This window comes from Larus michahellis, chromosome 23, assembly GCF_964199755.1.
Source record: "Larus michahellis chromosome 23, bLarMic1.1, whole genome shotgun sequence".
NCBI lineage: Eukaryota > Metazoa > Chordata > Aves > Charadriiformes > Laridae > Larus > Larus michahellis.
In genome coordinates, this window is record NC_133918.1 from 300,215 (window position 1) to 411,868 (window position 111,654).

General features: G+C 55.8%; 4 protein-coding genes across 11 annotated transcripts in view; 3 read left to right on the top strand and 1 right to left on the bottom strand.

Moving 5' to 3' along the window:
- MOB3A (MOB kinase activator 3A) overlaps positions 1–6,642 on the top strand; it is a 15,908-nt gene extending 9,266 nt beyond the window's left edge. For both annotated transcript variants that reach the window (XM_074565801.1, XM_074565802.1), the window contains exons 2-4: positions 1,456–2,011; positions 3,874–4,076; positions 5,253–6,642. In XM_074565801.1, coding sequence (XP_074421902.1) covers positions 1,594–2,011; positions 3,874–4,076; positions 5,253–5,282 — 651 coding nt within the window. In that variant the 5' untranslated portion in view covers positions 1,456–1,593 and the 3' untranslated portion in view covers positions 5,283–6,642. The remainder of the gene's footprint in view (positions 1–1,455; positions 2,012–3,873; positions 4,077–5,252) is intronic.
- An 8,628-nt stretch (positions 6,643–15,270) lies between these two features.
- Positions 15,271–27,819, top strand: MKNK2 (MAPK interacting serine/threonine kinase 2). Of its 4 annotated transcripts, XR_012584487.1 has the most exons (16): positions 15,271–15,392; positions 15,485–15,720; positions 17,872–17,953; positions 18,112–18,213; positions 18,367–18,464; positions 19,422–19,501; positions 19,995–20,068; positions 20,151–20,255; positions 20,579–20,634; positions 20,912–21,007; positions 23,051–23,245; positions 23,358–23,522; positions 23,625–23,668; positions 23,951–24,681; positions 24,960–25,056; positions 27,501–27,819. XR_012584487.1 is itself a non-coding variant. In XM_074565799.1 (14 exons), the coding sequence occupies exons 2-14, from the start codon at positions 15,673–15,675 to the stop codon at positions 24,216–24,218; spliced, it is 1,413 nt and encodes a 470-aa protein (XP_074421900.1). In that variant the 5' UTR covers positions 15,271–15,392; positions 15,485–15,672; the 3' UTR covers positions 24,219–27,819. The 4 variants fall into 4 exon arrangements, 1 of the variants encoding a protein (XP_074421900.1); XR_012584486.1 differs by having other exon boundaries at positions 23,951–25,056; XR_012584485.1 differs by having other exon boundaries at positions 24,960–27,819.
- An 8,290-nt stretch (positions 27,820–36,109) lies between these two features.
- Positions 36,110–58,439, top strand: BTBD2 (BTB domain containing 2). Of its 3 annotated transcripts, none has more exons than XR_012584484.1 (9): positions 36,110–36,735; positions 42,855–42,974; positions 46,313–46,469; positions 50,112–50,217; positions 51,014–51,211; positions 54,415–54,563; positions 56,285–56,372; positions 57,443–57,589; positions 58,143–58,439. XR_012584484.1 is itself a non-coding variant. In XM_074565797.1 (9 exons), exons 1-9 carry the CDS (start codon positions 36,134–36,136, stop codon positions 58,302–58,304), a joined length of 1,773 nt encoding a protein of 590 aa, XP_074421898.1. In that variant the 5' UTR covers positions 36,116–36,133; the 3' UTR covers positions 58,305–58,439. The 3 variants fall into 3 exon arrangements, 2 of the variants coding, with proteins under 2 accessions (XP_074421899.1, XP_074421898.1); XM_074565797.1 differs by having other exon boundaries at positions 36,116–36,735; positions 54,415–54,607; XM_074565798.1 differs by lacking the exon at positions 56,285–56,372 and having other exon boundaries at positions 36,111–36,735; positions 54,415–54,607.
- Positions 58,440–64,032: 5,593 nt separating this feature from the next.
- On the bottom strand, positions 64,033–110,450 carry CSNK1G2 (casein kinase 1 gamma 2). Of its 2 annotated transcripts, XM_074566006.1 has the most exons (13): positions 110,230–110,408; positions 80,185–80,681; positions 72,407–72,447; positions 71,796–71,865; positions 71,222–71,370; positions 70,496–70,730; positions 70,190–70,275; positions 69,659–69,743; positions 69,404–69,552; positions 68,835–68,921; positions 66,979–67,083; positions 65,143–65,249; positions 64,033–64,593 (listed from the first exon to the last, which is right to left on the bottom strand). In XM_074566006.1, the coding sequence occupies exons 2-13, from the start codon at positions 80,369–80,371 to the stop codon at positions 64,539–64,541; spliced, it is 1,356 nt and encodes a 451-aa protein (XP_074422107.1). In that variant the 5' UTR covers positions 80,372–80,681; positions 110,230–110,408; the 3' UTR covers positions 64,033–64,538. The 2 variants fall into 2 exon arrangements, with proteins under 2 accessions (XP_074422107.1, XP_074422109.1); XM_074566008.1 differs by lacking the exon at positions 66,979–67,083 and having other exon boundaries at positions 110,230–110,450.
- Between the last annotated feature and the right edge of the window lie 1,204 nt (positions 110,451–111,654).

The window sequence follows — 111,654 nt, forward strand, 5'->3', positions numbered from 1 at the left end:
GAAGAGGTTACTGAGCCTGTTCCCGCAGGAAAAGCAGCGACAGGAGATGTTGAGTCTAGTCTTAGTGGGACGAACTGAAGCGGTTTGGGGTTTTTTTTTTCCTTGCTGTAATTAAATAAGAAAACAAGAGGCCTTGGTTTAAATCTTTATAATCTTTCTCCGGAGAAGAAATGCTGATTAGCACGATGCAGCATCTGTTAGAGATGGGCTGAATTGCGGCAAAGGTAGTCTTGACCTTGAATTTGGGATTTTCTTGCCAACGTTTGAGGATACTGTTTGTCTATTTGAATAATTCTGTGGCTTCGTATAAATCTAAGTAGATTTCTTCTTGGTTAAAGGGATTTATTTGCTTGCTTTCTTATAAAATTATGGAAATTCTTATTTGCCAGATTGGGTAAGGCATCAGCTTTAGTTAATTTCTGTTACTTTATTTATTTTTCTCTCTGGCACATAAAAAAAAAATAATATTTTTGGTACACATAGCTTTCAACCTTAAGCTTCCATCAAAGAGCAGCTTGACACAAATTATACGAGGAGATGGATGTGGGAACAAAGGAGGTATAATTAGCTACAGATAAACAGAGCTGTGTTTCTCGTCAGCATCCTTTCAGATCTTAGCTTGTGTCTTACCCTCTTGGAGCTAATTCTTTTCCCCAGACTGGAAGAGGAAGGCGAGCTTTCCCTGGGCTTCCAGCTTTCAACCAGCCTTCAACTTGAAGTGAGCTAAACTGAAATGAAAAATATGTTTATGGGCTGTCTGCAGCTGCACAAGACGCTGTGGCTGCTCTTAGAGCTGGTGTTGTTTCAGGATATTCTCTTTCCGGGTGCCTGAGCTGCGACTTCTTCTTCTTGTTCCCCTCTGCCCTTTCACGTCCTGTCTTTGAGCTCCTGCTCAAACGGTTGTTTTGTTGGAGTACGGCTGGCAACAGATATGAACTTTATTGTAGGTTGTCATACCCTTACCTTTTTGGTAGGTTTGCTCCCGAAGAGGGGAGGGGAAGCATAGGTGAAAAATCTGATCCAGGTAAAACCCAATTTGTTTTACCCTTCTTAAAGGGTAATTGGAGGGGAATAGGTGGTGGAGTTTCTGCTTGTTTCTGTGGGATTTAGCGCTCTGAGTGGTGGTCTCTGGCTGAGGCCGCGCTGGGGGGCACGGGGGGGACTGCATCTTGACGTCTCATTTTGCCCCTTCCCTGTGGGGCTGGTTCCCTCGTCCCCACATTGAGCAGGAGAGACCTTGCGGGGGCGAGTCTTCATTCAGCCGAGCCGCTGCTCTGCTGGGAGCTGGGCTGCAAAGAGAGGGGGGAGGAAGGAAAGCTGGTGTTGGCTTCCCCCACTTCTCAGATCTGGGGCGAGGGCCCAGATGGTATCCCAGATCTCTTCCTATGGGATTTAGACAAGGTTTCCTGTTGAGAGAGCTGCTCCTAATCACTGCCCTTCTGTGCTGCATTGCAGATCAGGACCAGATGAGCAGAGGGAGGTTTCTGTGAAGATCAGAGTCACCCCAGCCCTGCCCTGGGAAGTGGCCCAGCAGCGCCGTGTCTCCGGCTGTCATCGTTACAGACGTGGAAAAGACAAAAGGAGAGGAGAAAAATGTCCCATGCTTTAAAGCAAGTGTTCAATAAAGACAAAACGTTCCGGCCCAAGCGCAAGTTTGAACCAGGGACTCAGCGGTTTGAGCTGCACAAGAAGGCTCAAGCCTCGCTCAATGCTGGCCTGGACTTGAAAGTTGCCGTCCAGCTGCCGCCGGGAGAGGAGCAGAACGATTGGGTGGCTGTGCACGTGGTGGACTTCTTCAACCGCATCAACCTGATCTACGGCACCATCAGTGACTATTGCACAGAGCAGTCCTGCCCTGTCATGTCAGGGGGACCCAAGTACGAGTACCGATGGCAGGACGAGCACAAGTACCGGAAACCCACGGCCCTGTCGGCTCCCCAGTACATGAACCTCCTGATGGACTGGATTGAGGTACAGATCAACAATGAGGACATCTTTCCCACTAATGTTGGTGAGTTCAGTTCCAGTTGTGGCTAGAGGGAGGGAGACTGGTCCAGAGCCTTCTCCTTTGAGTCCTCAGGTCCCATTTCTGCTCTAGGAGATGCTGTAGCATGGGTCACCCTTGTAGCAGAGCTGTTTCCTTTTGTGCTGGCAGTGTAATAAAGCTCCTCTGAGCACCTGAGAAACTTCAGAGCTTTTCTGGAGTGCTAAAATACCCAGAGCTGTGCCAGATCCCGTTTGGAGTCACTGATACCTCAAGGAAAGCCAAGCTGAACCCAGGCAGTGAAAACAAGAGGCTGCTCTTAGAAAAGTCAGTCTCTGACATGACTCTTGAGTAGTTCATGCTGGACGTGGTCTCCTGACAGACAGCTCTTTTACAGCTGATTGCTAGCTTGGGTTCAACGTGCGTGCTCTGCGTCGGCCTGGTGATGGTGGCCACGTTTCCATAATTAGCCTCTTTGTTGTTACAGGCTGGCGTTAGCTGACTCTGCCCTTTCTAGCTTAGTGCTTCCTGGCATGCACTCGGCTGTTTGTTGCAGCTGGGTGGGATGCTGACATGTGCACGGAGGGAGGAGCGGTGTTTTATCTATTGCCAGGGTGATGAAGATGAGAATTTGGCCTAGGACACCTAAACCTGCATATGCAAACGCAGCTTGTGTACTGGCTTTGGGACATGGTTTGTTGGGGTTTTTGTTTTGCTTGTGCTGAATAAAATGTGAGAATTCAGTATCCACAGCATTAGGTAAATGTGATTGATCCCATTCAGAGCTCCCATCTTCTGGGACGCAAAAGGCAAGGTGCAGCAGAGCTCTCTCCCTCCTGCCCCGCTGTTCATCCCCTTGGAGCTCTGATGGGATGCACTTGGCCTCTGTCTGGGACATGTCTGCCACCTCTGCCACACGAGCATCCACAGGGCCCCTCCACCAGTGCCAAAATGCTGCTTAAACCCAGTGTGAGCAGGCAGAGGGGGGAGCAGGGCCATAAACAGCCAGTTCTTCAGCTGGAACACTGAAATCCTCCCCACCTGTTCCTCCTGTTGCCCAAACGCCTACTGCCTTGCCTTTAGTTCAGACCCTTCTGCAAGACTCTCTGGGGACTATGAGCAGGGTGTTTGTTCTGTTCGGGGAGGCAAAACAAGTTTCTGACAGCAGGAGGATTGTGAGGGTGTTTTGGGGTTTTTGTTTTGTTTTGTTTTTTAATTGTTGTTTTCAGCTCAGCTGTTACCAGATTCCTCACCCTTAACGCCGACTGAAATGCTACAGTTCTTGCAGAGCACTGAAAGGGTTTAACTAATCCTCATTCCTCCAGAAACGACCTGTGTGAACTTTAAACTGTAGTATTCTACTGAGATGGCTGGTTGGCCGGACCGCTCTGCTGCAGGGCCCCGGCTAAACAAATCCCAAAGAACTGAGGCCTTTAAGAGGACCTTAACATCTTTAATTTTTAACCAAAGGGCTAAAGACATACCAAAATAAGAGATTACTGTGGGGGTTTAACAGCACCGACTCGTTCTTTTGGGAAGCTGCTTGGTCGTATCTGGTATCTTGCACTGTTTATGTAAATGTGCCAAATAGGAGTAGAAGAAAAGTCCCTCAGACTGAAACAGCTCCTGGGAATCTCCGAGGCTGGTCTCTTGCTTTCAGTCGCTAGCAGCCAGCGATGGCGTGCAGCACTCTGTCACTTAAGGAATCTCTGCTTTGAAAAATCTGATCCAAAATGGAAAGGAAAAAGGAGAGGGGAAGCTGGAAATTACTTGGGACAGAACACTTTTTCCCTTTTGTCTCAATCTGTTCATTTTATCAATTTATTTTAGCCCAAGGAACCAGTTTTAACTTTGCTGAAAGTTTCTGCTGGTCGTGTCTTCCCTCCCAGGTACTCCCTTCCCCAAGAACTTCCTCCCGGTGGTGAAGAAAATTCTCTCCAGGCTCTTCCGGGTCTTTGTCCATGTCTACATCCACCATTTCGACAGGATCACCCAGATGGGGTCGGAAGCCCACGTGAACACCTGCTACAAGCACTTTTACTACTTTGTTAAAGAATTCAATCTCATAGACACCAAGGAGCTGGAACCACTGGTGAGTGTCTGGGTGGGCACAGGGTAGACATTGGTCTCTCGGGGTCTGCAGCCAGCGCAGAAGGGGTAGGCTGGGAGTGGAGCAGTCAGAGGTCTCTGGTACCTTCTTAAAACTGGTTGCCCAAATTCAGGACATCAGTTGGCCTTGCAGTTTGACAGTCAGGATGTGCAGGCACAGCTGAGCAGGGTTGTTTGGGCATCGGCTGGGGGAAGTTGACTTGATCTCCAGCAACCTCCTTGCATTTCTAGCGCTGGCTTGCCTTGTTTGCGTGCACTGCACGAGCCCAGCCCTGTTAGCATTTGAGGATGTGGATCATAGAATCATGGAATCACAGACTGGTTTGTGTAGGAAGGGACCTTAAAGCCCACGCAGTGCCAGCCCCTGCCCTGGGCAGGGACACCTCCCACCAGCCCAGGTTGCTCCAAGCCCCGGCCAACCTGGCCTTGAACCCCTCCAGGGATGGGGCAGCCACAGCTTCTCTGGGCAACCTGGGCCAGGGGCTCACCCCCCTCACAGCAAACAATTTCTCCTCACATCTCATCTCAATCCCCCCTCTTCCAGTTTCAAACCCTTCCCCCTCGTCCCATGGCTCCCCTCCCTGCTCCAGAGTCCCTCCCCAGCTTTCCTGGAGCCCCTTTAGGGACTGGAAGGGGCTGGAAGGGGCTGGAAGGTCTCCCCGGAGCCTTCTCTTCTCCAGGCTGAACCCCCCCAGCTCTCTCAGCCTGTCCTCCCAGCAGAGGGGCTCCAGCCCTCCCAGCATCTTCGGGGCCTCCTCTGGCCCCGCTCCAACAGCTCCGTGTCCTTCTGGTGGGTGGCTAAAACCCACTCCCTGTGCTTACTTCCCACGCTGAAAAGCAAGAACAACATCATGGCCTTCACAAGGAGGCTGGAGAATGTGACCTGTTAGACCTGGGCAGTGGTGTTGGTGTTTCTAAAGCTGTAGCAGCAGAGCAGACCTGCGGAGCTGTTGGGCAGTGGAAGGGTGTCCTGCGGTGCCTGGGAATGGGAGTCGGGGGGGGGAACACAGACCTGCACAAACTGGAGGTCTTAGAGTGTCACCACATGCCTGAGAAGGGCATTTACAACTAAACAAAGGTGAGGTTTTCTCATCCACACCCTCCCCTGTCCATCTGGATCTTCATTCATGGTCCCTTGTCTTGTCTGTCCCTTTGACAGAAGGAAATGACCTCCCGGATGTGCCACTGAGGTCAGACCTTCCTGCTCCCACCTTGGCCTCTCTTCCGAGGACTCCTAGTCCCACTCCTGCATTGGAGACGTGATTCAAGGGGAGAACAGAGACGTTTGGTTAAAGAAATCTATATATTTTTAATGAGTTTCAATGTAAAACTGTGATATTGCGGGAATATTTTTTTAAAGATGCTCTAGATAAACTAGTTTTTTACAGTAATTTCTATAAAAAAAAAGAAAATATTTTGGGCCACTTGGTGGAAGTGTTTGCTTGTTGAGGAGGGAAGAGGCACCCTGTATTGTCTCTTCCCCGTCCCCTCACTGCAGTGGCACCAAGCGAGCTTAGCCAGATGCTTCAGATAGAGCTGCGTCGTGTAGCTGGCGCTGCCACGGAAGCGGTACTTCCCTCTGGACACCCATTCCCCACCCGTGAAGGGAGGTTACATGGGGATTGGGGATGATATGCTGGTGTATGCAGATCCCCTGGGGTGCTGTTTGGTTCCAGCACCTCTTCCACTGGCTGTGAGTCCAGTTTTTGGACAGAGCTGCTTTTGTGCTCACCCTCCGCTTGGCATCTGTCCCGAAGGCTTGGCCCTTCTTGCTTTTCCTTTGAAAGAAGGTGAACTTGGGGTTCTCTGATGGCCAACCAGCTCTGCTCTGCTGTTGGAGCCTGTGCTGCTGCTGCCATTGTGAATCTGCCTCTTACAGCAGCTCTGAGCTGAGCTTCTCCCCGGCCGTAGCCCAGCCGTGGCTCCGGGTGCGATGTCCCCACAGGCAGCGTTACGCCAAGCTGTGCGTCGTGGGGGTGAGCAGAGGGAAGGCGGTGAGAGAGGCATGGGGAAGTCTTCTTCTCAACCACCTGCACTTCCCCATCTCCTTGTGGTACGCTGACCCTGCCGAGAAGGAACTGGGCTGCTTGTCCTTCCAGCCTCGCTTACTGGCTGCGTGTGGACCACTTTCTGCTTCCCATGAGGGTACGGAGCCGTCTCCTTCTTCCCGAGCAGCATGGCCCTGCTCGGCTGCTCACATCTCATAACCAAGGTCTCTGGTGTGCAGCCAGAGACCGCCGGCCTTGTCTGCCGCTCGCACAAGCGACTCAGCTGCATGATGAGAGCTTTGCAGTGCCCCCGAGGTAGGTAGATGAGGTCTACCTAGGATTTGGGGGGAGTGGGTGAGCAGGGTTTACAGTAAGTGAAAAGGTTTCTATGAACAGTGACCAAACTGTACCACTAACCGCTTCTTCCTTACAAAGTTTTTCTGTGTCCTGGAATCTCTGTACATACGTGAGTCTCGTTTCTTGTACTATTGGTAGGACACTCGTACAAATACCACTATCATTCTCTGAAATGGAACCAATAAATTATGTTGTATTTACATAGCACGCTCTGATTGCTAAATGTCTCGGGATTACGCGTTCGTCAGAGGCGTTCTGTCAGCAAAGCAAACATGGTGAGTTTGGACTCCTCGGGAAGTGTGCTGGAGAGCTGTTTCCTATGGTTGCTAAAAGCTCTTGGGTGTGTGCCCCTGGCTCTGCTGCCGTACGCTTTGATTCCTCCTGCTCTCCAGGTGCTGGGGCCGGGCTGCTCTGGGCCCCGTGCTTGTCCGCAGGGCTCTGGGGCAGAGCAGGCGGGCGCCAGAGCTCGACCAGCGGCACGGGGTTGTCCTGACTTGTCCCTGCACCCAGGGGCTGATTCTCCCAGCTCTCAAACTTGGGTGGATGCGGGCAGGGGAGGCGAATTTGAGCTTTTGCCAGCTTGCTGAGGGACTCTTGGCTGCCACTGAAAGGAGCCATGGGCATAGATAGCTGTAGAGGTGACGGACTAGACTGGCCGAAGCTCTGCGTTCAGGGTCCCCAGGTTCTTTTCCTGGCCAGGAGGGCAGGAAGGGGCTGCGCAGCCACACCTCCTGGCCCTATAGACCTGGCCCTGCCCTGCCTGCAGTGGGTCTTGCCCGCTCCTGGTGCATGGTGGAGGTGCTGGGCCTTCCCAGACCCCCTCCGGCCCCTCTCCTGGATTTTTGTGGGTGCAGCTCGGCTGGAACCATGTCGCCCCCTGGCTGGGTGCCACTAGAGGGTGCGGTATAGCCCCACAGTGCCATGGACAAAGCCCCCCATGGAGCTGAGACCCACCACTGCCTGGGAGAGGGTGCAGAAATCCCCCCCCAGCCCCTGTGCCCACGCAGGGGAGGGCACAGACCCGCAGGGACCCCGGTGCCGGCTTGTGGTGGGGCTGGAGCGGGTGCTGAGCTGGGCCAGGTCACCTCCTGTCGCTTTTCATCCGCTTTCCCTTTCACGCCGACCTTGGATGCTGTCAGCGCCACGTCCAGGGGCGTGTGGCACCTATCGGCTGTCACCCGCAGGGCTGCCTCCCGCTGCCCTCCCTCCCTTTAGTTTGGGGAAGGGTCTGGCTGCTTCCACATGAGACCGGCTCAGCCAAGGGGGGAGGAGGAAGAGGAAAAGCACCTTTAGGGGAGAAGCAGCCGCCGGGGTCCTCCCTCATGCAGCAGTGCAGGATGTTGCCCAGACAGGTTTGCGGAGCCACCACAGCCGGCGCTCGGCCTTTCCCCGCTTCTGCCTCCGCCTTTTCCCCTCTGCCGCCTGGGCAGCACCCAGCTTTCATCTCTCCGTGTGGGGGCCTGATGTTTTACCACCCTGGGAGCCGCAGCCGCCTCGTCACAAGCGAGCCGAAGTCTGCAAGCAAGCACCTGGGGCTGAGCCCAGCCTGGCGGAGCGAGTTCAGCTGGGACCAGGACCTGTCCGTAATTTTACCGCTCGTCTCCCTGGGTGCTGGTGGGGTCCACAGACCTGAGGTGTCATGAAAACTTTTCTGAGAGCCCAAAGGAGAATTGCATATCTGCATTCAAGCAGGTACCGTGCCCGGGGCTCAGGTGGCCTCCCCTCTGCGGGGCGGACCCCCCTCCCGAACGCCACAGATGGCATCTGCCCTGGAGCTGGAGCGGGCAGGGGCTCACAGGCAGCAGGGCGCTCTGTTGTGGCCGTATGTTCAAAGGGAAATATTTATTTTCTCTGGTTCAGCATGGTGTTGCCTGCTGCTCCCAAGGAAACAATCGCTCACCCTGTGCCCTCTCCCTGCTGGGCTCCTCCAGCCCCCAAATGTCGAGTTGCTTGGGAGCTTCAGGACCTCAGTTCTCATTAGGGTTTGCTTCAAATTGGCCGTTGGTTTCTGAAGCTGGGGAGCAGGGGCAGCGCTTGCGGTGGCCCACAGAAACCAGCCCTAGGGAGCAGGATCTGGGGGCTCCTGCAGCATCTGCAGCCGCATGGCTTCAGCCAAGGGATGTCCATGGGGTCTGTGTGGGACCCACGTCCCCGCTGGGTGAGGACGGGGATGTCCATGGCTGCCACTGCCTCCCCACGCAGCAGATCCTGCTCGGAGCATCACTGGGCGTTGCAGTGATGCTCCAGCCGGGGCGGCTCATGGAGATGCTGTTCCCCAGTGCTCCGGGCAGTGTCTCACGGCTGCACCATCGCTGGGGAGCCGTGACATGGACCCCCCTCTGGAGGGGCCACGGGCTGCATTTCCCACTCCCAGGAGCTGCTGCCTCGTCCCCTGCTCATCCCCCCTTGCACCTTTGGGGTTGGGGAAACGGGCATGGGGTGGCACAGGACATGTGCCCGCACAGCTCTGCCATCGCGCTTAGCCCCCCCAGACCTTGGCAGCCCCGTGTCCGCCTGCTCCTCCATCCCTTGTCCCTGAACGGGCAGCCGGCAGCTTTCCAAGCGCTCTGAAATGTGCTTTATATTTTTCCCCGGGACAGCTGATGCTTCTGGGGCCAGATCCTTCCCCAGGGGGGGGCCCTGGCAACGCCACAGCCCTGACCCACCACCCGCCTCCTCCCGGGCACAGGGTGTTGGGGTGGCCCCGTTCTGGTTTTGGGCTCTGGGGCTCCCTGGAGGAGGCGGCAGCCGTTCCTGGGACAAGGGTATGGGCACCAGTGTGGCATGCGCTCCCCTCTCCCTCGGACAGTGCTGCCAGGCCGGCAGCCAGCAGCTCCCCATCCCCGTGCCGGGAACGTGGGCAGGACCCGGCAGCCCTCCTGGGAAAGCACCGGAGTGGGGAGCACGCCCTTTGCCAGCGGCGGTTAAAGAAAGGGGCCTTGGGCTCATTTTTTTGCTCCTGGCGAACAACATCCCCTGCAAACCCAAGAGGCTGCTGGGACAAGGCCACCGGTACCTGGGGTGCACAGGCCCCCGCTGCGGTTTCAATGCCCTTTTCAAACCGCGATGGAGCAGGGGTAATTTTTTTTGGTGGTTTGAGACTTTCTCTGCTCCTTCTAGGGAACAGCGTGGCGTGCCAGCCTGCCTCTCCCCTCCCTCCACGTCCCCAACTCCCGGGGCCACTTCATGGTAACACGGCGCCTGCGGGTTTCATCCCTTCCCGGGGAATTTGGAGGATGGAGGGGGGGGTGAAAAGAAGCCGGGGTGTTTAAAAGCTGCTTGGAAATGCTTTGCCCATTTCCTGCCGGTGACCAGCTGGGACCCCCACTGCAGCACAGCGTGAGCCCGCTCCCTGCCCTTCTCCCCAGACACCCTGAAACCGCAGCCCCCGGAGCTCCTGCCCCTGGTTTCGGGGGCTGCTGGGGTTCCCCTCCCCGCGGTGACTCCATCCATCTTCCCTGCAGATGCCTGTGCTGGGTCCTGACCCAGCCCCAACGATTCCATCTCCTCGTCCCCTGGGCTTTGCCCAGTGCGAGGTGGTGGAGCCAGTGCTGGTCACATCCCCGTGGGGCTGCTGGGGGACAGGGGACGCTCCCTACTGAACTGGCTTCTCCACTTGAAGGTTTTTTGGGGGGGAGATCACCCTGGGGTGTGTTTGTGCCCTCCCTCGGGGCCGCATGGCCCAGCTGCTCCAGCTGGGGGTTACAGCTGCTCCTGAACCCCACAGCACCTCCTCCAGCTGGGGAAACTGAGGCACGGCACCACTTTCCCTGCTCCCAGCATGGCCACCCCTCCTCACTTCGTGGCTGTGTCCCTCCGCTGTCCCCGAGACAGGCTGGGCTGGGCAGCTCTGCCCTGGGGGTCCCCGGGCAGCCCCAAAATACAGGTGCAAAGCAGGAGCTGTGAAAGCCAAGCGGGGTTTGCCCCCGCCCCTTCCCCACAGCAGACCGGGAGTGAGGGACTGGGGCCACCTCCCTGGGGAAAATCCCACAGTGGTGGTGGGGGGGTGACCGCTGGGACCTGGGGGTGCGCTGGAGCCCCAGTGTCCCGTCCTGGCAGTGGGAGTTGGGGTTGGAGGGTCAGACCCACCCGGGATCCCTGGGAGCTGCCCAAATCCCCCCTGGCTGTGTCATGGCTAGGAGGGAGGCTGGGGACCTGCTGGCGTGTGGCCAGCACGGACGGACACTGCGCGTGCCCTGGGCGTGCGCGTGTCCCCCGTGTCCCTTGTCCCTACCGTCCCGCCCCGGCAGCGGAACCAGCGCTGTGAGAGTCAAACCTCTGGGTTTCTGCCCGGCAGGAAATTCCAGGTTTTTTGCAAGATTTTTCATTTGAAACGGAGCCAGGGCTACAAGTCCTCCCACTCCCAGGGCAGGCAAGCTGGGCTCTCCTTGGGCCAGGGAAATAACACCAGGAAAAAGGATTTATTTTATTTTTTCCCTTCCAAACCAGAGCAGGGAGGGAGGAAGCCCCGCGTGTCCCACGAACAGCCGCCTTACCACTGCTCCTGCCGGAACCGGGGCCGACCCACGTCCTGTGGGGAATCAGGCAGCCGTGGGTGGCTTCGGAGCGGGCTGTGCCACCCGCTGGAGGGGTGGTGGGTGGGCAGGGTGGCCGCAGTGGCCTCCGGCCCAACTCCAGCTCCTTCTACTCCCCGCACCAACAATAGCCACCTTCCGGCACAGCCCTGCTCGCTTTCCTGTTTTCTCTCGGCCGGTCTCAGCGTGGGGGGCTCCGCCAAGCCACGGGGACCCCCCTCCCAGTGGCACCGGGGGGGCGGGAACAGGCGATGCCGCAGAGGCACAGCCACCCCGGGGGGGTTTCGCCACTCGTGGATGCCAGCGAGAAGTAGGGCACGGCGGGTTTGCTGCCACCGGGATGCTGGATGTGACCATCAGGCAGAGGGAGGAGGGTTGGGGGGGTCTCAGCACCCACCAAGCAGGTGGGTGGCATCAAATGCATCAAAATTCGTGTTTCTCTTTTGCAGGCCATGAGCTGCCTCTCCCCAGGCACCGTCGCAGCCCCTTCCACTGCCTGTGGGTTTGCTGGGGACACGTGTGTCCCCACGGCTGGAGCCACCGCAGCGGGGACCTGCTGCAGCCCCACATCTGCAAGGGCTGCTGTGAGGGGGGGGGGGGGGTGTGCAGTGTGGGACCCCCTGCTCCAGCCCCCAAAATACACACGCAAGGGGGAGGCTGGGAGGGAAGCAGTGGGGTCGGGCTCCGGCGGGGCATTTTGTCCGGATCCTGCATCTGCCGAGCCGCGCAGGGCCAGGGAAACACAGCGAAGAACCGAGACGAACACCTGTGCAGGCAAAAAACACGCATGGGATGGTGCCGGCATGATCATGTGTGCAGTGCATGTGTGTGTGTGTGTGTGTGTGCACGCGCACACACGCGTGTACGTGTGGGAGCCAGCCCTCGGGCAATCGCATGCCGGCACATTGCTGTGCCCGGAGGGGCTGCACCTGCGTGTGCGTGTGTGTGTGTGTGCACATGCGCCGGGCACACAGGTGATGCTCTGCCTCCTCCTGCTTCGCCCTCGCACACACGTGTGCTTTTGTGCATGCCTGGCTGCCAGGCAGCGTCCAGCCCCACGCGGGTGCCTGTCCCCCGGGTGCCGGTGGCCAAAGTCGCAGCACGCTGCACCAGCAGGATCCCCCCGGCCAAATGGCACCATCCACTCGCTCCCTGCCCCTGTCAGCCTGAGACCCGACGCTCTCATCACGCCTGGCTGCAGACCTCGCCTGCGGCCCCGCAGCCGGAGGAAGCCGCCCCTCGCGCCCCGCTGCCTCTTGCCACCCCCGGTCCCAGTCTGAATGACGCCGGCGTCACCCCGATACCGCCTGGGTCAGGGCCTTTCACAGAGGGGGTACAGCGCGGGAGGCAGCGCACTGATAGCGTGCGGTGACTGTGCCGTGAGCGAGGTGCGAGTGTGCAGAGAGGCCAGGAGCGTGCAGGGAGCGAAGAGCGAGCACAGAGTGCGAGTGATGAGCACGGAGGGAGCATGCGGCGAGCGTGCATTCAGTGTGCAGTGAGCGCGCAGACGCGCAGCGAGCGTGCAGAGTGCACGGGGAGCCAGGAGCGTGCAGGGAGCGGAGGGAGAGTGAGTGTGGAGCACAAGCACCAAGTCGGGAGTGAGCATGCTGTGAGCGTGCAGTGAGCGCACAGACATGCAGCGAGCGTTCAGCAAGCATGCAGCAAGCGCGCCGACAAGCAGTGAGCACGGCGACACGCAGTGAGTATGCCGTGAGCACGCAGAGAGTATGCAGACATGCAGAGAGCGTGCAGAGAGCGCACAGCAAGCACAAAGAGAGCGTGTGCCAGGTGTGCAGCAAACACGCAGAGGTCATGCAAGGGCCCCCAGGCAAGCTCATAGCGGGCGGTGAGCATGCAGCAAGCATGCAGAGCATGCAGGTGACATGCAGGTGACATGCAGGTGACAGGACATGCATCCAGCACATGAGAGCATGCAGTGCCTGTGCAGCAAGCTCACAGCAAACAGGTAGCGCGCACGCAGCGAGCGCACGGCCGGCAAGCATGGCCGCGGGCACTCCGGCACCCCGTGTGACACTGGGGACCCTGTGGGCTGGGTGAGCTCCCGGCTGGTCCCAGCTGTCCCCGCCGCGTCGGGCACCCCTGGGTGGCCCCCCGGGCTGTGGGTGCAGGCGCTGCTGCCCTGTCATTACCGGCTGGGTGACCTACATGGCAGCGTGCGCAATTTTGGAGGCATGTGACTCTGCTGCCGCAGCCTGAGTCGTCCGACGGGTGCCAGCGGCCAGCGCGCCCCGTGGCACTGTCCCTGTCCCCTGTCCCTCCTCTTACCCTGGGAGCCAGAACCCTGAAAATCCCCCCTGTCCTGCAGCACCACGTCTGCCCCCCCCACGCCAGCCTGGTCTAATTGGGGAGCCCTAGTTAGCAGCGCTAATACAGAAAGGGCCCGGGTGTCTGGTTTTTCCAGGTTGAAAGCAGGAGCGGGCACCAGGGCCTGGGAAAAGCAGGAATTTTGGCAGATTTGAGGGGGCCTAAGGCAGATATGGGGTTGGCCAGGCCCCCACCACGGTGGCCTCACACCAGGATAGCAGTGGTGGCTTTGGGGGGGGCTGCAAATTCCGCAGCAAAACGTTCCCAAACAGCGGGGGGAGGAGGAGAAGGGGGGGCAGAGGGTGGCGGTGAGGCCAAGGGGCTGCGTGGCTGGGGGGGGGGTGTCTGACGTGGGGCGCCCTGGGGACGGTGGCTGCAGCGAAACGGGGGTGGGGGGTGGTGGGGGGGGTGGCCCGCTGGGTGCGCAATGGCGGCAGTGGCGAGCAGCCAATGCGCAGCGCGGCCGGTGAAGTCATGCACCGCGGTGCCGCAGCCATTGGCCCCAGTGCTGCCGCTCGGCGCAACGAGCACGTCTGTTCTCAGCCCAGGCTGGCGTCACGCGAGGCGGGGGGTGTCGGGGGAGGGGGGAGAACAACGGACACCCACACGGTGACGGCCTCCCATGGTGCCACCAAGCCTGGACTGGGGGTCTTGCTCCCGAATCCCCCTCCCTCACCCCCCAATACTGACCGCATGCAGCAGGGCCTCGGTGGCCTGCAGGGACAGAGGGACATGACCCCGTGCCCTGTCCCCCCCGCCTTGGCGCAGGCCTGGCTGTGGGGCTGAGCACTGCCCTGCTTGTGGCATGTGTGGGCTGGGGGCAGGTCAGGGCTGGCCCCCACCCCCCCGCCCTGAGCCTTGGGGCCACAGAAAGTGCACACGGAGCCGGAGTGTCCGTGTCCCCGGGTGCAGGGGGAGACCCCCAAAGGGGTGTCGCTGGCCCTGGGGGGGTGGCGGGACCCCAAGGGCTGTCCCTGTCCCCGGGTGCAGTATAAGGTGCCCGGGGGTGTCCCGCTCCCTGTGCTTGGTGTGTGTCCTTGTCCCCTGGCGTGGGGAGGGCTGTCTCCGTCTCGGGGTGTGGTGCAGGGGGGTGCCCCTGCTTGTGGATGCAGTGCAGGGGACGGTGCCCGTGTCTTGGGGTGCAGTGGGGGGGGGGGACGACTTGGGGTGTCCCTGTCTCTGGGTGCAGTATAGGTTGCCCAGGAGTGTCCCTGTCCCTGTGACTGGGTAGGGGGGTGTGCCTCAGGGGGGGACCCTTGTCCCCTGGTGCAGTGCAGGGGGGTCTGAGGGGTGTCCCTGTCTCGGGGTGCAGTGCGGGGGCGGGGGGGAGACCGGGGGTGTCCCTGTCTCTGGCTGCAGTGCAGAGGGTTGTCCAGGGGGGTGTCCCTGTCCCTGACTGCAGCACAGGGGGATGCCCGGCAGTGGGGGTGCGGGGGGCCCCGCGGGGGGGCGGGGCGTCCCCGTCCACAGCTGCAGCGCAGGAGGGTGCCCGGGGGGGGGATGGGGGGTGGTGTGTGTGTGTCCAGGTCCCCGGAGCAGCAGAGAGGGGTGCCCCGGTGCAGGGGGGGGGTGCCCGGCAGGGGCGTTCGTGTCCCTGTGGGTGCCGGGCGGGGTGTTTGTGTCCCCGGTGCAGTACTGGGGGGTGCCCGGGGGGGGTGTGTTCGTGTCCCCGGTGGGGGTGTCGGTGTCCCCCACGGGTGCCGGGGGGGTTGTTTGTGTCCCCGGAGGGGGCTCCGGGGGCGTGCGTTTGTGTCCCCAGTGCAGCGGGCGGGGGGTGTTGACGTCCCCGGTGGGTGCAGGGGGTGTGTTTGTGTCCCCGGGGCGGGAGGGGGTGTCGGTGTCCCCGGGGGGTGCCGGGGGAGGGTGTCCCCGTCCCGGAGCGCAGGGCGGGGGGTGTCCGGGGCGGCGACAGGCGGGGGCGGTGCGGGGCGGGCCGGGCCGGTCCCCGGCGCTATAAAGGTTCCGGGGGCGGCGGCAGCGCGTCCCCTCCCGGCGGCGGCGGCGCGGAGCGGAGCGGAGCGGTGCGGGCGGCGGTGCGGGCGGCGGTGCGGGCTGCGGTACCACCAGCAGCGGCGGCTCTGCGGGGCCGCGCCGGTGAGCGCCGCCGGGGCGGGGGGACGGGGCCGCGGACTCCGTGCGGGGCCGCAGCCGTCTGACACCCCATCCCCCCGCAACTCTCCCCGCAGGTTTCGGCCACCCCCCGGACTCCCCTCCGGCTCTGCCCGTCCCTCCGCCTCCCTCTTCCCGCCCTCCCCCCCCCGCCCCGTTTAGTTTTGGTTTTTTTTTTTTATCGCCTCCCCCGCCTCCCATTTCTCCCAGCAACACCGCCCCCCCCCCGCTCCGCGCCCCCCCCCCCCCCGCCCCCCGCAGCAAGATGGTGCAGAAGAAATCAGAGATCCCGGGTTTCCACCGCTCCTTCAAGGTAAGGGGCTGCTCCCCTCCCTGGGGATGCTCCGGGGGGGGGAGCTCGGGGGATGCTTCGGGGAGACTCCGGGGGGGTGCGGGCAGGGCCGGTGCGGGCCCGCGGCGACCGGATCCTGCGCTCTGCAGCGCTCAGCGCCACATCCCCTGCTTTTGGGGGGGGGGGGGGGGGGGGTTGGGAGAAAGGGGACAGAACCGCTCCTGCCCGCCGCACCCCCCACCCCTTCTCGACACTCCCCCCGAAGGAGGGAAGCACCGGGGCGGTGCCACCCGAAGCGGGCAGCGGGACCCCCCTGTTCTCCACCCCACCCCCCGGGGTCGGGGTGCTCCCGGGGGTCGGCTCCGCAGCCCCCCCCCCCCCCACCCCATCCCGGCCCTGGGTGGGCGCTGGGGTGCTGCATCCAGGCTCCGCTCGCCCTGCGGTTCCCACGGGGGTCCCCCGTGGGGTGGGGGTGGCTGCACCCCAAATCTGCGAGCAGGGTGCTGGGCCGCAGCCGGGGGGGTCGGGGGGGGTTGCAGGGGCTCAGGACCTGTTGTGCAAACATCTTGTGCGAGGGCCGGATCCGGGCACACACGTTCTCAGGCCCCCCAGGGGTGGCCAGGACACCCTCAGCCCTGTCACACCGCGTCTCTCCTGGCCGCTGTCGTGCTCCGTGGGGGGTGGGGGGGGTGGGGGGGTGGGGGGGTGGGGGCCCGATCCTGCCGGGTCCCACTCCCCTCAATGCCGGCTCTTGTCCCGCCTGCGGCACAGCGGCTTCGTGGGATCTTTGTTTAGTTTGGCTCCCGGTGCTCTGAGGGATGCCGGGAGCTCACCCGAAACCTGCCCGGCTTATTTTAGCTGACACCTAATCCTGTTTTTAAGGCTTTTGGCTGGGGTTTGTCTCCCTCCCCGCCCCGCCTCCCCCCGGGCAGCTGGGGACTGGGGACACGGGGACACCTCGGATGTGCTGATGGAGCCAGTGCGCAGCGTCCGCCCCGCACTTCCCATCCCCCAAAGCTTTTGTGTGTCGGTGCTGCGGCAGCTGGCAGGGCCCCCCGTGTCCCCCCCGCCCCGGGAGGCCTCATCCTGCCCCCGGTGCAGGGACACGGGCCAGAGCTGCTCATCCCAGGAAAGCGGCCACCCTGACACAGGGCCTTGGCCCCTGGCCGGGGCGGGGGGGTGGGGGGCTGGCAGCTGAAGGGCGACGCTGCAAATTCAGATTATTTTTTTGCGGGGAGGAAGCTGGCAAAACGCTGTGCAGGTTTGGCCCCAGAGGTCTGGAGTGGTGCTTGGGGTGGGGAGGGGGGGGCGTGGAGCGGGTGTGACCCTGGGGACCTCTCTGCCCCCCCCACTTCTCCCCCCAACCCCCCCCAAGGCTGCCCTGGCAGTAAACAGGCGTTTTCTGGCGGCGGTGGCTGGGGTTTGGTGTTCTTGCGCCGGGGCTGGCAGCCGGCCGGGGCACCGGGGCGGGTTTGGGAATGCCGCTGGGAGCTGCCACCTCCACCCAAGCAGATTTCGTAACCCTGCAGAGGATGGGGCCCTTTCGCCTCCCTGGCCAGGCACCCCGGTGCTGCCCCGTCCCACGGTGGGGGGCAGAGGGTTCCCGTGTCCCCTTTGGGGTGCTGAGACTGGAGCCAGCGGGGTTTGGGGTGGGGGTGGCAGCGTTTCCTGTGCCCTTCCCCAGTCTGGGGCGCAGGGAGGAGTTGAGGTAGGGCCTGGTCCTGCCAGGTCGCAGGTGTCCCACAGCCCAGGGGGCACAACAGTCACCGGAGCAGGGCTAAGCAGGCCCACTGTGACCTTGTGGGGAGCCAGGAGGACGCGGCACCATGACTCTGGAGCCCGTCCTGCCCCGTGGCTTTTCTTCCTCCCCCGTCACTGTAGCTCAGGTCTGGGTAGAGATTTGGGGTTGGGTCAGGTCGGTGCAGGTGGCCCCAGCCCCTCTCATCATCCCTGGGGCAGCTGGCATGGAGGCATGACCCGGCAGCACCATCCCCATCAGGAGATGTGGTCAAACCCTTCTTCCTCTTCCCATGGCTCTCCCTGGGACTTCGCCAGGTCCCTCCTGCAGCAGCACCGTGTCCCGCACTGGTGGGGTGGGTGGGCTCTGTGCTGGGCAGCCGGCAGCAGCTGATCTGGTGGCTGCCATCTCACTCTGGTTCTTGGCCCCCGCAGGGACAAAACCCCTTTGACCTGGAGTTCGACCAGTCCAACCACCTGGAGCCCGTCTTCAACTTCGAGTGCCCGTCCCGACCCGGTGAGCTGCGGGTGCCTCCCGCAGGGCTGCATCCCGGGGGGGGTCCTCCCATCCTCATCCCCGGGATGGTGGCCCTTTGCACTCCCCCGGGGTAGCGATGCTGGGGGAGCATGGGGCAGATGGGGGTGACTCACCCTGGTGGCTTTGCTCCGGCGCAGACATGCCTTCAAGTCAACCCATCGATATCCCTGATGCCAAGAAAAGGAACAAGAAAAAGAAGCGCTGCAGAGCCACTGACAGCTTCTCCGGCAGGTTTGAAGGTGAGCAGGGCTGCCGGGGGTCCCCCCCCAACCTGGAGCAGGGCTGGGGCCCTCCTGACATCCCCAGGCTTGGGGACAGCCCAGGGAGAGGGATGGCCGTGGCGTCCCACGCTGTGGTGGGGCCAGCGGCTCAGTCGACCTCTCCCCTGCCAGATGTTTACCAGCTGCAGGAGGAGGTGCTGGGAGAAGGGGCCCATGCCAGAGTCCAGTCCTGCGTTAACCTCATCACCAACAAGGAGTACGCGGTGAAGGTAAAGCTCTGCTGCTCAGGGCTGCAGGCCCGGCTCCCTCCACCTCCTGCCTCAGTTTCCCTTTCCACCCTCCGCATTTCGGGCTCTCCTGTGACTGTGCGGCGCTGGCACAGGATGACAGTTTCCTGTGCTGGAGGGGAAGGAGAGGGGACAGGAGTGCGGCAGGATGGGGCTGTGCAGGTGGCACACTGTGCTCTGCCACCACCTGTCTCCGGGGTCCTTGGTCAACCCCCTTAGCCATGCTCCTCTGCCTGTAAATTAGAGCAGTCGGGAGATTAAATTAACACTTGCGACGTGTCTGGGGACTTGGGGCAAGCAGGGGCATGTGGTGCCAGCAGGGTGGCCAGTCCCGCTCGCCCTGGGAGGGCCTCCATGCCCCTGTGAGCATGGGGGCGCTGGAGGGGGTTGGGAGGAGCCGGCTGCTTTTGGGGTCAGGGGTGGTGGTCCCACAGCCCCGCACCCTGCTGGCTCCTGGCCACAGCACAAAGGGGCTGGGACGGGCCCCATGGCCAAATGTTGTTGGCTTCCCCCATCACCCCGGGGGGGCTTTGGGGGGAAACTGAGGTAGGAGGGAGGGCTGCACGGCAGTAGGGTGCACTGTGTGCCCCAAAGGGCCGGGGGCAGCATCCTGCTCTCCCCTCTGGGTGGGGACCCCCTGTGCATGCTGTGGCCCATCTACCCATCACCTGCCGTGCCAGCGCCCTTCTCGGCTGCCAGGGCTCGGGTGTCACATGGACCTCGCCTTGGCTGAGGCCCCAGGAGGGAGCGGCTTGGCACCGCCGCCAGGAACAGCCTGTTCTGCTGCCTTAACCCCTTCGGGAACCCCCTGCCTGCCTCTGCCCGGACCTGGGGGTCCTCAGCCACCGGCAGGGTGGGGGTACAGCAGCTGCCAGCTGTGTGTGTCCCCCACCCCGATACTGGTGCCTCGCCCTGAGCCTCCCCCCATTTTCATTTCAGATCATCGAGAAGCGCCTGGGACACATCCGTAGCAGGGTCTTCCGCGAGGTGGAGATGCTGTATCAGTGCCAGGGACACAGGTACCACGGGGCAGCCATCGTGTCCCTGTCCCCCCCACCCCCAGTGACTGTGGGGAGTAGGCTGAGAACGGGCTGACGCTCGAGACACCCGTGGGCTGCAGCCAGGCAGCCCTCCCCTTGGCCTCGCCCCGTTAAACGGTTTGTCATGACAACGGGGGCCATGGCAGCCAAGTTGGAGCAGTGCCGAGCGGGGGGGCCGAGCCGTGGCGGCGGCGTTTGCCATCAGCGCTGCGGAGCGGGGCCGTTTCTGGCGAGGGGCGAGCGAGCCAGGAGGAGGGTCTGCGAGCAATTAGGGAGCAGAGCCGGGCGCTGACAGTCCCGCTCCCCCCTGGAATGCAGCCGGGGGGCCCCCGGCCGTGTGGTTTCAATCACTGGAAACCTAATTTTCCTGTCCCATATCCCGCCCCCCCCGGGGGGTGTGGGGGCTGCAGGGAGCGGGAGGACCCCAGGAGGTTTTTGGGGGGACGCTGGGCTGATGCTGGTGTCCCTGCAGGAACGTCCTGGAGCTGATTGAGTTCTTCGAGGAGGAGGAGAGGTTTTACCTGGTGTTTGAGAAGATGCGAGGGGGTGAGTGCGGTGCTGGGGCGGGGGGAGCTGGGGGGATGGGAGCCCCCCACGAGCCCCACACTCATTTCTCACCTGGCCACAGGCTCCATCCTGACCCACATCCACCGGAGACGCCACTTCAACGAGCTGGAGGCCAGCGTGGTGGTGCAGGATATTGCCAGTGCCCTGCACTTTTTGCACAATAAAGGTGAGCTGGGACGCCCCGGGTGGGTGCTGCCGTGCTCTCCCCCAGTGGGTGCTGCCTCCCCGCATCCTCCTGTCTCGGGGACAGTCCCGGCCCCGGCTGCGCAGGATCAGGCCCAGCCGCATCGTGAGGCTTCGCGTGGTGCGGAGCCGGTTCCTCCAGTTTGGCCGGGACTCGGGGCCAGCAGCAATTTTTTGCCCTTCGCCACGACGCAGGTGGTGATTTGGGGTGGGGAGGGAGGGGTCCGTGAGCCACCCCCAGACATCTTGCCGTGGAGGGGGGCATTTTTTGCCCTTATTGTCTCTTCTTCTCCCCCCCTCTCCCAGGAATCGCACACAGGGATCTAAAACCAGAAAATATTCTGTGCGAGAGCCCGGACCAGGTGATCCAGGGGCAGCTGGGGTGGGGGTATAGGGGGGGGGGGGGGGGGAGGTACAAGGGGGTGCTGCCCGGGGTGGGGGGTGCAGCGTAGGGGTGTTGCCGGGGGGGGAGGCACAGGACCCCCCCCCGACGGGGTGGTGTGAAGCATGATACAACCAGGCGTTACAAGCAGCGGGGGTGCAAAAGCAAGGCTGCGGGTCCCCAGGGGGCTGCTGGGGGGGGGGGGGGGGGGTGTCACCGACCACTCCTTTTACCCCCCCCCCCCCCCACGCCCCCAGGTCTCCCCAGTGAAGATCTGCGACTTTGACCTGGGAAGCGGCATCAAACTCAACGGCGATTGCTCCCCCATTTCCACCCCGGAGCTGCTCACCCCCGTAAGCGTGGGAACCTTGGGGATGGGGGAGGGAACTGTTCTTGGGGGGGGCGGGGGGGGGGGCTGGCAATGGGGGGCCCTCCCCCCACTGCCCTATAGTCTTTGGGGGCCAGGTCTGCATGCGGAACCCTGCCCTGCCCCTTGCTGCCGTGGCTGATGCTGTGTGTCGTGTCCCCCCCCCCCGCCGCGGCGGCGGGCGAGATGCGGTTACATAAGGTGGGGGGGGGCGGGGGGGCTGGCGCAGAGCCCGGGCTGCCTGAGCCTTAGCAACAGCCGGCCCCGGCGGAGGCGGCTGCGCGGAGGCTGGCGCTCGTGGGGAGAAGTGGGTCAGGCAAGGGGGGGGCCCCTGATCTAACACACACCCCACCCCCCCCGGTGGTGGGTGAGAGGGAGCTGCGGCCTCCCCGCTGTGGGGTGCTGCTCGCAGACCTCGCAGGGTGGACACCCTGAAATCTTCTGGGGGGACCCCCATGTTGCCAGGAGCCACCCCACTTTCTGGGGAGGGGATGCTGAGTGTGGGGCCCCTCCCCCCACCAAATCATGGAAAGCCCCACTCCACTTATCGCAAGCAACAGCCCCCCCGCCCCTGCAGGGTGTTGCCCTGCACCCCAGTGTTTTTGGGGTGCTCACGTGCAGGGAAGGACATAGCCCGTCCAATGTGGGGTGCACAAGGGTGGGGGGTGGCAAAATACCCCAGCCCCCCTGTTCCTCTGCATTTACCCTCTTCCTGGGGCAGGGGCTGATTTACTGAGGTGTCCTGAGTTTCCTCAGTCTCAGCAATGGGGGTGGGCTGCCCTGTTCCTGCAGGGTTAAAGGTGGTTGGGGTTTATTTTTTTTTATTTTTTTTTTTTTTGTCCTGCGGTGGCATCAGCTGCTGGGGCTGACGAGGACTCTCGTTAGGAGGCCTCTCGTTATGTTACGGGGTGATTATCTGCTGGCTGCAGCTTTTTCTCTCCCCTGGTCACGAGGCCCGTGTGGGCTGCGGGTCACGTGCGCTGGAAAGCCCCAGAGTCCTGGGAGCGCTGGGGGAACGGCCCCAGCCTCGCCTTGCATCACTCTGAACTCCTCCTCCGTGGCCGGATCCTGCGCCTGCTCCGGCGGCCCTGCCCGCCGCAGGCAGGGAGCAGGCAGGGCCCCACCGCCCGCCTGCGGCGCTCTGCGGCTGCTGCTGGGCCATGGGACTGAGCCGGTTGGGTGGTGCTGGCGGTGCTGCGGAGCGTGGGTCCGGCCTCGCCGGGTGCTCTGCCCCGGGAGGGGGTTGCACCCCTTCAGGCTTTTTTCTTTTTGGGGGGGTGGCAGCCCCTCCCAGAGTTCGGTGACCCCTGGAGTAGCAGGTTTGTGAGATCCCCTGCGTGTGGTAGGGCTCAGTGAGAAACCCAGCAGGGGTGGTCTGCCCTGCCAGGAGCAAACCTGGGGAGCAGCCGGGTCTGCACCCTCACTCCTGCCTGCACGTGGGGACCCCCAACAGCAGAAGGACACGGAGCTGTTGGAGCAGGGCCAGAGGAGGCCCCGGAGATGCTGGGAGGGCTGGAGCCCCTCTGCTGGGAGGACAGGCTGAGAGAGCTGGGGGGGTTCAGCCTGGAGAAGAGAAGGCTCCGCGGAGACCTTCCAGCCCCTTCCAGTCCCTAAAGGGGCTCCAGGAAAGTTGGGGAGGGACTCTGGAGCAGGGAGGGGAGCCACAGGACAAGGGGGAAGGGTTTGAAACTGGAAGAGGGGGGATTGAGATGAGATGTGAGGCAGAAATTGTTTGCTGTGAGGGGGGTGAGCCCCTGGCCCAGGTTGCCCAGAGAAGCTGTGGCTGCCCCATCCCTGGAGGGGTTCAAGGCCAGGTTGGAGGGGGCTTGGAGCAACCTGGGCTGGTGGGAGGTGTCCCTGCCCAGGGCAGGGGGTGCCACTGGGTGGGCTTTAAGGTCCCTTCCCACCCAAACTAGTCTGTGATTTCAGGGGGTGCAGGCCCCCCTAGCCAGCACAGCTGTGTCCCATTGGTCCCCTGTCCCTTGAGCCCCCCATGCCAGGGCTCACCCACCCCCACCTCTCTCCACAGTGCGGCTCCGCTGAGTACATGGCCCCAGAGGTGGTGGAAGCCTTCAACGAGGAGGCATCCATCTATGACAAGCGCTGTGACCTGTGGAGCCTGGGCGTCATCCTGTACATCATGCTGAGCGGGTACCCCCCCTTCGTGGGCCACTGCGGCTCTGACTGTGGCTGGGACCGGGGCGAGGCATGTCACACCTGCCAGGTGCGCGGGGGGACCCCGGCGTCGCTGAAACCCGCCGCTGATTTGGCAGCACCGCTCCCGGCTCAGCCCCCTTTTTTTTTTTTTGTTTTTCTTTCCCATCCTCCCACCCCAGAACATGCTCTTCGAGAGCATCCAGGAGGGGAAGTACGAGTTTCCCGACAAGGACTGGGCGCACATCTCCTTCGGAGCCAAAGACCTCATTTCCAAGCTGCTGGTGAGAGATGCCAAGAAGCGACTCAGCGCAGCCCAGGTCCTGGAGCACCCCTGGGTGCAGGGGGTGAGTGCTGTGCCCCCCCCCGACTCCGCTCCCCAAAGCCAGGGTGGGGGACACCCCCCCCCCGTGGGCTGCCCATCTCTGACCGCCTGCGTTTTGTTGCAGTGCGCCCCAGACAATACCCTGCCGACCCCCATCATCCTGCAGAGGTGAGTGTGGGTGGCCCTGGGATGTGGGAAGAGGGGGGGGGGCGTCAACATGTCCCAGCCCCACCCTACCCCCCAAATCCTGGCCTCAGTGGGCTGCTCTCTGCTGCAGCTCTTGCTGTCTGGGCAGCGGTTGCAGCACGTGATACGGGTTCAAGCCGTGGTTTGGTGCCTGACGGGTCTGGCGTGGTGTGCACGCAAGGAGGGACGCCCCGATATTTGACCCCCAACCTTCCTCCTGCCCCCCGCCTCACATCCCACCCTGAGCCTCTGCCTCCCCCGCAGGAACAGCAGTGCCAAAGAGCTCACCTCCTTCGCCGCTGAGGCCATCGCTGTCAACCGCCAGCTGACACGGCATGACGAGGACGAGGAGGAGGAGGCGGAGGAGGAAGCACGACCCATCATCATCAAAGCTACCTCACGGGCCATGCAGCTCTCCCCCCCCTCCGAGTCCAAGCTGGCCAAGCGGCGGCAGAAGAGCAGCCTGGCCAAGGCGGTGGCTGCCGGGCAGCACCTGGTGGCCCCACTGGTCCTGGTGGCCGACCAAGCCTGAGCTGTGCCCCTCGGACCTGCTGTACCCTGTGTCCCTCTTCCTCCTTCTTTCTTTCTTCCCCGCGCCCTGCCCCCCCCACCACCCAAAACCCCACCGTTTCTGGCTAGTGACAAGATCAGGACTCATCCCTGTGGCTGGTTTCCAAGGTTTTGCTGATCTTGTAGGTCTGGGGGTGGGAGGGTTTGTTTAAGATCTTTCTTTTTTTTAAGGTATTAAATCAAGCGTGAGGTTGCTTCACGCAGGGCACACTCAAGAACATCTGACAGACACACGGACTTTTGTTTCCCGACTCTTGGTTTCTCCTCTGACATTTTTTCCCCCCTCCCGGACACCAAAGGACTCTTTGTATCCGCGGCTGCTTTGACGATTTCAGCTCATTTCATACTGTGAACAAAAGACCCTCGGTCGCGTTTTCAACAACGGGAGTCACGTTTTAACCTCGTCCCTCCCCTCGGAGCTGCAGGTCTTTCTCCGATGTTGGGGTAGATCCCACAACCCCCTCCCTCCCAGGGGCCCAAGAGGCACCTACTGGGTGCGGGGAGCCCCTCCGTCCCATGCTTGGGGATGTCCCCGGCTGCGCTTTGTGGGGACGCAGTGGGTGTTGTGCAGGGAACCGCTTGGGCTGGGGAGATGGTGCCAGCGAGGGAGCAGTGCCCTGTCCCACCGAACCACCCTCTCTCCTCGGCAGCCCGTTTCCAGAATAAGCTATTCACCCCCCTTTTTTTTTTTTTCTTTTTTTAGTTGTTCGTTTTAAACTGCTAGCTGTGCTTCTCTACAGGGCACGGAGAAATGTCTTCCTTTCCTCCCATGCTCCTGCCAGCAGCTCCCTGGGTGCAAGGTCAGAGCCGGGGGGGGGGGGGGGACGACGACGACACGGGACAGGACACATGCATGGGTGTCTGGGGCTGTGCTCTTGCGCCGGGTCGGGTGTTGCACCCCTGTTTTCAGAGGGGCTGCTCGCCAGTGGCTCTGCCGTCGTGGAGGCCCAAGAGGAGGTTGAGGTCTACAGGGTGGCCGGAGCAGCTAAAAAAATCCCCACAAAACCCCTCTGGGAATAGCAGGGAAAGCGAAGGACACCCCTTTAAAAGGTGTTGGGACCTGGCGCAGGGCAATGTGACCTGGCATGGCCTCGGGCTGGCCCCAAGGCTGCTGTGGCAGAGGGTCTGGGGACAGGGAGGGTGCCAAGGGATGCCAGTGGGCAAGTGGCCGGGCTGGCGGCAGCCCCGGTGCAGGAGAGCAGCCCAGGATGTGGGGCTGGAGGGTTTGGGGTCTGGGCAGCAGCGCCCGGTCAGTGCAGGGCTGACGGGGGAGAGCCGGGCGTGTGTGTTCACGCATGTGCATGTGTGTTCTTGCGTGTGCATCCATCTTCATGTGTGTTCATGCGTGATGTTGCCCTTTCCTCGGAGCTTGCTTCGGGGAAGGGAGAGAATGCGAGTAGGGAAAGGACTCGGAATGCTGGATTGGGACGAGGCCCTTGTTTGGGTTCTGCCGCGCAGGGCTGGATCTGTCCGGGTGAGCGGTGCCTGTGCTGGGTCTCCAGCTCCTCCAAACACCCCCTGCCCCACACACCAAACCGCCGCTCCCCACCATTGGGTGCTGCCGAGCTGCGCCCATTGCCCTCCCTGCGTCTCCCAGGCCAGCGCAGTGGGAGGGAGGGTGCCCCCTCCGTTAGCCGTCTCCTCTCCCTTCCAAAACTCAATGCTTTGGGCTTTATATTTTTGCAAAGCAGCCTCGGCCAGTCGCATGCGCAGGGGAAGGCTTTGGGAGCTTCTTAGAGCTGGGGAAGAGACTTCCCTGGGTCTTCAGCTGAAGAGAGTCCCTGTCTCGGGGCGGGGGGAGTTCTCATTTTTATTTTAAGACTGCTGACAGCAATACTATGCAATATATGTTGGGGTTTTTTGTTTCAGGGAGGTGTGTGTGAGTGATCTCGGGTGTTGATGGAGTTTGGGGCAGGGACTGTCTTTTCTTGCCCCCCCCTCCAGGGAGGGCAGGTATCCCCCCCCCCCGCCCACAACCACCTTGCACTTGAGATCTTCCCTCTCCCCCGGTGCCCCCAGTCCCACCGCACAGTGTGGGGAGGAGTGGGGCAGTGGTGAGGGGAGGCCCCCCCCCCCCCCCGGACCCCACAGGCACCGGGATACCCGGGAGAGGCCTCCTTTAAAGGAAAAAAAAAAAAAATCCATCTTGATTGTACATTGTTACTTTTTATAGCTTATTTTGTTTTATCAGTTGTAGATAATTCCTTGTTGTCTTATATTAAGAAATACTTGAATGATGTACAGTACGCGATGCCTTGAGCTGGTATTGTGAAAGCTATTGTTAATGCTGCACGCCGCAGCCTTTTTTTTGTTTTTTTTTTTTTTAAAGAAAAAAAAATTTGTGGGAAGGGGCTGGCGGGGGGCTGTCTCTGAAATTTTTTTTGTCCCCCCTGTGCTTTTATTGGCAAACTGAGTTTCCCTCCTCTTCCCACGCATAAGACCTATCCCATATCTACGCGTACACACACACACACTCTCCTGATGGCTGGCGCAGGGCCTGGGCCACCTGCGCTGTGCGGGAGCTCGTCCCCATGGTTGTCCTCGTCCGGGGATGCTGGCGGGTGCTGCGGGTGTTTGCATGGAGGGGATGGACCTGCTGGGGGCGGGTGCGGTGGGGGGTGAAGCATCTGAGCTCTTTGCAGGTTGCTCAGCCCAGGTTTGGCTTTGCATTTTGGTTTGGGGGTTCCCCTCGAGGGGGCGGGACCCGTGTCACTGGGGTGGCGACCCCCCCCCAGCAGCTGTGGTGTGTGCGTGGCAGGGGCCCTGTGTTTAGAGAGCGTCCTTAAATGCCTTTAGAGCCGGGGGATCAACTCTGAAATGCCTCTAGTCCTCACTCGTGGTGGTGTTGGGCACCCCTGGGTGCCTTGGCAGCGTGGGGCCGGCACCGCAGCGGGCCGGCTGGGGAGATGCTCGTGCCGGGGCTGGACCTCCCCTCCCCACTGCCAGTGCCTCTCCCGGGGTGGTTTTCCAGACAGATGCTCCCCGACCTGGGCTCCAGCACCAGCGAACCCCTCTTGCCAACACCCTTCTGCCTCCTCTTCCTCTTTCAAAGCCTTTCCTCCACTATAGAGCATCTGTCTTGGAAATCAACTTTGAAAAGTTGGGGGTTTTTTATTTTAAGCTGGAAATTTTAAGCGTTTTGGCTTCCTCTCTTTCCCCCCTGCCCTTCCTTCAGCTGACTAACTCGACTTAGAACTGGTTAGAAACGTTTACTGTGAAGCTAACTCTTTTTTTATCAAAACAGGAGAAACTTTCTCCTCTTTACAACTGATGAAGACTGCCAAAGCTGGTTTGACAAGAGTCACGTTAACACGCTGTTGGTTTGTACAATGGCAGTCTCCACTCGGGGGCTGGCTGGAAAGTAAAAATGAAAATGGGGAAGAAAAAAAAAAAAACTGACAAAAAAAGGAAAAAAAAAAAACAACAACACAAAAACAAGCACTTTACTGTATGTACCAGGTGAACTGATACAGCTGAATTGAAGTTTTCCTTTATAACAATTGTTGATGCCAGAATTTTGTATTCTGTTTTGTAAGAATTTAATAAAAATGCATTGAGACCTATGTGGCTGGGGGCCGGGACTGGGGGGAGGGAAGTGAATTCCCCCAGGGCTCAATCCAAGGGCTCTTCCATGGTCGTCCTTCCCAGTCTCCACCAGCTCCTTTGCAGCTCGGTGCTGGTCCTAAGGGGTCTGGGAGGGCGGCCGGGGCCCGGGCTGGAGCTGCGGGGTTGGGATGCCAGGATTAGGGGCTGGCAGCGGCTCCGGCCCTGACTCACTTTTCCCAGCGGGATGGTGTGATCTGCCCAGTTCCCAAATGGGGGAGGCAGGGTCACGGTGCAGCACCGTGCCCTCTGCCAGCAGCAAACAGCGGCACAGAGGCTGCCCACTGCTGAGACCCCGGCCCGTTTTCCACCCCCCCCTTATCTGTCAGCTTGTGGAGGGGTGTTGCAGATGGAAATATTATGATTTAGCAGCGATTCAAAATTTATTAATGATTTGAAGGAGATCAAGAGGTTGAATTTCAGCACCACTGAATCATTAACTGATTTACAGAATGATTTAACAAAATAATTGAACGGCGACTTAATTACAGATTTGAAGATGACAAGATTGGCACTGACTGACTATAAGGTGTAGCCCAAATCAATACATACACCTGTGAGCAAAAGCATATAACTCAAGTTAATACATATAAGCAAAAGCTTCTAAGCATGCGCACGTGGGTCTCCAACTGCTGGGATCAAAGATCTCTTAGTAGTGGGTGCCTCTCGCGCCCTTTTGACTCCTACAAACAGAAGAACGTCCACGTTCTGTAAAGCTAGTGTCTATATCAGACGCGTAAAAATGAAGATGTGGATGAAAGAAGCTAGCCTATAATTAAAAATTTCCCTTTTCCCTGAGTTTAGAGTAAATACAGTGCATTGGCATTCCTCAACGGGCAGTGACCGAGACTGGAGAGGGGTTGACTCGCCCTGGTCTAACCCTGGGGCTGTCAGCCTGAGTGGCTCCTGACTCAGGGAGGGTGCTGGCCATCAGCCCCTGTGAGCCAGGAGAGCTCCAAGGGGCTCGCGAGAATTGCTCCTTATAGAATCTGAGATAATTGAATTTCAGCGGGTACTTTTGCACTCCGGCCCAGCTCAGACAGTGGAATATTCTGGTATTTCCCACCAGCTACACAAACCTAGAACTTGCGCGATCTTGGGGTCCTGGTATCCCCCCCTCTGTGGCCACGGAATCACGGAATCATGGAATCTTCAGAGTTGGAAGGGACCTCTAGAGATCATCTAGTCCAACTCCCCTGCTAAAGCAGGATTGCCTAAAGCACATCCCTCAGGGCTGCATCCAGGCGGGTCTTGAAAATCTCCAGAGAAGGGGACTCCACAACCTCCCTGTTGTGGGGGGTTCCAGTGGTTCCAGCACTGTTCCAGTGCTCTGTCACCCTCACCGTAAAGAAGTTTTTCCGTGTATTTGAACGGAACTTCCTATGTTCTAGCTTGTGCCCATTGCCCCTTGTCCTGTCACTGGGAACCATTGAAAAGAGCCTGGCTCCGTCCTCCTTAAACCCACCCTTTAGATACTTGTAAACATTAATCAGGTCCCCCCTCAACCTTCTCTTCTCCAGGCTAAAGAGTCCCAGCTCTTTCAGCCTTTCCTCATAAGGGAGGTGCTCCAGTCCCATAATCATCTTGGTTGCCCTACGCTGGACCCGCTCCAGTAGTTCCCTGTCCCTCTTGAACTGGGGAGCCCAAAACTGGACACAGTACTCCAGTTGTGGCCTCACCAGTGCCGAGTAGAGGGGGAGAATGACCTCCCTCGACCTACTGGCCACAGTCTTCCCTATGCAGCCCAGGATGCCATTGGCCTTCTTGGCGACAAGGGCACACTGCTGGCTCATGGATAATTTGCTGTCTACCAGGACCCCCAGGTCCTTCTCCTCAGAGCTGCTTCCCAGCATGTCCGCCCCTAACCTATACTGGTGTTTCGCATTCTTCCTTCCCAGGTGCAGGACCTTGCACTTGCTTTTGTTGAACCTCATTTGGTTCTTCTCTGCCCAGCTCTCCAGCCTGTCCAGGTCACGCTGGATGGCAGCACGGCCCTCTGGAGTGTCGGCCACCGCTCCCAGCTTGGTATCATCAGCAAACTTGCTGAGGATACACTCTGTCCCCTCATCTAGGTCATTAATGAATATATTGAACAAAATTGGACCAAGTATTGACCCCTGGGGGACACCACTGGTTACAGGCCTCCAACTGGACTCTGTGCCGCTGATCACAACCCTCTGAGTTCTGCCACTCAGCCAGCTCTCGATCCACCTCACTGTCACCTCATCTAGCCCATACTTCCTCAGCTTCCTAATGAGGATGTTATGGGAGACAGTGTCAAAAGCCTTGCTAAGGTCAAGGTAGATGACATCTACGGCTCTCCCCTCATCCAGCCAACCCGTTATAACATCATAGAAAGCTATCAGATTGGTCAGGCATGATCTGCCCTTGGTAAATCCATGCTGACCACTTCCAATAACTTCCTGTTCCTCTACGTGTTTGGAGACGACATCCAGAATGAGTCGCTCCATTACCTTCCCAGGGACAGAGGTGAGACTAACCAGCCTGTAGTTCCCTGGGTCCTCCTTCTTGCCTTTTTTTATCCATATATTGTCAGGAGTGATCAATTATCGTTATTATTTTCAGATGGTGGGAGCCGGGCACACTGAGGGCGTCCCATAGTGTTCTGGTCCGCTGCTCTCCGCCTTTTCTTTCATGTTGGACCATTACGTGATGGCCCATTGTATTATTACATTGCCCAGGTGGGGAGGAAATCACGCCTAGTACCGAGGGGCCTAAAGGGAGTGGGGGTAGGGGGGGTTGCACCACCACAAGGGAGAAACTGAGGCACGAGGAGAGTGTGTGGTGGAGGGCTGGGGATACGGGCAGCAGCAGGGACTGGAGGCTGGTGATCAGGCTGTGGGAGAAGGGCTGCAGGAGCCCTGCTGGGCTTTCTTCCATGGTTAGGGAAGACGTTGAATTTATTTTTTTAAAATATATTTTAATTTTTAAGGTATTTTCTGGCCTGGTATAAGTAAGTTTTCCAGCCCTGCTGCCACGCTGGGAGATGGAGCTGTGAGCCCTCTGGATGCTGCTGCCATGGCTGGCGGGGACACCCCACCTGGCATTGCTGTCCCAGCAGACCCCCCCGTTCTGAGGATGGGGCTGACAGCTCTGCTGCGCACCAGTAGCTGCTGCTCTCAGCTCTACAGGCTGGCAAGGGTGGCTACGAGCTCTGGCAACTCACTGCCGAGAAGCCCATGCTCACGGCTTGATAAATGGCGCTGCTGCTCCCTGCAGCATCCAGAGCCAGGTAGAGCCTCCCCTCCCAGGCTGCTCCAGGATGGCCTGTGGTGGGACCAGAGCTGAGGTCCCCTGGATGCAGAGGACAAGAAGAGCATATCCCATCCCGCTGCGCTGTTCCAGCCTCTGTTGAACAAAGCTATTGCTCCCTCCTGTGCCTGCGGCCACCATATTGTGCCCCTGGACATTTTACGAGCATCCAGGTCTCAGTTCTCCTTTTCTCCCCCCGTTGCGTACCCTGCTCTCCTTCCCCTCTTGCATGTTGTCTCACCTGACCTTGAGCCCTTGGCTGTCTTCTCCAGAAACCCTTCCTCTCCTGTCCCTTGCTCATGGCCTGTCCTGCAGCCGATCAACCTTCCAAGATGCTGGGTGGATCCCAGGCAGGTGGTGTCAGAGAGACCTTTGCTGTGGAGGCTGGTTTAGGTTTTAATCTATAAAATTTATTCATGTGGTCCCTCTTTCCCCCAGTCTCTGGCTTCACCACTCTCAGAAAGCACCCCATGGTTGGAAACCACCTCAGAGCACGTGCGGAGAAGGGCAGCTCTGAAAATAAACCAACACTGGGTTAAAATAACCTGCGCTGCTATGGTGCTTGAGCATTAGCCCAAAATAGGCTTCCCCGCTGGGATAAGGGTGCTATAAATAAGTCTGCGGTGATTTGCATTGGAGAAAAGCCCCGCAAGCAGGAGCAGTGGCGATGCCACCCACACCGGCCTGGTGGCACTGTGAAAGCAAAGGGGCCACTGCAGAGCCGCCGGGGTGGCCCGGGTGACGTAGCAGGTCATCTGGGCTTTGGGTGACGTGGTGGCTTGTGTCAGCTCTCCAGTTCTTAGGATTTACTTGAGCCATCAGGTCATGATTGGAGACAAGCACCCGTGGCACTTGGGTGGCCGGTGGGGTCACACTTGGCTTGGGCACAGGGCACCAAAGAAGGTGGGCAAGCAGGCAAAATGTCTTCAGCATTTTGGGTGTAAGCCTGGCTATACTGGTGACAGGAGACAATCTGGATGATTAACCAATGTTTTGATTCACTATCAGCTCAAAAAAAACCCTGAAGGGAGGAACATCCATTCCCTCAGCCCCAGACTGCTCTCCTAAAGGGTCAGTGAGCCCCAAATCCCGCTGGGCACGCGGCAAGGAAGGTGTGAAGGGATCAAAAAAAGGTTTAATTTTTCCTTTTTGTGCTTTTAAAATGTTTCACAGGATGGGGCAAAACGCTGTGCATTTTGCAGTGAATCCCCACTCCTGTCCAGGCAATAAACACAAACTGATTTGGGCTGGGTTTTTTTGTTAGAATGTGCCATTTTGGTGTAATTTTGTGGCTGGTGTGCAGGTTCTCCCTCTGTGGCCATCCCAGGGAGGGACGTGCGCCCTGGCAGACCCCGGGTCTGGCCCTGCCCACACTGCCTGCAGTCAGTCACTGCTCTGAACGCCCTGTGATGGGCCGGTCCCTCTGCACCAGGACGAGCCTTGGTGGCACCGCACAGCATGGCCACCTCCACCGCCGTCTGGAAAAGGCCTTGGTCAGTCTGGTGTTTGGGGGCTCAAGATGGTGAAGTGTGGCTTTTGGAGAGTCACAGGTTCTGCTTTCCCACAGGATTTCAGCTCCAGGTGGAATTGCAGAGGCCCTGGGATCTGCAGTCAGTCAGCAGGAGTGGAGCAGTGCTGGGTTTTCCCAAAGCCCGGGAAAGCATCTCTGGCTATGCCCCTCGGAGACTCCGCTGCTGCCCATGGCTGGAGTGGGTCATGGGCCTCGCGATTCATTTTCTCAGCTGGCTGAAGGCTTAAATAAAGGCTTGTTGCTAAAGCATGGGGGTTGGCAAGTCCCACAGTAGCCCTCCTCTGGCTGACACCCAAGATGTGTCTGTCTTTGCCACGTAGTCCTCCTCGGAGCTTTGGTTTGTCTTAACATAACTCCTCTGAGATGAGCTGCTTAGTCAGGTAAGAGCTACCTCTGCACTCCCAGCTTTTGCTTGGACTACATATTCCAAATGTGTGAGGGTTTTTGCCTCTACGAGGTAAAGAAAGGCCACGTATCCTCTGCCATTGAACGCTGAGTGCTCCAGTCCCACTGGTTTCGTTCCAGCTGCTCACAGCTTGCCCTTGTGCAACCAAGACCCTTTATTTCCAGACCTGTATTTGGTCAGCCTTCATCTGACACCACCCGACTCACGCTGATCCCCCCACCCAGAATTATTGCTGTAGTTAGGCTTTTTATCATCTTGCGATTACCCCATCTAAAACAGCACTGCCTTTTGCTGAGTGCCTAGTTTGTGAAGAAATCTGTTGGCTATCAGATCCAGAAATAACGGTGCCGTGCCATTTTTAGGAGCGTTTGTTCTCAGATTTATTTTGGGGATGTTAAAGTCTCCCATATGGCACTATTCTTGGGCTGTATTTCTTTTGTCTAATACACCGCTGATCACTGCTGTGTTGGCCCCGCGACACTGTAGCAAACACCTTGCCCCATCCCACAAAGCCAAGGTGGCAAGTGTCCCACGCAGATTTCTGCGCTATCCGTGTTGTCCCTTCTTGTTCCTTTACATGGGTCCTGAGCTGAGCCTCTGGCTGCCGCCACAATATGATTCATCCTTCTTTATGTCACCATGCGCCCAATAAATAGGGTCTGTCTAACGAGCCGCAGCAGGGCTGGCATGGTGAGGCACAGAGAATGGTGGTGGTGCCAGAGAGATTGGCCTTTAATGGGGAGGGATCACGGTGCTGCAACGCTTGCTGGAGCCCAGGTCAGCCGGAGAGCTCTGGTGGGCATCAAACCTCCTCCCCACATGATGGAGAACCATAAATCCTCCCTGGCACATCAAGCCCCTGGAGACACCACTGTTTCTCAAGGGTGGCCCAGCCGTGGATTCGCTGGGATTTGGGAGCAGGGAACGCTACGGCTGAGAGGCTTCAGCTTTCACCGCCTCCATCCCCACCAGCATGGGCTGGCCTGGAGGTTCCTGCACCTCCCGAGCAGGGCAGGGGGCTCTTGGTGACCCTCCTAGTAGCAATCCTGGAGCTGAAGGGCTGTGGGACCATCCACCCGGTGCCCCCCTGCCCTGGGACCAGGGTCCGGGCCCCCCCTGCCAGAAATGAGAAGTGTCCACCCGCCCAGGTGGGTGCACGCAGCAGTCTTTAGCTCCCTCTAATGTCTACGGCCCGAAAGAAGCATCCGAAAGCTGAACAGGACTGAGCAGGGACTGGGCAGGCATCCAGATATCACGTTTGTGGGTAAAAAGTGTGACGCTGACATGCATGGAAGCAGCTCGGCCAGCAAGAGGGTGTGAGTGTGCGATGTGCCGAGCAAACGGCGTGGAAGACAAAAGGATGTTGTGTTTTTAAAAGAGAATAAGTCTGTATTTAATGCTCGGTTATTACTAACATAAGAAAGATTTCACAGGAAAAAGAACTGTTCCTACTCATTCCTGCATGCACAGACCGGATGCCAAAAGGGACTCTTAGGACGGCCAGCTCTGAACCCCAGCATAGCTGTGGCTACAGGAGCTTCCCAAACTTGTCCTCGTGAAGGGTAACACAGCCTTAAAAAATGCAGCAGAAACCTGCCAGCAGGTAAGGCAGCAGAAACAGGTATTTGATAACATGATACAAAACCAGGTCAGAAGCTCTCGATCAAAATCAGTGGTGTAACACCACTGCTGCCATGTGCCACGTCAGCGTCTGGCCATAGCGGTTAATCGGTGAGATCCCCGAGCCATACGAGGGTCTGGAGGCTTTGAATCAATACAGATAGCACATCTTTGTGTATCACAGAAACCGTAACACAAAGGCACAGAAAACAGAAAGGGCAGACGGGACATCTCCTTGCTGAATCAAGGACTACACGTTTGCTCCCAAACGCACCTCCAAGAGCTAAACACAGATGAGGGGACAGATAACAGCGAAAGGGGGAATGTAATTACCCCATGAAGAATAAATCACTTTAACAGTTCAGTTACTGAGATCACAGCAAGGCACTGCCACAGCCTCTTAATTAACCTTCTGCTTTTCAGGCTCGTCCTGCCCGTCCCCCCCCGCCATTTTCCACCTCACGCTGGACGGTGAGATGGCCATCGGTGGGGACCCACTGGCCAGTGCCTTTCCGCTGAGCGGATCTCACAGGATCTCCGTCACAGCAGGGCACGATCAGGTGAGGGATCAGGCCAGCGCGGATCTGCCTGTCCCCGAGGAGAGCTGCGGCTCCCTGCTATGCGCAGGGTAACACCCATAGTGCTCTCGGTAAGGTGGTGCTCCAGGCCCAGTGTCAGCAATGGTGGCCTGTCGGCCTGAGCTAATTATTCTGAGGAATTGCTGGGTGACACGGATCAGGGTGTCCTGGGGATGGCCGAGGCTTTAGAGGAAAAGCTGCTTTGTCAGAGCGGGAAGGGAGCGACCCTTGTCCCCTCCACATCCTCCCGTCCCCCGACCCTACCTTCAGCCCCCGATGGCTCCTCTCCCTGGCCCAAACCTCCCTCGCTCCTCAGCCCCCAGCACCAACACCCTTCGTCACCACAACCCTCACTCTCCCCTCCATTAATTGCTCCCCCCGGCCCCTCATCCCCCCGAGAATGACCCCCCTCATGGGATGGCCCCTTCACCCGCCAAAACTGCCCCTCAGGGATCGCTCCCCTTGCCCCCCTCCCAAATTGCTCCTTAGGGGATCGCCCCATCATCCCCCAAACTGCTCTTCAGGGATCGCCCCCTCGTCCCCCAAATTGCTCTTCAGAGATCGCTCCTCATCCTCCTCAGGGATCACCGCCTCAGGGATAGCCCCCTCTGCGATCCCTCACACTGCCTCTCAGGAATCGCCCCTTCATCCCCCCAGCCGCCCCTCGGGGATCGCCCCCTCATCCTCCTCAGAGATGTCCCCTCTTTCCCCTCGGGGGTCGCCCCCTCACCCCGCTCAGGGATGGCCCCGCTCCCCTCACGGCCCCGCACCCCGGCCCCGCCCGCCCGCCGCCCCACGCCTTCTCCCCGCCCCGCCGCCGCCGCTCCCCCCTTGGCCCGGCCGGCGGCGGCGCCGCGCCGTGCTCCATGCGCCGCTGCTGCCCGGCTCTCTGCATCACCACCCGCCCCGCCGCCCGCCGCCCCGCCGCCGCCGCCCGCCCCGCAGCCATCACCATCGCCGCCCCCCTCCCGCCCGCCGCCGTGTCCCGCCCGCCGCTCCTGGTGCTGGTGCTGCTGCAGCGCCGCCCCGCGCCGCGCGCTCCTGCGCCTCCGCCGCACAAGATGGCGGCCGGTGGGAGCGGCGGGGGCCCCGGGGGCCTCTCCTCCTCCTGCCCGCAGCCGCCGCCGCCGCCGCCGGGCAACGGTGCCGCCGCCGCCGCTGCCTGCACCAACGGCGCTCCCCCCTCGCCTCCCGGCCTCACCTACAACCAGTGCGGCGCCGCCAACCCGGCGGCGAGCGGCGGCGCGGGGGGCCCGGCGGCGGCGGCGGCGGCTGTGGGGGCAGCGGGGGCCGGCGGCGGGGCGGGCGGCCCCGGCGGGGCGCTGCAGCGGGAGCCGGTGTATAACTGGCAGGCGACGAAGCCGACGGTGCAGGAGCGGTTCGCCTTCCTCTTCAACAACGAGGTGCTCAGCGACGTCCACTTCCTGGTGGGGAAGGGCCGCGGCTCCCAGCGCATCCCGGCGCACAGGTGGGCCCCGCCGAGGAGGCGGGGAGGGAACGTGGGGTGCCCCACGGATGGGGACCCGGGCGTCCGAGGTGGGCTGTGGGGGACAGGCGGGCTGTGGAGCCCTGTGGTGGCATGGCCAGGCCGTGGGGGTGGCCCGTAGGCCGTGCTGCGAGGTGGTCGGGGGTCCCGGGCCTCGGGCCAGGCCGTGGAGGTGCTGTGGGGTGTCTGGGGGTCCCCCTGCACGTCTGGGGGGTGATGCGGGGCGGAGGGGGTGGTACAGGGTTCAGGCTTCCGTGCCTCCCTTATGGAAGGAGAAAGGGGGTTTGGGTAACTTCACCCCATGTTCTACCTGGAGCTCCGGGGGATGCGCGGCCTCGGCGAGGCCCAGCTCCGCTCCCAGCGGGATGGTGGGAGGCACCAGCACCGAGGTCCCCCCAGTTTGGTCTGTGATGACCATTGCTGTTGTCTCAAATCTGCCCTAACCCTCGATCGATACTGTGTTTCTTCTTGCGGTTGCCAACCTGGGTGACGGGGTCCCGTTTTCGGCTGGGAGTGATTTCCCTGGAGGGTGGGTGCGACTGGGGCAAGCGCTGCGGGGAAAAACCCCAGATCCCTGGATCTCGCTCAAAAGCAACCCTTGGTTTTGTGGGTAGTGGAGCAGAGGAGGAATAGTCTCCAAGGCTGCCTGATTTTTGCTGACAGATACAGGGATTGGTGAGAACACTGGGGATGGAAAGGAAAGAGCGATGATTTTAGAAGCCAAATTTCTGCCACAACATTTTCTTTTGAAAATAACCTTTACTGAATCTTTTCTGAAGCCCTGTATTTTGGAGGGGTAACCCGCTACTATGAACCAAACCCCACGATTCTGGAAGAGCTGTATTGAGAATGACATCTGGGCATGTGGTAACTGGTCAAGGTTAAAGGCCGAGCTGCCATTTAAGAGTTTGCAGCTCTGAGCTGCTCGGAATTTCCTCCACCTGGAAAGCGCAAACCCGATGTGGCCGATGGATGTTCAACTGCTTCTTGGGGCAGCTCCGGTGAATGGATGCATGCCACTCAACCCACCGCTCCGGGAAGGGCCTCCTGGGCTGCTCGGCTCTACCGACAGTGAATGCAAGAGCCTTTCGCTCAAAGATGGGACCTGTTTTAATTGGGGTGGGGGAAGGCTTATTTGGCGTCCTGAGCGCTCGGCAAAGGGAGCCTCACTCCAAACTATTTTGAACTATTGCTTTGCTCCTAAGTGCTTGCGCTGCTGGAATTTTCCCCTTCAGATTTCCTCTTTTCTCTCACTTTCTGAATGAAACACACTTCTAGGCTGGTTTGAGCATTTAGGGTGTCAGTTCTGTTCTTTTGTAATTTGAAGCTTAATTAGTATTTGAGTAAGCTTGTCCCTGTCCTGAGAACTAGGCTTGCTAGGTGGGGAGGGACGATGTTCAGCCCAGAAATAAATAGAAAATAAATGAAGCTTTTAAAAAAATAGCCCCAAAGTGAAATGCTGCTTAATTGCTCTGAAATCCATCTGGTGCTCTGGGTGGTAAAGATAGAATACAGTGTGTCACGCTGTGACATCCCACTTACGGATTATATAGATTTTAGTAAAAGTTGCCTGTATGATATTACAGTTGGGATATCCTGATGATTCATGAAGTACCGTGGTTATTTCAGAAGCAGGGAGCTTAAAATAAAACCACCCAGACCCCTTCTGTGCTCAGTTCTCCCACAGCAGCCTGACAGCAGAAGATATTTTGCGCTGGAATAGAATCTCAAAGCAGCCATGAGCTTCATTTGAGAGGCACTGTATTGCTTCAGCGACCGGGGCAGATGTTCGTACTTCGATGCTAGGTGTCTGAAATAATGCACAGTTAACAGGTAAGTATTTCTCTACTCTCTGGTTTTATTGTGTTAAATTTTCAGACCAGCCCAGGTATAAAGCGTGGCTGCAGTAGGAGCACATCCTAAATAGGGTTCTTGGACAGCGGCTAGTGGTGCCGCGAGGAGTGGTCTGCGATATCTTACTTGTCTCCTTGGCTATGGTTGCGTGGTGTGTTAGAAATTGCCAGTTTTGGCGGCAAACTGGTTAGCACAAATAATCTGAGAGTTGCAGTCCTGCAGGAGCTGGAAGTGATAGTGCAGCTGCTCCCTGGTCAGGCTCCTTGGGAAGGAGCATAGCAGAGGTGGTGTATTTGTAGGCTGAGGTAGCTAAATGGCGTATATGTCGAGCGATCATGGTTGATATTGTCCACATGTGGTGGTGGTGCTGGGAGGAGGTTTCTGAGTGTGAGATAGCTGTAGGTTCAGGTGCGTTTCTAAGAGAGTCTGGCAAGTTCAGTTTGTATAAAGCAGACAATAGATATCTCACATAGCGACTAAGAGCAAATATTCATTTTGTGTGTGAAAGCCCTGTTAGTAGATAAATAGCATGAGTGGCTGTGCTGGGTTCAACTGAAGGTTCATCTATCCAAGCAACTGTCCTGTGAGGCATCTGCAGCCCTGAGAAAATCAGATGTTTTCCACCTTCATGAGGCTCCAGACCCTGTGGAAGTTGCTTGCCTACCCTGGAGCAAGCTCCATCCTTGAGTGTGTTCCCTCTTGCTGCTGAATCAGCCATGAAGAAGATGGAACAGCCTTAAGTTTTTTTTGATGTCAAGGCTAATAAACGCTGGATGGAGCAGGCTGCCTCGAAGCTTCACAATGCTAACGTGGCCAAGGTCAACGCATTGATTCGGCTGAGCAGTAACAGGGAAGGGGTTTTTTTGGTCTTTTTTCAGATCTGCTTCATCAAGCACAACATCAATGAGATTAGAAGCATCTAAACTTCATGAGCCAGGAGCTGCATGGGTGTGATAATTAACCTTGTTAATCGGCCAGAAAACATGGCCCAAAAGGGAACAGGACAAGCGTGTGGCGATACACCCCTGGGTATTCCAGCCTGGGAGATCTGGAGCTCAGGGACAGTCTGAGTAGGTTTTTGGCTGCTGTTTCCAGGCGTCTCTCTTCTGAGCTTGTCCTGTCTTTTTTTTTGATGTGTATTAACTTGCAGTACCTGCAGTGTTGTGTGCCGAGGTGTCCCAGCGCTCGACTACTGGGGTTGCATGTGAGGGGCTTCTCCTGGGCGTCTCTGAACCTGCCTCCTGCTTGTTTCACCTGCTGTCTCTGGTCCTTGTGCTGAAGGATGCAGCAAGCAAATGATCCTCATTCATTAGCTTCTTGTCATCTATGGTTTCACCGAGCTCCAGCACATCACGTCTTGCTCTGTTCCTGTGCCAGCTCTTCTGGAATAGACATTTTAAGATTTCTCCACAGTGGAGCGGGTGGAGGAGGGAGGTGGTGTGCAGCGGTGGGATAGTCGTGGTTCTTGAGTGGTTTATTTTATTATTGGTATTACCATAGTGCCTGGAAAGGGAGCAGGGCTGTTGGGTATACAAATTAAACTAGGTGAAAGGTGGAGATGCCAAGGTGAACAAGGAAGCAGTGAAAACTGGTGGGTAGGAAGCTATCGGTAGTGTAATGAAAGACGTTTTCTTGCAGGCCTTCAAAAGCCTTCAGAGTCAACTTTGGATCCTCGTGAAGACAAATCAAATTATTAAGCTCGTGGAAGTTCCTGTGACTTGTTGCTGAAAGTCAGTTCACTTTGATTCTTAGACGTGCAGAGGGAATGATGAGAAATCAAGTGTTGCTTTCTTAGTTCTTTTGCTTCGCTTCTGCTGATTTCTCTGCATCTTTTCAGTAGTCTGCGTTATTATGTGCACCGTGCCGTTGTTTAAAAGTAACCCTCTGTTTGAATTCTTCCTGTGACAAAGGTGGGTTACTATGCTGAGCTTAGGGTACCTGCATTTCCCTTTTGAGAGTTGCATGTTTGCATCAGGCGGTGCACCCTGGGGTTAGGAGAGAGGCTTGCTGTGCCGTGGCCGCTACAGCGCTTCAGAAAATAGGAGGGGAAAACAAAAGAAAGTCCTGTTACTCTGCCAGTTTGGCTTAATAGTCGTGTTTCTCCCATCTGAAACAAACCCCGTTTCTTCCTTTTGCAGACCTGAGCAGTTGGGGAAAACTGTTAGACTGTGTAAGAGAAATGATGCACATCCCTGCTTTTCCTGGGGGGTCTTTAGAATAGCTTTAAGTGTTCGTTTTAGCAAGAGTAAGAAGACACCACGAAGGGAGAGGGGTTTTCTTAGTTGTTCTGTTAATGTTTTAAGGAAACTTAAAATTCAGAGTCCTGTGTATCTCTGGCACCTACTGGGATCCCTTTCGGGCTCAGCAGTTTAAAATAATCAGGCTGACTTGTCCCCGAGTGAAATGGAAGCAAAAATTTGAGAGGTGTTTTTTTTAATTAATGCCCTTTTCAAATTGTTTTTGAAGGCTGTCTGCTCATCGAGGATGTATACTCAGAGATAATGCCTGCTATTGTCTCGCCACCATCACTGCTTCTGTAGGAACAGAGATTTTTGTTTCATCTAGCAATTCTAGTATTGTGAACGAGTTTGGTTTTGTTTGTTTGTTCTAGACATTTTTCTTCAGAATTATTTGATCGAAATAGGCATGTGCGTACTTTGGGGTTTTTTTAAAAATCACTGTGGTTTGCCCGTAGCTCTCTTTAACTGATCAGAAACAATACAACCCGGCTTGTCAGCCCAACAGTCTGTCATGGCAAACAAGCCTGGCACGTCCACGGCGCTTTGCTGTATTGTATCTATGGAAGACCTCCTCTGGATGGGAGGGGAGTGAAAAGTGAGAAAATGACAAATTTTGTTTAAAAAGAAAAGAAAAAGGCTTCTGTGTCACTTCCTGCTGCAGTGAAATCTAACTGAAATTCCCCTTTAGTGATGGGCTTTCCTTGGGGTCCAACTACTGGAGATTTGTCTCGTGTTTTCTGTCCTGTACGGTTTTCTGCTTGCAGTTCCTGATGCTTCTGTCTGTGGAAGTGTGCGTCAAACTCCGCTGCAGCAAGGGCCCCTGAATTTTCCAGCTTCTTCCTTTTTGCAGTGGGTTGGAGAAGTGGCTGCAGTAATCGCTTCTGCAGCCTGGTCTCCTCCGCTTCCCCACGCTGCTGAGCTGTCACCTGCGTGGCCTGTGCTTTATGACACCAGGGACAAGATTGCTTTACTGGGAAAAACTCAGTTCTGCGTTTTCAAACAATGACAGTTCTCAAAATGTCTTTTCCAAGGCATAAGGCAGGTACAGCAGCTTAAATATACACAGGCCTCTCAGCAGCGCAGGCCTGTGCCTCCTCCTAAAATAGGAGTTGGTGTTTATCAGTGAGGGAAATCATCTTGTTTACATGGGAGTGCTGGAATATTATTTTTGGTCTCAAACCTGGTTTGTGGGAATTCTGGCTTCCTCTTTCTTTAGGGCCGATAACATGCTTCTTGCCGTTAATTACCACATAAACTCACAGCAGCGCGAAAAGGGTTTGTGTGCACCTAGCAGTGCTAGTTTGCTCTGGGTGAGATTTTCTCTGCCTTCTAGGTTAAGCCGAAAGCAGGTTTGGAACGGAAGGAGACAGCAGCGTGCCTGGGGAAGGCAGCTCCTGTGCCAGCTGCTGCGGGAGGTGCTGGTGTCCACAGCTCCCGGTGACGCTGCCGGGGCACTTCGCATGTTTTGAGAGCTTGCCCTGCTGTCCCCAAGGATGTCGTCCTGGCATATGGGGAGAAGGGAGGAGGATGGGTAGTGTGTATTCACAAGTTTTCCATAAGAGTTTTCAGTGCGTGACAGTGGGGAGTTGCACCAAGACTTGAGCTCTGTTCAATGGAAGAACTTAAATTCCTTAACTTTGTCCTTTCTTAGCTTCTCGAACCTCGTGAATGGTCCATAGATTTGTACAAGGACTTTGCAAACCAGCTGCATATATTCTGTTCCATAATGCACGAAATCTTGTCTTTGGGGAACCATCACTGTGTTGTATACTGTGACGGGCTCAGAGTGAAGTCACTTGTACCTCTGGTGTTTTTGCAGTAAACGAGCAGAAAGCCTGACACTCCCTTCTGTTGCAAAACACTTTTGCTTTAATGCTAGGAATTTGCTTTCCCTTGGGGTTGGCCTTGGGGAATAGTAACTAGCCTGGGATTTTTTTGGAAAGTGAATATGGTTTAACGTAAGTTTTTGTTTTGGTTTTTTTTTCCTTGTTTGTTTTTTAACGTTAGGTTTGTGCTGGCTGTGGGCAGCGCAGTCTTCGATGCGATGTTTAATGGTGGAATGGCCACAACTTCTACAGAGATCGAGCTGCCTGATGTGGAGCCTGCTGCCTTCCTAGCTCTGCTGAAGTAAGACTTTTCTGATGTACAGTATAACTGGAATGAACAAATTGTTTGTGGAGATGAATATTTTTAATGAAAGCAGCAAACCATTTGGTGAAGCGGAGGTCATTAAGTTTCTAAATAAAATGCCTCTTTGTTGATCTGTTCAAGGGCTGGTGTTAAACCCCTCTTTTCCTGGGTAAAAGTCTAGCTCAAAAACATTTGACTCGCTCCATGTTTTAGTTTAGCAATAGTTCAGTGAATATGCCCTCCTGCTGCTGCTCTGCAGTATGGGCAAAACCGTACTGGAGAGTTTATAATTTTATAAATATGTAGTTATATGTAGTTACACCATGCAAATGCCCCAACAGGGAGGTGTTCTGGTTAGCAATCGGAGTAAGTGCATGTGCTGGCCTTTGTAGTTAAGTTGATACTCACTTGATCAGACGTTGTCTCATAAATTCTCATTCGTGAATTGGTTTGATTTGATCCAAATGCTGTTTGAGAGAAGTGGGGAAAGGCGATCCTCTTAAAGCTCTGGAAGTTACAAATACTTGGAGCTCATTTAGGTTATGGGCAAACGAGCAAGTTATAACAGGTAAGCAAGGGTGTGAAATCAGCGTCAGCCATTCTGTGTGGTATCTCTCCTTGTGTCTGTTTTATTCCTCTCTTGGAGAACTGCTTTTGAATTTACATTTACAGCATGCATTGTAAGTCTGCGTGCTGGGGGAAGGAGGAGGAAGGGGCTGTAAGATGCTATTCACCAATTTCTTTAAGCTCGGCTGGTGCTGTGTAACACCCAGCAGCAATCCTGAATGTATGCTGAAAAGTCATTGTCCCATTTCTATAGGATTTCTGTAACCTACTTCCAGGGGTTTCCAGTCCTGTGCTCTTGACATGTTCCCTGCTTGCCTCCTATCAGGAGCAGTGTCTATATATAGCTTTGGCACACTTTTTGCTTTACCTTTAAAAAGTGCTTTAGTCGTGACTGTGCTATCTTAGATTTTACAATTGATCTTCACTGGAACGAAAGACCAGAAATAATAGGGAGCCCCTAGCCCCCTCCCTTTTGGCTCATTTTAAACCAGGCACCAGCACATGGGGGAATCCCTGTAATTGGCACATGACTCTCTATCAGCCAGGCAAATCTCTCTGGAGTGCAGAGCTAGTATCTGTCTTTAAAACTTAGTGAAGCTAAAATACCGAGTGAATTAGAGGCAAAGTCATGTGGTTTCCCTGCCAGTGCTGAGATTTCAGCACTTGTATAAACAATATGAAAATTGAAAAGACTAAGGTGATGAGTTTAGGTGGATTTCAACAGACACATTTATATTTTGTATAGGAGAAATTGTGTGTGGATTATAACAGTGCCTCTAAAGTTTGCAGTTATGCTACAGTAGCCGTGCACGTGGTCCAGTGATATCTTAGATGCTTAAGTCTAGAATCAAACTGTCACTTCTAAAATGCTCAGAGCTTAAATGTGCCAAAGGAAGTTTGGGTGCTGCGTTCCAGTAGGAAGCTTACCAAGAACGTGGTATGAACCTTCCTAGAGTAAAACCGAACCTTCCTAGAGTAAAACCAATCCCTCCAAACACTGATCTGAAATGGCAGCTGATCCTTACATATGTACTGGGCTTGATCCAAGCCCTGACCTAATGTTGTAGGACCAGGAGCTTATCAAGGGACGAAGTGCCCGTCCTGAATGTTCAGCAGAAGGTCCCTTCTGGACACGTAGATCATGATTGTATTTATCTGCCTTTAATAGGTCTGCTATAATTCCTTAAAAGATCCTTTTTTGTTATTATTGTCATTTTCATGATAACACAAAGAACATTTTTGATTGTATGGGGTTATAATCTAAATGTTCTTTTAAATTGATACTACACTTTTTCAGTTCGAGCCTCTCTTGTTATCCCTCTTAGAGCACGCTGTTTGGACTATTGTAAAAATAAATACTAACGTAGTCATTGCAGTAAATAGAACTAGTTGTTTTTAGAGCAAATGTTTTCTTTTAATCTCGTAATAAAAAGGATTACTTAGTGAAAGTAGGACTGGTGAAGGGGGATGTGTGCAAAATACGTTCTTGAGCCTGTGGCTTGATGCTGTTATTAACAGATGCTCTAGAGCGGCACAAAAGCCCGCTTTCAACAGCGACGAGAGCGCTTCCCTTCCTCTGAATCCCCCTGTCTATGCTCCTCTGAATCGCATCCTGGCCCTCTCTGGCTGGAGGACCAGGAGCTCCACTGCAGGTCCCTCCAGACGGGGACGCTGCCTGGCTCTGTCCCTGCTGCTGCGTGAAGCCTCCAGGAACAGCAGCCACACCACACGTTGCTGTGCCCCCTTCGGAGAAACACAGGAAAAGAAATTGCTGGAGTCTCCAAAATATCTTGTGGAATAGGAATGCCAAGCACAGTTAACAAGCTTAATATTACGCCTCTGTGCTTTGTGCCTTTCAGATCCTGATTGGCAAACGCTCGACTGGTTAAAGGAAAAACAGTAAACAAAAACCTCTGCATGGGATTAGGACTAACATCAAGTGTGTAACTGGTTTTACTGGGCTCAGCCTGTCAGTTCCTGCTGTCTCTAATCAGCATGCTTGGGTATGAGGCGGCTCGGTCAGGCTTCCTATGAAGACCTTTGTTTTTCCATGCGGTATGAATGTACTTCCTTGTTTTGGCCTAACGGTGACGGCTGATGCTTTGCTAGCAGCATGGCAGTCCTTGTTTTTCATTGCAATTAACTCTTGCTTTATGCTGAAATTATATTGTGTGCTGTACTTGAACATCTATACAATGAAATGAAACAGCACGGTATATAAAGTGAAGAGACGAGGGGAAAGTGGGGTATGGATAAAACACCTCATCTGCAGTGGATATATATGTTTGAGCTGATCGCTTTTGAAATAGTACGTAAAATGGAGCTTCTCTTCTGAAGTAGGCAGGGTTGAATTTTTGTCCTTGTTTAGTCTAATCAAACAGCCAAAACCGTTAATTTTAAGGGGTGCCCTTGGCCAGAGAGTGTTCTAGGCTAGCGTAAGTGGCAGAATAAACAGCTCTCTGGTTGTGGGATGCTAGGCAGTTTGAGGTGCTTCAACAGATATTCCAGCTATTTCATTCATTAAAAGTTGTACCATAAAGAGTGTGTTTAAAAAAAAAAAAAAAAAAAAAAAAAAAACAAAAAAAAACCCGCTTCTCCTTGGTAAACCAGAGTCAGTGGAAAGGATGTGAAAACTGTTCCATCTCTCAAGTATAGGAAATGGGGCCAGGATGATGAGCAGACAAACATGTTTTTTTATGCACTGCCAGGGTTTTTACCCTGTTATCTTCTTGGCTTCACTAGAGCAATGTTTGTTTGCATGCTTTCAGATTTCTTTATTCAGACGAAGTTCAGATTGGACCAGAGACTGTTATGACAACACTTTACACAGCTAAAAAATATGCAGTTCCAGCCCTTGAAGCTCATTGTGTGGAGTTTCTGAAAAAAAACCTCCGAGCAGACAATGCATTCATGCTGTTAACACAGGTGAGTTTGCAATCATTTGCATTAAGTCCCTTGAGCAAGGTCCATCACGGTAGGAAAACAGAAGTTTTTTGAGTGTTACGGAGTTGATCATCTGAAATGGAGCAGTTCTGTGTCATTTTGCATTCTTCCTTACAGAAGTCTAGGGCCGATGAGCAGATTCTTACAAAGAACAATGAAATACAGCAACTGTTGCTGCCGTTTCAGATCTGCTTTCTGTTTTGGGGTGGCAGGTGATTCCTTCCATAGTGTGAGCTGGGGAAGAAATTAACAGGGTGGAAAAATTTCATCTGCCAAGAGGAAAAGTGAAATGAGAGGATTTTTGCTTGTTCAGATTCAGGAGTGATATAATAAGCTTTCTCTGCTTGCTACACCTAGCCAGTCAGACATTCTTTGAAGGAATTTTTGCAATAGTTTCCCTGAAATGGGGGTGAAAGACAGAAGATGCAGCTTTTTCATGAGTGCTTCAGTTTATTTTCTTTGGAGAGGAACAAAGCCTGTTCCAGCTCACCCTCCCACTGTACTGAAGGCACGCAAACCTGCAGTTCCAGTGCAGCTGCGTTTCTTGACTCTCGGTGGGGTCGGTTGCGCATCCTTGTGCCCCTCTGTCTGATCCAATCTGTAAGGGCCAGACTACTCCATATTCCATCTGTCTCTTCTAAGCAGCAAACTAGAAGACAGTGTTTACAATTTCTGCTTATTTTGGAGATGATCAGACTTTGCGTGCAGGTTGATTAAATTAGCATCGCTATCCTTTCCGTTTTCTAGCCCCATCGTTTCTTTCTGGTCCCTGCCACCCTCTCTGCTGACAGTTGGTGACATACCAGTGACTTCCACAGCGCAGTGTGTAGTGTTGCCAGGGACGCCCTGCTCTGGGTGGTATAGGAACGAGAAACAAATAGGCATTGTGTGTGCGAGCTTCTTTCCTTTAGAGAATGGGCAATACTAGCTCTGGAGGGTATTTCTGATCAGCCAGCTCAGGAAAGCTGCCATGATTTCTGGTGTTAAACAAACCTTGCAGAGGAGTTTTCACAGCTGCCCTGACTTGGGACCCTGTGCACTGAGGTGGCCTGGCTCTGGGGGGTTGTCCTGCCTTGCCCAGCGTATCTGGCTGCTGGCTTTTTTCCTCCTTGTCAGGAGTACAGGCATCTTTCAGGGTCTGACTCTAGCTATCGCATCTGTGTCAGTGTCTACACCAGCAGTTTTCTCAGAAATTGAAGCAGCATTGGCCTGAAGCAGTCGCTGCTGAGCACTTTGTTTGTTTGCTGCAGATAGGCTGGGATATTATTTAAGTTTAAATATTTGGATCAGGTTCTTAAAGTAGTTCCACGTTCCATTGCTCTTGTAGATGCTCTTCGCTGCTAGGATTCAGCTAGTGCTGCAAAATACCGTGTCCCTCTTTAAACATCCTCTTTTTAACTTGGCCCTTTTCCACATGCCGTAAACAAGCAAGGCAGCCTCTGAGACACAGGGGGAACCACACTGCATTTCCCTGGGGAAGATTCCAGACTTAAAGATCCTCACTTGGGTGATGGTAGCCAGATCCGCACTCCCTCAGATGCGTGGCAGGACAATTGTAACTCTGACTGCAGCGCTCCCGTTCTTTGGGTTCAGCAGCCTGCAAGCTGAAAGCTCAGGAGCCGTTATCCAAGGGCTGAGAAGAGATCTTTCCTGTAGGCTGCGGTTTTGAAGAGGCATCTTAATGAGCCATCACCTCATGAGGGTTAGCGGTGTCAGCTTTATGGTGGTACTGTTTTATGCAGGGATTTTTGCGGCATGCTACGTCTCTGCAACCTGACTGCAGCTTTGGCAAGGTAACACTTAGGTTCATGGTGACTTCCTTACAAAGGTCCTTCTTTGACCAAAGGGGAAGGTGTTCCTAGTTTTTCAGGTATCAAAAACAAGATACTACTGCCTGGCACTCCATCAGCTGCACTGGGGCAGCTGAAATGACAGATGGAGACAGGCTTTCCTGGTTCCTTTTGTTTGCGGCTTATCCATTATGATTAGTTGTGAGTCGTGATTTGTATCTAGCTTATGTTCTAGTTTTGTAAACTAGACGTGTTCCAGTTTATGTCGTATATTGCAGTATATCAAGTCTCTAAAATGGTTGAGGCTGGTGTTCTTTGAGAAACCTATCTGTGTCTTGGGCTGCATAAGGCATCTCAGTGGATCTGTTCTCAAAATGCTCTTGGTTCTGGTCCTTCAGTGTGAAAATTGGACTCTGTTTTCTGCTTTTACTGCAACAAATTGACAATTTGCGCAGTCAGTTGCAGACCTGAGATGCATCTTGTACAAAACATTTCCCAACAGGCTTCAGATTGTGGACCTAAGACTGTAGAGCCGCAAACCTCCTTTGCGTGTATCATTACTGAATCCTGCTGGTCCAGCAGCTGTGTCATCGACAGCGTTTCAAGCAACTGCTAATCTCTGGCAGAAATATCAGTGGCAAATAGCTCTCCGGATTGATTGTGCCTCATAGTAAACCGTGATCCTCTTTCATGCCAGACATACATGCAAATGTCACTTTGATCAACAAAGAAATAATAGCTTGCCAAAAGACACTGTGCGGTGAGAACTCTGCGAGTGTAACGTAGGTTCCTCATGTGTCGAAAGGGAGCCACTATAGTAGTAAAGTCTGAGTCAGTCGCAGCTCTTGGATGCCAAGAGTGCAAGGTGCTGGCAGGGCTCCAGCCCCAGGAGCAGGTGACGACTGCTGAAGCTTCCCTGCTCCCTGAGAAAATGGGGAGCTGTTTCAGCTCTCGGCGTCGAAGGTGGGCCTTGCTGAGCTCTACAGCCCGTTAGCAAGTATGAAGTGTGATGTTAAGGGAGTTCCTCCCTAAATAGCAAAACCAAAGCATTGGAAATAAGAGGTCATCCTAGTGACTCTTGTGTGTTCCCACTGCCTTTCCAACCTGAACAATTCTATGATTCTATGTCTTGGCAGTCTGGGGGCACCTGAAATGGTAGTGAAATTGTTACAAGACTGCAGTTACCTTGGGCAGAGAGATTCTGAGCCACTCTCCAAGCTGTGTGCAGGCTTTGTTTGGAATAGTAACCTATTTTGGGGGGGAGTTCTTCAAGGTAACTAGATTAGAGTAGCTGTTTCTGTGCAAAACATGCGAATGCACTAAGCAGGCTGTGTACCCTGCAGGGTTTTGCGCATCTCAATGGGACACAAGCAGTGTGCCTGCTAAGGCGGTTTTGCTAATACGTGAGGTCAGGGTGACTATATTCTTATAGAATAAGCTGTCTCTGCATATCCCTAGAGCGCGCAGGCCTGGAGTCGTTGGGCAAAGCTTTGGTCTAAATATAAAAACGCTGTAGTAAAAATTACTTGTGCTGGGCTGACATGGCCGGTATGGCGCTAGAAAGCACTATGGCCACGTTAACTGGTGTGATGCTAAAACAAAGACGTGCCTGAAGACATGTACAGCTCAACCAGAACTGATGCCAAGCGCAGATTTTTCTAGTGTTTGCCTTGTCATGCTTAACTGCTTGTGAAAGACTGCTGCAGCCCAGCGAATTCATCATGCAGTCAGGCATAGTATTGCTAATGAAGATGGGCTCTGGGAGGGAAGGGGGGGGTCCTTAGTGTAAACTTTAAAATACCTTTTGTGTTAACGACTGCTTCTTCGTTACTAGGCAAGACTTTTTGATGAGCCTCAGCTGGCCAGCCTTTGCCTGGAGAACATAGACAAGAACACATCAGATGCCATCAATGCAGAGGGGTTTACAGACATTGATCTGGGTAAGCTTTTTTCCCCTCCTCCCTCTCCATGCTTTCATAACAAGCTGGCCTCGAAAGTTATTACAGGTTAATACTTGGCACTTCTCTTTTGTGGCTTTGCTGTTCTGGAGCAATCTGTTGAACGGTCTGGCACCAAGTGGCTACAGACAAGGCATTTGCAAAAGATCATGCTTGCTTGCAGAAATATCCTGGAATCTACTTACTTTGGTGCAACTTGAGTTTTCCGGGCATGATACAAAGCCCGTTTCCTCTGTTGATGTTGGCAGGTTTTGGGTGGGTGTAACTTGCCTTCTTTTTGTGGAGTTGGCATTGTTTCATGAGTCTTCGTCAGGTTTTGGAGTTAAAAAGGTGTTGCGTTTTTGGAAGCGAGAACTGGCTATTTTAATTATCATATGCAGTTTCCAAACTTGCTGGGCACAGTTAATAAACATTAAAATTCAGACTTTAACCTTCTTCTAATGAGATGGACTGTGGAGGTAAGGCACGGGTAACCTTCTGGCTTTCATGCTGCTTGCTTCATCCAAACTTGACGTCAAGTAAGTTGCAACTCCTTCTACTGCACTGCCATTAACATGCCAATTAAGTGGGCACTGTTTGCTGCTCCAGCGAGTTACTCGCTTATGGAATATGCAGATATACCTTCCTCAGAGGCTGCAGGCAGCGCTTTTGGGAGACCCTGTTTTTCCAATTGCTTCTCTTTTACTTATCTTGGCTGTACGTAGGGTACTTCTGGCAAGGTAAAATCAGGTGATTTGGGTTAGTGCCTAAAGTTGTCACTGTCTGTCCTGCCTTGCAGACACCCTGGTTGCGGTGCTGGAGAGGGACACCCTGGGGATCCGGGAGGTTCGTTTGTTTAATGCAGTGGTTCGCTGGTCGGAGGCTGAGTGTCAACGGCAGCAACTTCAGGTGATTCCAGAGAACAAGCGGAAAGTACTGGGCAAAGCGCTTTCTCTTATCCGCTTCCCATTGATGACTATTGAGGAGTTTGCAGCAGGTAACTGAACAAAGGCATTTCTGGCAACCCTGGTCTTTGCTTTCTCTGAACTACAGAGGATCAAGTACATGAAAATGGATTTTCTCTGTGTACCCTGTAGTAACTTAAATTTGAGATTATCCTCCGTTCCCACTGATCTACAAAATGTACTGTGTAAACACTACTTTCATCCATAATCATTCACTCTTTTAAAGACTACGGTGCTCCATTGGGTAGGAGCAAGTCAGATCATAGCTGTTTGTACTCATAGTATGTTTAGATGGTTACTTTCTCATTCAGCTGAGAGCAAAGATCCACACAGGGGTTCGCATGCTTTCCTTTCTTACTATTCCAAGCGTTTAAACTACATGAAGCTAATGACTTGCAGATAATTGGTGTTGATTGTACCCTGCTCCTGAAGAGAAATGAGAATGTTTCTCCCCATCCTCTATTTGCTGCCGCCTGTGATCCAGTGGCGGCATTGGCCATGTCTTGCTGATGCCCTTCAGAGCAGAGCCCCATAGCAGAAAAAACTTTCAAAATGTTCTTTGAGATGTAGGGTTGGCGTTGTTTAGTCTGCGTCTCAAAACGTTTTTCAAGTTTACATTAAGATCTTCATCTACAAAGATGTCTAAATCATTTAACAGTTTTGACTAAAGATTTTTTTGTTTTGTTTTCATGGCCTGTTGTCTTTGATTTTGTACTCTGGTGGTTCTCCAGGGACTGAAAACTGGCAATTGGCTCAAATAGTTTTCATGCTAAAAGACACTGTGGAGCCATTTTCAAAACTGAAACTTGTTTTAGGCTGCAAAGGAGCAAAAAGGGTCATTGACACCACTTCCTTTGCACATCACATCTCAAGGCAGAGATGGCGTCAGCGTATCAACAGTTAATGTACATATTTCAAGATGAAGATGGATATTAGTAAGAAGTAAATCTGTGGTTAAAACTTGGTACCCGCTTTCTATTTTGCCCGTCACAGCAGCAGTGTGGTCTTAGGGACGTGAATCTCTTCAGAAACAGCTTGGTCAGGGAGGCAGAGATTCATTCATCTGAACTGGGTAACTTTCCTTTGTGTTGGCACTGGGTGAAAACATGGCACATGCTGTTCCTCGGTGTGCACCGTGCCAAACAGCAGCTCTGAGCAGATCACAGCCTTGTGATCATACAAGCATAGAATGGTTTGGGTTGGAAGGGACCTTAAAAATCACCCAGTTCGACCCCCCCCTGCCCTGGGCAGGGACACCTCCCACCAGCTCAGGTTGCTCCAAGCCCCGTCCAACCTGACCTTGAACCCCTCCAGGGATGGGGCAGCCACAGCTTCTCTGGGCAACCTGGGCCAAGGGCTCACCCCCCTCACACCAAACAATTTCTGCCTCACATCTCATCTCAATCTCCCCTCTTCCAGTTTCAAACCATTCCCCCTTGTCCCAGAGTCCCTCCCCAGCTTTCCTGGAGCTCCTTTAGGGACTGGCAGGGGCTGGAAGGTCTCCCTGGAGCCTTCTCTTCTCCAGACTGAACCCCCCCAGCTCTCTCAGCCTGTCCTCCCAGCAGAGGGGCTCCAGCCCTCCCAGCATCTCCGGGGCCTCCTCTGGCCCTGCTCCAACAGCTCCGTGTCCTTCTGCTGTCGGTGCCCCAGCGCTGGAGGCAGCACTGCAGGGGGGTCTCCCCCGAGCAGAGCAGAGGGGCAGAATCCCCCCCTCGCCCTGCTGCCCACGCTGCTGGGGATGCAGCCCAGGCTGCGGGGGGTTTCTGGGCTGCCAGCGCACGGTGCCGGGGCGTGTGGAGCTTCTCCCCCACCGACACCCCCAAGTCCTTCTCCTCAGGGCTGCTCTCCATCCCCTCATCCCCCAGCCTGGGTTTGTGCTGGGGGTTGCCCCGACCCAGGTGCAGGACCCTGCACTTGGTCTGGGTGAACTCCATGAGGTTGGCACGGGCCCCATCTCTGCAGCCTGTCACAGCAGAGGTAGGAGAGGGAAACCGTTCCCCGCAGCCCCCTCCTCTCCCAAAAGAAAAAGGATTTTTACAGACAGTGGTTTCACCAGTTTATTGTATAATCTGGTGTGAAACATGGGAGTTTTGCATGAAGATGTTTTAACTGGCAAATATGTCCCTCCCCTCCCTTAGAGCAAGTAATTTGAAACATTTGAGAATTGAATTGCAGCAACACGGGATAAGTTTAGACATGATCAATGACAGCTAATTTTTGCTGAGCAAAGTATCTGTAAGCTCATTTATCTGTTAGCAGTCCTTAAATTCTTTCATCTCTACCCATTGCAGCCTTGGACCACATTATGTCTGCATAACGCTGTGCTGAATTTAACCAACTACAAGTCGTTTTGGACCAACAAGTAGCTAGGCATTTGCTTCCCACACTAACGAGCACTTAATGCTATTGTTTCTCGGGTATGCAGTAGTCTTGTTTCTGTTAAAGTCCTTTTGCAAATAGAGATGCAGAGCAGCTTTTGACTCTTAAGCTAAAAGACACCCGGTTCCACTTTTGAAAGTATTCAGAGTAGTTTCCAAAGCTTGAGTTCAGCATCGCTTCAGGAAAAAACCATCTAATTACCAGAGAAAAGATGAGAATGTGTTTTAATTCTTCGAAAATTGCTAGCTTTTTTTCCCCTAGATTCTACAATAAAGGTATTAAAAAAAACAACAAAAAAAAAACACCAAACAAACCCCAAGCGGGGATTAAATGCCTGAGGGAAGGAGGGAGTCAAAGGTGGCACGAGCTGAACCACCTTTGTCTTGATGGAAAAATACTCCTATACTTTCTGAGTTGATGGTAACCAGGTGACGTTCCCTCCCACTACCCCTCATGGGCTTTTGGTGATGCCTCGACAGTAATGTTACGAAATACAGGTGCAGATGTATGAAAATCCCTGTCTCTTACCAGTATTATCATCTCCCGAGGGAGTGGGGAAAGGATTAGCTGCATGTTTTTAGGTTTTTAGCCCAGTGCTCTGCAGAGCCGCACGCTTAACCATCATTTCACATACGTGCTGCGTACAGCGGCTCCGCAGTCCATGACCGGCGTGCTGATAGATGGCAGGCAGCACGTTTCTGCCTGGGGTTTGACTTCCCGGCACACCAGCGAGATCCCGTGTGTGATGTGGGTTTGGCCCACTCTTAGCTGCGAGTCGAGTTTGCCTCCCCACGTAAATCCCCAAAGGATCCCTTCTGGTTTCTGACGGCATCGCTGCTTTCGTGCTCCTCTGCAGGGCCTGCCCAGTCGGGAATCCTCACGGACCGGGAAGTGGTGAGCCTGTTCCTCCACTTCACAGTCAACCCGAAGCCGCGGGTGGAGTTCATCGACAGACCGCGCTGCTGCCTGCGGGGGAAGGAGTGCAGCATCAGCCGATTCCAGCAGGTGGAGAGCCGCTGGGGGTACAGTGGGACTAGTGACAGGATAAGGTCAGCTTCTCTGCTAATTCTGCTGCTGATAGATTCATGTTTACTGAGCTTTGAGCCTACCCTAGACCCAAATCTGCAAGGTTACGTGTTAGACCCCGACTTCCACCATATAAACGTAGTGCGAAGCCTGAAGGGAAGGCATTTTGCTGGGCAAAAGCATCGCCTGATGCGTTAACCTGCACGTGCAGCTGCGGGCTGCCACTTCGCTTCGGTATTGGCAAAAGTTTCCAGCAAATGTGGCCCTCCAGCGCAGGCCTGCTGTGGGATTGGTTCGCTCCTTTTCAAGTGGGTTCCTGCAGCTGTACGGGCACGTAGCGGTTGGAGTCACCAGGCAGCTCCTGGCTTTCTCCTGGGCCTGGGTGTGCCGACTCCATCAGGTCAGTTCCCTGCGCTATTGTAAATGTGGCTTGTTGAAGCCCCTTAATCTTGCCTATTTGAGGGAAGGATTAGGATAAAATGTTTGCTGCGCTTACTTTTCTGCGAGCCTCTAGTTTGTTTAGACCTAAGCTTGTAGAGAAACAGTAAAGCCCAGTCATGGTGACAGTGGCGTGGCTAGTGGGGGGGGGGTGTTGCAGGCTTTGAGTGGCCAAGTTAGAGCAAGACAGGAGGTAATCGGAAAGCCTTGGTTATTTCCTGTTTCCTCTTTGTCTTGGGTGGAAGGAGGACTTAGGTTAATACAGTTCTTCAAAATTGTCAAGATTTTTCATCAGTGGTTCTCTTGCATATCGATAGAGCTGTCGGTCGGATCTTTTGTCCATTCATCCTCTTACAGGAGATGGTAGTCGGTGGAGCTGCCAGCTCCAAACGCTTCCTGCTCTCACATTCAGAGACGTTTTGGAGCTTGTAGTTGACTTTAGCCGCAACTGCTGGCGGGGTCGGGGTCAGTCTCCAGCGAAGCTTGTGTGCAGTTTCAACACTGAATGTTTTATGCTGGCTGCAGAGCAGTGGTCTCCAGCCTGCCGCAGGTGTCTGGCCTTCAAAAAGGCAGGACCGAAAATGTTGGCGGATCAGTGAAGAAATGATGGGGGCAGTTTGGCAGGCACTGAGACTTTCTGCTGCCTGGGCAGATGGAGCTGTAGCGGGGCAGCGGGGTGAATGTCCTCCCCTTGCTGCTGTGGGCAGCAGGGGTTGCTGTGTTAAGGAGCTGTTGAGTCTTATTTTCTGCTCTTGGCTAAATCTTGAGTGCAGCCACTCTGCAGCAAATACTCAGAAGCACATTAACGATTCTCCTCCAGCGCTCAGCAGTGAAATACCTAATGACACTTCTTGCTGTTACCTTGCTGGAACGGCTGCTGCTGCCGTGAGGGTGGGCGCTACTCCACGTGCCGCAGGCCTTTGCCTGGCTGGCTTTTTCGGATGCCGACTTCGTACCGCAACCTCGAAAACGCTTTCTGAGCCTGGGCTCTGAAGTTCAGTGAGGGGATTGTGCAGCTCTGTATTTTACGTGAGCAAATAAAATTACTGCTGGCCCATTAGGACAGTGAAAGGTGTAAGTTTACACACGATGGTTTCTGTAAAGGATTTCAGCTATTAGTAAGAGTTGCCCTAAACCTGTAGTATGTTTGACTAAGTCATAGGTGTAATATTAAAGCGAGTGAAGATATTTGTGTGTCATCCTTGTATGAAAACAGTACAGGAGTGGCAAGTTGGTCTGACTTTCCTGATCTGTTCCCGCAGGTTCTCAGTAAACAAAAGGATATTTGTAGTTGGGTTTGGATTATACGGATCCATACACGGGCCAACAGATTACCAAGTAAATATACAGGTAATTCTCTCTGCTACGTTAAAAATACTTGCTGCTGTAGGGACTAATTTACACACTTTAGTGAACATGCAACAAAATCTTAAGTCAGAAGGGACTGTACTTGTTCTCTAGATAGGGTGGTTGGCAGATGTAGTGAGGGCCAGATGGGTTACCGGGCATAAGAGGGATTATTGCTCTCGATTTTACGCAACCTCCCGTTGCATGCGTCACTGCAGTATCTCCCCGAGTCCGCTCGCAGCCTTTGAAAACGCGTCTCGGAGAGTTGTGACGCAGTTTGAGAAGAAGCCACGCGTGTTTTCCCACACCGAGCAGGCCAGGCCAGTTCTGCCCTGCAGGTGCTGCGGCAACGGTTGGGTGCTGCGATGGTGCCTGGGCCGTCCCTTGCTCTGAGCTGTACAAATGCAGTGGAGCAGCCACAATCCAGCAAGGGACGAGAAGAAGGCAATTGCTGGGCCTGTGCTGGGCCTGTGCGGTGCTGATGGGTGGCCTCGTGTTGTCAGTGTCCCATTTGCAATACCGAGTAGGACTGAGGGAGACTCAGTTGTCTGAAGTCCATCGTGATCTTGTTCAAAGACCAGGGTGGCTTATGGAAATCTTGTGTGCCTTGTTCTGGGTGCGCGTACGTAACCCTGGTCTGGATCACTTGGGAAGAACCGTCCCCAGGAAGGTTATTCCAGCACAGCACGGCTGATGTGATGAGCACAGTCTGTCAGCACCCCTTCCTCAGTTGTCAGGGTCTCCTCCTGGTGCCCCTGAGCTCTTGGAGGAGAAGGGCAAGCAAAGACCCAAGTGCAGGACGTCGGCCTGCTGTCTGTCCCCTGCCAGGCTTCAGGGTAAGCGGCGAGTGCCTTGGGCTGTCTGGGACCCCAACCCGGGACCCCAACCCACAGTTACTCGCTGTGATCACAGCGGCGAAGACGGACAGAAGCAGCGGGGTAGTGCAGTCGTAACGGGGCTGGTCAAACCCCGAGTCCCTCAGAGTCGGTCCAGTTCAGGGGACGCACACCTGCGCTGGCACAGGGCAGCATTCAACTAATGGTGCTGATTAAAAGTTACCGCGTGTCTCGCAGATCATCCACACAGACAGTAACACGGTCCTGGGGCAGAACGACACGGGGTTCAGCTGCGACGGATCATCAAACACTTTCCGGGTCATGTTCAAGGAGCCTGTTGAGATTTTACCCAACGTCAACTATACGGCATGTGCTACTCTAAAGGTACCATCCCGGGGTGGCGCGGGGGGAGGGGAGGCTTATAAGGATGGGTGGAAGCAGGCAGGTTCTTGCTCTGCGTTTTTCAAGGCCTGTAGTATAATCTCGAAGGTCTGCTCTTGTTGTCCTTCCCCTGGTGGAGCGATGAATGGTTCACCCGCAGCATTCAGAGCTGGTTTTTAACTTGTCTTGCAAGCGTACAGTAATTAACAGGCTACATCAGTGACGAAGTGACGGGATTTGTTTTGGTGCATACAGATGAACGGTCAGTTCTGCGGGTGTGTAACCCAGGGCCTGCCTGCAGTGCCTCAAAAAAGTTGATGTTTAACTGTTGAGATCTGGTTAAACGTGGCGTTACGTTCCGGCAGAGACGAGGACTTTGCTCAAAATGCCTGAGGTGCGAGAACCAGAAAGCAAAGGGAGGTGCTGTGAGGTCTCCAGAGCTCGTCGCTTCAGGGCAGGCTGTGCGGCCAAACCTCCTAGAGTGGGCCCGGGCGGCGCAGTCCCGCGGGGCTGCGGCCCCTGTCTTGACCTGTGCTTGTTTCTGTGGCCATCGCAGGGTCCAGATTCCCACTATGGAACCAAAGGACTGCGCAAAGTGATCCATGAATCACCAACAACAGGAGCCAAAACCTGCTTTACGTTCTGTTACGCGGCTGGGAATAACAACGGCACTTCGGTGGAGGATGGACAAATCCCAGAGATCATCTTCTACACATAGTGCGGCCGCGGAGCTGGCTCTGGACTTTCCTGTTCTCTTCCCCGTGACCTTCCAAACTAAATTTCTGGCTGAGTTTGACCACACCGATTGGAGCCACACTAGCCAAAGGTCTCAGTAAAATCATTTCAAAGCTCATGTTTTGCCTTGTGCTAGTGATTCTGCTGCTATCACGTACCAGACTAACTGGTATACCGGTATCATTTGTAGGTTGTCTGTGGCTAGTCATTTTTCACTTTACTGATTAATCCTATCTAACAACATGCGTTTTTTTGACTGTAATGAATGTAGATGCTTTTCCACCGGTCAGAAGCATGGAAACGAGTGGCTCTGGTCGTGGTTATACTTGCTGTGAGGAGATAAGCCTGCAGAAGACAGCCCCGGGCTGTGTGGCGCGTCCTCTTCTGCTCTCGCTCAGCAGCGGAGGGGAGAAGGGCTGCCACAGCGGGGCTTGGCCGGCCTGTGCCCGGCGCCTCCCGCCCGCCACGGCACGTGTGGCTGCCTTCAGCAAAAATTATGGAAAGTGGCCTTTTCCCTGAGGCTTCGCTGTTTCAGCGCGACGCGGTCTTGAGGGAAGACCTCAAAACTAGAGCGCCTCTGGAGAGACTGCGGCGTTTTCATGCTGTTCTCACTAATTTGCGACAATCCTTTACCTGGGGCAGCTGGTGATGGCAACCTGCGGAGCCGGGCAGGGGCAGCAGCTCTGGCTGGGCAAGTTCTTTCCTCCTCCCCTGTGTGCCGGCTGCCGGGACGGGGCCGGGTGGTTGGTGCTTGTTTCGGGCTCCGCAGCGCGTTTCAAAAGATGGGTGATCTCAGATAAGCCCCGGGCAGCTTTCAGCAGCAGGGAACCCCTGCTAATTGTGACTGCGCTAATCAAATCCTTCGCGGCTAGTGCCGGGGTTTAGCAGTTGCAGCAAGGAAGGGAACTTGCCTCCCCCGCGTTCCCGTGCGCTGCTGCTGTTTTCATGCACGTTTCAATGCATTTTCTCTTCGGTCCTTTCCGTGCATTGCTACCCCCCCCCCCCGGGGCCGCTTCAGACCAAGTAGGGAGAGAGGTTTGATGTGCAGCTGCCCGGTACCTGGTACCGCAGCAGACAGATGCGGATTTATGGAACAGTTTAGGAAACATTAAAGATTGTTCTCTTTGCCTGTGTACGTTTGCCCAGTCTGCCTGTTTGGACAGGCGCGGGAGGAAGATTTACAAATATCGCCTGGCTTTGAGCATGGTCATCTTGCAGTCGCCCCCTTCTTACCTGGTTGAGGGCCGGTTGCTTTTCCCCAGGAGCAGGTACAACTTTAGCTGAGCCGGAAAGGTTTGTCCTGCCGGGGAGGAGGTGGGGGGTTTGTACCTGTGGCTGCCTGACCAGTGCGACGCTTGCTGCCCACCACGAAGACGACGAGACTGTTTCCTCCCCCTCCTCGGCAGCTTGTAATTAAAGCACCGCTCGGCAGCGGGGCCGGAGCCTTCCCAAGCCTGTGCGGGACTCGCTGGCAGGGGTGGAGCTGCCCCAAAGCTGAGCTTCCCCTTTTGCCAACCTCGGCTCCAGGCACGCGGAGCCCTTGTAACTCGCCGGGCAGCGCTTACCACCATGTTTAACTGCTGGAAGTCGAAACCTGGTCATCCTTCGCTGGAGCGGGCAGCTCGGTGCCTGCTCCCTTGCTGGGGAAAGGATGTCTCCTCCTCTTGCTCCCCGTGGTGCACCTCCTAACCAGTAGCTATTAGAGATGTCAATAGTGTGTTACGTTCTCTAGGAAGACGGTGTAAGATGTGTATATTGTAAGCCTGCTTCGAGGTAGGATGTTTTTAATATGGCCAGTACTAAAAACAAAAAGAGATTAAAAAAAAAAAAAAAAAAGAGATGGGTTCATGACTTAGTTATTGAACCCGACTCTCTGCGATGCAGAGGGTGCTGTGAGATCGATTTGACGGACCCGGCAGGCTCCTGCCCCTGTGGGAGGCAGCCCCTCGGTCTGTCCGTAGTGGTGAGCACTCCGGCCTCCGTCCTTCCAGGGTTGTGGGAGCTTCACTACGCGCCCCCAAGGACTGTGTCGGGGCCTGCCCCGTCCCTGGAGGGGTTCAGGGCCAGGTTGGACAGGGCTTGGAGCAACCTGGGCTGGTGGGAGGTGTCCCTGCCCAGGGCAGGGGGTGCCACTGGGGGGGCTTTAAAGGTCCCTTGCCACCCAGACCAGTCTGTGATTCCATGATTCGCCACCTTGGGGTGTCGCTGTACAGAGGTGGCAATAGCAGAAATAACTGGGATTTGAAAGAAGCAAAGCTGCGCAGGGGGCTGTGGAAGAAGGGGGACGGGCGGGCGGCCCTGGCTTGTCCCGGGCGGGCGCCTCCTCGCTGCCTCTTCCCTGGAAGCGTCTGGTTTTACTACTGTTCTCTTCCCCCCTCCTGCCCTTGCCCCACGTGGCAGCTCTGGTGGCTTGTCCTGCTGGGGGAGGCCGGGCACCGACCTTGGCTACACCTGAGCAACTTCTGTTCTTACGGCTTTTCTGCAGTTTGATGCAATTTCTGGCTTTTGTAGATAGATGAATGTAATTAATTGTTGGACATGCCTGTTTCCAAAAGTATGAGACATCCTGTTGTACCGCGTCACCTTTTGAGCAGAGCTGGGACTGTCTTGACTCCAGTGCTGTATTGATGAATGTATCCGATGCTCTCGTTCAGTGTTCACACTCCGCTTTTGGCCAGCTTTGTGATTTGTAAATAGGAAATCAATAAAGACATTCAGGTTGTCTTTACAAAAGTTTCTTCATGATTTGAAGAGAGCTGGTGGCTGCTGGCGCGTCGGGGGGGGGGACACGTGGGTCAAGCTGGTTCCTCTGTGGTGCGTGGGATGAGCCGGACTCCTCAAGAGTCCTTGGAGAAGGGCGAGTCAAACCTTCTGGGGACTGAGGTTGTCACAGAGCCTGTGTCTCTCTGGGGGCAGAGCTGGGGGGGGGCCATGTGTGCGTTTTCCTGTCTGTGTCTGTGATGGGTTTAGCCTGTCATTTTATGACTGAATTTCTTCCACCTTGATGGAAGGGTTTTTTGACAAACACTCACTAAAAGCAGCCCTGGCCTTTGCAGGGGTCGGTCTGGCTCCCTGAAAGCTGGGAGGGCACGTAAAGGGCCGTTCCCCTGCCCTGCCCGTGCAGGCAGGGCTGGCAGCGAGAGGCTGCAAGTGGTGGGTGATGGTGCAGGACCAGGGGTGGGCTCTGCCTCCCCTGGATCCGCTGCAGTGCCCAGGCAAAGCCCCTTCCAGCAGCTCCCAGGTGCATCACTCAGCACCGTGGTGGCGCTGGGGCTCTGCCCTCAGCCAGGGAACACCGGAGCTGCCTGGTGACGGTGATCCCCTGGGCCAGGCTGTGGGAGCTGCCAGCCCTCGGCCTCTGCTAGAGCACTTGCATGGGGGACACGGGAGTGTCAGGAGAAGCAGGGACCTCACCCTTGTCCCTCTGCTTTCGCCCTCCGCATACGCATTGGCGCTGTGCTCGAGGAGGGATGAGGGATTGTGTCCATCCGGTCCTTCCTGCTCCTCAGCCACGAGGCCAAGGGCTCACAGACCCCCAGCGGGGCCGCGGGCCTTCAGGCTGGAGCCCCATTCGGAGCCGGCTGGTGTGGGGGTGCTGGGTCGTGGCTGGGAATTGGCCTCCTGAGCCACCGACTTCCCAACCCATCGGCTTCTTACAGGAACATCCACCAGGAGCCCTGGGGAGAATCGGGCTGGGCAGGGCGATGCCCGCAGCCATCGGCTTCCCTGCTGCGGTCCCGGCCTCCCCCGGCCGCTCCTCACAGCAGAGGGGAAGGAGGGCTGGGTCCTTCTCTCCGGGCCGTTTGGCAGCAGCACAGGCCAGCGCGGGGCCGGGGCCGGGCACCGAGGGGCCAAGGCAGCTCCCGCCCGGGGCTGGGGAACCTGCTGCTGGTCCAGCCCCAGCTGGAAAGGGGGTGCCAGCAGTGTTCCCACCCTCAGGGCTCTACAATCAAGCGTGGAAGAATGCATAGGGTTTTAAAGATTTTTTTTTTTTTATTATTATTTTTTACTTGTTTTATTAGAAAAAAAAAAAAAAAAGCCCCTAAATTCTATGGCTTCCAGGAAGCATCAGAGACATTTAAATGCCGTTTCTGTACACTTTGTTTTAAAGCAGTAACTAAACTCGCCGTGGAACAAACGCCCTCCCGTACAATCTCAGTATTTGGACTCCTCGCTGGAAGGACAGGAATTCCAGGGGCCCTGCTGCCTCCTTGGTGCCCCCCCCGGCCCCGCAGGCTGCGGACAGAGCCGGGCAAAGGCAGCCCGTCCATGTCCCGTCCCCCCCCGCCCCCCACCGCGGCTCCTCTTCGGCCTCCGCTCGGGCCCCTCAGAGCCGATGCTCAGAACAGGCGCCGCTTCCAGTGGAAATTTAAGGCGATTTTTTTTTTTTTTTAAACATTTTTTTGTTTTGTTTGCCTCGTTGGGGAAACAGGGTCAAACGTTGCACATCACACAACCCACCCCCCCCCCCAGCGGCTGGGGGACACGGGGGGCTGCCCTGCCCCCCCCCCCGAACCCCGCTGCAGCCCAGGAGAAGCCAAAGCCGGGGTCGATCCCGAATTTCGGAGGAGGAGGGGCTGCGGCACAGAGCTCTCCCCAGGTCCCCACGTGCCCCCACGGGTGCCAAGGCAGGGCATGGTGACATCCCCCCCCCAACCCCCCCGGTTCAGGGCCTCCAGCCTCGCCCCACCAGAGACGGTCAGTTTGGACAAATGTTTCAAAGCAGCCACAGATGGTTCCGTTCCCACCCCCCCTCCTCCCCCCCCTCCCCCAAAGCCTCAGCCCCTCTCTTGGGGCAGAACAACAGGGTTTTGGTAAAGATAAGTGTGCCCCCCCCACCCCCAAATATGCCATGACCAATACACACAACAGCGCAGGGGTTCAGTCGTGGGGAAGCTGCAGTGCCCTGGGGGGGTGAGAAATGGGGGCAGTGGGGGGGGGGGTGTCTGTGGTGGGGGGGGTCTGTGTCTGCGTGTCCGTGTGTTTGTGTCTAAGTTGCAAAAACTCCAGTCGTCCCTGTCCCTCCCGCCCCGTTCCCCCCCCGCCTCCCGCATCAGGCCAGGCGCTGGCACAGCTGGGAGGACGCCATGCCAGCAGCGCCCACAGCGCCGGACCACTCTGACACCCTTCGCCGCGCTCACCGCGCGCCTCCGCCACCCACAGTGCCACCCACCCCGGCCACCGCCCCCCCGCCATGCCCGCGGCCACCCCGGGGGGGGGCTCGGACATGCGGCAAATGGTCTGTAAAACCAAAGAGCCGACAGAAACGCTGTCCCTGCAAACACCTAAAGATGCGGCGGAAACACACGCAGCCCTCGGGCATCCCAGCGCCAGCGACAAGCCTGCTCTGCTTTCCCACCCTGCTCTGCCCCCGACACGCACGGGTCTCAGCCAGACCGTCCTCAAGCCAGGACACCGCGTCCCCCAGCCCCTGGGAGTCACCGACCCGTTCCCGGCAGGACCAAATACGGCCTGTATTGCTAGCAAAAGTGCATCGGAAAAATGAACTGTAAACGCATCTCCTCCCTGGCTCCCCCCGCGCACGCCCCAGCACCGCTCACCGTACCGGAGGCCGCACTGCTCCGTCACCGAAGGCGTTAACGAAGGGGAAGGGGGGGGCCCAACGGGGGACGTGGAGCAGGGGAGCCTAAAGGAAGAGCAGAATTCAGTAATACTGAAGATGACGGTCAAAGACTGACAACTCAGCACTCTGCACTGAGACTCACTTTAAATTAACTTAAGAGACAAAGAAGCAACAGAAAAAAAAAAAAAAAAATTCCTCCTTAGCCCACTGCTCTCGAAATTGTCTTCTGCTTCTTCTGACAGCGATGGTTCAGAGTCTGTAGAGTTGATCCCCATTTTCAAACTAGTTATAGACTCAAAAGCAAGTGACGCTGTGGATTTGTTTCCTTTTTTTTCTTTTTTTTTTTTTTTTTTTCTTTTTTCTCTTTTTGACAGACGCAGGAACTTCAGCGAAGTTGGGCTTGGTTCGAGTAAACGGCCACGCGCCAGGCGGGTGGCGGAGGAAAGGACAAGCAGTTTGGGGAGGCCCCGCTCCCCGCCTGCGCGTGGGGCGCTGGGGGAGGCCGTCCGGCTCGGCCCCCCCCTGTCCCCGGCTGAACCGAGGGGCCGCCGCCGCCAGCTCCGCAGGTCAAGATCCAGCCGCGGCCGGAGGGAGAGGAGCCATCGCACTCGCTGCTCCACCCGGCCCGGCAGCTCACTTGCGACGCTTGGTGGTTTTCCTCTTCCTTCTCTTGAAGAAACAGCAGCACCTGGGGACGGAGGGGACGCCGTCAGCGCCCGCTGGATGCGGACGGGGTCAGCACCCCCACGGTGAGGGCAGAGCCGGGGGGGACACACGGAAACCCCTCGGCATCTTGGTGAGCCCCATGCGGGCAGAACCGTTGCAGGAATGTCCCCAGCACACAGCAGGGGCTGGACAGGAAGCACCACGATGGCTACAGTGAGTGACACTGACCAGGACAAGGGACACTGGCCACGGCACGCAGCGCCAGCCACGGCAAACGCCAGGCAACAGAGCTGGGGTCAGGCAGGGGCTCCTGGCGAGGGAATAGCCCCGGATTTGTGCGTGGCCACCTGCGCTGGCTCTGGGCAGGACGCCTGAGCCCTGGGCCGGCCAGGGGGAGGTGGGAAGGGGCTGGGGGTGGTGGTGGCCCTGGGAGGGTCCCAGGGAGAGCAGTCGTTGCTCTAGAGCCCAGCTGCTCCTCCCCAGAGGGGACGGGACAAGGCATCCCACGGCAGCTGCCGAAACCCTCATCTGTCCTGACCCGGCGCGAGGGACAGCGGGGCCGTGTCCTTACTTTGTATCGTCTGTCACCTCCACCTCGGTGGGGGCTGTGATGGGGGCGTTTGAATGTCCTGCCGTCGGGTCGTCTGTGTTCAGCTCTCCGTTGGTGGAGCTCATCACCTGGGGAGAGGCGAGCGTCAGCGCGGGGCAGCCCACGGGGCACGGGCCGGTCCTTGGCCTCGTCCCCCACCCACAGCAGCTGCATCCCGGAGAGGTGCAGACCCAGGAGGCGGCACAGACCCCCCCCCGTGCCGGGAGCACCGAGGTCCCCACGCAGGGCAGCAGGACAGGGCCCTCGCCCAGACACAAGTGCTCGGCCTCGGCGCTGAGCTCTCCCGAGCAGCCCCATCGCACAGAGGGGTTTGATCCCCTCGGTGCCCCTGGGAGGATTCCGGCTCCCAGGAACCCCTGCACACGCCACCGGGAGAGGGGCTTAGTGGCAGCCAGCTCCAACGTGCCCAGGAGACACAAGCCCGCAAAGCTGTTAGCTCCGAGGAGACCCTGCCATGGCCGAGTGACAGCTCCTGCTCCCCGTCCCCAAACCCCAACACCGCCGGGCCCTGTGGGACTCAGCCCAGCGCCCACCCTGCGGGCTCCCGCCGGCATCGAGGTGCCCCTGGGCTCCTGCCCGCTCGTCTGGGCAGCGGGACCATTCGCGGTGCCAAGGATCCAAGTCACCAAAGCAAGGACGGGGTTGGCACAGGCAATGGGGACTTGCCTGAACCCCTCTCCTGCGCCCACTGCCCCCAGGCACAGCCAGGAGCTCCCTGGGGATGCGCAGGCCAAAGGATCGCCAAGCTGCTCGTCCCTGGCGAGGAGGCTCGGCCTTACCCAGACTCGTGGTGGAGCTGCCATCCGACAGCCACAGTGCCCAGCCGGCAGAGCTACGTCAAGCTACAGCCCCCCGAAACAAGCCCAGAGACCCCTGTGCGTCACCAACACCCCCCTGCAGTACTGGGCGCAGGCAGAGGACGGGGGGGGGTTTGCAGAGCAAGAGCAGGGAGCAGCCGCCGTGGCAGGGAGGGGACACGGGACAGGAAGAGCTGGGCAGAGCGTGAGGATGGTCTGCCCCAGCCCTGTGATGGCAGCTGGGCCCAAGCCCAGGACTGAGCACTGGCAGAGCTTCACCGTGGAGCAGCAGGAACGAGCAGCAGCGGCGGGGACGGAAGCAGAGTCGGAGGAAGCAGCGCAGGTCCAGCCGGGGGCAGCCCACCACGGATGCCCTGCCATCCGCGTGGGCTGGACCCCACCAGCCCAAGGGGGCCAAGCGGCAGAGGGCAGAGGGCTGCGAGGGCAGCGAGCACGCGGCCGACAGCACGAGCGCAGGACTGAGCGGGGAGATGAGGGCGAGGAGTGCTCAGGGAAAGGGCTCGAAGTCGTCGCTCCAGTCAAACAAGGAGGCAGGGGGAGGTCCCCACGTGGGATAAGGCCGCAGTGTCCGGCTCTGCTGGGATGAGCGGCACTGGGGGGCAGAGCTCGGTGTCCAGATGGTTGCTCGTGCTGCTGCGTGGCACACAGCCAGCGCTTCATCCATCTCTAATCGCCCTCTGAGTCCCACTGGCAGCGCCAAGGGAGCCCGGCAGCCCCTGGGAAGCGGCGCCAGCCTCGTCTGCGAGCCCCGAGCGTCACGCACCACGGGGACAGGGCAGCACAGTCCACGTGCTGCAGCCTCGGCAAGACCTTGGGCATGCGCGGCCCCGATGCTGCCCTGTGGCGGGGGAGCGGGGCTCATCCCCTGGCATGGCTGGCAGACAAACGTTGGCTTGTGCCTGGCTGTACAGGCAGGTCGCGTGGCGCAGGTTGGCTCTGCTCCCTCCCGCCCCTGCCCTCGGCGCATGGTTGCATGTACCTGGACGGACCCCCCGAGCCTGCCGGCTGCCAGGTGAGCTCCCAAAGGCTCCTCGGCAGGCTGCCCACTGGCCTGAGGATCCCACAACTCCGTCCCCTCGGGCGGCTGCTCGCGACAGGCAGGAGGAACAGAATGAAAAGAAACAAAAGAAAAGAATAGAGGAAGAATGGGGAAAAGAAGGGAGAGGTGGAGGGAAGGGGCAGGGAGAAGAGTGGCAAAGGGAGTTGAGAAAATAAGACATGCAAAAGCAAAAACATGACCGGAGCAGCTCGAGTTTGTGATTGCAGAGGGCACTCGCGCAGCACCATCCTGGCAGCTCCCCAAGAGCCATCCCTGCGGTGACACCGTGGGTCTGCATCCTCCCTGCCACAGACACACACACACGCTCCAGCAATGGAACTGGGCTCTTCCCCCGCACCGGGCACGTCCTCTCCGGGCGGCTGAGGACACACCGCCCTGCGGAGCACAGCCAGCCCCGCGCAGGGCCAGCGGCTGCGTTTCAGAGTGTGCTGGGACAGCAGTGCCGCTCGCTGCGCGGGGAGATGCAGTCGGGCCGAGGAGATGCCGCCGGCCGCTCTCCTGCGAGCGGAATGTTCTGAGGCTGACGCAGATCTTTGCGGGGCGATTGAGTAAGCGAGCTGTGCTGCTCCTCAAGGGTACCAGGCTCCTCGGCTCTCCAACAGCGGAGGAGCACCCGGCTGCCAAACCCTCGCCGCGGTGAGTGTGGCACAGCCCCTCCTCATCCCCGGGTTGGAAACTGCTCCCACGCTGTGGGAGTTTTTTGTGCTTTTCCCCCTGCCCTCGAGAAGGGATGTCAAACATTTCTTGGAGGATGGAGGCCGAAAGCAGATTAAGATCTTCCCAGGAATGAACCAGAGACGCTTTGAAGATGTCACCCTCCCCCTAAGGAAGTGCTGCCCAGCGAGAGCCAGGGCTGTCCCAGGCTCCTCCTGCTCAGCCCACAGCAGCAAGGGGCTGGGCCGACACGTGGGTGAGGGAAGAGAGGGTGCTGCACCCTCAGCTCCAGCCCCTTTGCAGGTGCCCTGCTCCCTGTGGAGGTTCAAGGCAAGAGGATGAGGGTCTGTATGGGGACCGCTGGGGAAACGCGTGAGGTTTGCTCTTGACGGCAGCAGTCCCAAAGCCGTGTTTCCTGCACCAGGGTAGGACAGATCACCTCACCGGAGAACTGCCGGGCAGCTCAGCTTCTTTCCCACAGAGACCCAGGCAGGGAGCTGCCTGCACAGCTCTGTCCGTCTCCCTTCCCTGCCCTGGGCTGCTCCCAGCTCAGCCCCATGTGCCCTACTGGTTCCCAGGGCAAAGCCAGCCCCTCTCTCCAGCACGGGGCCACACACTGCCCAAGCTGCCCCACAAATCCACCCCTGCGGCCCAGGCAACTCCCTCCCATGTCCCGTGTCCCCACCTTATTGATGAAAGTGGCACCGTGAACAGAGCAGCAACTTACTCCCTCGAGGATGCAGCACCCAAGACATTGTCCTTAGCACACGGTGGCTCAGCCCGTACCATGCCCACACCCACTGGCCAGTGCTAAACCCTGCAGCTTGCCAGCTGAAGCCCAGGCCTGGCTCTTCCCTGCCGTGCCACAGCCTCCCACGGCTGCTTCCTCCCGCTTCTGCCAGGCCACCTGGCTCCAGGGATGCCGCCCTGGTCCCCCTGCTAGCACGGGCTCAGACCTGCAGGGAGGACGCCCTTCCACAGACAGCACTGGGGAAAAAAGGATGCTCCAGTCCCTGCCACCATCCAGAGGCCCCACTGGGCTCCATGGGTCCGTGGAGCAGAAGCCCGAGCTGTGCGCGACCGCAATGCTGTGCCCCGGCTGGGGCAGTGCCACCGCTCACCTGGTGTTTGGTGTGTGGCTGTGCTTTGTCTCCTCTGTTCGGGGGCTGCACCTGCACCTCACTGTGCATCGTGCCGATGGGCGTGGGCTGGGAACACAAGGACAACATCAGCCACGGCACAGCATCCCTCCTGCCACCCCACACTCCCTGATCCAACATCTGGCCAAATACGCAAAACACCCCAGAATCAGGGCCTGATCCCAGCCCTTTCCCCCACCCAGCAGCTTCGTGCGTGGCGTTTGTCTGCAGCGAGCACCCGGAGGGTACCAATGGCAGAAAGCGAGGTGGCAACTCGACTGCTGGGTTCCCCTTGGCTCCAGCAGCTTCAAATTTCTGTGTCACAGCTTTAACTCATTGGCACAACAGCCCCATCTTGGAACTGGCTCTCAGTGTCTGGTGAGGACTGGTGGAGCTGATCTCTTGGGCATGGATGTGCGCGGCAGGGATGACTGCCGACCTGCATCCTCCCTGGCTGCTGCTGCAGACCACGCTGACTCCCCCACCGCGCTGCCCACTGCTCCCTGGGCACCGTCTGCCACTTCGCCTGTCCCCGCTCCCTTGCCACTCACCAAGGGTTTTCCTGCCCAGTCGTATTCATAGTCGAACACGTAACCGTTCCTCTCGAACAAGTCTGTGAAGAGCTTCCGCAGGTAGTCGTAGTCTGGCTTCTCAAAGAAATCCAGCCGCCGCACATAGCGCAAGTATGTGGCCATCTCCTCTGTGGGGACACAGGGGGCTCAGTTGGGGCAGGGGGACAAGGTGCCAGGCCAGCAGGCTCTGGGGCCAGGCGCGGGCCAGGGACAGGCCATGCAGAGTGCCCTCACCTGGGAAGTTCTCACAGAGCACCTCCACTGGAGTGGCTCTTTTGGTGTCGCCGATCTTCTGATACCGCTCCTTTAGCGTGTCAGCCTGGCAGAGACAAGCAGCAGGTCAGCATGAGGGCCAGGCATGTCCCTGGGAGGGGGAAGGCACTGGGTACCACCAGACTATGAACGGTTTCTTGGTCCCCCTTTTCCAGGTATAAGGGAGAGCTCATTGCCAGGGAATCCCCTTACCCAGGGCAGGTCTGGAGGACAAATGCCAGGGAGTACAGTTCCAGGACACCCACCACAAGAGCAGCTGGGATACCCGCAAAGTGGGAGGGACACAGAGAGGGGGACACTTACAGCCGCTCAGCACAGCGAGGGCCTGGCACAGAACTCAGAGCAACAGCCCCTGTATCTGGTGGGCTGCCAACCCTCCAACACCCCGGAGGCCAAAACTTTCCCCTACCCAAACCCTGATGCTGCCCATGCCAGGGCAGAGCCAGACTCACGGGGCAGCTGTGCCCAGGGACAGTGGGAGCTGGCGGTTACCTTGAGGCCTTGCCAAGGGAGGCTCCCGCGGAGGAAGTACATAAACATGTGCCCTAATGCTTCCAGGTCGTCCCTGCGGCTTTGTTCTGCATGGAAAAAAAAAGATATGGGCATGTTTCCACTACAGCCACCTTCTCTGTCCCTGCCAGACCCTGCAGCACCCCAAGTCCCCTGGACAACATCACGGGCTGAAGAGCAGTAGAGGCAGTTTGTCTCCAGTCCCACCTCTGGCACGGGGGAGCTCGCACTCTGCAGTCCCCTTCCCTTTCCCTTTCAGCCAAGAGGCAGGGCACAGTATGCACACACCTTTCCCGAGGTGGGTGTTGATGCTCATGTAGCGTGCTGTCCCTGTCAGGCTCTTGTGCTCTCGGTAGGGGATGTGTTTTTTGGTCTCAGGGTCAATATACTCTTTGGCCAGGCCAAAATCAATGATGTGGATGGTGTGCTGCCGCTTGCTGCCCGGCCGCCCCACCAGGAAGTTCTCTGGCTTGACGTCTCTGTAGATCAGGCTTTTGGTGTGGACGTACTCCATCCGTGTGATCTGGGGGCAGAAGGAGACATCAGCACCATGGCAGAAATGCACCATGCATCCTGCATGCATCCCTGCACCCTCCTGCCCTGGGCCCAGCTCTGCTCTGATTGCCTTGTCCCCAGCCAGCAACCCTGCTCCTCTCAGCCCGTACCTGGGTTGAAAGGACGGGGACCCGTCACCCTGGGTTGAAAGGATGGGGACAACAAGTCCTCCAGCCCTGGAAGACACCCTCGGTCTGGCCGCATCTCGTCACAGCAAGAGATGCTTGGTTGTGCTCAGAGAGGGGCTGTGTGAGGGTGAGGGAGAGTCCTCCTACATCAGGGAGAGGGAGACGTATGGAGGGAGGCGGACGGACTGGGATTTGCCAGCAGCATCCCCTGCAGACTGCCGGGCACATCCCCTCTTCCCCTCTCCTTCCCTGCGGATCCCCACAACAGCCAGATCACCGTGCCGGGGTGAGCCACGCAGAGCTGCAGGCAAAGCCGAGGTGCTGCGCTCACCAGCTGGATCGCGATCATCAGGACGGTCTTGAGCGTGAAGGTCCGATCACACAGATCAAAGAGATCTTCTAGGCTGGGTCCCAGCAGCTCCAACACCATGGCGTTGTACTTCCCGCAGGGGCCAAAGTAGTAAACCTGAGGAATTCCTTCTGCAAGAAACGGAGCAGGGGCTGTCAGGGCTTCCCACAGGGCTGAACAGCACACAGCCATGCTGCCATGGCCATGCCATTGCTGGAGCCAGGATGGGGGGCTGCGGATGGGGGGATGTCTCTGCACTGCCCTCCCTCCACGCCGCAGCCAGCCTGGCTCTGCTGTTGGCAGGAGGGAGAACGAGGGAGCTCCATCTGCATCCCTGACTGCTGTGGGGGCGGTGGGGGGAAAGAACTAAATAAAAAGGGATTAAAGATTAGACGTGGCTCCGTGTTAAAATCAGCTTCTCCCAGCCAAGCAGATGGGCAGGAGTCCCTCGTGCCGGGAAGCAAATTTGCGGCGTCACATTTATAGGAAGCCTCCCTTTCCCAGCCCTGTTGCCTGGGCGGGCAGCTCCCCGCGGCAGCTCAGCCCAGCCCCATACCTGCATTGCCGAGCTGTTTGTAGAACCGATACTCCAGGTGCAGCTGGGGGGCCCGGGATTTTATGGGTTCCTTGGAGGAGAGAAGGAGAACGGTTAAGGCTGTTGTAGAGAGCAGGATGTTAAGGAGGTCTGGGTGTCAGACACCTCCTTCACATGCTGGCAGCAGCTGGACTGAGAGCAGTTGGAGTTGACAAAAACTAGTATAAAATGGAGATGAAGCCTCAGGGGACAAAGAGAAAACCAGCCCATAAGGGAGCCAGATCCACCCCCTCCAGAGAGATCGGGGCGCTGAGGTAGACATTAATGGGAGCAGGTATCAGTGGGGACCACTCTCGCCTGGAGGTCTCTCTGCCTCCGGCACTGTCTGAGCTCAGCACAGGCCGCAGCGAGGTCCTGGAGAAGCAAAGACCCAGCTCTTCTCTCCCCAGGTCCAGATCACCCCACCTGCAGTGACATGTGTTTCTTTGCCTGCCCTCAATTCCTAGCAGCGAGCACAGCCCCCCATGCAGCCATCCATCCATTACCTACCGCAACCCACTCTAACAGAAGGGCAAACAATCTCCTTCCCAGGTGGCCTGAACAATCACCACCCTGAGCACGGAGGGACTCACCAATTTGATAGCTACGTATTCGTTCGTGTAGAGGTTCTTTCCTGCAGGGAGAGACACGAAAAAGGCAATTGAAAGCAAGTGAGCCTTTGCATTAACCCCACGTCGCACCCGCCACAGTCCCCTGAGGGCTCCTGGGCTGCAGAACATCCCGAACAGGTTCGGTGGCTCCCACAACACATAAACAGTCCTTGAGGCATGAGCAGGAGCAGGAACCCACTGTGGGGAGTTACAACATGCCTGTTAATTACCCCAAGATGGGGTACGTGGATTCCTCTGGGATGGGCAGGCTGCTGGGGGGCTGGAGCCAAGTCTGCTGGGAGGGGGCAGCGTCCCAGTCCGGGCCTGCAGGGATGGGACTGGCCAAGGCAGGAACAAGGCTGGGACTTGATGCTTCTCCCAGCCACATCCCTGCATGGAGAGGCGCCACACTGCTCTGGGAGGGCTGCCCAGAGTTGGGGGATGCTGCTTTGTGGGCAGTGGGACCACGAAGAGGGTGGCAGGGAGGAAAGGCCCCCAGGAGCACTGGGGCAGCTTGAGGCATTGAAGACACCGCAGGTAGGTGGAAATCCCTTCCCCAGGGCTGGGGTCGCTCCTGGGGTTGGCACACACGTGTGTGTGTGCACGTGCGTGAGGCTCAACCTCATCCTTCAGGATGCTCCCACCCACCCGAGGGTGCAGGGGAAGCCAGGAGTAGACCCAAGCACGGCCCAGACCGAACGAGGAGGAGCTGAAGGCCCCGATGTGCCGTGGGGAGGGCCAGACAACTGTCCCCAAGTGCCCAGGAGAGCTGAAAGGGCAGCTGTGCCACCCCAAACCCCTGCAAACGACTTCCTAGAGTTATGGGAGTTTTCACACTACAGAAAGGCGTACAGAACTAACGGTGTCTGCGCATCTCCCTCCTCACCCCAGAGAGCCAGGAGGGCAGGAGGAAGGTGTTACACCTGGGAAGTGTCAGTACAACCTCCGCCCCAGGTCCATAAAGGCAAAGATGAAAGAGGTTTGCAGAAATATCTGAGCGCCCTTCTGCCAGAGCCCCCAGGACACCGAGGAGAGGGGAGTTACCCGCAGCAGGTTCCCCCCCATGGCACGCAGAGCCAGCAGACGCGCAACCCCACTGCCTGGCATGTGCGTATCTGATGGAGCTGCATTTGTCTTCTCGGATTTTCTCCAAGCAATTTGCTCAGGGAACAAGCTCCTCCTGGCATAAGATTTCATCTGCTCCAACGGCTGCGCTCCACCTGAAGCAGCAATAAATCCTTGCCGGGTGACATCAGAGCCAGCTGCTGAGTGCCAGAGTCGGCGGCAGGATTACGGGAAGAGGGATGAATGGGAGATATTAATGGAGCGGCTCCTCGGACGAACAGGCTCTGCAGCCAAGGAGGGGTTCAATCCTGCTGCCTCGCTGACCCTCTCCCATCCCAAGGGACCTCTGCCAAGCCAATTTGTCTCCTGCCTCTGCAAAACCAAATGCCTTCAGAGCAATTAGGAAGTAGGTGATTAGGGAGGGAAAAACGTCTGGCTAACACAAGCATATACCAGACCCAGGGTTTCTGGCCCATCATGGACCCACATTTCCTGGGGAGGAGGTGGGACATCCCCCAGAGCCATCCATGGCTCCAGAGAGGAAACTCTCAGTTCATTGGGAACTTGACTGGGGCAGTGAAGAACTGAAATCCTGATGGACCCCAGTGCAGCCCCCTTGCCCCTGCCATGAGCACAGTCACCTCTCAATGACTTAATGGGGAGAGAAGGCAGCAAGCCGGCAGGGAGGAGATGCACATGCAGGCAGCTTATCTTCCATGCACCGGGACCTCTGTGTTTTTCAAACAATCGCAAGGGAGAGCAAAACAGCCCCACACATCGGCTGGGATGTAGGGGCAGGCAGAGCCCAGGCAGGCAGGTAGGCATGGCCCTGCCTGTGACAACGGCACAGCGTCCCCACATGCTCCCCAGCTACGGTGGCCTCCAGCCTTGGGGCCATACAGTTCAGTCCAAAAGAAAAAATCACTGCTGCCTTCAGTGCAGTAACATGCAACCAGAAAACTCACAGGTGGATTTTTCCTGAGGTTAGGCTGGGTCTGAAGAGGGAAAAAAAATAACACGGCAGGATGCCTGCCACCGTGCCAGAGGCGCACTGCAAAACTGGCCCAGCACAGCAAGGAGGGAGAAGGGAAGGAGGCAGGAGCATCCCCAGCAGGGCTGTGCTTGGAGAGGTCCACCCCTGTCCCTGTTACGTGGCATCTGTCCTGTTCCCACCGCGCTAGTGACCCTGTGGCTCGCCGGTACAGAATGCGATCAGGAAAAACACTCTGGGAGCTGGCAGCCCTCTCCCAGCCCAACAAATGGGTCCAAATCATTTGATACCCCCATGGTTCATTCCTTCCTGTGACACTTGGAGGGCTTGGACAAAGCTGCTGGAGAAGATGGGGGAGCAGAGAGAGCACGGACCACTGCTGCTGTCTAACCACCACCATTCTCTTCCCCTTCCCCGATAAATAAAAAGGTGTGAAGAGCACAACCGGCCTATCATGAGGGAAAAAAAAGCAACAGGGATGAAAAAGCAAAAGAGCAAGGAGGCAGGGCTGCAGGGTCCTTCCCCCAGCAGTGCCTGGCCCATGGCAGGGAACTCCTCGCTCCAGCTCCCGGAGCAGGTCCTGCAGCCGCCCCCACGCTGCCCGCTCTGCCGAGCGCTCACTAACGATGATAACCTTAACACCTGAAACGTGTTGGAGTCCACAGACTGCCCCAGCGGGGGACCCAAGCAGGCAGCACTGCAGGCAGGATTCACAGAAAAAAAGGTGCTTTTGAAAGAGGAAAAAAAAGAGAAAAGTGGCAAGACGAGCAGCAGAAAGCAAATATTTGCGCTTGCAGAGAGGCCTTTGCCCAGCTCAGTGCTGGCGGCGCCTCCGAATCCAGCTGCCAGCACCTGCAAGACACAGCGTGTCCGATCAGAGCCAAGCCAAAGCCACCCATCGGAGGAGGCGGCCAGATCCGGGCTCTGTATCCCATTTAAAAGTCAGACATGGCTTTCTCTTAACCCTGTGCTAACACCCAAATCATCCCCCTCCCAGAGGCGGATCTGGCAGCACGGGGATCCAGCACCTGCTCCTGCACATCACGGCGGCCTGAGGAGGAGCCAGGCTCTGCGCCAGGCTCCCAACTGGGTCCCCATCCAGTGCCGGCCCCTCCACCTGGCACTGCCACTCGGTTGTGGCACGGCATGGGGCACAGCACCACACTGATGGCACTGGGAGCCTCTGCATGCTACGGCCCGGCCTGCAGCAGGAGCAGGGAGTTGTGCCTGGGCACTAGGACTGGCAGTTTGGCTTCTCTGGTCCCCAGGCGATGCAGTTGAGGAGCGCGGGGGAAGGCGTCAGCTCGGTGCAAAGGCATCCAGGCACCAGCCCAGCACTGCAAGCACTGCAGCCGCGGCGAGACAAGCTGCATCAGCCCAAGCAATGACAGTTCCTTGGAGCACTGGGTTTTAAAAAAGTTATTTTAGAGTTTGACCTTCCTCTAGAGGAGGTTCTGAAAGACCAAGAGGAAAAACAACCACGAGCTATGAGCAAGGGAGACAAGAGGAGCAGTCAGAGCGTGGGCTCTTTCCTCCCACAGCCTCTTCCCAAAACACCCAAGAGCCGCCTCTGGCACAGGGTGGGTCTGTGGCTCCGACCAGCCAGCATGGCTGAGCCCTTCGCCATACGTGCACATGTGTGGAGGTCTCCATGGAGCCGAAGACAGAAGGGTGTCACATGCAGCATGCTGACCCCAGCCCACGTTTTCTGAAGGTACCTTTTGTGGACCCCGACAAGTTACCATCTGTGAGTAGCCGGGAAGATGCAGGCCAGGGGTAGGAGACACAGCTCAGGAGAGCTTGGGAACGTCCCCAGCGCTCGCATGTGACCATTCAGCTGGGACATGGCCCCAGCCCAGCTGTAGTAGTGACCTGCTGTTACTCATACACCCACAAGGACCCACCCCCCTTATTTTCCTCCCTCCAAAACACTGGTTTTACTTTTTAAAAACAAGTTAATTTCCAGCCTTTAACTTCGAAGGAAAACAGCTGCCATGTTTCCAAGCTGCCATTAGAAATGAATGCACCAGGCTCGGGGAGAGGGGTGAGCATGGGAAAGTTGCAGAAAGCACATTTACAGAAGCTCATTGTAGGAAGAACAGAAGCAGAAACCTTCGCCGGGTCCCTCTCCCTCCCCACATCCCACTCCCGGCCTGAGGCTGCCCCGGGGCAGCTCCATGGCACAGCCTCGGGCCAGGCTCAGGAGAGGGCCATCAGGGAAACCCCTGCCCAGGCAAGACAAACAGCAGCTCCTGGTTGCAAAGTACGGCTCCGAGGCAGCCCAGCATCAGGCAGAGCTCAGGGAAGGGGAGCTTGCATATCACCCAGCTGCTCTGGACTCAATTTTGACCCTTCTGGTGAACGTCTCGGTTTTCCTCCTCTCCTCTCCCCTATCCCACCCCACCCCAAAGCACCACCAACTGCCAAGAGGCATCTGCTCCAACAAAGCCTCCCTGCGAGCAGTATTTGCTGGCCTCGCTCCTGGGGGTGCAGGGAGCTGGCAGAGGCAGTGGCCATAGCCTGATGCCAGGGCACACAAGCCACCAGCCACGCTCCAGCCACCCCTCCTGCCTTGTGTTTCAGAGGGCAGCATTCACCCCCGGCATGGAACAGGGCTGGCTGCAGGCAGCAGAGGTGTAGGGGGGCTGCTCAACCAGGGCAGGGGGGAGCCGGGGGGCTGTAGGCAGCGGGTGCTGCCCTGGGATGCCTTTGGAAAACCCCAGGAGGAGCTGGGCTGGCACTTGCCCACGGCTGCAAGCTGGCAGGGGGAAGAATGAGCACGTCAGATGTGCTGGCCAGGGCACAGCGTCCTGCTCAGCCCAGGGTGAAGCGGCAGGATGGGGTGCCCAGTTGTGCTCATACAGCGAGGAACCGGCCAGCAGCGCTGCCTGACTGGGACGGGGACTGGCACTACGTTTGTGTACGGCCTGGGATGCCAAGACCAGCATGAACGGGGAGGGGCTGGATCCAAGCATGGCTCTAGCAGCCAGGAACTCCTGCCCAAGTCATTCCCCTTCTGGCTTCCCACAAACGCCTTACGCCAATTTTTTTTTTTTTTCAGTTTTATTTTTAAACAAATCACTTTTGAGTTTGGATGCCTCCGTAGCTGGGAAGACACCTGTCCCCACCTGGGGCAGCTGAGCTGAGGCACCCGCAAGGACAGAACGGGACCTGCCTCGGCGCAGTGGTGAAACTGGGCAAAGCGTTACCTGTTCCAGGAAGACAACTTCATCTTCCTCCATCCCCCAGCGCTGGGAGCTGGAGGAGTCACCTCCCAGCACGCTCTTGCAAGATCTCCTGGGTTTTTTCACTAAAGGAAAAAGTCCAAAGAAGATTCGGGAGCTTTTAAACACTGAGCTACACTTTGGCCTCTGCAACCAGCCTGCCTCGAGGACTGAAAAATTCATTCCCAGGGGAAAACTGAGTGTCCACAGCAAGCACCGGGAAACATCCCTACTCATGCCACCACTTCACAGCACGATCCCTCTGGTCCTTTGCCATTTATCTGCAGCTGGAGGAATCCCTATTTTCAGTGAAATCCTGAAAGCATTCCTGAGCCCTGACGCAGCTCAGAGGCACACCTAAGGAAGAGATGCGATTTGAGGAGAAAAGCCACATAGCTGTGGCTTCCACTGCTGTGAGATCTTGTGCTCAGGCCATTAGCACGTTACAGCCGGGCACTACAGGGTGTGCCGGGGCGGCAAAACTGCACAAAGGGACCAGAAGCTTCTCTTGCTGGTGGCAAGGACAAATTCTCGCAGCGAGAATCGACCGTTGCAGAGCCCAGAGCAAGAGCTCTCTGCTTGTCCCTTCGACCACGAGCAAACTGAGCCCGACCGTTCCCTGCAGAGGCTCTGCTCTGAGCAGCTCAGACTGCCTGTTTCACAGGTGCTCCTTGGATCCACGCGAGACTCGTGTCCACCTTGATGCTGTCCCTAAAACGTGAGGGGAAGGCCGTGGCAGGGGATCATGCCATCCCTCAGCGCTGAGCACAGCAGGCAAAGAGACAGCCATGGCCCTGATTGTTTCAGACTCCTGCTTAGGGCAGGATTTTGGAAGATCTCCCCCAGAAACACGTCCCCATTGTAAGATGTTCACTGACAAACAGGGAAAAGGAAGTGGAAGGACACAGGTAGGCGCTGCACAGCTTGGAGCCCTCCGTCCACCCGCTCCCAGACAGCCCTGCAGGGAGGCACTGGCAGCATCCCCAGGGGCTGTCCAGATCCATCTGGGTAGTGAAAGCAGCATTTGGCGCGGCAAAGTCCCTAAATACCTCTCCTTCCACAACACCTGGGTCTGGAGGAAGGAACAGAGCTCTTCACAACACCGGGAGAGACAGACTCTCCGCTGCTGAACGCGGGAACCACTTGGCTGGATTTTAAATAGAGCATTTTTCCCAAGCTCTGCAATTAAGTGGCGATCCCACTGGCGAGTTCAGGAACAGGACGGTTTAGCCTGGCACCAGCCAGTCTGTCATGCTGGGAAGAGCTAACATTAACTCCCCACAGACAGAGGTGGCACAGCGAGGTGGGTAAACTCACCCTACCCTCCACGCGAGTGCCTGAGCCGGGGCTGCCAGCGGCACCTCCTGACAGCCTCCCACCTCCTGCTCCTTTTGCACACAAAGAGCCTGCCGAGATGACCACATTTACTGCAGGTTTAGCTCAGAGCTTGGTTTGAAAAGGCGCTGCTTAAAATATCACGGAGCAACAAGGCCTACAGCCATCACAGGCTCCCAGCCTGCTCTGGGGACAGGCTCTCTTCCCTCTTCCTAGCGCACGAGCCCTTTCCCAAGGCACTCGCAGCCAAGGCCAAGGCTCCGCCTGACAGAGACTCCATCAACACGTCCAACACGCATTCCTGGAGACATCCAGACTGCACTGCTGGCACAGCAGTGCCTGGCACTGCCGGGCCTCTCACAGCTGCCTGATGCCAACCGAAGAGTTAACAGCTTGCTGAAAGCCTCCTGGACACAGAGTCCTTGGGAGAGGAGCAGCCTACCCACCCTCTAAACAAGAGTCTGCTTGAACCATTTTGTGATAAACTTGGTTCAAAATGGAAAGTGACCATGGAAAGTGTTTGGGTTTTATTTAGCCCTCTCTCTCTCCCCCAGGTAAGTTTTTAGGAGTCTCTGAAACAAACAGTTTCAACAACCAGAGAATTCACCCAGGATTAAATACTGACTCTCTTCTCCAGATGCTCGCCCTGGCAGAGCCAACATCCCACAAGCCCCCACTCTCCATCCACTGTCCTGAGGCATGCGGAGCAGTGGGAGTGCAGCACCCCTTGCACAAGTAGGGCAAGATCTGGCGAGCGCATGGTGGCATCTCGTGAAACACTACTCACTAAGCGCTCCTGGACTGGGGGGGGACACCCAGGCCTGTGTGGGCCACTGCCGCTTCCAACAGACAGGACTGAACTGTAACGCTCTCCCTGACAAACCTGCAGAGCAATAGGTATGGGGAGGAGATGCAAAACACCTCTGCAATCAGTCCTTCAGGCTGCGATGGGCTTTGAAAGATCAAGCACAGCGTGAAGGGGCTGAGGAAAAGGAAACTGCGAAAAGGAAACACCATATGGCCAGTCAACACCCTTGGTGCCGACAGTCACAGGCACGTGCCCGCTCCTCCTGCTGCAGGAGGCAGATGCCGGGGCAATCCCTGCACAGGGAGTTATAGCGAGGACAGAAGAAGGCCCTTCTCACCTAGACGAAGCTCCCCAAAATTGCCGCATCCAATCTTCTTGCCGACCCGGAAGTTGGGACCCACCATTAAGACTCCCGAGTTGGTTCCAGCACTTCGGCTTCCATGACTGCTCCTTCCTCCACCTGTCTTGGACATCCTTTTACCTTCCTCCAGGTCCCCTTTCCCTCCTCTCTTATCAAAATCCATAAGTTTGTGATACCCCGGCCTCTCCACGGTTACGCTGCTGCCATACAAATCCCAGAGCTGCCGAAAATTGAGGGGTGAGGAGAAAAGAAGCAGGGTTCTTCTTGGTTAATACACCATCACGGTGAGCAGTGGGAGGGCAGGGTGTGGAGAAGGAGGGATAAGCGGCCGCCCACAGGTGCTGGGCTACTGAAATGTTAGTGCTTTCCAAGGTCCCGCCGGGATTGTCATCGTCGCCTGTTACAGGGAGTTCTTTGGTGGAGAAAACATCCTGCGGAGAGGGTTCTCCCAGCGTGGCTCCTCGGTCTCCCAGCTGTGGAAAGGAGAAGGAGAAAATTAGCACCAGGAAACAAGGAGGCAGAAGACAACAGGGGGTTGCAGGTTCCGGGCTCTGCAGAACCCCTCCAACACCTTCCCTGCATTACAAATAACTCCCACTACAATGAAGGGTGCCGCAACTGAGGGGTGGGAGAAGCTGGGGTACCAGGACTGTTGCAGGGTGCCCCATGTCTAAGATGCTGGCATAAATAAATAAATAAAAATCTGGCCACAGCAGCAGGCGAACTGCTTAATGAGTGTCTCCATGTTGGAGCCAGCAGAGAGTCAGCTGAGGAGAACAATGTCCCCACGGGGAAGGGCTGCTGGCAGCAGGGAGCCCTTCGGACGCACCTGTCAAGGCGCTGGAGGCCAGGCTGCTGCTGGCCAGACCCCAGAGTCCCCAGGAGCAGAGGACACACGTAAAGCACCGTGTTACGGGGCAAACCACGCCAGGCATGCAGTTTCCTATGAAGTGAAAAGAGGATATTCTCCCCATGCGGCTGCTTGCCGGGACAGTCCCTGCGGGTCCAGAGGCTGTGGCCAGCTGAGTCAGAGCGCTTCCCCCAGCACCAGCCTCCATTGCGTCTGGGACGGGACTTTCGTGCCCAGCGATCCTGCGCCAGGACATGCGGGAGAGGACAGGGTTTCTAAGGGGCATGTGGGGAATGACCACGCTCAGAGCTCCCACGACAGCCCTCCCAGGCCTGCTGGGCTGGGGTAAAACACACACCAGAATGGGAAGGCAGGACTGAGTAACAATCGTGGAGGCGAGCTCCCGATTGCTGCCGCTTCCTCCGCTCTCACTAACGAACCTTGATTTTAATTGCAAAGCTCGGAGTGAGGCATGGTGGGCAACAGGGCTGCTAGCCACCGCCTGGGCAAAAGCTGCTGTGACACTCATGGGCAGTAACTGATGGCTGTGGATGCTCATTTGCTCGGCGGTCCTGCAGCACCTCACCTACCTCACGTGCGCAGCTCCCAGCACTTCCCAGTGAGACTGGTGGGAAGCCCCAGGGACTCAGCCCCGCAAACAGCCAGGGCTCCTCAGCTCAGCCCCTTGAACCTGGGAGCCCATTGCAGGGGGGCTGCACTAGATGACCTTTGCAAGTCCCTTCCAACCCAAACTATTCAAAGAATCTATGACATCAGCTCCGCGCAAGCTCCCCCCCGTGCAGCGTTCACATGGGTACAGCCCACCACTGAGGCCAAATGGGCCCCTTGCTCCCTTCCGGAGGGGTGGGATGACGAGTATCATCGACCAGCTCCACGCTCAGGGAACCAGGTTCCCAAGAGGGAGCCACGCTCTCCCTCCATCCAGGACTCCCACCGGAGCTGCCCGAGGGGAGGTCATCCTTGGCTTCTCCTCACAGGGAGACCCATGAGGGAGGCGGATGGAGCGTGCCAGGAGCAGGACAGCCGGGAAGCTAAACACGGGCTAGAAAGCACAGAGGGTCAAGCAGGAGCCGGGTGCACGCTGGGAGGCCACGTGAGAGACAGACAGACAGACTGACCGACACACGCATGCACATCCTGCTTTCCCCCCAGCTTTCATCAGCTCTGGTTTTGCTCCCAGCTCAGCCCTTGCTGCGTTTTGAGCGAGCCGAGCTGGGAGGCAGCCCCCACTCCTCCCTGGCTGCCCCCTCAGCCCTGCTCCACCTCTCACCTCCTGTGATGCCCACCAAGAGCCCGCACTGCCGTGGCCTTGTTACCTGTGGGTTAAACAACCAAACCCACACCCCTCCAGCACTCAGACTCCAGGAAATGAGCACACTGCAAGTCCTGACACTTAGCCAAACCCTGTAAAACTTTTTATTGGCGCTCAATAGCTATTAATAACAAAAAAAGGCTTCTTGTACTAAAGGGTGCATGGGGGGAAATGGGGGAGGGTCTAAGAGCAACAGAAGGAAAGAGACACCCAAGCCGGAGCTCAGCATGGGAGAAGGACCACTGTGTAAGGGTCCGTGGGCAGGGGAGCTGCTCCCTGGGGCTGCCCCGCTCCCAGTCCTCATCTGACACCGAATCCTGGCCAGGGTCCACCACACTGTCCCCAGCATCCCAGCAAAATGCTGCTGCTTTCCAGGAGGGACCAGAGCAGCAGGCACTAAGGGTGCAGGGCCAGCACCTTGACGTTGTTGTGGGTGCACAACACCCACCTGTGGGACCTGCTTGTTCCAGTACTGGGGAACAAGGCTTTCACGTGGAATGGGAGCCCGCTCCTTCCCCCGCAGGCTCCGACCTCCAGGCCAGCACCTCCGAAGCATCCCCAGAGCACAGCAGCCCCAGCACAGCCTGGCCCTCCAAGGCCACCCGCAGCAGGCCAACACCTGGGGACCATCCTGCTGCACCCAGCACACCTCGGATGAGGGAAACTGAGGCACACAGAAACTTCCAGCTTTCCCAAAGGCAGGCAGCCACGAGCCAGCTCCTGCCCTGACGCTCCCTTCCCTCCGGCAGCCAGCGGTCTCCGTCCCGTGCCAGCAGGAAGCGGGGTGGGAGCGGCAGTGGAGCAGGGCTTCCCTGCGCTTTGTTCTCCCCCAGCCCCGAGCACACACAGCCGACACGTGATATCCTGCTCATTCTTTGCTCTCCCAATAATTTCCGCTCCGGGTTCGGCACATGGCGGTGCCCTCCTGCCCGTCTCACGCTTCTCCCACCTCTGCTGGCCTCGCACAAGGGCACCAGGGAGCCATTTCCCCTGTGACCTCCCAGCTCCTGCAGCAGACAGCGCGGCACAGCCCTTCCAGGGCTTTTCGGGACCCACCTTCCCCAGACATGGTTCCAGTCACACAGCGGGGAAGGGGAGGTAGGTGGCAATGTGCAGGCAATGATGCTTCATACCCCATTTTCATTTTGAATCAGACCTTTATGTTCAGTCCCAAGGGATTTCAGGCCCAGACTGTTTGCACAGAGTCAGGCGGCCAACAGCCAGAGCAGAGGGAGCTCCAGCCCCACACTTGGGATTATTTTTTTTTGGAAGAGTTATGGGTCAGTCTCTGCAAAGGAATTTCAGACAATGGAGCAAGACAGAGCCCTAACAGAAGGAAAAAAATAAATACGGTTTCCTACAAGCACTGGGAGACTGTCTTCCCCCAGCCCAAACACAGGCAGCAGCGTAGCGTGACTCTGTCTTGGGAGCAGCCCAAGGCTCTTGGGAGCCCTGAAAGAGCCTGGCTCCAAAGCCCGATTTCAAGCAGCTGGGACAGAGCAACGACCGACAAGGCCACGGCACTGACCACTGAGCTGGGGCTGCGTGACAGCCAGCTGCCGCGCCGCAATTCCCCCTTTCCCAAAGCCAGGCAGTCAGAGAAGTCGCTGAACCATGTCCGTGTGACTCACGCCAGAGCAAGTGATGCTCCTCCAAACTCTGCCCACCAGCCTCCCCCATGAATGAGCCATGGGGAGCTGAAGAATCTATTTTCGCATCCAAAGAGCGCCAAGGAGAGGCAACAGCTCGCTCCACCTCGGTACAAAAGCAGAACCCACCTCTCTCTGCGGTGTCAGTGACTGGTCATGTTTTCCACTCTGTGCCATAAAGAGATCTCTGGCCTTTAAAATTGAGAACAACCTAATTAGAAACAGAAAGCTTTGGTAAAATCCCAGGACTCCCACTGCTCTGGAGCGAACAGCCCTACAAAACCTGTGTTTGTTAAAACACAGCAGCCTCTGGATGGGCAACAGGGACCCAGACCTGCCCCGTCCCTCCACCCAGGGCAGCAGCACCGCAGGCAAGACGCCCCCGATAAAACTGGTGGCACATTGTTGCATTATGAACAGGAATCCTCATCAGCCAGGTCGTCACATCGATGCAAGCCGCCTCATAAAAGCACCTTCTAGGCTGGATTTGTTGGCCTGGTATCAAATCTGATGCAAGATGAGACTAAGAAAACTTCTTTCTCTCTTTGGGGGGAAAAGGAGGGGGGAGGTGGAATAAAAAAAAGAAAAAAAAAAAGATCGGCCTGAAGTTCAGTAGAATAAATTCCAAAACAAGCTGTGGTCTTAAAACAAATAAGCACTGGCCTGCAGCGTTTGCAATGCAAGTGCTCCAAGCCAGGGAACCTGAAAGTGAAATAAACTGCAGACAAGTGCAAGTGACTTCAGCATCTCCCCAAAACAGAACCGCACAAACACTGAAAGTACCATAAAGGGGGCAAAAAACACACTCAAGCGACAATCTGAAACCCAAAGAAGGGGTTTTATGTTGGGTTTTGTTGAAATATTGGGTTCTTTTTATTTGCCATCTGGTTTTGAGCACGCCAGGCCTGCTCCAGTCACATTTACAAACTTTTCCCTGCAGCCATGAAGGTGAGAAAAAAGGATTGGGGGTGGGGAATTGCTTGTTGTTTCCTTAAAAAGAAAAAAAGAATAAAAAGCTGCAATTCTAGGGCTAGCCCTTGTCTCTAAGACCTGTGATTTGAACTCATATATCAAGGCTCAGGAAGTTCCTGGCCACATTTGCAAGTATAAAATGCTGAAAAGTTGTATTTTAAAAAAATTTCTTTCCTGTATAGCGAAACCTCGTGGCTGCCAAGAAAGCACTTGTACAATACCATCTGGGGCACATTGTTCTGGGCCCTTTATACACAGTGTTCCTGCCCGAAAGAGGTTACAATTAAACGGGGCAAGACAAAAGAAGGGAAGAAGAGGAAAAAAATAGCGACCCAGAGCAGGGAAGTGACTGGTGAAGGTCAGGGAGCAGGTCCGTGGTGCTTCTCGGAACGGAGTCCAGGTGTCCTGGACCAGGTGGCACCCCCGGGTGGGTGCAACGCTGCTACCTGCCACAGTGGCCTGACCGCACCGAGCCCTGATCTCCTCCCGCCTTCGGGATAGTTACTTGAAGCTGGTTTCCCCGTGTACTCTACACTTTGCGAGCAAAAGAGAAACGCAGCTGCATCCAGATGAAAGAGAAAGGAAAGCTTCCTGAGAGCACAAAAAAGAAAAGCTCTTGACACTACGCAGCTCCAAGTACAGATCACGGCCAATTAAAAGCTAAAAATAATCACAAATACCCTGATGTCCCAAAGGACGACCCATCAGCTGGCTCCCAATACAAAAATCCAGACCAAAAAGCAACTGGTGGCCTTACACAGCTGAAACCAAAACCCAATAAATTTTAAAAGTTTAAGAGGCAGATGAAGTCTTAGGAAATCAAAAGTCTTAAAACAAAGCAAGATCCGACATCTTTAAAGCAAGCTGCAGACAGTCCCAGATGATGTCTACAAAGGTTTGTAGTTCAAAATGTATTCCAGTCTTCAGTGCCGGCAGCCAACCCTGCTCATGACAAAACGGGGAAAAGCTGTGCCATGACACAGAGGCTTCCCAAAACAAGGGGTCACAGAAAGCCTCCTCAGGCTTCCCCAGGAGACCCCTGTAATGGGTACAGTCAAGGCAGAGGTGGGAGTGGAGGCACCGGAGGGACACGGGGCAGGTCCCTCCTCCTGCGGGCGGGCAGGAGGATCAGGGCACCCCTATGCAGGCACCCCAAGAGCTAATGCAGCAGAAAGGCTGGAAGGCTCCAGCATTTGAGCAGCCCGCAGATGTGCGAGCACATGGAGACCAGCCTCCAGGCACCAGCACAGCGCTGCCGGGGCCCTCTCCATCTGCCCCACACCCCACATGAGGCCCCCAGAGATCCCAGACAAGCAGGACAACTCTTGGTACTCAGACATGGCTCTGGCAAGGGGCCTTCCAGACTGAGCAGAGTCAGGAGGGGAACAACTCATCTGGAGGGTGAGCAGCTGCAGATGCTGAAGCAGGGGGGGTAGGTAAAACACCCCCAGAATTCATTCCAACCTTATGCTATGAACTGTAGTGGTACAAAAGATACAAAGGGTCCTCCTGAGATAGAGGTTTGGGCCCACACTTGCATCCTCCATGGGGTCACCATTCCCATGTGGAGCAGAGGCCAACACAGGCTGGAGGAAGAGGACCGCAGCTTGCGGACAAAGGATGTTCCGGCTGCTCCAAAGGATGGGAACTGGCCACAAAGTCACCTTCTCCCACCAACTTCGCTCTGGACAGAGAGGAAACCTTCTGGAGCATCCCAGTGCAGCAGAAACCTGTCCCGCTGGGTCTGCGGTGTCCTGTGTTCCACAAAGCTGGCTGAGATCTTCCCTCTGGGCTGAAGCTCCTCACTTCTGCTCTTTCAACAGCTGAAAGCTTCGAGGAAAAGCCTGTCCATACAGCTACCACAAAATGGGAAATTCAGTGGATTTTCCAGCATGTAAAAATAATACAACTACTTCTCTTATTCTGGAAATTCCGTGTCCAAACCGTATTTGTCCAAGCCCAAGACTAGCACCTCTTGCGGGACAGCCAACATGATCAGCACAACCAGACAACCTGTACTGCAGCGACAGCAAGCACATAGACATGTGTAAAGACCCAGCTTGACCCACCGTTATTTAATCGACGTTTAAGAACAAATACAAGCAAACTGGAACTAGGCGACCTTTAAACTGAGGTGGGAGCATTCACCACCTTCGGCACCAATTTAACTTCACCAGCTCAAAATTCCTCTCTTCCACAACTGACAAGAGCACTGTAAAGCTGGGGGGTGACTCACTCCCAGACCCGCAGCAGTACCAGGAACCCGCTCCCCACCACTTCCCTTCCCTTTTCTCTCTGCGCACACCGACACCAGGGCTGCAGGAGAAAGCCTGGCTTGAGACGGCCGCATCAGACCCCATGATAAGCCCTGCTCCTGCTTCTACCTTGGAGAGGTGGCATTGTGCTCCAGAGCGTGCTGCTGAGCTCCCTGCAACCCAAGCCTTAACATTTATGAGAAAAATCCACACTGGGTGGATTTTTGAGGAAACAAGAGAACTGGGGGGGGGGGGGTTGTGGTGGGTTTTTTTTCTTTTAAATGAAGAGTCCTTCCAAGACTTGGACATGGTCTGTTTACAGCAGCCTTTTGCTTGGGCAACAGGAAAATCGTACACTGGAAGCGTAAGTTCCTCTCCCTGCCTTGTGCTGTCGGGCTCAGGCAATGCAACGGGCTCCAGAGGGATCTCCTGAGCTTCCTCTGCTCTTAGGCACGTGTCTCTTCTCCAAGCCAGACATGGCAGCTCACCATCAGCTCCTTCCCACAGCAGCAGACATGCTGAAGAAGCTCGGGTCCGCGGGGTGGGCTGTCCGCAGCTGCTTCCCCAGGAGGAAGTGGGAAACCTTCCTGTTTGGAGAAAAACCCACCCTGCCCCCCACCCAGGGCAATTTCCATGGGCTGGAGAGGCAATGAGGCTGTGCAGCGCTTGGAGCTCGCTCCACCTTGTGCCTCTACCACCTACAGCTCCAGTTACGGGAGACCCAAGCAAACCTATCGGTGCAGCAGAATATTCCTTATGGCAAAGGCAGATTGGCTTGTTCTGGCCCAATATCCTCCCAGTCCCTCAGGAAAAGAGGGGACTGAGTGTTTCAACTGAGGATTTCAAGGCACCCGGCAGCAAAGAGAGTTCTGGATACAAGCATCTCACTTGCCATGGCCCAGAGAGTTGTGCCAACCCCATCAGGACAGAGGACCGGCATTGATTCACAGGGGACAGCCCCTGTGGAGGAGTAGGAGCAGCAGAGCAGGGGTGAAGGGACCTTTAGCCATCCTGGGAAATCCCTTAAAAATCAGGAAGTCCTGAAAGCAGCCACTTTCCCAGCAAGGCACGATGCCTGTACAGTTTCGGCTACTCGCAGCCACAAGAACATCATTCCCTGACCCCAGCAGGGTCGGGTTAAGCGGAGATGGCATCCAGGCCTCCTCACAACATCCAACGCTTTTCCCAGCTTACAGTGAGGCAGGAGCCAGCACAGCTCTGTTTACTCCGTTTCCTCCTTTGTGCGTTCATGTTGGTGTCAGCACAACAGGAAGCTCTTGTTAAATAGTTTGTTACTTAACTGCTGATGCAGAAGCCACCGGGGAACCCAGGCCTAACATGAAGCACGTTTGGAGAGGTGGGGGAGCCTCGCAGCTCAGGTTCAGGGCTGGGATTTGAGAGCTCTCGGCTCTGCCACCGCCTGCCTGCTGATTTGGGCACGTACTGACCTCCTGGCCCTTCACATCCCAGCCGTTACACTGGGATAACGGCTCCCCCGCATCTGCCTTGTCCATCTGAGGTCCCCAGGGAGATGCTTGGCTCTTTCTCAGCTTTTGAACAGTGCTAAGAGCTCAGCAACCGTCCCCCTTGCCTCCTCCAAGGCATCCTTCAGGGAAAAGGCAGTAACTGGCTGAAGAAATTCTCCCACCGAACAGCAACACCATCCCGTGAAATCCCACCATACCTGCACTCCCGTTGCCCACGTGCCAGGTCATCAGCCCACCGGGGGGGAACACCCAACGGTCACAAATCTACTTTTTGGATCCTCACATCAAGCCCGCCAGCCTGCTGGTCCCAAGAGCAGCCCTCGTCCGAAGCCCTGCAGCCCATCTCCTCAACTGCTTCCTTACAAGCCGTTGCATCCCTCATCACACAAACACGGCCACAGGTTCAGGTCTGTACAGTGCTATCAGCCTGAGTCATCGATTACATGGCAGACACAGTCCTATCACCATGGGCACTGCACCAGGAGCGTTTGAAGCGCAGTTTCCCCTTCGACACAGCGATGATTGTGGCTGGTTTCCCCCTCCAGCAAACAGAGACACACAGCACGGTTTCACTTTTGGCCCCGCAACGTTTACAATTAGAAATTTGCAAGGGGCAGTTTGTCCAAAACATGTTTTTTTTCCCCATCCAGGTTGTTTCTTGAAAAGAAAAAAAAAAAGCCAAGGCTAATGTTTCTACCAGAATTTCTACTAGTGTTCAAGGGGAAAAAAAACAAAAACAGGGGAAGTTCAAGGGGAAAAAACCACAAAAAACCCTAAACTGTGGCAGCAAAGCTTTTAATCCAACATGATCAGAGCATCCTTGTTCCAAACCTCCCCTCCCTTCCTGGCTTCCAGGCTCTTCACTGGGAACACGCTGTGTTGGTGAGGAGGGAGGACTGCACCCGCACGCCCCGGCACAGTGCAGCCCCCAGCACTGGGTGCTCCCGGCAGCATCAGCCCCTGGGGCAGTGGGCACCACGCGCTCCCGGCAGCGTCAGCCTCGCCAGAGTCCTCCTGCTGCTTCCACTCGCTGCGCCCCATGGCCGGGCTCTCTTCCTCGAGGGGTCCGACATGGCTGCCCCTTGTCTTAGCACCATAATTAAAAAAAAAAAAAACAAAAAAACCCCAACCACTAATAGAGGAAATAATCAGACACACCATCACCTCCAGCTATAGTTAACACAGAACAAACAAACGAAAAAAAGACTTTTAGCAAACGAAGCAGGAATGCGTTGAGCCTCTGAGATTAAAGCATTTACTGCTGCCAGCGCAGACCAGCAGCCAGCCCGAGCACCTCAGCGTTTCACCCCAGTATCCAATCGTGGCTCTTGGCCACGTCCAAAAAAATATCCAAGCCAGAAAAACACCAGGATTAAAAAAATATAATCCTAAAAATAATAACAATAATAATAAAGCATTTGGGTTTTTCCCCAGAGTTGAGCTGTGCTGTGAAGAAGACGGATTTTTCTTCCTGGCTTCCTCTTCCAGCACTCACGTCTATTAAGCTTTTCTCTAAATTCGAAGTGTTCTGTTGTTCCTGGCTATTCCCTTCCCCAGGAGAATTTTGAGATGCTGTGCACTCTGGTCAGCTCTTAACCTAAGACAAATCAAGCTCCAAATTACTTCTAAGTTATTTTCTCCCAGCTTCCAAACACAAATATAGCTTTTTAATGGATTCCTATGAATCTTCTATTTATTACTTTTTTTCCCCTCTCTCTTTTTTTTTTTTTTTTTTTTTTTTTTTTAAAGAGAGAAGTTTGTGCCACATCACTCCCTCCATAATGATGAGAAGAGCAGAGTTTCAACATTGCAGCAGAGAACTGCTTCTACCCAAGAGGTGTCCTGCTCCACAGGTCAGAGGCCTCACCGATGCCCGGCTACAGCGAGTTCTTACAACACAAACCCAGTAATTTCATTTTCATTGAGATCTTTGGAGGATACCAGCTGACATATTCAAAACCATCTGATGCTTTAAAAGCAACATCTCAGCTGTCCCTCAAAACTCCAGCACCGCTAACGGTGCAGTTGGTGCTGGATGGGCCATCCATCCCAGACTCTTGCTGCCCAAGGAGCCGTATGTGCTCACCAAGCTGGGGCGTGCACAGCATCCCGCTGATCCAAGTCCAGCATCCCAACAGCCCCAAAAGAGAGGAGGAACAAAACTGAAATCTGTTCTCTAAACATAATGATATTAAATAAGTAGTAAAAAAGAGGGAAAACCACTAGTAGCGGTGTGTTCAGTTTCCGATGGAGCCCAGAAGGCAACGCTCTGAAGAGCTGGCAGGAGCTCACGTGAAGGTGTACATTCCCTATGCTGTTGTGATTTTAAAACAGTTGCCTCCTTTTTGAGAAGAGCACAGAAGAGCCGTACAAGCCACTTATCAGAGAACAACCCTGGACTAGCAGCTGTACGACTTCACCCTGAAGTCTTGACCACTCACACCACAGCTCAGTGAGGAGGAGGAGGAGAACTCCCTGCCTGGCAGTGAGCGGGCAGGCAGGCAAGGATGCGGGTGTACGGCATCAGCTTTACTGAAGAGTCAGCTCTCTGCCAGCAGTTATTATTTTGCACCCAGAAATACCCAATGAGGAAACAGGCCCCACTTTAACCAACAGGAGTGGGGCCGTTTTGATGCGTGTTTGCCCCGGTTGCATAAGCAGAAATGGAAATCAATGTGGTTTGGACAGTCCAAATTCAGAACCACCCAGATCCTCAATGTTTTTTAACACAAACAAGCTTACAGAGTCAAAGAATTGTAGAATTGTGTAGGCTGGAAGGGGCCTTTAAGATCATCGAGTCCAACCATCAACTTAACAGTGCCAAACCCTCCACTACCCCATGTCCCAGAGCACCACGTCTGCCCGGTTTTCAAATCCCTCCAGGGATGGCGACTCCACCCCTGCCCTGGGCAGCCTGGTCCAATGCTTGACAACCCTTTGGGGGAAAAAATTTTTTCTCATATCCACTCTAAAACTCCCCTGGTATAAGTTGAGGCCAAGAGCTCTGCTAGGGATACTCCTAAGTCTCTTAGTCACGCAGCCACAATGAAAACTTCACACTGCATCTCTCCACTGCTGTGAGCTGCTATGCAATCTGCAACCAGCGGAATGCAGAATTTCACTCTTTTCGTTGGATCCCCGTCCAAAGCAGTTACACCTGGATGGAAAATATTAACTATGTTTTACCAAGGAGCCGGAAATACCATGATGGAAATTTCAGCAGCAGCACAGGAACCAAGCAAAAAGCTAAAAATACTTCTCTAGGAAAAATAATAATAGTAAATACACGCATGCTAAAATAAGATCAGGTCTGAAAACTAGACTGGAAAAGATCAAACAGCACGAGTCAGACAAATCCATCTGAGAACGAAATGCTTAAGAGAATCTATTCACCTGTTTGGGTTCGTCAGCCACAAATTTAAACTTCCAACTACAGAGCTCATAAAGTCTACCATAAAACACACTGAAATTTATGAGAGAGACTGGAAGGGAAGCAGCTTTTTGGTTGACTGTACAGACCCCACAAAAGAGGTCTGCACTACATGCCTTGACCTGCCCCTTGTGTGACATGCGATTGGGCTCAATTAAGCCCCAGGGCAGCCACCTCCTGGCTCTCGAGCCACGTCCATCTCATGAGCCATTCCCACGGTCCCCGCATCGGATCCACACCGCATGGAAACAGCGGCAATGCCAAACCACCATGAGGTGTTGGGAATGCAAAACCCCTGGCTGCAGGAATGAATCAGGTAGCGAGAGATGCCGAGACCAACGGAGGTCCCAGCTGGGGCTGGCCCACCTTCCCATCCAGCCCTGCCGTTGCACCTCTGGGATCTTACCAGCATCTTCTACTTGCTCTCTACTCCAGTATCGCTTCTCCAAGACCAGCAACAGCTGTCCTCATGGCTGCTGGGCCAGGAGAGGTTCTAACACACTGCTGGAAGACAGCAAGATTGGCAAATGACCCAACTACAGCTCCAGCCTGCTGCCCCGCTGGTTGTACTAGTGTCGCTTCGGTGTTCCTGCTCACAGATGGAGCAATTTCTGTCTGAGAAACTGCAACGTCCTTCGCTATTGCTGTATGAGGGACACTGTAGGTAGCAGATGGGTAACCAGAGCAGTAAACCCGGTTCTGAAAAACAACAGAAAAGACACAGGCTCGCCTTCTGCCCCTGCATGAAGTCAATTACCCAAGGCTGTAATTCTGCAGAACCTATCACATCTTAACAATTCCGCACAAAAAAAGCCAATTAGGATGTTGAAGTGGTTTCAGTTTTACTAACGTAGAGTTAGTAGTACTGGAAGAAAGGAAGTTCATTACAGACAAAGCCGAGTCTCTGGCTGGGAGACCTTAAAAGGACAGTAGTCAGAGTCCAACTCCCAGCTCTTCATCCCTTCCCACAGCCCATATGCTCCAGCGGTTTCTACGGGACACACACAGGCACCCCAGCCAAGACGCTGACGATGCCTTTCAAGCCCCTGCTCGGCACCACGGGAGCTGGATTCAATATGGCATTTCATACACAGAGTCACTTACTTGAACAAGTGGTCTCAGCTATCGAGCCCCTCACATGTGCTGGGTTTTGCGGCTCTGCCAGTGGGTTTTCTATTTAAACCAGATAATACATCCACAATGCAGCAAGCTCCGGTTAGACACCGGATACTAATTAAATCCATGCTGCTGCTAGAAAGCAGAGCTGCAAAGGAACCAGCTGCCTTCCAAAAGTGCACCGCACTTGGCCAGCAAAGACCTGTTTACTAGTCCCATGCCTTCCCCTTCTCCTGCTCTCCCCTCCACACATTTACTGAGGTTGACGTAAGAGCAGAACCTGCTTCTTTTCCAACCAGTTCCATCCCTCCCAGTTCTTGCACTGATTTCATTGTCACAAGCATGCTCATCTTGGGACAGAGCCTGCAAAGGTTTTGTTTCTACAGTCAAGACCTGATACTGCTATTTACCCACTCACGCCCAGAGGATGAAGCCCAATTCTCAGCTGTACAGCCAACATCGACCCCAAGAAACTTCAGAGCAGAACAATCCAGACAGATCTGACTGACACACTGGGAAAGGTCAAGTCCCTAACGCTTGTCTACTGCAAAACCTGAGGTTTGCTTTCATGCCTGGTGACTCCTTGCAAAACAGGCTCCCTCTGCAAAGAGGTATCCAAAGAATTGTCTGTGTCCCAAATCACCGACTCATGTTTGTGTCCTGGGAAACGGAGAAGCCCAAGGACAGCTACTGCTCAAACAGCTGTTGAGCAGAGACTGCAGAGACAGAGCCTAAAGGTGTTCTTCAGGGTGGACAGCCCCATTCTGTATGGAAACCTCTGCCACCAGACAGAGATCCTTTTTAACCATTTTTGCTTCAGCTGTAGGGAAGAAACTCTGACAGCTCAGCCACCCTTTTATTGCCCTGGCATGCAATACAGAAAGGGAGGCCGAACAAGGACAGATCCAGACGTGCCCCAAGCGACTGCCAGGCTTGCAGCACTGTGGGGATCCAGACAAAGGGTGACTGACTCACGAAAGCTGCGCAGTGCCTACAGATGTGGAACGGAAGCTGCACAAGCACGTCTGTAACAGGCATCACTGTGCCCTCTCCATCCTTCCCCCAGCACTGCGGAATCTTCAAGCGCAGGTTTAACCTCAGGTAACGACGCTGGTTCAGCGGCAAGAGGCAGGCAGCAGTGGTGGAACCTGAGGCACCTGCAAAGCCTTTCTGTGAAAGGGATGATCCTACACTTGTCACAAACACACAAATTCACTGTCACCGCAACCCAGTTCATCAGCCTGGTTGTGACAGTACCTGTGCTGGGCCATGCTCCAGGAAGAAGGCAGGAAAGCACTTCAGATGTCAGGTTTCCAAGTAAGGCAAGGTCCCTGTCCACCTCCTTCTGTCCCATCTCCAGAGCTCGCAGCCTGCTTCACAGTCACCAGGCAGTGGCGAAAAAAGAAAAGGCTTCTAGACAAATAGCTAATTTTCACCCAGCAGCTTGGAACAACCGCTTCCATTTCATATCTCACATCTGAGGCTAGAACACCTCCTTCTGCCACTGCAGCCTGAAATAAGGTTAAGACCATCTCTACCAGCATGCTACTTCCTCAGCCCTGTCCCTGAATACTCCCATGCCCTCAAAAGCTAACACTTTTCATAAAAGCAAGATAAAGTGCTGCTCACCTTTCTCTTGATAACGGATCTTAGTGCACATCCGGCAGCAAGCACAGGACTGGATGTGAAACAAGAGTTGCCATCGGTTTCACAGACAGAACGGAGAAAGGCTCTCTCCCTGCCTCCACTGCAGCTGGAGACGTGCTGCACCTTTGCTGCGCAGCACCAGCCATGGCAGCGGAGAGCTGCCCTGCCTCCTGCCAGGCCACCAGGCAGGGGCTGCGCACCCTGCCCAGCAAAAGGAAAAGGTTTAGGGACAGCCTGCTGCAAGAGGACTTTGTCAGCAAACCCAGAGGAACAGCAGGTACAAAAGCAGGAGTCAGGAGAGGAAACATGAGAGAAGCATGCCGATAGCCCAGCAAAGCAGGGAGGGGAAACACTGCAGCAGCTGCGAGGCCATGATGCGCCCACCTGAGAGCCAGTCCTGAGCCCACCCGCTCGTCACCTTCTGGAGCCTGCGGCCACAGAGACCCACAGAAACAGCCGGCGCTGTTAACACACCTCACCAGAGCAGGAGAGCAGATGTTCTGGCAAGTGACCGTCCGTTTCCCACCCTGCTGTGGTGGGCCTGCTTCCCAGCCCGGCATCAGGGCTGCTTTACATCGCTTGCTGCTAATAAACTTTGGGGTTTTCCCTCCCTTCCCCAAATTTGCAGTTGTGCATGAGTGCACACACGTGTATTTAAACAGTAGCCTGAAGCCAGATGGTTGAAACACCAAACTCACGGAGATCTCTGAATCCCAATCCGTGAAATCAGTTCTTCTGACCAAAGCAGGGAGATGGAAAGGCGCCTTGCTCTCCCAGCCCTGTCACAGTCCAACCGTCACCACGAGGCCTGTCCATCAATAAAGCCTCATCACACACGTCATGCTGTGTATGGCGCCATCACTTCTCTCCACTCCCCCAAAGGCAGAGTTGGGTCCGCAGCCCCCACTACGGCCCCACTGAGAAAGACCTACAGCAAAAACTTCCTCCTGTTTATGCAACCCCAGACCCCTGAGGATAGAAAACAAACCAGGACATGACAGCAGCTATCCTCACCATAATCTGAGAACCCCACGCGACCAAGGGGCTGCTGTGCCACCTTCACTCCTTGTCAACAAGCTGCAGAACAAACCCCAGCCCATGGCAGGCAGCTCCAGACCCACACCCATCTGTGCAGTCGGTGGACAACACAACAGCTCCCCGCTTGCTGGTGACACAGCTCCTTTATCAGTTCCCATAGATGAGGGGGTCAAGAGCAGCTTTCAACCAGGCACCGAGGACGGGTGCATCCCTGCAGCCCCGAGTCACGGATTGCTCTGTACGAGAGCCTGATGGAGATAAACGGGCTCGCTGGTGAAGCGCAGCACAGCTTCCCCACGCTGCCAGACTGCAGGCGAACCGCTCTCCCACTGCCAACGCCTGCCTCTCATCCGTCCCCCTCTTCTGCAGGAGCCACCGCGCTGCTATCACAGGCATCGTTGGAGGGGGACGCTGCCCATGGTATGATCCATGCCTTGTCACGACAGGATGAGGCTCCAGAGAAAGCCCAGGCAGAGGTGTTTTGGTGTGGATGAGTCAGAGGGTCCAACCAGATGGTGGGACAAGACCTCCCCTCACACGCCCTGGGAGAGCTCCTCCTGGCTCCGCTTCGAGCACAAACCATGGCTGCATCCCACGGGCCAGGCAGCAGAAGACATGGGAAGATGCAGCCATCCAAGCACGGCCGCAGAGGGAGTGCTGTCAAGTGGTGGGAGACATTCAAGAGCAGAGGAAGAACGCGATCCTTTTGAGGATGTCCTCAGAGATCCAGCAGCCTTGAATCCCACATGCACTTCCTTCCAGCATTGCAAGTGATCCACTGTAGCTAGGACGAGGGGCTCAACATCTGTTCTCCAAAGGATAAGGACGTTTCCCAACCCCCTTCCTATTACAAAAACAAATTCCTGGATGCATGTGGCTCCCCTTCCTTTCATTCCGCAAGCCTAAGCTGGGTGACAGTCTTAAAACCTTTCATCCACCTGGAGGAGATTTCCTCCCTAGGAGGAACTCGACTGAACACCAGCGTGAGTGAGCCAGGCACTCTCCTCCCCACAGAGCAGGACACCAGAGTGACACACCCAGCACTCTGTCCTCACAGCCTTCGGACAGGCTCCCAAATAACCTCAGGAGCAGGAGATTCGCAACAGAGCGCTGCCCGCAGACACTCACACCACTGGTCTCTCCACAACACAAATGGCTTGAAACTGGCCGGAGCTGACTCAGCATCACCAAACAGTTCAGAGTATCCCCACTCGCTCACAACTTCCAGGGAGCGGGAGATCAAAGTTTAGCAGAGCACTAGCGCTCAGTACTTCCATCTTCCTTCCCTGCAGCCCCTAAGCAACCACAGATAGAGCAAAAGTGCTCCCTCCGCTCGCCATCTGTACGGCCTCCTCACGTACAAGGCACAGGGGTTCCCAGCGCCCCACAGGGGCTGTGCCCTGGAACCGGGAGGGAAAAGGCTCCCTCGGAGCAGGGCAGACAAGGAGCCCAAGGACTATCACCAGCACATTGCACCAGCCTGACAATTTATGTGTCAGGGCACAAACCCGCTCTGACAGCACGTGATGCTCACTCTTCTCCTGGACGTCACCATCTCTGGAGGGCAGGACATCCCTGCTGCCCAAACTGGAGCCACACTGCAGTCCACAGCCGACTTTCTTCTCTTCTCTGAACTGCAGCTTTCCAAGCGTCCCGGCATGAGATATCTCCTCTGTCCCATCAGAGTCCAGGCTACCAGGGAGCTCTAGACAATACCAGGTGTGGACACTGCCATTTCAAAGTTTGTAATTGCCACTCCTGACCACAACTGTCATGCCAGGTGGGACACCCCAGAAGAGACATCCAAGACCCTGCGCTGGCAGCCATGCCATATGGCTCCAGGGGCCGGGCACACACCTCCTTCTCTCCCAGCAAGCTGGGCAAGAACACAAGCAGCAGCACTAGCCATCTTATCTTCCTGATGTCCCTTGTCACAAGCTCCAGGGACTTTCCATACGCCTCGTGCAAACGATAAATGCCCCCTGGTTCTTACACTACTCCTTGCAGGAGCTGGCTTGAGGTAGTTCACCAAGGGAGTGTCATTGCAGAAGTGGGAGCGGAGGCACATAACTGCCTAACGTCACAGAGAAAGCAGCTGCAGAAGAGGGAGAAAAGCCCGGTGGGCTGCTGTGCTCTCTAATGTCACCTGTGCAGAAGGTGGCCCTGACCATGAGTCCCTTTCTCCAGACCAGGGCAGTAACCTGGCCTCGTGCAGCACTGCCCGCTGGGTGCTAGGAGCGGGTCAGAGGCCTGGCTGCAGCGTTTGCCAGGTTGGGTTCAGAATTGTCTCCTGGTTCACATTTCCAGGAGGCGGACAGAGCAGACACCCGAAGCCAGCGCCTCCCTCCTCCTTGCCAGTGGAGCCACCCTGGGCAGCCACACCTCTTAAAGCCATCAACCTTCTGTCAGGGGATACAGAGGGACACCAGCAGGCATTATCTCCTGCTTCTCTCCCCGGTTCTGCCACTGCAGGGCTCTCACCAGGTAGCGGCGGGGGAAAGGAGGGGCTCCCAGCCCTGACAACTGGGGAGGGAGGGAGTATTTTCTGTACTGCCCAGAAAACTCAGTGCAGAGCCAAGGAGACGCTGGGAGCACTCGCAGTGGATCTGAAAGCTCAGCAGTGCAGCCTAAGCCAGGAGGAGACGCTGGCCATCAGCCAGGCAGCTCAGGGCAGCCCCGCTGCCCCAGTGAGGGACGGGGCCGGGAACTCTGTGCTGCAAAGCAACTAGCTCCTGCCAGGAGAGCACAAAGCCCATCTGGGCGGCTTTGAAACACCAGATGGTTTTTCCCACTCACCTTCATCAACACTTCTCATGGGCAATTGCTGTAATACAGATTTGCCTGGTACCTCAAACAACAGGGCTTCTTCCCAACTCTGCTTAGGGACCAGGGCAGGGGAGGAAGCGGCAGAGATGAAAGCAACACAGTACTGGAGGAATGAAAACCACAGCCTGTTTCATCTCCCACCTCCAAGATTTGGGATAGTTACTCATCCCGCAGGGAACGGGAGCAAGTTGAGCACACTGTGGCCTTCAGCTAGAAGGGGTCTCCAGAAGGAGTTACTAACAAGCCACTCGCACGCCAGCCACAGTTCACAGCAGGGAAACAGACCCACCAGGACTCCAACTCAGCAGATTCCAAGTGTACATCCAGCCTGGCTGCCAAAGGCTTGTGCACTGCAATGGTGAGATATGTGTGACAGCAGGGTTCCCCCGCTCCTCAGCCCATCTGGGGACTGTCACTCTGCAGAGATCTGCTTGGCCTCCTGTCATGCGTATCGCTACCAAACCCTTTTCTGTCAGCAGGATCTGGGTTGGCATAGGCACTTTTAATAGTAAGATATTTTTTTTTCCCCTTAACCCATATCCTCTTGACAGAACCAGGTTACGAAGCAGCTGCACCGGCAGATCTGGGGTAGCCTTTTGCAAGATAAGGCAGCGGAAAAAGGGGTACCTGGATCCAGTTATCTCTTCGATCACCAAACTACAGCTAATTGCAACTTTCCCAACTCCCCCAGGGTCGCAAGGAAGGGGGGGACCAATGCCAGCTCTACTCTGTCCCAGCCCAGTCACTTCACTCCAGAGTGGGCCCTTCACCCTGGAGAGCCCCCAAGCAGGGTAGGCGGAGGGGGTGTCATTCCCACTGGTGACAGGGGCTGCTTCCATTTCTGGGTTGCAGAGCTGCAGCTCTGACAAGCCGAGCTGTCCCACATTCAAGCAAACACCCATTTCCCTCTCTGCTTTCTTCCCCAGGCTGCTCGAAGCCCCACACGTTTCCTCTCAAATTACTGCCAAACCTTAAGAGTTAGGGGGAAAGAAGAGGGGGAGGGAAGAGAAGGCTTCCAGGGGGCGTTCACAGGGAAACCTCTCCCTGAAGAGCTGTCAAACTCCTTGTGCCGAGATGCCGGAATCACTTCCCTAGTGCAGTCACACAGGAGCTGCCTCACTGCTGCCCTGGCTTACGTATGCTGCTCCCAGGTCTCCACCCCAACAGGGACAGCCTTCCAGGACCGACAGCCCAGACTGCGAGGAGGAAAGAGCAGCACCGTGCAGTTAATCTTTCCTGCAGAGTAACTGGGGCAGAGGGATGCTCTGTGGCATGACAATATCCATCAGCTTACATGCAAGCGTCAGCAGCATCTTCAGAGAAGCAACAAGCGATCCATGAGGCATTTATTTTCCCGCCCCCCCTATTACAAGACCAAGCAGCTCAATCCATTACACATTTTTCCTTGCAACCTCTCTCGAAGGTAGAGAAGCGACCTGCTTATTTTACAGATGGGGAAGCGAAGCAAGATGAAAATCTAGCGCATCTGTGGTCTCACAGAAGAAAAGGGGGGTAGAGGAGGGCGATTTTCGACTAACTGGTACAAATTCCTAAGACCTAGACAAATACCCTAGTCTCCTGACTTGCAGGGAGGGATAAGCTTCAGAACAGAGGGGCCGGAGACCTACATCCCATTCCTAGTCACGCCACAAATTCAGGATTTGTTCAGCATCTTTTCACTCCTCCATCCCTCACGTAGAAGGATCAGATTCACAACCCTTTACTAAGCACCGTGACAGCTCTGTGGATTAAGGACTCCGTCTGGTTTGCCACCAACCTCCACATCAGAAAGCCACCTTCCGAAGGTTGTTTATCACCTTCCCTTGTTCCCCACCTGCATGTATTTTGCATGGGATCAGAAGGCCAGGACTGAAACAGGAACGCCACAGGAGTGGCTACAGCTGAAAAGACGGCTACAGAAGTAGCTGAAGGCTGAGAAAGGAAACTGTTCAAGGGGTTTATCCAAAAGACTACTCTCTCTCAAACAGGCAGATCTAGTGTGACCTCACTGATTCCTCCCTTTACCTTACCTGCCCAAGACCTGCTCCTCTGGGCCCTACACAAGGACCCAGATTTATAAATATTATAGATATATGTTATATATAAATGTGTGTATTAAATACATGATTATATAATATAATATCTATTATAATATTATATATAAAATATAATAATATCCTATATAATTATATATATAATTAAATATATAATTTATAAAGTCAGAGGGATCACCCACACACAGGATACACCCCCCCAGGAGAGCCCACTTCATCTTGCTGCTATTAATACCTGGAACATTATTTACCCGAACAAACTGTCCCTTCTCCCTCATTTCTGGGCTCTCACATCTCTGCTTTGTCCCAGAAACCGCAGCCAACACACGTTCATCCTTCTCTACTACACACTTCCTTCCAAAACCCAAACCTTCTCTTTTTTTTTTTTTTTTTTTTTTTTTTTTTTTTGAGTTAATTACTCATGTTTCTAGTTCGTGTCCCCTCTTCCAGTCCCTGCAGACAGGACACAGCTCCCCTGGCTCCCTCATTCATCATGCAGCCAGTTTGTGGGCTTAAACCCATCAACGCTCATTATGGAAACGGGCCAAGACTTCCCACGATGCTGTTGGGTGCCTACCTGCAGCCAGTCCCGTGGGCGAGTGCTCAGAGGGGCTGCCAGCCACGTTCTGAAACATGAGCCCCTCTACGGCCTTTCAAACTGGGAACACAGACAGAGAGGGGCTCTGGGCTGCGGTGTGGACACTGACAGCGCCCTTGGGTTGAGTGGACACAGCTCAGTTATCACCGCTGAGTTATCACCACCACCACAGGTGGTACCAGGCACTTGCAGAGTACACAAAGGGGGGAAAAAGTCAGTTTTCCATCTTCTCATTCAGGCCTTGATCCCCCCCCAAACTCCAGCACCACTCCACCCTCTGAGCTGGATGGGGCTCCGGCAAAAGCCTTTGCTTCCCCAGCACCAACCCCATCACTAAAAGCCAGAGCCGTGCTCCAGCTGGACTTGGCTCTCCTTAGCAAAGCTTCAGGCTGAGATTGCAGGCTGCCTGCGAGCCCTTTGCTACACCGAAAGGAGGAAGTTCTCAACCTTTCAGAGCTGGGATGAACCCCGCACACAGGAGCCCAGGCAAAGCCTTCCCCTTGGGCCGGCTCACAAACAGCTGCATGCCTTTAATTTTGCTTCAAGAGCAAACACGTTCTTTCTGTATCCAAGCAAAATTCAGCTAACGTAGTCAAGGATGGCCAAAAGCATCCAATCAAGAGCACAGAGCAGAAGTCGGGGCAGAGGGTTACCATGTAGCTAAGATGCCCAGACTTCACATCGAGACCCAAAATTATTAACCTGCCCTTTTCGCAGAAAGGGGCTGCCTCACCTACCTAAGGCCACCTATGGAGCTGGGAACAGACAACCATGTCCTCCACCACTCTACCATCATGTCCTCACACACCACAACCAGTCCGTACAGCCTAAGGAGATGCCAGCATAACCTGACCTGAATTTTGACGTACCCCACAAGCGTCCCAGCACACAGCTCCACACAGACGCTCTCTGCCCAGAAACATGGGACAAGCTCAACACTGACCAGCAGCGACAAACACCCTGACATGTTTACCAGAGGCCACGCGACGGTGTTTGTGGCACACTGTGAGAAGGACCACACAGAGAGGTGAGAGAGGACAGGATAAGCCACAAACACCTCACTGAGCAGGTCCAGGGAATGGGAAATCCTGCCATTAGCAGGATGCACTGCAGAGGATTTCACAGCTAATGAACTCTCACCACCAAAGACCACACAGAGCGCAAAAGCAGCAGAGCATTTCTTTTCCGATAAACTGCTTTTATCATGAAGTTTACGCATGCTTCAGCCTGGCTGCCCACGCCATCCCCAGCTGGAAAGCAGCTCCAAACCTGTGCCTTTAAATCCTGCTTGGCAGCGGGAGTGCAGGACTGGGGCTGCTGGAGCAGACACACCCTGCACCGCTGCCTGCTCCAGCCCTGGAGCACACAAACATTTCCTCCCGGCCACTCCTGCGCTTCAGCTCCAACAGAGCAGCCTCGGTACCTGCCGGAGCAGGAACATAGGCCGTTTTTACACAAACCTGTAAATACAGAGACTTAAACTCATTTCCTGAAATTCCCCAGCAGTGGACATTCTTCCCTCAAACTTCTTCCTTCAGGCAAATATTTAGAGTCTAACAGGCATTCCTCATCACAGGCACAAGTTAAATATTGTCCCTAAAACAACAGCAAGTGCCTTTAAACGATTCTGGCTGGAGAATCACTGCTCTGGACTTTGATTTCTGGCTCTGAACAAAAATAGGAGCAAAGCACTGAGTATTACACTCCTCCCAGAAGTCGGATTTCAGGCTCCACACATCCCCTGCCAGGACCACAACCAGCAGTGGGAACCGTCCCCTGCTCGTGCATTATCACGCCTCAGGTGTCTGCTGTCACCGAGCCAAACCCGCTGCAGTGCATCCTCTGCGCTGTGCACAGGATTATTCTGCGTCTCTTTTCCAGGTCTGTGCTTATATGTACACACAGAGACAGAGGAGACCTGCTGGGAGCCGTGGGCGCCATCCAGACTGCAGTGAGGGCATTTGCACGCGTTGCCCTCCCCTCTCTGGCTGCACCACCTCCATTCTCAAAGGCGCCCACCTTTCCATCCAGCCGTGCCTGGCAAACTGATCTCTCCGGTGCAGAAGATGCTCTAGGCTGTTCCTGCTACGCAGGCAGCTCAGCTCCCTGACAGACGTGCTAGCTCTTGCAAGAAAATATCTCGGCATGGTAGGAGCCCAAGAAGTCAGCATAATAAGTGGGAGAGAAGGGTAAGGAGAAAAAAAATAAACTAATGCAGTGAGGTCAGTACACCTGAAGCACGGCTACACCGGGGATCTGGGATGCTGTGGGCATTTTGCACACAGAGGAGGGGAGCAGAGCTCCCACCGTGACTCTGCAGCCAGCCCGAGCTGCCGAAGTCCCTGCAGCGCTGGCCTCGTCTCACCCCAAAGCAGCCCCGCGATGCCCCCGCTGCTGCTGAGCCAAACCCATAGGCAGACGGGGCTGCTCTGTCACCATGCTGCTCACACGCCTCCTGCTGAAGGCAGGTTCGCTTCTGCGCCTCACAGCCGAGGGAAGGGAGCCCCTGCCAAAAACCACCTGAAATCCGAGTTTGCTCCAATGCAAGGGGTTTGCCCACCACTTCTCCATGGCAAAATGCCACAACAGAGTTACTCAGAGAGCTTTAGCTAGAGAAAGATTACTGCAACACAGCACAGGTGTGCCTGAACAGCATGCTGCACAGTAACTCACATTCACAGTGTTTATTCTATAGTCAGCTGAATTCAGCATGGTGTGTTAAACGAGCTTCCCCTTCACTCTTCTGAACTTGGTGCCTGCAGACCTGGTAAGCCCAAGGAGCACCCGGCTCAGCTCTTCCCACTCCAAGCAGCAGGTCTGGGAGGAAGAAGAGGGGCCTGAGCTGCAGAGAGCTGCTCCCTGGCAACATCCCCTGCTATCGCGTGAGATGGAGAGCCGTGACAGTCTGCTGTGCTGGAATTCCTCTCTACTCCCTTCCCTGCATCAAAATACCTAGTACCTCAGGCTGGAGAATCTGCTGGGGACTCTGACAATCTCTTCTCGGGATCCCCTGATCAAGCAGAAACCTCTATGAAAACAGCATGCATTTAAAATCAGCTGCAAGTTACCCTGGAGGAAAATGTTAAAGCTCCATCCCTCCAAGCACTTCCTATTCCTTCCCCTGCCACTGAAGCACACTGAGCGACAAGCTTCAGCAAGCAAGTTTGAGCAGGAATTCCCAAGGCTCAAAGCGGAGACTAGTCTGTACCTGTCAGCACCAACACCTCCGGTGCCTGTCCTGTGGCACTCTGACCCCACACCCACCAGAGGCGACTGCTGCTCCTCGGGTCCCAGCTGCAAGCGGTCCCTTCCAACATACAGACCACAGCTCCTCTTCCAGCGCTTGTTCTAAGTCGTGTCCTTAACATTCTCCATACTTGGGAACACAAAAACCAGGCTTCAAGTCAAGCCTGCATCGCCTTCAGGATAAGAGGAATTGGGATAGCTGGGGGTGGGGGGATTCCAGGAGAGCCTTCGCCTGCCCCTCGCCCACACATACGGCACAGAAGATGCTGGAAAGCACCATCTTCTCCCTGCATCACACTGGGGAAACCAGGCAGAGAGTATAAACTTCATCACTGCCAACAGCCCATGCTAAAAAAAGGAGAAGAAAAAGGGTTTCTTGCTTTGTTGTTTACACCTCAGTGCTATCTCAAAAGCAAAAAGCAGCAAGATTTTCTACCAGAAAACATCGGGCAATGACAAGAGTCTGTAAGAATGGAGCTTCTGAGTAGTACAAAACCATTACACCTCCATCCCGGTTTTAACTTGGATTACCGCAGACCTTTCAGAGCCCATCGTTGAGCCCCCCGCACCCAGGCAATACCACTTAGACCTTCCAGCCTCCAGACTGGGGAGGGGAACAAATCCCCAGAGAGGTGACCATGCTCCCTCCTGCACAGGTCTGCTCAGCTGCAGACCGGTGGGGCTGCAGAGCTCTTCCAAAGGAAAGCTTCACAAAATCCAAGTTCAAGACCAACCTTAACCCCTGTTTATTAACTTAAGAACATCCCTCTCAGGCTGACAAAGCCTGTGCATCACCTGCCAACTGTCTAATTCACCACTTGGAAAGCAAAAGCCAGGCCTCCCTCATTAAAAAACATTACATAACATTAAGTAACAAAGGGCTACAGGACACTCTCTGGTTGGTGCACATGTAAAAGTGAATGATTAAAAAACTAACGCTTCTTTCCTCCAGATTCTCAGTGTCTCAAACACCCTGGGAGCCCAACGAGCACCTTATTTCAAGACCTGGCTGCAACAGCATCTTGGCTCATCCCAAGCACTGCTCTCGCGTTCAAGTTACTGCCACCGCTGCCCACAGACACTAAACAAAACACAGCACTTCCCAGCTCCGTTTCAGAGCACTGTCCCCACCAGACGGCGGTGGAGCTGTATTCTGCTGCCTAATGTCTGACGGTGTAGAGGAAGCCGAGATCTCAGCCTGCAGCACAGGGAACGCTTCGCAGGCCTGAGGCTCAGCTCCTCCAGACCTTGCAGGAGAGAATTCCAGCTTCCTTCATGTCACCATCTTAGTGCAAGTCTTTTTAGCAGATGAGATCATGGAAGCACTTGGTTTTACTGTCACAGGTGAACCAGCCTCAAGACATAGAGACCTTCATTTCCTACAAGTGAGAATGTTTATGCTGCAACTTTTTAAGTGACACAGGGCTGACTGCAGTGGAGAGGGCAGATGTCAGCAGGTTATCGCTTGGAAAACGTGACTGTCACCAACCTTCCAGCAGAAGACTTCATGGGCACTAAGAAATCTTCCTGGACACAGGGTGCACTTCTGACCATCACCTTTTTGGAACAAAGGAAGTCAATTTAAAATCTTTCAAGGACTAATTGAATTCCTCTACTCCAGAAGCAAACTCTCCTTACTGTGAGCTGTGAAAGAAATCATGAACATCTTGCTCCGTGTAGCATTTTAAAATGCCCTGCAAAGTCTGACCTACAAGTTTCAGCTTACCTGCTTACCTGAAGCACCATTTCCTAAATCGCACAGCATGGGATCACCTCAGAGCTTAAGAGTGCGCTGATCTGCTGCAACGTTACCATTGCAGCAAGCGGAAGACAGATAGACTTTCTGTGGTTTTACAGGCACTGTACTTGCACCCAGCATGCGCTGTACCACCTCACCCTCCCCATCACAGCAGGGCTGGTGGAACCCGCAAGCCCTGGAGATCACAGTTCTGAGCACCTCACATTGAGACAAGCCATGAAAGGGCAGACCCATGTCTCATGCCGGCTGCCAGAGACATCCGGCAGCTGGCAGTGTAGTAGAGCCGTGGCAGGAGGTATCCTGGAACATCTCAGCTCAATGCATGCTCTGCAGTAAGCTTTTATTTAAGCCAGTTATTAGGAATAATGCAACATAACATGCAAGGTGGGGCTGTCAACAGGAAGGGCTGCAGCCTGTGCAGGGATTTAGGAGAATTCCCCAAGAGATGGAGGGCAGTTAAAGTGAATCTGGGAGCCAGACGGAGAGCCCAAATACTCTGTGTTCAGCTGCCCCAGCAGAAAGTCACCTTTACACTTTCCTCACAACCGAGTCCTGCTTCATCACTACAGCGATGGACCTACCGGAGACACGGACTGCCGGCAGGAGGTATAAACATCCATTCTAATAAAACCCCAAGACTATTTATAAGCACATAGCTTTTCTAATGGGAAGATAACTTGTTCTCCAGCAGAATCCCAGAGTTGCCGAAAGATCTGCTCCCCCTCCTTCCCATCCTGGCTCACAGGGTACAGCAGGACCGAAGCAGGCTCTGAGCTGTGCCACAGCTGGGCTGGAGGAAAGAGGCTCAGTTTCACAGCTTCTCACCGCACCCAGGACAAGCCAAGTCTGCCTAGTCAAAGCCCAATTACAGGGCTGTGGGCAGAGTTGTTCCCACAAGCTCTGAGCAAAAAGCCGTTGTAAGCACACAAAGGAAGCTCCTGCGTTGGCACCCGAGTCTCTGTCCTTCTCAGCAGTACTATGAGGGGAAGAGGCTTTGACTCCTGATGCAGCTGGAAGTCACAGGAGTAGCTCAAGGCAAACCAGGCCGCTGCGTGCTGGGACCAAACCCCAAGTTGACTGGCTCTGCCAAGCAAAAGGAGAGCGTCTCTTCTACAGCCCCAAGGTCTGCACCTCTCCTGCACACTCCCAGGAAGGAGCCAAAGCACAGCAGGGGCTGCTGCTCACCAAAGGCTTCCTCAGCACCTCAGATAAGCCTGTAGCACCTGTCGTGCTGCAGTTCCCCTATCCGAAAGGCAGAGATAAACAGCGTCCTACCCAGACTGGCTCATGTGAGGACTGGTCCTTTTAGCAGCCTGTAACGCCCCCAGACCGGAGGCTAGGCACATACCTGGATGGACCAGCCAAAGGAAAGGTCTGTTCCAGCACAGCTCATCAGAGCTCCTCTTAGCTAGGAAAACCACGGTGGGGGGGAGAGAAGGCTACAGAGCACAATCTGGCCCGAATCCAGTAAACATGTTTATTGGCAGTTGCTCTCGGACACCGTCTCTTCCAGCCCACTGGGCTGGAGGGGGTGGGGGGAAAAATACTGATTGTCCGTGAGCACAACCCTCATGTCATTCCCATTGATCCGCTGAGTCACTCCCGTATTAACAGTTTTGACAACACTCAGGCTGCACAGGAGCTCGGAAACAGAATACAAAACAAGAGGCAAGGCGAAGCCTCTCCATGTACCAACACCAGTGGAGAGAAGCACTCGCAGGGCAGAATCCAGAAACCCGCTGAACTGCAAGTGCCAACTTCCTCCTCTCCACTCGCTCTTCTGAAGAGTGCTGCAACAAGAAAACCAAACACAAACCACGCTGCAAGGGCAGGAACACAGAGCTCCATTCAGCGCGCCCAGAGAAACTGCCCAGAAAAAAGAGTATCCCCAGCAAACCACCACCAACTGCACCCCAGTCATTTTGATGCACGCGCAGACCAGAGCGGCAGCTGTTTTTGCAAAGAAACTACAGAACTGATTTGTAAGGCCTTACAGATTTGTAAGCTAACGAGGAGGAGATCAAATCCCGAGGCAGACTGACATGGGAAGGCAGCCGTTTCTACAAGCAAACGAGACAATCCCCCCCAGGGAGGAAATTGGGGGCTCCCCAAGCGTGCACACCACCACAGACCTGACAGAAGCTGCCACACAGCTGCCAGGCAGCTGGGGTTAGACCATCCTTGTCTGCACCACAACACTACAACCCATCCAGAGCCCCAAAAGGTGCTAAGCGGCGATAAAGTCATCACCAAACAACATTCCTATCTGTAACACGCTGAATTAAAACAAAACCAACAAATCTTTGGCAAGTTCCTCACACAGCAGTCAAGCCTACCCCGCCACAGAGAAGGCCTCGCCACAGGATCCCCATGGAGGCCTCCTGCCCTAATTTACAGCAATTCTTTTTCAGACGCACTGGCAAACACCAAACGTTTTCTCCAATCTGTTACATAAAGTCCCAATTTTTAAACCTCTGTGCGGGCAGTGGGGAGATGGGGGCACGCTGATGGGACAGTCCAGCTGGCAGATGAACTTACACGCTCCTCAGAATTCATTCCCAGATATTCAACCACTTGTTGTACAAAAGGAAAACAAATGGATTAGTTAATGAGGCAACTTCCAAATACATTGGTGCAAACCACTTGCATGCTTGCAATCATTTTACACGTGGTTTAACCTGGGTCCCGGTTACCTCTAGCTTGTTTAAAACAGACTAATTTCATGATAACTTGGAAAAGGTTTAACAAACTTCATTTTTTAACTTCAGAAATACACCTAACATGTCCCCATGCCGCCCAGACCACAAGCCATTCCTCAAAAGAAAAGACACCTTTCTCAAACACCCCCAAAACTTCACACTGTTTGTCCCCTTAGCTCCAAGAGCCTCACTCGGTTCCCCTCTGCCAGCCACCAGACAGGAACCACAGGCCTCTGGTGGCCCAGCTCCACAGGAGCTGCTTCTCATCTGCAAAGCTCTCCTCTTGGCTGCCTTAGGAACAGCTAAAGTCAGCTCCTGTCTGGTGGGGACAGAAGGAGGAGGGTATTTTTTCCTGTTTCTCACATTCATCTTCACCAGCTTTGCTAAAGAAAAAGACAAAGCTATTTTAAATACCAGATTCAGCACAGTCCCTTTCCCCAAATAAACACTTCCCAACCCCTCCAGAGAGAGGAAAGCCACATACAAAGGAGCCAACATCCTGCGAGGCTCCAGCTCCGGGGGCAGGCCAGGGCTGGGGGCAGGCCCGGAAGACACAACTGGGGGAGGCCCGACCCCCCCCTTGCCACCGCCCCGGCCTCAAACGGGCTTGGGGGGGGACTGCGATCCCGGGCGGACCCGGACCCCCGCCCAAGGGCTACGAAACGGGCATCGCCGGGAGGAGACGGACCGAGGCGGCCCTGGGCCCCCAGCGCCACGGCCCAGCCTTACCCCCACAGCCCCCTCAGCCCCCCGGGGCCAGCCTGACCCACCCAGCCCCACCTGACCCCCTCCTCAGCCCCACCATCGCCCCGGCCTCTCAGCCCCCCTCCCAGGCCAAAGCTCGGCCTCCCCCCGGCACCTACCTCGCCCCGTGGCCCCCACGATGCCTTCCGCCCTCCAGGCCCTGCCCGGCCCCCACAGCCCCCTCCCGGGCCCGGCCTCCGCCGCCCCCGCCTAAGGCGCCGCCCGGCCCGGCCCCCCCCTCCTCTCCTTCCCCGCCGCTGCCTGGTCCCGGCTGGGGCGAACCGCAGCAACAGGGCAGCCCGGCGCGGCCCCGGTTACCTCAGCGGGCCCTCAGCGGCGGGCCGCGCTGCCGCTGTCCCGCGGCCGCCTCCCCATGGCGGCGCCCCCGGCCCGGCTCTCCTCACGCCTCCCCTCACCACTCCGCGGGCAGCAGCCAGCCAGCCACAGCGCTACGCCGCCGGCGTAGGCTCCCCGCGCACCCATGCGCCCCCCGCCACGCCGCCGGCGCAAGCGCCTTTCCTGAATACCAACTCCGAAGCAGAGAGGCCCGGCGGAGCTCGGCGCAAGCGCAGCCGATAGGAGGGTGGTGGCGCAACGGCGTTGGCGTAAAGCGCGTTCGAGAATAGGAGGTTTGAGGCGAGCGGCAAGAGGGCGGGCTTGCGGCGGCTCGGGGCGCTTTACGGCAGCGCCGCGCTTGGCGGCTACCGGCGCGGCCCCCACTTAACTCCCTGCAGCCCGGCGCGGGGGCCTGGTACGGGGCCCAGCTCCGCTGTGGGCACAGGCCCCCACGTTGCTTACATCCTCCTGTGCGGCGCAGCCCCCGGTATAGGGCACAGCTTCCCCATAGGGGCCAGGCCCCGCTATAGGGTATCCTATAGGGGTGCAGTTCTCTACAGGGGACGGGTCCGTCTGCAAGATGTGGCCCCCGGTAGAGGGGAGAGCATCGCCAGAGCAACCGACATCACTCAGGGTGAGGTGCCAGCGCCACTGCGGGGAACAGGCCCCAGCATAGGGCACACAGCCCCGCTATGGGGGGCAGGCCCCGTGCGGTTATGTCGACCCGGTTACAGGGGACAGCCCCTAATATGTGGCTGAGCCCCCCCATGAGAGTACAGCTTCCCCCATGGGGTGCACCCCCCCATAGGGGATAACCCCGATACAACATACAGCCCCCCTATAGGGCCCAGACGGCACTAGGGCCTGGCAGGGCAATCTCCGGGGAGGGCAACTGGGTCTGGGGGGGTCCTGCCAAGGGGGTGCGGCTGCGGGACGGGTGGGCAAAGCCCCACAGACTCCTCCGTCCCACCCCACCCTGTGGGAGCAGAGTGAAGCCAGGGGCTGGGATTTTATAGACGTTGAAGCCTTTTGGGGGACAGTGGCGCCGAGCAAAGTCAGCGCCGTCCCTGCTGCCTCCCAGGGGACAGAGCTCCAGGCTGGTGGGACCCGCTGGAACAGGAGCTGGGCGGGCACACAACCCCAGTGCCACCTCCAAAAGCCTTTCGCCTTCAGTTTTGGAGTTATTCTGATAAATCATTTGGCCATAAAAATTCTCTTCCTGCACTCATTCGGCCAAGGAGGGCACAGCTGGGAGAATCGTTTCTCAGTGGCACGAGAGCAGCCTTTCAGGGTAACGTTGGAGGGAGGAGGCACCCCTGTACGATCCCGCTGCTCTCATCTTCATGGGACAGACTCACCCCAAAAATATTTTCAGGCAATGGGCAAATAAGTTTGTGTGGCTTTGGG

Excerpts from the sequence above, each read along its gene's own strand:
- MKNK2 (XM_074565799.1), top strand. The coding sequence starts at position 15,673 with ATGGTGCAGAAGAAATCAGAGATCCCGGGTTTCCACCGCTCCTTCAAG. Across the intron at positions 15,721-17,871 it reads GTTTCCACCGCTCCTTCAAG|GGACAAAACCCCTTTGACCT; the intron begins GTAAGGGGCTGC and ends TGGCCCCCGCAG. Across the intron at positions 21,008-23,050 it reads CCCCGGAGCTGCTCACCCCC|TGCGGCTCCGCTGAGTACAT; the intron begins GTAAGCGTGGGA and ends CTCTCTCCACAG.
- BTBD2 (XM_074565797.1), top strand. The coding sequence starts at position 36,134 with ATGCGCCGCTGCTGCCCGGCTCTCTGCATCACCACCCGCCCCGCCGCC. Across the intron at positions 46,470-50,111 it reads CATTCATGCTGTTAACACAG|GCAAGACTTTTTGATGAGCC; the intron begins GTGAGTTTGCAA and ends CTTCGTTACTAG. Across the intron at positions 54,608-56,284 it reads GGGACTAGTGACAGGATAAG|GTTCTCAGTAAACAAAAGGA; the intron begins GTCAGCTTCTCT and ends CTGTTCCCGCAG.
- CSNK1G2 (XM_074566006.1), bottom strand. The coding sequence starts at position 80,371 with ATGGATTTTGATAAGAGAGGAGGGAAAGGGGACCTGGAGGAAGGTAAA. Across the intron at positions 70,276-70,495 it reads CAACACCCACCTCGGGAAAG|AACAAAGCCGCAGGGACGAC; the intron begins GTGTGTGCATAC and ends TTTTCCATGCAG. Across the intron at positions 69,553-69,658 it reads GCTCTGTGAGAACTTCCCAG|AGGAGATGGCCACATACTTG; the intron begins GTGAGGGCACTC and ends GTGTCCCCACAG.